Below are 144,179 nucleotides of genomic sequence, written 5' to 3'. Positions count from 1 at the left end.
GCCCGAACTGCCAAGGCATGCCTTCCCTGGACCGGATTCAAGCTTCCTAGGACCGGTTTCTGCCATTACAGCTGTCTTCAGCCAGGCTTGCTTGAATCCAGAGTCAAAGTGAGCAAGGGACTTACGTCTGAGCATACCCTGCCAACTTATGGCGGCCAAAGCGGTACAAAAGAGGGTGGAGATGGACAGACGGACGGACGGTTTAATCCATCACCGTTCTTTAGCCCACTCTGCCACCCCAGTTCAGACATGGCCATATGCAAATCAGTCTGACCCTGTGCCTCAAGGGAACAGTGCAGCCCGAACTGCCAAGCCATGCCTTCCCTGGACCGGATTCAAGCTTCCTAGGACCGGTTTCTAGCATTACAGCCGTCTTCAGCCAGGATTGCTTGAATCCAGTGGCAAAGTGAGCAAGGTACTCACGTCTGAGCATACCCTGCCAACTTATGGCGGCCAAAGCGGTACAAAAGGGGGTGGTGATGGACGGTGAATCTGAACCAATCAAACACTCACATCCAGTCAACAGATCTGGGTTTAATCCATCACCGTTCTTAAGCCCACTCTGCCACCCCAGTTCAGACATGGCCATATGCAAATCAGTCTGACCCTGTGCCTCAAGGGAACAGTGCAGCCCGAACTGCCAAGCCATGCCTTCCCTGGACCAGATTAAAGCTTCCTAGGACCGGTTTCTAGCATTACAGCCGTCTTCAGCCAGGCTTGCTTGAATCCAGTGGCAAAGTGAGCAAGGGACTCACGTCTGAGCATACCCTGCCATCTTATGGCGGCCAAAGCGGTACAAAAGGGGATGGTGATGGACGGAGAATCTGAACCAATCAAACACTCACACCCAGTCAACAGATCTGGGTTTAATCCATCACCGTTCTTTAGCCCACTCTGCCACCCCAGTTCAGACATGGCATTATGCAAATCAGTCTGACCCTGTGCCTCATGGGAATAGTGCAGCCTGAACTGCCATGCCATGCATTCCCTGGACCGGATTCAAGCTTCCTAGGACCGGTTTCTGGCATTACAGCCGTCTTCAGCCAGGCTTGCTTGAATCCAGTGGCAAAGTGAGCAAGGGACTCACGTCTGAGCATACCCTGCCAACTTATGGCGGCCAAAGCGGTACAAAAGGGGGTGGTGATGGACGGAGAATCTGAACCAATCAAACACTCACACCCAGTCAACAGATCTGGGTTTAATATATCACCGTTCTTTAGCCCACTCTGCCACCCCAGTTCAGACATGGCCATATGCAAATCAGTCTGACCCTGTGCCTCATGGGAACAGTGCTGCCCGAACTGCCAAGCCATACCTTCCCTGGACCGGATTCAAGCTTCCTAGGACCGGTTTCTGGCATTACAGCCGTCTTCAACCAGGCTTGCTTGAATCCAGTGGCATAGTGAGCAAGGGACTCACGTCTGAGCATACCCTGCCAACTTATGGCGGCCAAAGCGGTACAAAAGAGGGTGGAGATGGACGGAGAATCTGAACCAATCAAACACTCACACCCAGTCAACAGATCTGGGTTTAATCCATCACCGCTCTTTAGCCCAGCCTGCCACCCCAGTTCAGACATGGCCATATGCAAATCAGTCTGACCCTGTGCCTCATGGGAACAGTGCAGCCCGAACTGCCAAGCCATGCCTTCCCTGGACCGGATTCAAGCTTCCTAGGACCGGTTTCTGGCATTACAGCCGTCTTCATTCAGGCTTGCTTGAAACCAGTGGCAAACTGAGCAAGGGACTCACGTCTGAGCATACCCTGCCAACTTATGGCGGCCAAAGCCGTACAAAAGAGGGTGGAGATGGACGGAGAATCTGAACCAATCAAACACTCACACCCAGTCAACAGATCTGGGTTTAATCCATCACCGTTCTTTAGCCCACTCTGCCACCCCAGTTCAGACATGGCCATATGCAAATCAGTCTGACCCTGTGCCTCATGGGAACAGTGCAGCCCGAACTGCCAAGCCATGCCTTCCCTGGACCGGATTCAAGCTTCCTAGGACCGGTTTCTGGCATTACAGCCGTCTTCAGCCAGGCTTGCTTGAATCCAGTGGCAAAGTGAGCAAGGGACTCACGTCTGAGCATACCCTGCCAACTTATAGCGGCCAAAGCGCTACAAAAGGGGGTGGTGATGGACGGAGAAACTGAACCAATCAAACACTCACACCCAGCCAACAGATCTGGGTTTAATCCATCACCGTTCTTTAGCCCACTCTGCCACCCCAGTTCAGACATGGCCATATGCAAATCAGTCTGACCCTGTGCCTCATGGGAACAGTGCAGCCCGAACTGCCAAGGCATGCCTTCCCTGGACCGGATTCAAGCTTCCTAGGACCGGTTTCTGCCATTACAGCCGTCTTCAGCCAGGCTTGCTTGAATCCAGTGGCAAAGTGAGCAAGGGACTTACGTCTGAGCATACCCTGCCAACTTATGGCGGCCAAAGCGGTACAAAAGAGGGTGGAGATGGACGGACGGACGGACGGTTTAATCCATTACCGTTCTTTAGCCCACTCTGCCACCCCAGTTCAGACATGGCCATATGCAAATCAGTCTGACCCTGTGCCTCAAGGGAACAGTGCAGCCAGAACTGCCAAGCCATGCCTTCCCTGGACCGGATTCAAGCTTCCTAGGACCGGTTTCTAGCATTACAGCCGTCTTCAGCCAGGCTTGCTTGAATCCAGTGGCAAAGTGAGCAAGGTACTCACGTCTGAGCATACCCTGCCAACTTATAGCGGCCAAATCGGTACAAAAGGGGGTGGTGATGGATGGAGAATCTGAACCAATCAAACACTCACACCCAGTCAACAGATCTGGGTTTAATCCATCACCGTTCTTTAGCCCACTCTGCCACCCCAGTTAAGACATGGCCATATGCAGATCAGTCTGACCCTGTGCATCATGGGAACAGTGCAGCCCGAAATGCCAAGCCATGCCTTCCCTGGACCGGATTCAAGCTTCCTAGGACCGGTTCCAGGCATTACAGCCGTCTTCAGCCAGGCTTGCTTGAATCCAGTGGCAAAGTGAGCAAGGGACTCACGTCTGAGCATACCATGCCAACTTATGGCGGCCAAAGCGGTACAAAAGGGGGTGGTGATGGACGGTGAATCTGAACCAATCAAACACTCACATCCAGTCAACAGATCTGGGTTTAATCCATCACCGTTCTTAAGCCCACTCTGCCACCCCAGTTCAGACATGGCCATATGCAAATCAGTCTGACCCTGTGCCTCAAGGGAACAGTGCAGCCCGAACTGCCAAGCCATGCCTTCCCTGGACCAGATTCAAGCTTCCTAGGACCGGTTTCTAGCATTACAGCCGTCTTCAGCCAGGCTTGCTTGAATCCAGTGGCAAAGTGAGCAAGGGACTCACGTCTGAGCATACCCTGCCATCTTATGGCGGCCAAAGCGGTACAAAAGGGGATGGTGATGGACGGAGAATCTGAACCAATCAAACACTCACACCCAGTCAACAGATCTGGGTTTAATCCATCACCGTTCTTTAGCCCACTCTGCCACCCCAGTTCAGACATGGCATTATGCAAATCAGTCTGACCCTGTGCCTCATGGGAACAGTGCAGCCTGAACTGCCATGCCATGCATTCCCTGGACCGGATTCAAGCTTCCTAGGACCGGTTTCTGGCATTACAGCCGTCTTCAGCCAGGCTTGCTTGAATCCAGTGGCAAAGTGAGCAAGGGACTCACGTCTGAGCATACCCTGCCAACTTATGGCGGCCAAAGCGGTACAAAAGGGGGTGGTGATGGACGGAGAATCTGAACCAATCAAACACTCACACCCAGTCAACAGATCTGGGATTAATATATCACCGTTCTTTAGCCCACTCTGCCACCCCAGTTCAGACATGGCCATATGCAAATCAGTCTGACCCTGTGCCTCATGGGAACAGTGCTGCCCGAACTGCCAAGCCATACCTTCCCTGGACCGGATTCAAGCTTCCTAGGACCGGTTTCTGGCATTACAGCCGTCTTCAACCAGGCTTGCTTGAATCCAGTGGCATAGTGAGCAAGGGACTCACGTCTGAGCATACCCTGCCAACTTATGGCGGCCAAAGCGGTACAAAAGAGGGTGGAGATGGACGGAGAATCTGAACCAATCAAACACTCACACCCAGTCAACAGATCTGGGTTTAATCCATCACCGTTCTTTAGCCCAGCCTGCCACCCCAGTTCAGACATGGCCATATGCAAATCAGTCTGACCCTGTGCCTCATGGGAACAGTGCAGCCCGAACTGCCAAGCCATGCCTTCCCTGGACCGGATTCAAGCTACCTAGGACCGGTTTCTGGCATTACAGCCGTCTTCATTCAGGCTTGCTTGAAACCAGTGGCAAAGTGAGCAAGGGACTCACGTCTGAGCATACCCTGCCAACTTATGGCGGCCAAAGCCGTACAAAAGAGGGTGGAGATGGACGGAGAATCTGAACCAATCAAACACTCACACCCAGTCAACAGATCTGGGTTTAATCCATCACCGTTCTTTAGCCCACTCTGCCACCCCAGTTCAGACATGGCCATATGCAAATCAGTCTGACCCTGTGCCTCATGGGAACAGTGCAGCCCGAACTGCCAAGCCATGCCTTCCCTGGACCGGATTCAAGCTTCCTAGGACCGGTTTCTGGCATTACAGCCGTCTTCAGCCAGGCTTGCTTGAATCCAGTGGCAAAGTGAGCAAGGGACTCACGTCTGAGCATACCCTGCCAACTTATAGCGGCCAAAGCGGTACAAAAGGGGGTGGTGATGGACGGAGAAACTGAACCAATCAAATACTCACACCCAGCCAACAGATCTGGGTTGAATCCATCACCGTTCTTTAGCCCACTCTGCCACCCCAGTTCAGACATGGCCATATGCAAATCAGTCTGACCCTGTGCCTCATTGGAACAGTGCAGCCCGAACTGCCAAGGCATGCCTTCCCTGGACCGGATTCAAGCTTCCTAGGACCGGTTTCTGCCATTACAGCTGTCTTCAGCCAGGCTTGCTTGAATCCAGAGTCAAAGTGAGCAAGGTACTCACGTCTGAGCATACCTTGCCAACTTATGGCGGCCAAAGCGGTACAAAAGAGGGTGGAGATGGACAGACGGACGGACGGTTTAATCCATCACCGTTCTTTAGCCCACTCTGCCACCCCAGTTCAGACATGGCCATATGCAAATCAGTCTGACCCTGTGCCTCAAGGGAACAGTGCAGCCCGAACTGCCAAGCCATGCCTTTCCTGGACCGGATTCAAGCTTCCTAGGACCGGTTTCTAGCATTACAGCCGTCTTCAGTCAGGCTTGCTTGAATCCAGTGGCAAAGTGAGCAAGGTACTCACGTCTGAGCATACCTTGCCAACTTATAGCGGCCAAAGCGGTACAAAAGGGGGTGGTGATGGATGGAGAATCTGAACCAATCAAACACTCACACCCAGTCAACAGATCTGGGTTTAATCCATCACCGTTCTTTAGCCCCCTCTGCCACCTCAGTTCAGACATGGCCATATGCAAATCAGTCTGACCCTGTGCCTCATGGGAACAGTGCAGTCCGAACTGCCAAGCCATGCCTTCCCTGGACCGGATTCAAGCTTCCTAGGACCGGTTTCTGTCATTACAGCCGTCTTCAGCCAGGCTTGCTTGAATCCAGTGGCAAAGTGAGCAATGGACTCACGTCTGAGCATACCCTGCCAACTTATGGCAGCCAAAGCGGTACAAAAGGGGGTAGTGATGGACGGAGAATCTGAACCAATCAAACACTCACACCCAGTGGACAGATCTGGGTTTAATCCATCACCGTTCTTTAGCCCACTCTGCCACCCCAGTTCAGACATGGCCATATGCAAATCAGTCTGACCCTGTGCATCATGGGAACAGTGCAGCCCGAAATGCCAAGCCATGCCTTCCCTGGACCGGATTCAAGCTTCCTAGGACGGGTTCCAGGCATTACAGCCGTCTTCAGCCAGGCTTGCTTGAATCCAGTGGCAAAGTGAGCAAGGGACTCACGTCTGAGCATACCATGCCAACTTATGGCGGCCAAAGCGGTACAAAAGGGGGTGGTGATGGACGGTGAATCTGAACCAATCAAACACTCACATCCAGTCAATAGATCTGGGTTTAATCCATCACCGTTCTTAAGCCCACTCTGCCACCCCAGTTCAGACATGGCCATATGCAAATCAGTCTGACCCTGTGCCTCAAGGGAACAGTGCAGCCCGAACTGCCAAGCCATGCCTTCCCTGGACCAGATTCAAGCTTCCTAGGACCGGTTTCTAGCATTACAGCCGTCTTCCGCCAGGCTTGCTTGAATCCAGTGGCAAAGTGAGCAAGGGACTCACGTCTGAGCATACCCTGCCATCTTATGGCGGCCAAAGCGGTACAAAAGGGGATGGTGATGGACGGAGAATCTGAACCAATCAAACACTCACACCCAGTCAACAGATCTGGGTTTAATCCATCACCGTTCTTTAGCCCACTCTGCCACCCCAGTTCAGACATGGCATTATGCAAATCAGTCTGACCCTGTGCCTCATGGGAATAGTGCAGCCTGAACTGCCATGCCATGCATTCCCTGGACCGGATTCAAGCTTCCTAGGACCGGTTTCTGGCATTACAGCCGTCTTCAGCCAGGCTTGCTTGAATCCAGTGGCAAAGTGAGCAAGGGACTCACGTCTGAGCATACCCTGCCAACTTATGGCGGCCAAAGCGGTACAAAAGGGGGTGGTGATGGACGGAGAATCTGAACCAATCAAACACTCACACCCAGTCAACAGATCTGGGTTTAATATATCACCGTTCTTTAGCCCAATCTGCCACCCCAGTTCAGACATGGCCATATGCAAATCAGTTTGACCCTGTGCCTCATGGGAACAGTGCTGCCCGAACTGCCAAGCCATACCTTCCCTGGACCGGATTCAAGCTTCCTAGGACCGGTTTCTGGCATTACAGCCGTCTTCAACCAGGCTTGCTTGAATCCAGTGGCATAGTGAGCAAGGGACTCACGTCTGAGCATACCCTGCCAACTTATGGCGGCCAAAGCCGTACAAAAGAGGGTGGAGATGGACGGAGAATCTGAACCAATCAAACACTCACACCCAGTCAACAGATCTGGGTTTAATCCATCACCGTTCTTTAGCCCAGCCTGCCACCCCAGTTCAGACATGGCCATATGCAAATCAGTCTGACCCTGTGCCTCATGGGAACAGTGCAGCCCGAACTGCCAAGCCATGCCTTCCCTGGACCGGATTCAAGCTTCCTAGGACCGGTTTCTGGCATTACAGCCGTCTTCATTCAGGCTTGCTTGAAACCAGTGGCAAAGTGAGCAAGGGACTCACGTCTGAGCATACCCTGCCAACTTATGGCGGCCAAAGCCGTACAAAAGAGGGTGGAGATGGACGGAGAATCTGAACCAATCAAACACTCACACCCAGTCAACAGATCTGGGTTTAATCCATCACCGTTCTTTAGCCCACTCTGCCACCCCAGTTCAGACATGGCCATATGCAAATCAGTCTGACCCTGTGCCTCATGGGAACAGTGCAGCCCGAACTGCCAAGCCATGCCTTCCCTGGACCGGATTCAAGCTTCCTAGGACCGGTTTCTGGCATTACAGCCGTCTTCAGCCAGGCTTGCTTGAATCCAGTGGCAAAGTGAGCAAGGGACTCACGTCTGAGCAGACCCTGCCAACTTATGGCGGCCAAAGCGGTACAAAAGGGGGTGGTGATGGACGGAGAATCTGAACTAAACAAACACTCACACCCAGTCAACAGATCGGGGTTTAATCCATCACCGTTCTTTAGCCCACTCTGCCACCCCAGTTCAGACATGGCCATATGCAAATCAGTCTGACCCTGTGCCTCATGGGAACAGTGCAGCCCGAACTGCCAAGCCATGCCTTCCCTGGACCGGAATCAAGCTTCCTAGGACCGGTTTCTGGCATTACAGCCGTCTTCAGCCAGGCTTGCTTGAATCCAGTGGCAAAGTGAGCAAGGGACTCACGTCTGAGCATACCCTGCCAACTTATAGCGGCCAAAGCGGTACAAAAGGGGGTGGTGATGGACGGAGAAACTGAACCAATCAAACACTCACACCCAGCCAACAGATCTGGGTTTAATCCATCACCGTTCTTTAGCCCACTCTGCCACCCCAGTTCAGACATGGCCATATGCAAATCAGTCTGACCCTGTGCCTCATGGGAACAGTGCAGCCCGAACTGCCAAGGCATGCCTTCCCTGGACCGGATTCAAGCTTCCTAGGACCGGTTTCTGCCATTACAGCCGTCTTCAGCCAGGCTTGCTTGAATCCAGTGGCAAAGTGAGCAAGGGACTTACGTCTGAGCATACCCTGCCAACTTATAGCGGCCAAAGCGGTACAAAAGAGGGTGGAGATGGACGGACGGACGGTTTAATCCATTACCGTTCTTTAGCCCACTCTGCCACCCCAGTTCAGACATGGCCATATGCAAATCAGTCTGACCCTGTGCCTCAAGGGAACAGTGCAGCCAGAACTGCCAAGCCATGCCTTCCCTGGACCGGATTCAAGCTTCCTAGGACCGGTTTCTAGCATTACAGCCGTCTTCAGCCAGGCTTGCTTGAATCCAGTGGCAAAGTGAGCAAGGTACTCACGTCTGAGCATACCCTGCCAACTTATAGCGGCCAAATCGGTAAAAAAGGGGGTGGTGATGGATGGAGAATCTGAACCAATCAAACACTCACACCCAGTCAACAGATCTGGGTTTAATCCATCACCGTTCTTTAGCCCACTCTGCCACCCCAGTTCAGACATGGCCATATGCAAATCAGTCTGACCCTGTGCATCATGGGAACAGTGCAGCCCGAAATGCCAAGCCATGCCTTCCCTGGACCGGATTCAAGCTTCCTAGGACCGGTTCCAGGCATTACAGCCGTCTTCAGCCAGGCTTGCTTGAATCCAGTGGCAAAGTGAGCAAGGGACTCACGTCTGAGCATACCATGCCAACTTATGGCGGCCAAAGCGGTACAAAAGGGGGTGGTGATGGACGGTGAATCTGAACCAATCAAACACTCACATCCAGTCAACAGATCTGGGTTTAATCCATCACCGTTCTTAAGCCCACTCTGCCACCCCAGTTCAGACATGGCCATATGCAAATCAGTCTGACCCTGTGCCTCAAGGGAACAGTGCAGCCCGAACTGCCAAGCCATGCCTTCCCTGGACCAGATTCAAGCTTCCTAGGACCGGTTTCTAGCATTACAGCCGTCTTCAGCCAGGCTTGCTTGAATCCAGTGGCAAAGTGAGCAAGGGACTCACGTCTGAGCATACCCTGCCATCTTATGGCGGCCAAAGCGGTACAAAAGGGGATGGTGATGGACGGAGAATCTGAACCAATCAAACACTCACACCCAGTCAACAGATCTGGGTTTAATCCATCACCGTTCTTTAGCCCACTCTGCCACCCCAGTTCAGACATGGCATTATGCAAATCAGTCTGACCCTGTGCCTCATGGGAAAAGTGCAGCCTGAACTGCCATGCCATGCATTCCCTGGACCGGATTCAAGCTTCCTAGGACCGGTTTCTGGCATTACAGCCGTCTTCAGCCAGGCTTGCTTGAATCCAGTGGCAAAGTGAGCAAGGGACTCACGTCTGAGCATACCCTGCCAACTTATGGCGGCCAAAGCGGTACAAAAGGGGGTGGTGATGGACGGAGAATCTGAACCAATCAAACACTCACACCCAGTCAACAGATCTGGGATTAATATATCACCGTTCTTTAGCCCACTCTGCCACCCCAGTTCAGACATGGCCATATGCAAATCAGTCTGACCCTGTGCCTCATGGGAACAGTGCTGCCCGAACTTCAAAGCCATGCCTTCCCTGGACCGGATTCAAGCTTCCTAGGACCGGTTTCTGGCATTACAGCCGTCTTCAACCAGGCTTGCTTGAATCCAGTGGCATAGTGAGCAAGGGACTCACGTCTGAGCATACCCTGCCAACTTATGGCGGCCAAAGCGGTACAAAAGAGGGTGGAGATGGACGGAGAATCTGAACCAATCAAACACTCACACCCAGTCAACAGATCTGGGTTTAATCCATCACCGTTCTTTAGCCCAGCCTGCCACCCCAGTTCAGACATGGCCATATGCAAATCAGTCTGACCCTGTGCCTCATGGGAACAGTGCAGCCCGAACTGCCAAGCCATGCCTTCCCTGGACCGGATTCAAGCTTCCTAGGACCGGTTTCTGGCATTACAGCCGTCTTCATTCAGGCTTGCTTGAAACCAGTGGCAAAGTGAGCAAGGGACTCACGTCTGAGCATACCCTGCCAACTTATGGCGGCCAAAGCCATACAAAAGAGGGTGGAGATGGACAGAGAATCTGAACCAATCAAACACTCACACCCAGTCAACAGATCTGGGTTTAATCCATCACCGTTCTTTAGCCCACTCTGCCACCCCAGTTCAGACATGGCCATATGCAAATCAGTCTGACCCTGTGCCTCATGGGAACAGTGCAGCCCGAACTGCCAAGCCATGCCTTCCCTGGACCGGATTCAAGCTTCCTAGGACTGGTTTCTGGCATTACAGCGTCTTCAGCCAGGCTTGCTTGAATCCAGTGGCAAAGTGAGCAAGGGACTCACGTCTGAGCATACCCTGCCAACTTATGGCGGCCAAAGCGGTACAAAAGGGGGTGGTGATGGACAGAGAATCTGAACTAAACAAACACTCACACCCAGTCAACAGATCGGGGTTTAATCCGTCACCGTTCTTTAGCCCACTCTGCCACCCCAGTTCAGACATGGCCATATGCAAATCAGTCTGACCCTGTGCCTCATGGGAACAGTGCAGCCCGAACTGCCAAGCCATGCCTTCCCTGGACCGGATTCAAGCTTCCTAGGACCGGTTTCTGGCATTACAGCCGTCTTCAGCCAGGCTTGCTTGAATCCAGTGGCAAAGTGAGCAAGGGACTCACGTCTGAGCATACCCTGCCAACTTATAGCGGCCAAAGCGGTACAAAAGGGGGTGGTGATGGACGGAGAAACTGAACCAATCAAACACTCACACCCAGCCAACAGATCTGGGTTTAATCCATCACCGTTCTTTAGCCCACTCTGCCACCCCAGTTCAGACATGGCCATATGCAAATCAGTCTGACCCTGTGCCTCATGGGAACAGTGCAGCCCGAACTGCCAAGCCATGCCTTCCCTGGACCGGATTCAAGCTTCCTAGGACCGGTTTCTGGCATTACAGCCGTCTTCAGCCAGGCTTGCTTGAATCCAGTGGCAAAGTGAGCAAGGGACTCACGTCTGAGCATACCCTGCCAACTTATAGCGGCCAAAGCGGTACAAAAGGGGGTGGTGATGGACGGAGAAACTGAACCAATCAAACACTCACACCCAGCCAACAGATCTGGGTTTAATCCATCACCGTTCTTTAGCCCACTCTGCCACCCCAGTTCAGACATGGCCATATGCAAATCAGTCTGACCCTGTGCCTCATGGGAACAGTGCAGCCCGAACTGCCAAGCCATGCCTTCCCTGGACCGGATTCAAGCTTCCTAGGACCGGTTTCTGGCATTACAGCCGTCTTCATTCAGGCTTGCTTGAAACCAGTGGCAAAGTGAGCAAGGGACTCACGTCTGAGCATACCCTGCCAACTTATGGCGGCCAAAGCCATACAAAAGAGGGTGGAGATGGACAGAGAATCTGAACCAATCAAACACTCACACCCAGTCAACAGATCTGGGTTTAATCCATCACCGTTCTTTAGCCCACTCTGCCACCCCAGTTCAGACATGGCCATATGCAAATCAGTCTGACCCTGTGCCTCATGGGAACAGTGCAGCCCGAACTGCCAAGCCATGCCTTCCCTGGACCGGATTCAAGCTTCCTAGGACCGGTTTCTGGCATTACAGCCGTCTTCATTCAGGCTTGCTTGAAACCAGTGGCAAAGTGAGCAAGGGACTCACGTCTGAGCATACCCTGCCAACTTATGGCGGCCAAAGCCGTACAAAAGAGGGTGGAGATGGACGGAGAATCTGAACCAATCAAACACTCACACCCAGTCAACAGATCTGGGTTTAATCCATCACCGTTCTTTAGCCCACTCTGCCACCCCAGTTCAGACATGGCCATATGCAAATCAGTCTGACCCTGTGCCTCATGGGAACAGTGCAGCCCGAACTGCCAAGCCATGCCTTCCCTGGACCGGATTCAAGCTTCCTAGGACCGGTTTCTGGCATTACAGCCGTCTTCAGCCAGGCTTGCTTGAATCCAGTGGCAAAGTGAGCAAGGGACTCACGTCTGAGCATACCCTGCCAACTTATAGCGGCCAAAGCGCTACAAAAGGGGGTGGTGATGGACGGAGAAACTGAACCAATCAAACACTCACACCCAGCCAACAGATCTGGGTTTAATCCATCACCGTTCTTTAGCCCACTCTGCCACCCCAGTTCAGACATGGCCATATGCAAATCAGTCTGACCCTGTGCCTCATGGGAACAGTGCAGCCCGAACTGCCAAGGCATGCCTTCCCTGGACCGGATTCAAGCTTCCTAGGACCGGTTTCTGCCATTACAGCCGTCTTCAGCCAGGCTTGCTTGAATCCAGTGGCAAAGTGAGCAAGGGACTTACGTCTGAGCATACCCTGCCAACTTATGGCGGCCAAAGCGGTACAAAAGAGGGTGGAGATGGACGGACGGACGGACGGTTTAATCCATTACCGTTCTTTAGCCCACTCTGCCACCCCAGTTCAGACATGGCCATATGCAAATCAGTCTGACCCTGTGCCTCAAGGGAACAGTGCAGCCAGAACTGCCAAGCCATGCCTTCCCTGGACCGGATTCAAGCTTCCTAGGACCGGTTTCTAGCATTACAGCCGTCTTCAGCCAGGCTTGCTTGAATCCAGTGGCAAAGTGAGCAAGGTACTCACGTCTGAGCATACCCTGCCAACTTATAGCGGCCAAATCGGTACAAAAGGGGGTGGTGATGGATGGAGAATCTGAACCAATCAAACACTCACACCCAGTCAACAGATCTGGGTTTAATCCATCACCGTTCTTTAGCCCACTCTGCCACCCCAGTTAAGACATGGCCATATGCAGATCAGTCTGACCCTGTGCATCATGGGAACAGTGCAGCCCGAAATGCCAAGCCATGCCTTCCCTGGACCGGATTCAAGCTTCCTAGGACCGGTTCCAGGCATTACAGCCGTCTTCAGCCAGGCTTGCTTGAATCCAGTGGCAAAGTGAGCAAGGGACTCACGTCTGAGCATACCATGCCAACTTATGGCGGCCAAAGCGGTACAAAAGGGGGTGGTGATGGACGGTGAATCTGAACCAATCAAACACTCACATCCAGTCAACAGATCTGGGTTTAATCCATCACCGTTCTTAAGCCCACTCTGCCACCCCAGTTCAGACATGGCCATATGCAAATCAGTCTGACCCTGTGCCTCAAGGGAACAGTGCAGCCCGAACTGCCAAGCCATGCCTTCCCTGGACCAGATTCAAGCTTCCTAGGACCGGTTTCTAGCATTACAGCCGTCTTCAGCCAGGCTTGCTTGAATCCAGTGGCAAAGTGAGCAAGGGACTCACGTCTGAGCATACCCTGCCATCTTATGGCGGCCAAAGCGGTACAAAAGGGGATGGTGATGGACGGAGAATCTGAACCAATCAAACACTCACACCCAGTCAACAGATCTGGGTTTAATCCATCACCGTTCTTTAGCCCACTCTGCCACCCCAGTTCAGACATGGCATTATGCAAATCAGTCTGACCCTGTGCCTCATGGGAACAGTGCAGCCTGAACTGCCATGCCATGCATTCCCTGGACCGGATTCAAGCTTCCTAGGACCGGTTTCTGGCATTACAGCCGTCTTCAGCCAGGCTTGCTTGAATCCAGTGGCAAAGTGAGCAAGGGACTCACGTCTGAGCATACCCTGCCAACTTATGGCGGCCAAAGCGGTACAAAAGGGGGTGGTGATGGACGGAGAATCTGAACCAATCAAACACTCACACCCAGTCAACAGATCTGGGATTAATATATCACCGTTCTTTAGCCCACTCTGCCACCCCAGTTCAGACATGGCCATATGCAAATCAGTCTGACCCTGTGCCTCATGGGAACAGTGCTGCCCGAACTGCCAAGCCATACCTTCCCTGGACCGGATTCAAGCTTCCTAGGACCGGTTTCTGGCATTACAGCCGTCTTCAACCAGGCTTGCTTGAATCCAGTGGCATAGTGAGCAAGGGACTCACGTCTGAGCATACCCTGCCAACTTATGGCGGCCAAAGCGGTACAAAAGAGGGTGGAGATGGACGGAGAATCTGAACCAATCAAACACTCACACCCAGTCAACAGATCTGGGTTTAATCCATCACCGTTCTTTAGCCCAGCCTGCCACCCCAGTTCAGACATGGCCATATGCAAATCAGTCTGACCCTGTGCCTCATGGGAACAGTGCAGCCCGAACTGCCAAGCCATGCCTTCCCTGGACCGGATTCAAGCTACCTAGGACCGGTTTCTGGCATTACAGCCGTCTTCATTCAGGCTTGCTTGAAACCAGTGGCAAAGTGAGCAAGGGACTCACGTCTGAGCATACCCTGCCAACTTATGGCGGCCAAAGCCGTACAAAAGAGGGTGGAGATGGACGGAGAATCTGAACCAATCAAACACTCACACCCAGTCAACAGATCTGGGTTTAATCCATCACCGTTCTTTAGCCCACTCTGCCACCCCAGTTCAGACATGGCCATATGCAAATCAGTCTGACCCTGTGCCTCATGGGAACAGTGCAGCCCGAACTGCCAAGCCATGCCTTCCCTGGACCGGATTCAAGCTTCCTAGGACCGGTTTCTGGCATTACAGCCGTCTTCAGCCAGGCTTGCTTGAATCCAGTGGCAAAGTGAGCAAGGGACTCACGTCTGAGCATACCCTGCCAACTTATAGCGGCCAAAGCGGTACAAAAGGGGGTGGTGATGGACGGAGAAACTGAACCAATCAAATACTCACACCCAGCCAACAGATCTGGGTTGAATCCATCACCGTTCTTTAGCCCACTCTGCCACCCCAGTTCAGACATGGCCATATGCAAATCAGTCTGACCCTGTGCCTCATTGGAACAGTGCAGCCCGAACTGCCAAGGCATGCCTTCCCTGGACCGGATTCAAGCTTCCTAGGACCGGTTTCTGCCATTACAGCTGTCTTCAGCCAGGCTTGCTTGAATCCAGAGTCAAAGTGAGCAAGGTACTCACGTCTGAGCATACCTTGCCAACTTATGGCGGCCAAAGCGGTACAAAAGAGGGTGGAGATGGACAGACGGACGGACGGTTTAATCCATCACCGTTCTTTAGCCCACTCTGCCACCCCAGTTCAGACATGGCCATATGCAAATCAGTCTGACCCTGTGCCTCAAGGGAACAGTGCAGCCCGAACTGCCAAGCCATGCCTTTCCTGGACCGGATTCAAGCTTCCTAGGACCGGTTTCTAGCATTACAGCCGTCTTCAGTCAGGCTTGCTTGAATCCAGTGGCAAAGTGAGCAAGGTACTCACGTCTGAGCATACCTTGCCAACTTATAGCGGCCAAAGCGGTACAAAAGGGGGTGGTGATGGATGGAGAATCTGAACCAATCAAACACTCACACCCAGTCAACAGATCTGGGTTTAATCCATCACCGTTCTTTAGCCCCCTCTGCCACCTCAGTTCAGACATGGCCATATGCAAATCAGTCTGACCCTGTGCCTCATGGGAACAGTGCAGTCCGAACTGCCAAGCCATGCCTTCCCTGGACCGGATTCAAGCTTCCTAGGACCGGTTTCTGTCATTACAGCCGTCTTCAGCCAGGCTTGCTTGAATCCAGTGGCAAAGTGAGCAATGGACTCACGTCTGAGCATACCCTGCCAACTTATGGCAGCCAAAGCGGTACAAAAGGGGGTAGTGATGGACGGAGAATCTGAACCAATCAAACACTCACACCCAGTGGACAGATCTGGGTTTAATCCATCACCGTTCTTTAGCCCACTCTGCCACCCCAGTTCAGACATGGCCATATGCAAATCAGTCTGACCCTGTGCATCATGGGAACAGTGCAGCCCGAAATGCCAAGCCATGCCTTCCCTGGACCGGATTCAAGCTTCCTAGGACGGGTTCCAGGCATTACAGCCGTCTTCAGCCAGGCTTGCTTGAATCCAGTGGCAAAGTGAGCAAGGGACTCACGTCTGAGCATACCATGCCAACTTATGGCGGCCAAAGCGGTACAAAAGGGGGTGGTGATGGACGGTGAATCTGAACCAATCAAACACTCACATCCAGTCAATAGATCTGGGTTTAATCCATCACCGTTCTTAAGCCCACTCTGCCACCCCAGTTCAGACATGGCCATATGCAAATCAGTCTGACCCTGTGCCTCAAGGGAACAGTGCAGCCCGAACTGCCAAGCCATGCCTTCCCTGGACCAGATTCAAGCTTCCTAGGACCGGTTTCTAGCATTACAGCCGTCTTCCGCCAGGCTTGCTTGAATCCAGTGGCAAAGTGAGCAAGGGACTCACGTCTGAGCATACCCTGCCATCTTATGGCGGCCAAAGCGGTACAAAAGGGGATGGTGATGGACGGAGAATCTGAACCAATCAAACACTCACACCCAGTCAACAGATCTGGGTTTAATCCATCACCGTTCTTTAGCCCACTCTGCCACTCCAGTTCAGACATGGCATTATGCAAATCAGTCTGACCCTGTGCCTCATGGGAATAGTGCAGCCTGAACTGCCATGCCATGCATTCCCTGGACCGGATTCAAGCTTCCTAGGACCGGTTTCTGGCATTACAGCCGTCTTCAGCCAGGCTTGCTTGAATCCAGTGGCAAAGTGAGCAAGGGACTCACGTCTGAGCATACCCTGCCAACTTATGGCGGCCAAAGCGGTACAAAAGGGGGTGGTGATGGACGGAGAATCTGAACCAATCAAACACTCACACCCAGTCAACAGATCTGGGTTTAATATATCACCGTTCTTTAGCCCAATCTGCCACCCCAGTTCAGACATGGCCATATGCAAATCAGTTTGACCCTGTGCCTCATGGGAACAGTGCTGCCCGAACTGCCAAGCCATACCTTCCCTGGACCGGATTCAAGCTTCCTAGGACCGGTTTCTGGCATTACAGCCGTCTTCAACCAGGCTTGCTTGAATCCAGTGGCATAGTGAGCAAGGGACTCACGTCTGAGCATACCCTGCCAACTTATGGCGGCCAAAGCCGTACAAAAGAGGGTGGAGATGGACGGAGAATCTGAACCAATCAAACACTCACACCCAGTCAACAGATCTGGGTTTAATCCATCACCGTTCTTTAGCCCAGCCTGCCACCCCAGTTCAGACATGGCCATATGCAAATCAGTCTGACCCTGTGCCTCATGGGAACAGTGCAGCCCGAACTGCCAAGCCATGCCTTCCCTGGACCGGATTCAAGCTTCCTAGGACCGGTTTCTGGCATTACAGCCGTCTTCATTCAGGCTTGCTTGAAACCAGTGGCAAAGTGAGCAAGGGACTCACGTCTGAGCATACCCTGCCAACTTATGGCGGCCAAAGCCGTACAAAAGAGGGTGGAGATGGACGGAGAATCTGAACCAATCAAACACTCACACCCAGTCAACAGATCTGGGTTTAATCCATCACCGTTCTTTAGCCCACTCTGCCACCCCAGTTCAGACATGGCCATATGCAAATCAGTCTGACCCTGTGCCTCATGGGAACAGTGCAGCCCGAACTGCCAAGCCATGCCTTCCCTGGACCGGATTCAAGCTTCCTAGGACCGGTTTCTGGCATTACAGCCGTCTTCAGCCAGGCTTGCTTGAATCCAGTGGCAAAGTGAGCAAGGGACTCACGTCTGAGCAGACCCTGCCAACTTATGGCGGCCAAAGCGGTACAAAAGGGGGTGGTGATGGACGGAGAATCTGAACTAAACAAACACTCACACCCAGTCAACAGATCGGGGTTTAATCCATCACCGTTCTTTAGCCCACTCTGCCACCCCAGTTCAGACATGGCCATATGCAAATCAGTCTGACCCTGTGCCTCATGGGAACAGTGCAGCCCGAACTGCCAAGCCATGCCTTCCCTGGACCGGAATCAAGCTTCCTAGGACCGGTTTCTGGCATTACAGCCGTCTTCAGCCAGGCTTGCTTGAATCCAGTGGCAAAGTGAGCAAGGGACTCACGTCTGAGCATACCCTGCCAACTTATAGCGGCCAAAGCGGTACAAAAGGGGGTGGTGATGGACGGAGAAACTGAACCAATCAAACACTCACACCCAGCCAACAGATCTGGGTTTAATCCATCACCGTTCTTTAGCCCACTCTGCCACCCCAGTTCAGACATGGCCATATGCAAATCAGTCTGACCCTGTGCCTCATGGGAACAGTGCAGCCCGAACTGCCAAGGCATGCCTTCCCTGGACCGGATTCAAGCTTCCTAGGACCGGTTTCTGCCATTACAGCCGTCTTCAGCCAGGCTTGCTTGAATCCAGTGGCAAAGTGAGCAAGGGACTTACGTCTGAGCATACCCTGCCAACTTATAGCGGCCAAAGCGGTACAAAAGAGGGTGGAGATGGACGGACGGACGGTTTAATCCATTACCGTTCTTTAGCCCACTCTGCCACCCCAGTTCAGACATGGCCATATGCAAATCAGTCTGACCCTGTGCCTCAAGGGAACAGTGCAGCCAGAACTGCCAAGCCATGCCTTCCCTGGACCGGATTCAAGCTTCCTAGGACCGGTTTCTAGCATTACAGCCGTCTTCAGCCAGGCTTGCTTGAATCCAGTGGCAAAGTGAGCAAGGTACTCACGTCTGAGCATACCCTGCCAACTTATAGCGGCCAAATCGGTAAAAAAGGGGGTGGTGATGGATGGAGAATCTGAACCAATCAAACACTCACACCCAGTCAACAGATCTGGGTTTAATCCATCACCGTTCTTAAGCCCACTCTGCCACCCCAGTTCAGACATGGCCATATGCAAATCAGTCTGACCCTGTGCCTCAAGGGAACAGTGCAGCCCGAACTGCCAAGCCATGCCTTCCCTGGACCAGATTCAAGCTTCCTAGGACCGGTTTCTAGCATTACAGCCGTCTTCAGCCAGGCTTGCTTGAATCCAGTGGCAAAGTGAGCAAGGGACTCACGTCTGAGCATACCCTGCCATCTTATGGCGGCCAAAGCGGTACAAAAGGGGATGGTGATGGACGGAGAATCTGAACCAATCAAACACTCACACCCAGTCAACAGATCTGGGTTTAATCCATCACCGTTCTTTAGCCCACTCTGCCACCCCAGTTCAGACATGGCATTATGCAAATCAGTCTGACCCTGTGCCTCATGGGAAAAGTGCAGCCTGAACTGCCATGCCATGCATTCCCTGGACCGGATTCAAGCTTCCTAGGACCGGTTTCTGGCATTACAGCCGTCTTCAGCCAGGCTTGCTTGAATCCAGTGGCAAAGTGAGCAAGGGACTCACGTCTGAGCATACCCTGCCAACTTATGGCGGCCAAAGCGGTACAAAAGGGGGTGGTGATGGACGGAGAATCTGAACCAATCAAACACTCACACCCAGTCAACAGATCTGGGATTAATATATCACCGTTCTTTAGCCCACTCTGCCACCCCAGTTCAGACATGGCCATATGCAAATCAGTCTGACCCTGTGCCTCATGGGAACAGTGCTGCCCGAACTTCAAAGCCATGCCTTCCCTGGACCGGATTCAAGCTTCCTAGGACCGGTTTCTGGCATTACAGCCGTCTTCAACCAGGCTTGCTTGAATCCAGTGGCATAGTGAGCAAGGGACTCACGTCTGAGCATACCCTGCCAACTTATGGCGGCCAAAGCGGTACAAAAGAGGGTGGAGATGGACGGAGAATCTGAACCAATCAAACACTCACACCCAGTCAACAGATCTGGGTTTAATCCATCACCGTTCTTTAGCCCAGCCTGCCACCCCAGTTCAGACATGGCCATATGCAAATCAGTCTGACCCTGTGCCTCATGGGAACAGTGCAGCCCGAACTGCCAAGCCATGCCTTCCCTGGACCGGATTCAAGCTTCCTAGGACCGGTTTCTGGCATTACAGCCGTCTTCATTCAGGCTTGCTTGAAACCAGTGGCAAAGTGAGCAAGGGACTCACGTCTGAGCATACCCTGCCAACTTATGGCGGCCAAAGCCATACAAAAGAGGGTGGAGATGGACAGAGAATCTGAACCAATCAAACACTCACACCCAGTCAACAGATCTGGGTTTAATCCATCACCGTTCTTTAGCCCACTCTGCCACCCCAGTTCAGACATGGCCATATGCAAATCAGTCTGACCCTGTGCCTCATGGGAACAGTGCAGCCCGAACTGCCAAGCCATGCCTTCCCTGGACCGGATTCAAGCTTCCTAGGACTGGTTTCTGGCATTACAGCGTCTTCAGCCAGGCTTGCTTGAATCCAGTGGCAAAGTGAGCAAGGGACTCACGTCTGAGCATACCCTGCCAACTTATGGCGGCCAAAGCGGTACAAAAGGGGGTGGTGATGGACAGAGAATCTGAACTAAACAAACACTCACACCCAGTCAACAGATCGGGGTTTAATCCGTCACCGTTCTTTAGCCCACTCTGCCACCCCAGTTCAGACATGGCCATATGCAAATCAGTCTGACCCTGTGCCTCATGGGAACAGTGCAGCCCGAACTGCCAAGCCATGCCTTCCCTGGACCGGATTCAAGCTTCCTAGGACCGGTTTCTGGCATTACAGCCGTCTTCAGCCAGGCTTGCTTGAATCCAGTGGCAAAGTGAGCAAGGGACTCACGTCTGAGCATACCCTGCCAACTTATAGCGGCCAAAGCGGTACAAAAGGGGGTGGTGATGGACGGAGAAACTGAACCAATCAAACACTCACACCCAGCCAACAGATCTGGGTTTAATCCATCACCGTTCTTTAGCCCACTCTGCCACCCCAGTTCAGACATGGCCATATGCAAATCAGTCTGACCCTGTGCCTCATGGGAACAGTGCAGCCCGAACTGCCAAGCCATGCCTTCCCTGGACCGGATTCAAGCTTCCTAGGACCGGTTTCTGGCATTACAGCCGTCTTCATTCAGGCTTGCTTGAAACCAGTGGCAAAGTGAGCAAGGGACTCACGTCTGAGCATACCCTGCCAACTTATGGCGGCCAAAGCCATACAAAAGAGGGTGGAGATGGACAGAGAATCTGAACCAATCAAACACTCACACCCAGTCAACAGATCTGGGTTTAATCCATCACCGTTCTTTAGCCCACTCTGCCACCCCAGTTCAGACATGGCCATATGCAAATCAGTCTGACCCTGTGCCTCATGGGAACAGTGCAGCCCGAACTGCCAAGCCATGCCTTCCCTGGACCGGATTCAAGCTTCCTAGGACTGGTTTCTGGCATTACAGCGTCTTCAGCCAGGCTTGCTTGAATCCAGTGGCAAAGTGAGCAAGGGACTCACGTCTGAGCATACCCTGCCAACTTATGGCGGCCAAAGCGGTACAAAAGGGGGTGGTGATGGACAGAGAATCTGAACTAAACAAACACTCACACCCAGTCAACAGATCGGGGTTTAATCCGTCACCGTTCTGTAGCCCACTCTGCCACCCCAGTTCAGACATGGCCATATGCAAATCAGTCTGACCCTGTGCCTCATGGGAACAGTGCAGCCCGAACTGCCAAGCCATGCCTTCCCTGGACCGGATTCAAGCTTCCTAGGACCGGTTTCTGGCATTACAGCCGTCTTCAGCCAGGCTTGCTTGAATCCAGTGGCAAAGTGAGCAAGGGACTCACGTCTGAGCATACCCTGCCAACTTATAGCGGCCAAAGCGGTACAAAAGGGGGTGGTGATGGACGGAGAAACTGAACCAATCAAACACTCACACCCAGCCAACAGATCTGGGTTTAATCCATCACCGTTCTTTAGCCCACTCTGCCACCCCAGTTCAGACATGGCCATATGCAAATCAGTCTGACCCTGTGCCTCATGGGAACAGTGCAGCCCGAACTGCCAAGGCATGCCTTCCCTGGACCGGATTCAAGCTTCCTAGGACCGGTTTCTGCCATTACAGCCGTCTTCAGCCAGGCTTGCTTGAATCCAGTGGCAAAGTGAGCAAGGGACTTACGTCTGAGCATACCCTGCCAACTTATGGCGGCCAAAGCGGTACAAAAGAGGGTGGAGATGGACGGACGGACGGACGGTTTAATCCATTACCGTTCTTTAGCCCACTCTGCCACCCCAGTTCAGACATGGCCATATGCAAATCAGTCTGACCCTGTGCCTCAAGGGAACAGTGCAGCCAGAACTGCCAAGCCATGCCTTCCCTGGACCGAATTCAAGCTTCCTAGGACCGGTTTCTAGCATTACAGCCGTCTTCAGCCAGGCTTGCTTGAATCCAGTGGCAAAGTGAGCAAGGTACTCACGTCTGAGCATACCCAGCCAACTTATAGCGGCCAAATCGGTACAAAAGGGGGTGGTGATGGATGGAGAATCTGAACCAATCAAACACTCACACCCAGTCAACAGATCTGGGTTTAATCCATCACCGTTCTTTAGCCCACTCTGCCACCCCAGTTCAGACATGGCCATATGCAAATCAGTCTGACCCTGTGCTTCATGGGAACAGTGCAGTCCGAACTGCCAAGCCATGCCTTCCCTGGACCGGATTCAATCTTCCTAGGACCGGTTTCTGGCATTACAGCCGTCTTCAGCCAGGCTTGCTTGAATCCAGTGGCATAGTGAGCAAGGGACTCACGTCTGAGCATACCCTGCCAACTTATGCCGGCCAAAGCGGTACAAAAGGGGGTAGTGATGGACGGAGAATCTGAACCAATCAAACACTCACACCCAGTGGACAGATCTGGGTTTAATCCATCACCGTTCTTTAGCCCACTCTGCCACCCCAGTTCAGACATGGCCATATGCAAATCAGTCTGACCCTGTGCATCATGGGTACAGTGCAGCCCGAAATGCCAAGCCATGCCTTCCCTGGACCGGATTCAAGCTTCCTAGGACCGGTTCCAGGCATTACAGCCGTCTTCAGCCAGGCTTGCTTGAATCCAGTGGCAAAGTGAGCAAGGGACTCACGTCTGAGCATACCCTTCCAACTTATGGTGGCCAAAGCGGTACAAAAGGGGGTGGTGATGGACGGTGAATCTGAACCAATCAAACACTCACATCCAGTCAACAGATCTGGGTTTAATCCATCACCGTTCTTTAGCCCACCCTGCCACCCCTGTTCAGACATGGCCATATGCAAATCAGTCTGACCCTGTGCCACAAGGGAACAGTGCAGCCCGAACTGCCATGCCATGCATTCCCTGGACCGGATTCGAGCTACATTGGACCGGTTTCTGGCATTACAGCCGTCTTGAGCCAGGCTTGCTTGAATCCAGTGGCAAAGTCAGCAAGGGACTCACGTCTGAGCATACCCTGCCAACTTATGGCGGCCAAAGCGGTACAAAAGGGGGTGGTGATGGACGGAGAATCTGAACCAATCAAACACTCACACCCAGTCAACAGATCTGGGTTTAATCCATCACCGTTCTTTAGCCCACTCTGCCACCCCAGTTCAGACATGGCCATATGCAAATCAGTCTGACCCTGTGCCTCATGGGAACAGTGCAGCCCGAACTGCCAAGCCATGCCTTCCCTGGACCGGATTCAAGCTTCCTAGGACCGGTTTCTGGTATTACAGCCGTCTTCAGCCAGGCTTGCTTGAATCCAGTGGCAAAGTGAGCAAGGGACTCACGTCTGAGCATACCCTGCCACCTTATGGCGGCCAAAGCCGTACAAAAGAGGGTGGAGATGGACGGAGAATCTGAACCAATCAAACACTCACACCCAGTCAACAGATCTGGGTTTAATCCATCACCGTTCTTTAGCCCACTCTGCCACCCCAGTTCAGACATGGCCAAATGCTAATCAGTCTGACCCTGTGCCACATGGGAACAGTGCAGCCCGAACTGCCAAGCCATGCCTTCCCTGGACCGGATTCAAGCTTCCTAGGACCGGTTTCTGGCATTACAGCCGTCTTCAGCCAGGCTTGCTTGAATCCAGTGGCAAAGTGAGCAAGGGACTCACGTCTGAGCATACCTTGCCAACTTATGGCGGCCAAAGCGGTACAAAAGAGGGTGGAGATGGACGGACGGACGGACGGTTTAATCCATCACCGTTCTTTAGCCCACTCTGCCACCCCAGTTCAGACATGGCCATATGCAAATCAGTCTGACCCTGTGCCTCAAGGGAACAGTGCAGCCCGAACTGCCAAGCCATGCCTTCACTGGACCGGATTCAAGCTTCCTAGGACCGGTTTCTAGCATTACAGCCGTCTTCAGCCAGGCTTGCTTGAATCCATTGGCAAAGTGAGCAAGGTACTCACGTCTGAGCATACCCTGCCAACTTATAGCGGCCAAAGCGGTACAAAAGGGGGTGGTGATGGATGGAGAATCTGAACCAATCAAACACTCACACCCAGTCAACAGATCTGGGTTTAATCCATCACCGTTCTTTAGCCCACTCTGCCACCTCAGTTCAGACATTGCCATATGCAAATCAGTCTGACCCTGTGCCTCATGGGAACAGTGCAGTCGGAACTGCCAAGCCATGCCTTCCCTGGACCGGATTCAAGCTTCCTAGGACCGGTTTCTGGCATTACAGCCGTCTTCAGCCAGGCTTGCTTGAATCCAGTGGCAAAGTGAGCAAGGGACTCACATCTGAGCATACCCTGCCAACTTATGGCAGCCAAAGCGGTACAAAAGGGGGTAGTGATGGACGGAGAATTTTAACCAATCAAACACTCACACCCAGTGGACAGATCTGGGTTTAATCCATCACCGTTCTTTAGCCCACTCTGCCACCCCAGTTCAGACATGGCCATATGCAAATCAGTCTGACCCTGTGCATCATGGGTACAGTGCAGCCCGAAATGCCAAGCCATGCCTTCCCTGGACCGGATTCAAGCTTCCTAGGACCGGTTCCAGGCATTACAGCCGTCTTCAGCCAGGCTTGCTTGAATCCAGTGGCAAAGTGAGCAAGGGACTCACGTCTGAGCATACCCTTCCAACTTATGGTGGCCAAAGCGGTACAAAAGGGGGTGGTGATGGACGGTGAATCTGAACCAATCAAACACTCACATCCAGTCAACAGATCTGGGTTTAATCCATCACCGTTCTTTAGCCCACCCTGCCACCCCTGTTCAGACATGGCCATATGCAAATCAGTCTGACCCTGTGCCACAAGGGAACAGTGCAGCCCGAACTGCCATGCCATGCATTCCCTGGACCGGATTCGAGCTACATTGGACCGGTTTCTGGCATTACAGCCGTCTTGAGCCAGGCTTGCTTGAATCCAGTGGCAAAGTCAGCAAGGGACTCACGTCTGAGCATACCCTGCCAACTTATGGCGGCCAAAGCGGTACAAAAGGGGGTGGTGATGGACGGAGAATCTGAACCAATCAAACACTCACACCCAGTCAACAGATCTGGGTTTAATCCATCACCGTTCTTTAGCCCACTCTGCCACCCCAGTTCAGACATGGCCATATGCAAATCAGTCTGACCCTGTGCCTCATGGGAACAGTGCAGCCCGAACTGCCAAGCCATGCCTTCCCTGGACCGGATTCAAGCTTCCTAGGACCGGTTTCTGGTATTACAGCCGTCTTCAGCCAGGCTTGCTTGAATCCAGTGGCAAAGTGAGCAAGGGACTCACGTCTGAGCATACCCTGCCACCTTATGGCGGCCAAAGCCGTACAAAAGAGGGTGGAGATGGACGGAGAATCTGAACCAATCAAACACTCACACCCAGTCAACAGATCTGGGTTTAATCCATCACCGTTCTTTAGCCCACTCTGCCACCCCAGTTCAGACATGGCCAAATGCTAATCAGTCTGACCCTGTGCCACATGGGAACAGTGCAGCCCGAACTGCCAAGCCATGCCTTCCCTGGACCGGATTCAAGCTTCCTAGGACCGGTTTCTGGCATTACAGCCGTCTTCAGCCAGGCTTGCTTGAATCCAGTGGCAAAGTGAGCAAGGGACTCACGTCTGAGCATACCTTGCCAACTTATGGCGGCCAAAGCGGTACAAAAGAGGGTGGAGATGGACGGACGGACGGACGGTTTAATCCATCACCGTTCTTTAGCCCACTCTGCCACCCCAGTTCAGACATGGCCATATGCAAATCAGTCTGACCCTGTGCCTCAAGGGAACAGTGCAGCCCGAACTGCCAAGCCATGCCTTCACTGGACCGGATTCAAGCTTCCTAGGACCGGTTTCTAGCATTACAGCCGTCTTCAGCCAGGCTTGCTTGAATCCATTGGCAAAGTGAGCAAGGTACTCACGTCTGAGCATACCCTGCCAACTTATAGCGGCCAAAGCGGTACAAAAGGGGGTGGTGATGGATGGAGAATCTGAACCAATCAAACACTCACACCCAGTCAACAGATCTGGGTTTAATCCATCACCGTTCTTTAGCCCACTCTGCCACCTCAGTTCAGACATTGCCATATGCAAATCAGTCTGACCCTGTGCCTCATGGGAACAGTGCAGTCGGAACTGCCAAGCCATGCCTTCCCTGGACCGGATTCAAGCTTCCTAGGACCGGTTTCTGGCATTACAGCCGTCTTCAGCCAGGCTTGCTTGAATCCAGTGGCAAAGTGAGCAAGGGACTCACATCTGAGCATACCCTGCCAACTTATGGCAGCCAAAGCGGTACAAAAGGGGGTAGTGATGGACGGAGAATTTTAACCAATCAAACACTCACACCCAGTGGACAGATCTGGGTTTAATCCATCACCGTTCTTTAGCCCACTCTGCCACCCCAGTTCAGACATGGCCATATGCAAATCAGTCTGACCCTGTGCATCATGGGAACAGTGCAGCCCGAAATGCCAAGCCATGCCTTCCCTGGACCGGATTCAAGCTTCCTAGGACCGGTTCCAGGCATTACAGCCGTCTTCAGCCAGGCTTGCTTGAATCCAGTGGCAAAGTGAGCAAGGGACTCACGTCTGAGCATACCCTGCCAACTTATGGCGGCCAAAGCGGTACAAAAGGGGGTGGTGATGGACGGTGAATCTGAACCAATCAAACACTCACATCCAGTCAACAGATCTGGGTTTAATCCATCACCGTTCTTAAGCCCACTCTGCCACCCCAGTTCAGACATGGCCATATGCAAATCAGTCTGACCCTGTGCCTCAAGGGAACAGTGCAGCCCGAACTGCCAAGCCATGCCTTCCCTGGACCAGATTCTAGCTTCCTAGGACCGGTTTCTAGCATTACAGCCGTCTTCAGACAGGCTTGCTTGAATCCAGTGGCAAAGTGAGCAAGGGACTCACGTCTGAGCATACCCTGCCATCTTATGGCGGCCAAAGCGGTACAAAAGGGGATGGTGATGGACGGAGAATCTGAACCAATCAAACACTCACACCCAGTCAACAGATCTGGGTTTAATCCATCACCGTTCTTTAGCCCACTCTGCCACCCCAGTTCAGACATGGCATTATGCAAATCAGTCTGACCCTGTGCCCCATGGGAACAGTGCAGCCTGAACTGCCATGCCATGCATTCCCTGGACCGGATTCAAGCTTCCTAGGACCGGTTTCTGGCATTACAGCCGTCTTCAGCCAGGCTTGCTTGAATCCAGTGGCAAAGTGAGCAAGGGACTCACGTCTGAGCATACCCTGCCAACTTATGGCAGCCAAAGCGGTACTAAAGGGGGTGGTGATGGACGGAGAATCTGAACCAATCAAACACTCACACCCAGTCAACAGATCTGGGTTTAATCCATCACCGTTCTTTAGCCCACTCTGCCACCCCAGTTCAGACATGGCCATATGCAAATCAGTCTGACCCTGTGCCTCATGGGAACAGTGCAGCCCGAACTGCCAAGCCATACCTTCCCTGGACCGGATTCAAGCTTCCTAGGACCGGTTTCTAGCATTACAGCCGTCTTCAACCAGGCTTGCTTGAATCCAGTGGCATAGTGAGCAAGGGACTCACGTCTGAGCATACCCTGCCAACTTATGGCGGCCAAAGCGGTACAAAAGAGGGTGGAGATGGACGGAGAATCTGAACCAATCAAACACTCACACCCAGTCAACAGATCTGGGTTTAATCCATCACCGTTCTTTAGCCCACTCTGCCACCCCAGTTCAGACATGGCCAAATGCTAATCAGTCTGACCCTGTGCCTCATGGGAACAGTGCAGCCCGAACTGCCAAGCCATGCCTTCCCTGGACCGGATTCAAGCTTCCTAGGACCGGTTTCTGCCATTACAGCCGTCTTCAGCCAGGCTTGCTTGAATCCAGTGGCAAAGTGAGCAAGGGACTTACGTCTGAGCATACCCTGCCAACTTATGGCGGCCAAAGCGGTACAAGAGAGGGTGGAGATGGACGGACGGACGGACGGTTTAATCCATTACCGTTCTTTAGCCCACTCTGCCACCCCAGTTCAGACATGGCCATATGCAAATCAGTCTGACCCTGTGCCTCAAGGGAACAGTGCAGCCAGAACTGCCAAGCCATGCCTTCCCTGGACAGGATTCAAGCTTCCTAGGACCGGTTTCTAGCATTACAGCCGTCTTCAGCCAGGCTTGCTTGAATCCAGTGGCAAAGTGAGCAAGGTACTCACGTCTGAGCATACCCTGCCAACTTATAGCGGCCAAATCGGTACAAAAGGGGGTGGTGATGGATGGAGAATCTGAACCAATCAAACACTCACACCCAGTCAACAGATCTGGGTTTAATCCATCACCGTTCTTTAGCCCACTCTGCCACCCCAGTTCAGACATGGCCATATGCAAATCAGTCTGACCCTGTGCTTCATGGGAACAGTGCAGTCCGAACTGCCAAGCCATGCCTTCCCTGGACCGGATTCAATCTTCCTAGGACCGGTTTCTGGCATTACAGCCGTCTTGAGCCAGGCTTGCTTGAATCCAGTGGCAAAGTGAGCAAGGGACTCACGTCTGAGCATACCCTGCCAACTTATGGCGGCCAAAGCGGTACAAAAGGGGGTGGTGATGGACGGAGAATCTGAACCAATCAAAGACTCACACCCAGTCAACAGATCTGGGTTTAATCCATCACCGTTCTTTAGCCCACTCTGCCACCCCAGTTCAGACATGGCCATATGCAAATCAGTCTGACCCTGTGCCTCATGGGAACAGTGCAGCCCAAACTGCCAAGCCATGCCTTCCCTGGACCGAATTCAAGCTTCCTAGGACCGGTTTCTGGTATTACAGCCGTCTTCAGCCAGGCTTGCTTGAATCCAGTGGCAAAGTGAGCAAGGGACTCACGTCTGAGCATACCCTGCCAACTTATGGCGGCCAAAGCCGTACAAAAGAGGGTGGAGATGGACGGAGAATCTGAACCAATCAAACACTCACACCCAGTCAATAGATCTGGGTTTAATCCATCACCGTTCTTTAGCCCAGTCTGCCACCCCAGTTCAGACATGGCCATAAGCAAATCAGTCTGACCCTGTGCCTCATGGGAACAGTGCAGCCCGAACTGCCAAGCCATGCCTTCCCTGGACCGGATTCAAGCTTCCTAGGACTGGTTTCTGGCATTACAGCCGTCTTCAACCAGGCTTGCTTGAATCCAGTGGCAAAGTGAGCAAGGGACTCACGTCGGAGCATACCCTGCCAACTTATGGCGGCCAAAGCGGTACAAAAGAGGGTGGAGATGGACGGAGAATCTGAACCAATCAAACACTCACACCCAGTCAACAGATCTGGGTTTAATCCATCACCGTTCTTTAGCCCACTCTGCCACCCCAGTTCAGACATGGCCAAATGCTAATCAGTCTGACCCTGTGCCTCATGGGAACAGTGCAGCCCGAACTGCCAAGCCATGCCTTCCTTGGACCGGATTCAAGCTTCCTAGGACCGGTTTCTGGCATTACAGCCGTCTTCAGCCAGGCTTGCTTGAATCCAGTGGCAAAGTGAGCAAGGGACTCACGTCTGAGCATACCCTGCCAACTTATGGCGGCCAAAGTGGTACAAAAGAGGGTGGAGATGGACGGACGGACGGACGGTTTAATCCATCACCGTTCTTTAGCCCACTCTGCCACCCCAGTTCAGACATGGCCATATGCAAATCAGTCTGACCCTGTGCCTCAAGGGAACAGTGCAGCCCGAACTGCCAAGCCATGCCTTCCCTGGACCGGATTCAAGCTTCCTAGGACTGGTTTCTAGCATTACAGCCGTCTTCAGCCAGGCTTGCTTGAATCCATTGGCAAAGTGAGCAAGGTACTCACGTCTGAGCATACCCTGCCAACTTATAGCGGCCAAAGCGGTACAAAAGGGGGTGGTGATGGATGAAGAATCTGAACCAATCAAACACTCACACCCAGTCAACAGATCTGGGTTTAATCCATCACCGTTCTTTAGCCCACTCTGCCACCTCAGTTCAGACATTGCCATATGCAAATCAGTCTGACCCTGTGCCTCATGGGAACAGTGCAGTCCGAACTGCCAAGCCATGCCTTCCCTGGACCGGATTCAAGCTTCCTAGGACCGGTTTCTGGCATTACAGCCGTCTTCAGCCAGGCTTGCTTGAATCCAGTGGCAAAGTGAGCAAGGGACTCACATCTGAGCATACCCTGCCAACTTATGGCAGCCAAAGCGGTACAAAAGGGGGTAGTGATGGACAGAGAATCTGAACCAATCAAACACTCACACCCAGTGGACAGATCTGGGTTTAATCCATCACCGTTCTTTAGCCCACTCTGCCACCCCAGTTCAGACATGGCCATATGCAAATCAGTCTGACCCTGTGCATCATGGGAACAGTGCAGCCCGAAATGCCAAGCCATGCCTTCCCTGGACCGGATTCAAGCTTCCTAGGACCGGTTCCAGGCATTACAGCCGTCTTCAGCCAGGCTTGCTTGAATCCAGTGGCAAAGTGAGCAAGGGACTCACGTCTGAGCATACCCTGCCAACTTATGGCGGCCAAAGCGGTACAAAAGGAGGTGGTGATGGACGGTGAATCTGAACCAATCAAACACTCACATCCAGTCAACAGATCTGGGTTTAATCCATCACCGTTCTTAAGCCCACTCTGCCACCCCAGTTCAGACATGGCCATATGCGAATCAGTCTGACCCTGTGCCTCAAGGGAACAGTGCAGCCCGAACTGCCAAGCCATGCCTTCCCTGGACCAGATTCTAGCTTCCTAGGACCGGTTTCTAGCATTACAGCCGTCTTCAGCCAGGCTTGCTTGAATCCAGTGGCAAAGTGAGCAAGGGACTCACGTCTGAGCATACCCTGCCATCTTATGGCGGCCAAAGCGGTACAAAAGGGGATGGTGATGGACGGAGAATCTGAACCAATCAAACACTCACACCCAGTCAACAGATCTGGGTTTAATCCATCACCGTTCTTTAGCCCACTCTGCCACCCCAGTTCAGACATGGCATTATGCAAATCAGTCTGACCCTGTGCCCCATGGGAACAGTGCAGCCTGAACTGCCATGCCATGCATTCCCTGGACCGGATTCAAGCTTCCTAGGACCGGTTTCTGGCATTACAGCCGTCTTCAGCCAGGCTTGCTTGAATCCAGTGGCAAAGTGAGCAAGGGACTCACGTCTGAGCATACCCTGCCAACTTATGGCAGCCAAAGCGGTACAAAAGAGGGTGGTGATGGACCGAGAATCTGAACCAATCAAACACTCACACCCAGTCAACAGATCTGGATTTAATCCATCACCGTTCTTTAGCCCACTCTGCCACCCCAGTTCAGACATGGCCATATGCAAATCAGTCTGACCCTGTGCCTCATGGGAACAGTGCAGCCCGAACTGCCAAGCCATGCCTTCCCTGTACCGGATTCAAGCTTCCTAGGACCGGTTTCTGGCATTACAGCCGTCTTCAGCCAGGCTTGCTTGAATCCAGTGGCAAAGTGAGCAAGGGACTCACGTCTGAGCATACCCTGCCAACTTATGGCGGCCACAGCGGTACAAAAGGGGGTGGTGATGGACGGAGAATCTGAACTAAACAAACACTCACACCCAGTCAACAGATCGGGGTTTAATCCATCACCGTTCTTTAGCCCACTCTGCCACCCCAGTTCAGACATGGCCATATGCAAATCAGTCTGACCCTGTGCCTCATGGGAACAGTGCAGCCCGAACTGCCAAGCCATGCCTTCCCTGGACCGGATTCAAGCTTCCTAGGACCTATTTCTGGCATTACAGCCGTCTTCAGACAGGCTTGCTTGAATCCAGTGGCAAAGTGAGCAAGGGACTCACGTCTGAGCATACCCTGCCATGTTATGGCGGCCAAAGCGGTACAAAAGGGGATGGTGATGGACGGAGAATCTGAACCAATCAAACACTCACACCCAGTCAACAGATCTGGGTTTAATCCATCACCGTTCTTTAGCCCACTCTGCCACCCCAGTTCAGACATGGCCATATGCAAATCAGTCTGACCCTGTGCCTCATGGGAACAGTGCAGTCGGAACTGCCAAGCCATGCCTTCCCTGGACCGGATTCAAGCTTCCTAGGACCGGTTTCTGGCATTACAGCCGTCTTCAGCCAGGCTTGCTTGAATCCAGTGGCAAAGTGAGCAAGGGACTCACATCTGAGCATACCCTGCCAACTTATGGCAGCCAAAGCGGTACAAAAGGGGGTAGTGATGGACGGAGAATTTTAACCAATCAAACACTCACACCCAGTGGACAGATCTGGGTTTAATCCATCACCGTTCTTTAGCCCACTCTGCCACCCCAGTTCAGACATGGCCATATGCAAATCAGTCTGACCCTGTGCATCATGGGAACAGTGCAGCCCGAAATGCCAAGCCATGCCTTCCCTGGACCGGATTCAAGCTTCCTAGGACCGGTTCCAGGCATTACAGCCGTCTTCAGCCAGGCTTGCTTGAATCCAGTGGCAAAGTGAGCAAGGGACTCACGTCTGAGCATACCCTGCCAACTTATGGCGGCCAAAGCGGTACAAAAGGGGGTGGTGATGGACGGTGAATCTGAACCAATCAAACACTCACATCCAGTCAACAGATCTGGGTTTAATCCATCACCGTTCTTAAGCCCACTCTGCCACCCCAGTTCAGACATGGCCATATGCAAATCAGTCTGACCCTGTGCCTCAAGGGAACAGTGCAGCCCGAACTGCCAAGCCATGCCTTCCCTGGACCAGATTCTAGCTTCCTAGGACCGGTTTCTAGCATTACAGCCGTCTTCAGACAGGCTTGCTTGAATCCAGTGGCAAAGTGAGCAAGGGACTCACGTCTGAGCATACCCTGCCATCTTATGGCGGCCAAAGCGGTACAAAAGGGGATGGTGATGGACGGAGAATCTGAACCAATCAAACACTCACACCCAGTCAACAGATCTGGGTTTAATCCATCACCGTTCTTTAGCCCACTCTGCCACCCCAGTTCAGACATGGCATTATGCAAATCAGTCTGACCCTGTGCCCCATGGGAACAGTGCAGCCTGAACTGCCATGCCATGCATTCCCTGGACCGGATTCAAGCTTCCTAGGACCGGTTTCTGGCATTACAGCCGTCTTCAGCCAGGCTTGCTTGAATCCAGTGGCAAAGTGAGCAAGGGACTCACGTCTGAGCATACCCTGCCAACTTATGGCAGCCAAAGCGGTACTAAAGGGGGTGGTGATGGACGGAGAATCTGAACCAATCAAACACTCACACCCAGTCAACAGATCTGGGTTTAATCCATCACCGTTCTTTAGCCCACTCTGCCACCCCAGTTCAGACATGGCCATATGCAAATCAGTCTGACCCTGTGCCTCATGGGAACAGTGCAGCCCGAACTGCCAAGCCATACCTTCCCTGGACCGGATTCAAGCTTCCTAGGACCGGTTTCTAGCATTACAGCCGTCTTCAACCAGGCTTGCTTGAATCCAGTGGCATAGTGAGCAAGGGACTCACGTCTGAGCATACCCTGCCAACTTATGGCGGCCAAAGCGGTACAAAAGAGGGTGGAGATGGACGGAGAATCTGAACCAATCAAACACTCACACCCAGTCAACAGATCTGGGTTTAATCCATCACAGTTCTTTAGCCCACTCTGCCACCCCAGTTCAGACATGGCCAAATGCTAATCAGTCTGACCCTGTGCCTCATGGGAACAGTGCAGCCCGAACTGCCAAGCCATGCCTTCCCTGGACCGGATTCAAGCTTCCTAGGACCGGTTTCTGCCATTACAGCCGTCTTCAGCCAGGCTTGCTTGAATCCAGTGGCAAAGTGAGCAAGGGACTTACGTCTGAGCATACCCTGCCAACTTATGGCGGCCAAAGCGGTACAAGAGAGGGTGGAGATGGACGGACGGACGGACGGTTTAATCCATTACCGTTCTTTAGCCCACTCTGCCACCCCAGTTCAGACATGGCCATATGCAAATCAGTCTGACCCTGTGCCTCAAGGGAACAGTGCAGCCAGAACTGCCAAGCCATGCCTTCCCTGGACAGGATTCAAGCTTCCTAGGACCGGTTTCTAGCATTACAGCCGTCTTCAGCCAGGCTTGCTTGAATCCAGTGGCAAAGTGAGCAAGGTACTCACGTCTGAGCATACCCTGCCAACTTATAGCGGCCAAATCGGTACAAAAGGGGGTGGTGATGGATGGAGAATCTGAACCAATCAAACACTCACACCCAGTCAACAGATCTGGGTTTAATCCATCACCGTTCTTTAGCCCACTCTGCCACCCCAGTTCAGACATGGCCATATGCAAATCAGTCTGACCCTGTGCTTCATGGGAACAGTGCAGTCCGAACTGCCAAGCCATGCCTTCCCTGGACCGGATTCAATCTTCCTAGGACCGGTTTCTGGCATTACAGCCGTCTTGAGCCAGGCTTGCTTGAATCCAGTGGCAAAGTGAGCAAGGGACTCACGTCTGAGCATACCCTGCCAACTTATGGCGGCCAAAGCGGTACAAAAGGGGGTGGTGATGGACGGAGAATCTGAACCAATCAAAGACTCACACCCAGTCAACAGATCTGGGTTTAATCCATCACCGTTCTTTAGCCCACTCTGCCACCCCAGTTCAGACATGGCCATATGCAAATCAGTCTGACCCTGTGCCTCATGGGAACAGTGCAGCCCAAACTGCCAAGCCATGCCTTCCCTGGACCGAATTCAAGCTTCCTAGGACCGGTTTCTGGTATTACAGCCGTCTTCAGCCAGGCTTGCTTGAATCCAGTGGCAAAGTGAGCAAGGGACTCACGTCTGAGCATACCCTGCCAACTTATGGCGGCCAAAGCCGTACAAAAGAGGGTGGAGATGGACGGAGAATCTGAACCAATCAAACACTCACACCCAGTCAATAGATCTGGGTTTAATCCATCACCGTTCTTTAGCCCAGTCTGCCACCCCAGTTCAGACATGGCCATAAGCAAATCAGTCTGACCCTGTGCCTCATGGGAACAGTGCAGCCCGAACTGCCAAGCCATGCCTTCCCTGGACCGGATTCAAGCTTCCTAGGACTGGTTTCTGGCATTACAGCCGTCTTCAACCAGGCTTGCTTGAATCCAGTGGCAAAGTGAGCAAGGGACTCACGTCGGAGCATACCCTGCCAACTTATGGCGGCCAAAGCGGTACAAAAGAGGGTGGAGATGGACGGAGAATCTGAACCAATCAAACACTCACACCCAGTCAACAGATCTGGGTTTAATCAAACACCGTTCTTTAGCCCACTCTGCCACCCCAGTTCAGACATGGCCAAATGCTAATCAGTCTGACCCTGTGCCTCATGGGAACAGTGCAGCCCGAACTGCCAAGCCATGCCTTCCTTGGACCGGATTCAAGCTTCCTAGGACCGGTTTCTGGCATTACAGCCGTCTTCAGCCAGGCTTGCTTGAATCCAGTGGCAAAGTGAGCAAGGGACTCACGTCTGAGCATACCCTGCCAACTTATGGCGGCCAAAGTGGTACAAAAGAGGGTGGAGATGGACGGACGGACGGACGGTTTAATCCATCACCGTTCTTTAGCCCACTCTGCCACCCCAGTTCAGACATGGCCATATGCAAATCAGTCTGACCCTGTGCCTCAAGGGAACAGTGCAGCCCGAACTGCCAAGCCATGCCTTCCCTGGACCGGATTCAAGCTTCCTAGGACTGGTTTCTAGCATTACAGCCGTCTTCAGCCAGGCTTGCTTGAATCCATTGGCAAAGTGAGCAAGGTACTCACGTCTGAGCATACCCTGCCAACTTATAGCGGCCAAAGCTGTACAAAAGGGGGTGGTGATGGATGAAGAATCTGAACCAATCAAACACTCACACCCAGTCAACAGATCTGGGTTTAATCCATCACCGTTCTTTAGCCCACTCTGCCACCTCAGTTCAGACATTGCCATATGCAAATCAGTCTGACCCTGTGCCTCATGGGAACAGTGCAGTCCGAACTGCCAAGCCATGCCTTCCCTGGACCGGATTCAAGCTTCCTAGGACCGGTTTCTGGCATTACAGCCGTCTTCAGCCAGGCTTGCTTGAATCCAGTGGCAAAGTGAGCAAGGGACTCACATCTGAGCATACCCTGCCAACTTATGGCAGCCAAAGCGGTACAAAAGGGGGTAGTGATGGACAGAGAATCTGAACCAATCAAACACTCACACCCAGTGGACAGATCTGGGTTTAATCCATCACCGTTCTTTAGCCCACTCTGCCACCCCAGTTCAGACATGGCCATATGCAAATCAGTCTGACCCTGTGCATCATGGGAACAGTGCAGCCCGAAATGCCAAGCCATGCCTTCCCTGGACCGGATTCAAGCTTCCTAGGACCGGTTCCAGGCATTACAGCCGTCTTCAGCCAGGCTTGCTTGAATCCAGTGGCAAAGTGAGCAAGGGACTCACGTCTGAGCATACCCTGCCAACTTATGGCGGCCAAAGCGGTACAAAAGGAGGTGGTGATGGACGGTGAATCTGAACCAATCAAACACTCACATCCAGTCAACAGATCTGGGTTTAATCCATCACCGTTCTTAAGCCCACTCTGCCACCCCAGTTCAGACATGGCCATATGCAAATCAGTCTGACCCTGTGCCTCAAGGGAACAGTGCAGCCCGAACTGCCAAGCCATGCCTTCCCTGGACCAGATTCTAGCTTCCTAGGACCGGTTTCTAGCATTACAGCCGTCTTCAGCCAGGCTTGCTTGAATCCAGTGGCAAAGTGAGCAAGGGACTCACATCTGAGCATACCCTGCCATCTTATGGCGGCCAAAGCGGTACAAAAGGGGATGGTGATGGACGGAGAATCTGAACCAATCAAACACTCACACCCAGTCAACAGATCTGGGTTTAATCCATCACCGTTCTTTAGCCCACTCTGCCACCCCAGTTCAGACATGGCATTATGCAAATCAGTCTGACCCTGTGCCCCATGGGAACAGTGCAGCCTGAACTGCCATGCCATGCATTCCCTGGACCGGATTCAAGCTTCCTAGGACCGGTTTCTGGCATTACAGCCGTCTTCAGCCAGGCTTGCTTGAATCCAGTGGCAAAGTGAGCAAGGGACTCACGTCTGAGCATACCCTGCCAACTTATGGCAGCCAAAGCGGTACAAAAGAGGGTGGTGATGGACCGAGAATCTGAACCAATCAAACACTCACACCCAGTCAACAGATCTGGATTTAATCCATCACCGTTCTTTAGCCCACTCTGCCACCCCAGTTCAGACATGGCCATATGCAAATCAGTCTGACCCTGTGCCTCATGGGAACAGTGCAGCCCAAACTGCCAAGCCATGCCTTCCCTGGACCGAATTCAAGCTTCCTAGGACCGGTTTCTGGTATTACAGCCGTCTTCAGCCAGGCTTGCTTGAATCCAGTGGCAAAGTGAGCAAGGGACTCACGTCTGAGCATACCCTGCCAACTTATGGCGGCCAAAGCGGTACAAAAGGAGGTGGTGATGGACGGTGAATCTGAACCAATCAAACACTCACATCCAGTCAACAGATCTGGGTTTAATCCATCACCGTTCTTAAGCCCACTCTGCCACCCCAGTTCAGACATGGCCATATGCAAATCAGTCTGACCCTGTGCCTCAAGGGAACAGTGCAGCCCGAACTGCCAAGCCATGCCTTCCCTGGACCAGATTCTAGCTTCCTAGGACCGGTTTCTAGCATTACAGCCGTCTTCAGCCAGGCTTGCTTGAATCCAGTGGCAAAGTGAGCAAGGGACTCACGTCTGAGCATACCCTGCCATCTTATGGCGGCCAAAGCGGTACAAAAGGGGATGGCGATGGACGGAGAATCTGAACCAATCAAACACTCACACCCAGTCAACAGATCTGGGTTTAATCCATCACCGTTCTTTAGCCCACTCTGCCACCCCAGTTCAGACATGGCATTATGCAAATCAGTCTGACCCTGTGCCCCATGGGAACAGTGCAGCCTGAACTGCCATGCCATGCATTCCCTGGACCGGATTCAAGCTTCCTTGGACCGGTTTCTGGCATTACAGCCGTCTTCAGCCAGGCTTGCTTGAATCCAGTGGCAAAGTGAGCAAGGGACTCACGTCTGAGCATACCCTGCCAACTTATGGCAGCCAAAGCGGTACAAAAGAGGGTGGTGATGGACCGAGAATCTGAACCAATCAAACACTCACACCCAGTCAACAGATCTGGATTTAATCCATCACCGTTCTTTAGCCCACTCTGCCACCCCAGTTCAGACATGGCCATATGCAAATCAGTCTGACCCTGTGCCTCATGGGAACAGTGCAGCCCGAACTGCCAAGCCATGCCTTCCCTGTACCGGATTCAAGCTTCCTAGGACCGGTTTCTGGCATTACAGCCGTCTTCAGCCAGGCTTGCTTGAATCCAGTGGCAAAGTGAGCAAGGGACTCACGTCTGAGCATACCCTGCCAACTTATGGCGGCCACAGCGGTACAAAAGGGGGTGGTGATGGACGGAGAATCTGAACTAAACAAACACTCACACCCAGTCAACAGATCGGGGTTTAATCCATCACCGTTCTTTAGCCCACTCTGCCACCCCAGTTCAGACATGGCCATATGCAAATCAGTCTGACCCTGTGCCTCATGGGAACAGTGCAGCCCGAACTGCCAAGCCATGCCTTCCCTGGACCGGATTCAAGCTTCCTAGGACCTATTTCTGGCATTACAGCCGTCTTCAGACAGGCTTGCTTGAATCCAGTGGCAAAGTGAGCAAGGGACTCACGTCTGAGCATACCCTGCCATGTTATGGCGGCCAAAGCGGTACAAAAGGGGATGGTGATGGACGGAGAATCTGAACCAATCAAACACTCACACCCAGTCAACAGATCTGGGTTTAATCCATCACCGTTCTTTAGCCCACTCTGCCACCCCAGTTCAGACATGGCATTATGCAAATCAGTCTGACCCTGTGACCCATGGGAACAGTGCAGCCTGAACTGCCATGCCATGCATTCCCTGGACCGGATTCAAGCTTCCTAGGACCGGTTTCTGGCATTACAGCCGTCTTCAGCCAGGCTTGCTTGAATCCAGTGGCAAAGTGAGCAAGGGACTCACGTCTGAGCATACCCTGCCAACTTATGGCAGCCAAAGCGGTACAAAAGGGGGTGGTGATGGACGGAGAATCTGAACCAATCAAACACTCACACCCAGTCAACAGATCTGGGTTTAATCCATCACCGTTCTTTAGCCCACTCTGCCACCCCAGTTCAGACATGGCCATATGCAAATCAGTCTGACCCTGTGCCTCATGGGAACAGTGCAGCCCGAACTGCCAAGCCATGTTTTCCCTGGACCGGATTCAAGCTTCCTAGGACCTATTTCTGGCATTACAGCCGTCTTCAGCCAGGCTTGCTTGAATCCAGTGGCAAAGTGAGCAAGGGACTCACGTCTGAGCATACCCTGCCAACTTATAGCGGCCAAAGCGGTACAAAAGGGGGTGGTGATGGACGGAGAAACTGAACCAATCAAACACTCACACCCAGCCAACAGATCTGGCTTTAATCCATCACCGTTCTTTAGCCCACTCTGCCACCCCAGTTCAGACATGGCCATATGCAAATCAGTCTGACCCTGTGCCTCATGGGAACAGTGCAGCCCGAACTGCCAAGGCATGCCTTCCCTGGACCGGATTCAAGCTTCCTAGGACCGGTTTCTGCCATTACAGCCGTCTTCAGCCAGGCTTGCTTGAATCCAGTGGCAAAGTGAGCAAGGGACTTACGTCTGAGCATACCCTGCCAACTTATGGTGGCCAAAGCGGTACAAAAGAGGGTGGAGATGGACGGACGGTTTAATCCATTACCGTTCTTTAGCCCACTCTGCCACCCCAGTTCAGACATGGCCATATGCAAATCAGTCTGACCCTGTGCCTCAAGGGAACAGTGCAGCCCGAACTGCCAAGCCATGCCTTCCCTGGACCGTATTCAAGCTTCCTAGGACCGGTTTCTAGCATTACAGCCGTCTTCAGCCAGGCTTGCTTGAATCCAGTGGCAAAGTGAGCAAGGGACTCACGTCTGAGCATACCCTGCCATCTTATGGCGGCCAAAGCGGTACAAAAGGGGATGGTGATGGACGGAGAATCTGAACCAATCAAACACTCACACCCAGTCAACAGATCTGGGTTTAATCCATCACCGTTCTTTAGCCAACTCTGCCACCCCAGTTCAGACATGGCATTATGCAAATCAGTCTGACCCTGTGCCTCATGGGAACAGTGCAGCCTGAACTGCCATGCCATGCATTCCCTGGACCGGATTCAAGCTTCCTAGGACCGGTTTCTGGCATTACAGCCGTCTTCAGCCAGGCTTGCTTGAATCCAGTGGCAAAGTGAGCAAGGGACTCACGTCTGAGCATACCCTGCCAACTTATGGCAGCCAAAGCGGTACAAAAGGGGGTGGTGATGGACGGAGAATCTGAACCAATCAAACACTCACACCCAGTCAACAGATCTGGGTTTAATCCATCACCGTTCTTTAGCCCACTCTGCCACCCCAGTTCAGACATGGCCATATGCAAATCAGTCTGACCCTATGCCTCATGGGAACAGTACAGCCCGAACTGCCAAGCCATACCTTCCCTGGACCGGATTCAAGCTTCCTAGGACCGGTTTCTAGCATTACAGCCGTCTTCAACCAGGCTTGCTTGAATCCAGTGGCATAGTGAGCAAGGGACTCACGTCTGAGCATACCCTGCCAATTTATGGCGGCCAAAGCGGTACAAAAGAGGGTGGAGATGGACGGAGAATCTGAACCAATCAAACACTCACACCCAGTCAACAGATCTGGGTTTAATCCATCACCGTTCTTTAGCCCAGCCTGCCACCCCAGTTCAGACATGGCCATATGCAAATCAGTCTGACCCTGTGCCTCATGGGAACAGTGCAGCCCGAACTGCCAAGCCATGCCTTCCCTGGACCGGATTCAAGCTTCCTAGGACCGGTTTCTGGCATTACAGCCGTCTTCATTCAGGCTTGCTTGAAACCAGTGGCAAAGTGAGCAAGGGACTCACGTCTGAGCATACCCTGCCAACTTATGGCGGCCAAAGCCGTACAAAAGAGGGTGGAGATGGACGGAGAATCTGAACCAATCAAACACTCACACCCAGTCAACAGATCTGGGTTTAATCCATCACCGTTCTTTAGCCCACTCTGCCACCCCAGTTCAGACATGGCTATATGCAAATCAGTCTGACCCTGTGCCTCATGGGAACAGTGCAGCCCGAACTGCCAAGCCATGCCTTCCCTGGACCGGATTCAAGCTTCCTAGGACCGGTTTCTGGCATTACAGCCGTCTTCAGCCAGGCTTGCTTGAATCCAGTGGCAAAGTGAGCAAGGGACTCACGTCTGAGCATACCCTGCCAACTTATGGCGGCCAAAGCGGTACAAAAGGGGGTGGTGATGGACGGAGAATCTGAACTAAACAAACACTCACACCCAGTCAACAGATCGGGGTTTAATCCATCACCGTTCTTTAGCCCACTCTGCCACCCCAGTTCAGACATGGCCATATGCAAATCAGTCTGACCCTGTGCCTCATGGGAACAGTGCAGCCTGAACTGCCAAGCCATGCCTTCCCTGGACCGGATTCAAGCTTCCTAGGACCGGTTTCTGGTATTACAGCCGTCTTCAGCCAGGCTTGCTTGAATCCAGTGGCAAAGTGAGCAAGGGACTTACGTCTGAGCGCATACCCTGCCAACTTATGGCGGCCAAAGCGGTACAAAAGAGGGTGGAGATGGACGGACGGACGGACGGTTTAATCCATTACCGTTTTTTAGCCCACTCTGCCACCCCAGTTCAGACATGGCCATATGCAAATCAGTCTGACCCTGTGCCTCAAGGGAACAGTGCAGCCCGAACTGCCAAGCCATGCCTTCCATGGACCGGATTCAAGCTTCCTAGGACCGGTTTCTAGCATTACAGCCGTCTTCAGCCAGGCTTGCTTGAATCCAGTGGCAAAGTGAGCAAGGTACTCACGTCTGAGCATACCCTGCCAACTTATGGCGGCCAAAGCGGTACAAAAGGGGGTAGTGATGGACGGAGAATCTGAACCAATCAAACACTCACACCCAGTGGACAGATCTGGGTTTAATCCATCACCGTTCTTTAGCCCACTCTGCCACCCCAGTTCAGACATGGCCATATGCAAATCAGTCTGATCCTGTGCATCATGGGAACAGTGCAGCCCAAAATGCCAAGCCATGCCTTCCCTGGACCGGATTCAAGCTTCCTGGGACCGGTTCCAGGCATTACAGCCGTCTTCAGCCAGGCTTGCTTGAATCCAGTGGCAAAGTGAGCAAGGGACTCACGTCTGAGAATACCCTTCCAACTTATGGCGGCCAAAGCGGTACAAAAGGGGGTGGTGATGGACGGTGAATCTGAACCAATCAAACACTCACACCCAGTCAACAGATCTGGGTTTAATCCATCACCGTTCTTTAGCCCACTCTGCCACCCCTGTTCAGACATGGCCATATGCAAATCAGTCTGACCCTGTGCCTCATGGGAACAGTGCAGCCTGAACTGCCAAGCCATGCCTTCCCTGGACCGGATTCAAGCTTCCTAGGACCGGTTTCTGGTATTACAGCCGTCTTCAGCCAGGCTTGCTTGAATCCAGTGGCAAAGTGAGCAAGGGACTCACGTCTGAGCATACCCTGCCAACTTATGGCGGCCAAAGCCGTACAAAAGAGGGTGGAGATGGACGGAGAATCTGAACCAATCAAACACTCACACCCAGTCAACATATCTGGGTTTAATCCATCACCGTTCTTTAGCCCACTCTGCCACCCCAGTTCAGACATGGCCATATGCAAATCAGTCTGACCCTGTGCCTCATGGGAACAGTGCAGCCCGAACTGCCAAGCCATGCCTTCCCTGGACCGGATTCAAGCTTCCTAGGACCGGTTTCTGGCATTACAGCCGTCTTCAGCCAGGCTTGCTTGAATCCAGTGGCAAACTGAGCAAGGGACTCACGTCTGAGCATACCCTGCCAACTTATAGCGGCCAAAGCGGTACAAAAGGGGGTGGTGATGGACGGAGAAACTGAACCAATCAAACACTCACACCCAGCCAACAGATCTGGGTTTAATCCATCACCGTTCTTTAGCCCACTCTGCCACCCCAGTTCAGACATGGCCATATGCAAATCAGTCTGACCCTGTGCCTCATGGGAACAGTGCAGCCCGAACTGCCAAGGCATGCCTTCCCTGGACCGGATTCAAGCTTCCTAGTACCGGTTTCTGCCATTACAGCCGTCTTCAGCCAGGCTTGCTTGAATCCAGTGGCAAAGTGAGCAAGGGACTTACGTCTGAGCATACCCTGCCAACTTATGGCGGCCAAAGCGGTACAAAAGAGGGTGGAGATGGACGGACGGACGGACGGTTTAATCCATTACCGTTCTTTAGCCCACTCTGCCACCCCAGTTCAGACATGGCCATATGCAAATCAGTCTGACCCTGTGCCTCAAGGGAACAGTGCAGCCCGAACTGCCAAGCTATGCCTTCCCTGGACCGGATTCAAGCTTCCCAGGACCGGTTTCTAGCATTACAGCCGTCTTCAGCCAGGCTTGCTTGAATCCAGTGGCAAAGTGAGCAAGGTACTCACGTCTGAGCATACCCTGCCAACTTATAGCGGCCAAAGCAGTACAAAAGGGGGTGGTGATGGATGGAGAATCTGAACCAATCCAACACTCACACCCAGTCAAAAGATCTGGGTTTAATCCATCACCGTTCTTTAGCCCACTCTGCCACCCCAGTTCAGACATGGCCATATGCAAATCAGTCTGACCCTGTGCCTCATGGGAACAGTGCAGTCCGAACTGCCAAGCCATGCCTTCCCTGGACCGGATTCAAGCTTCCTAGGACCGGTTTCTGGCATTACAGCCGTCTTCAGCCAGGCTTGCTTGAATCCAGTGGCAAAGTGAGCAAGGGACTCACATCTGAGCATATCCTGCCAACTTATGGCAGCCAAAGCGGTACAAAAGGGGGTGGTGATGGACGGAGAATCTGAACCAATCAAACACTCACACCCAGTCAACAGATCTGGGTTTAATCCATCACCGTTCTTTAGCCCACTCTGCCACCCCAGTTCAGACATGGCCATATGCAAATCAGTCTGACCCTGTGCCTCATGGGAACAGTGCAGCCCGAACTGCCAAGCCACACCTTCCCGGGACCGGATTCAAGCTTCCTAGGACCGGTTTCTGGCATTACAGCCGTCTTCAACCAGGCTTGCTTGAATCCAGTGGCATAGTGAGCAAGGGACTCACGTCTGAGCATACCCTGCCAACTTATGGCGGCCAAAGCGGTACAAAAGAGGGTGGAGATGGACGGAGAATCTGAACCAATCAAACACTCACACCCAGTCAACAGATCTGGGTTTAATCCATCACCGTTCTTTAGCCCACTCTGCCACCCCAGTTCAGACATGTCCATATGCAAATCAGTCTGACCCTGTGCCTCATGGGAACAGTGCAGCCCGAACTGCCAAGCCATGCCTTCCCTGGACCGGATTCAAGCTTCCTAGGACCGGTTTCTGGCATTACAGCCGTCTTCAGCCAGGCTTGCTTGAATCCAGTGGCAAAGTGAGCAAGGGACTCACGTCTGAGCATACCCTGCCAACTTATGGCGGCCAAAGCGGTACAAAAGGGGGTGGTGATGGACGGAGAATCTGAACTAAACAAACACTCACACCCAGTCAACAGATCGGGGTTTAATCCATCACCGTTCTTTAGCCCACTCTGCCACCCCAGTTCAGACATGGCCATATGCAAATCAGTCTGACCCTGTGCCTCATGGGAACAGTGCAGCCCGAACTGCCAAGACATGCCTTCCCTGGACCGGATTCAAGCTTCCTAGGACCGGTTTCTGGCATTACAGCCGTCTTCAGCCAGGCTTGCTTGAATCCAGTGGCAAAGTGAGCAAGGGACTCACGTCTGAGCATACCCTGCCAACTTATAGCGGCCAAAGCGGTACAAAAGGGGGTGGTGATGGACGGAGAAACTGAACCAATCAAACACTCACACCCAGTCAACAGATCTGGGTTTAATCCATCACCGTTCTTTAGCCCACTCTGCCACCCCAGTTCAGACATGGCCATATGCAAATCAGTTTGACCCTGTGCCTCATGGGAACAGTGCAGCCCGAACTGCCAAGCCATGCCTTCCCTGGACCGGATTCAAGCTTCCTAGGACCGGTTTCTGGCATTACAGCCGTCTTCAGCCAGGCTTGCTTAAATCCAGTGGCAAAGTGAGCAAGGGACTCACGTCTGAGCATACCCTGCCAACTTATGGCGGCCACAGCGGTACAAAAGGGGGTGGTGATGGACGGAGAATCTGAACTAAACAAACACTCACACCCAGTCAACAGATCGGGGTTTAATCCATCACCGTTCTTTAGCCCACTCTGCCACCCCAGTTCAGACATGGCCATATGCAAATCATTCTGACCCTGTGCCTCATGGGAACAGTGCAGCCCAAACTGCCAAGCCATGCCTTCCCTGGACCGGATTCAAGCTTCCTAGGACCTATTTCTGGCATTACAGCCGTCTTCAGCCAGGCTTGCTTGAATCCAGTGGCAAAGTGAGCAAGGGACTCACGTCTGAGCATACCCTGCCAACTTATAGCGGCCAAAGCGGTACAAAAGGGGGTGGTGATGGACGGAGAAACTGAACCAATCAAACACTCACACCCAGCCAACAGATCTGGGTTTAATCCATCACCGTTCTTTAGCCCACTCTGCCACCCCAGTTCAGACATGGCCATATGCAAATCAGTCTGACCCTGTGCCTCATGGGAACAGTGCAGCCCGAACTGCCAAGGCATGCCTTCCCTGGACCGGATTCAAGCTTCCTAGGACCGGTTTCTGCCATTACAGCCGTCTTCAGCCAGGCTTGCTTGAATCCAGTGGCAAAGTGAGCAAGGGACTTACGTCTGAGCATACCCTGCCAACTTATGGTGGCCAAAGCGGTACAAAAGAGGGTGGAGATGGACGGATGGTTTAATCCATTACCGTTCTTTAGCCCACTCTGCCACCCCAGTTCAGACATGGCCATATGCAAATCAGTCTGACCCTGTGCCTCAAGGGAACAGTGCAGCCCGAACTGCCAAGCCATGCCTTCCCTGGACCGTATTCAAGCTTCCTAGGACCGGTTTCTAGCATTACAGCCGTCTTCAGCCAGGCTTGCTTGAATCCAGTGGCAAAGTGAGCAAGGGACTCACGTCTGAGCATACCCTGCCATCTTATGGCGGCCAAAGCGGTACAAAAGGGGATGGTGATGGACGGAGAATCTGAACCAATCAAACACTCACACCCAGTCAACAGATCTGGGTTTAATCCATCACCGTTCTTTAGCCCACTCTGCCACCCCAGTTCAGACATGGCATTATGCAAATCAGTCTGACCCTGTGCCTCATGGGAACAGTGCAGCCTGAACTGCCATGCCATGCATTCCCTGGACCGGATTCAAGCTTCCTAGGACCGGTTTCTGGCATTACAGCCGTCTTCAGCCAGGCTTGCTTGAATCCAGTGGCAAAGTGAGCAAGGGACTCACGTCTGAGCATACCCTGCCAACTTATGGCAGCCAAAGCGGTACAAAAGGGGGTGGTGATGGACGGAGAATCTGAACCAATCAAACACTCACACCCAGTCAACAGATCTGGGTTTAATCCATCACCGTTCTTTAGCCCACTCTGCCACCCCAGTTCAGACATGGCCATATGCAAATCAGTCTGACCCTATGCCTCATGGGAACAGTACAGCCCGAACTGCCAAGCCATACCTTCCCTGGACCGGATTCAAGCTTCCTAGGACCGGTTTCTAGCATTACAGCCGTCTTCAACCAGGCTTGCTTGAATCCAGTGGCATAGTGAGCAAGGGACTCACGTCTGAGCATACCCTGCCAACTTATGGCGGCCAAAGCGGTACAAAAGAGGGTGGAGATGGACGGAGAATCTGAACCAATCAAACACTCACACCCAGTCAACAGATCTGGGTTTAATCCATCACCGTTCTTTAGCCCAGCCTGCCACCCCAGTTCAGACATGGCCATATGCAAATCAGTCTGACCCTGTGCCTCATGGGAACAGTGCAGCCCGAACTGCCAAGCCATGCCTTCCCTGGACCGGATTCAAGCTTCCTAGGACCGGTTTCTGGCATTACAGCCGTCTTCATTCAGGCTTGCTTGAAACCAGTGGCAAAGTGAGCAAGGGACTCACGTCTGAGCATACCCTGCCAACTTATGGCGGCCAAAGCCGTACAAAAGGGGGTGGTGATGGACGGAGAATCTGAACTAAACAAACACTCACACACAGTCAACAGATCGGGGTTTAATCCATCACCGTTCTTTAGCCCACTCTGCCACCCCAGTTCAGACATGGCCATATGCAAATCAGTCTGACCCTGTGCCTCATGGGAACAGTGCAGCCTGAACTGCCAAGCCATGCCTTCCCTGGACCGGATTCAAGCTTCCTAGGACCGGTTTCTGGTATTACAGCCGTCTTCAGCCAGGCTTGCTTGAATCCAGTGGCAAAGTGAGCAAGGGACTTACGTCTGAGCATACCCTGCCAACCTATGGCGGCCAAAGCGGTACAAAAGAGGGTGGAGATGGACGGACGGTTTAATCCATTACCGTTTTTTAGCCCACTCTGCCACCCCAGTTCAGACATGGCCATATGCAAATCAGTCTGACCCTGTGCCTCAAGGGAACAGTGCAGCCCGAACTGCCAAGCCATGCCTTCCCTGGACCGGATTCAAGCTTCCTATTACCGGTTTCTAGCATTACAGCCGTCTTCAGCCAGGCTTGCTTGAATCCAGTGGCAAAGTGAGCAAGGTACTCACGTCTGAGCATACCCTGCCAACTTATGGCGGCCAAAGCGGTACAAAAGGGGGTAGTGATGGACGGAGAATCTGAACCAATCAAACACTCACACCCAGTGGACAGATCTGGGTTTAATCCATCACCGTTCTTTAGCCCACTCTACCACCCCAGTTCAGACATGGCCATATGCAAATCAGTCTGATCCTGTGCATCATGGGAACAGTGCAGCCCAAAATGCCAAGCCATGCCTTCCCTGGACCGGATTCAAGCTTCCTGGGACCGGTTCCAGGCATTACAGCCGTCTTCAGCCAGGCTTGCTTGAATCCAGTGGCAAAGTGAGCAAGGGACTCACGTCTGAGAATACCCTTCCAACTTATGGCGGCCAAAGCGGTACAAAAGGGGGTGGTGATGGACGGTGAATCTGAACCAATCAAACACTCACATCCAGTCAACAGATCTGGGTTTAATCCATCACCGTTCTTTAGCCCACTCTGCCACCCCTGTTCAGACATGGCCATATGCAAATCAGTCTGACCCTGTGCCTCAAGGGAACAGTGCAGCCCGAACTGCCATGCCATGCATTCCCTGGACCGGATTCGAGCTTCCTAGGACCGGTTTCTGGCATTACAGCCGTCTTCAGCCAGGCTTGCTTGAATCCAGTGGCAAAGTGAGCAAGGGACTCACGTCTGAGCATACCCTGCCAACTTATGGCGGCCAAAGTGGTACAAAAGGGTGTGGTGATGGACGGAGAATCTGAACCAATCAAACACTCACACCCAGTCAACAGATCTGGGTTTAATCCATCACCGTTCTTTAGCCCACTCTGCCACCCCAGTTCAGACATGGCCATATGCAAATCAGTCTGACCCTGTGCCTCATGGGAACAGTGCAGCCTGAACTGCCAAGCCATGCCTTCCCTGGACCGGATTCAAGCTTCCTAGGACCGGTTTCTGGTATTACAGCCGTCTTCAGCCAGGCTTGCTTGAATCCAGTGGCAAAGTGAGCAAGGGACTCACGTCTGAGCATACCCTGCCAACTTATGGCGGCCAAAGCCGTACAAAAGAGGGTGGAGATGGACGGAGAATCTGAACCAATCAAACACTCACACCCAGTCAACAGATCTGGGTTTAATCCATCACCGTTCTTTAGCCCACTCTGCCACCCCAGTTCAGACATGGCCATATGCAAATCAGTCTGACCCTGTGCCTCATGGGAACAGTGCAGCCCGAACTGCCAAGCCATGCCTTCCCTGGACCGGATTCAAGCTTCCTAGGACCGGTTTCTGGCATTACAGCCGTCTTCAGCCAGGCTTGCTTGAATCCAGTGGCAAAGTGAGCAAGGGACTCACGTCTGAGCATACCCTGCCAACTTATGGGGGCCAAAGCGGTACAAAAGTGGGTGGTGATGGACGGAGAATCTGAACTAAACAAACACTCACACCCAGTCAACAGATCGGGGTTTAATCCATCACCGTTCTTTAGCCCACTCTGCCACTCCAGTTCAGACATGGGCATATGCAAATCAGTCTGACCCTGTGCCTCATGGGAACAGTGCAGCCCGAACTGCCAAGCCATGCCTTCCCTGGACCGGATTCAAGCTTCCTAGGACCGGTTTCTGGCATTACAGCCGTCTTCAGCCAGGCTTGCTTGAATCCAGTGGCAAACTGAGCAAGGGACTCACGTCTGAGCATACCCTGCCAACTTATAGCGGCCAAAGCGGTACAAAAGGGGGTGGTGATGGACGGAGAAACTGAACCAATCAAACACTCACACCCAGCCAACAGATCTGGGTTTAATCCATCACCAATCTTTAGCCCACTCTGCCACCCCAGTTCAGACATGGCCATATGCAAATCAGTCTGACCCTGTGCCTCATGGGAACAGTGCAGCCCGAACTGCCAAGGCATGCCTTCCCTGGACCGGATTCAAGCTTCCTAGTACCGGTTTCTGCCATTACAGCCGTCTTCAGCCAGGCTTGCTTGAATCCAGTGGCAAAGTGAGCAAGGGACTTACGTCTGAGCATACCCTGCCAACTTATGGCGGCCAAAGCGGTACAAAAGAGGGTGGAGATGGACGGACGGACGGACGGTTTAATCCATTACCGTTCTTTAGCCCACTCTGCCACCCCAGTTCAGACATGGCCATATGCAAATCAGTCTGACCCTGTGCCTCAAGGGAACAGTGCAGCCCGAACTGCCAAGCTATGCCTTCCCTGGACCGGATTCAAGCTTCCTAGGACCGGTTTCTAGCATTACAGCCGTCTTCAGCCAGGCTTGCTTGAATCCAGTGGCAAAGTGAGCAAGGTACTCACGTCTGAGCATACCCTGCCAACTTATAGCGGCCAAAGCGGTACAAAAGGGGGTGGTGATGGATGGAGAATCTGAACCAATCCAACACTCACACCCAGTCAGCAGATCTGGGTTTAATCCATCACCGTTCTTTAGCCCACTCTGCCACCCCAGTTCAGACATGGCCATATGCAAATCAGTCTGACCCTGTGCCTCATGGGAACAGTGCAGTCCGAACTGCCAAGCCATGCCTTCCCTGGACCGGATTCAAGCTTCCTAGGACCGGTTTCTGGCATTACAGCCGTCTTCAGCCAGGCTTGCTTGAATCCAGTGGCAAAGTGAGCAAGGGACTCACATCTGAGCATACCCTGCCAACTTATGGCAGCCAAAGCGGTACAAAAGGGGGTGGTGATGGACGGAGAATCTGAACCAATCAAACACTCACACCCAGTCAACAGATCTGGGTTTAATCCATCACCGTTCTTTAGCCCACTCTGCCACCCCAGTTCAGACATGGCCATATGCAAATCAGTCTGACCCTGTGCCTCATGGGAACAGTGCAGCCCGAACTGCCAAGCCATACCTTCCCTGGACCGGATTCAAGCTTCCTAGGACCGGTTTCTGGCATTACAGCCGTCTTCAACCAGGCTTGCTTGAATCCAGTGGCATAGTGAGCAAGGGACTCACGTCTGAGCATACCCTGCCAACTTATGGCGGCCAAAGCGGTACAAAAGAGGGTGGAGATGGACGGAGAATCTGAACCAATCAAACACTCACACCCAGTCAACAGATCTGGGTTTAATCCATCACCGTTCTTTAGCCCACTCTGCCACCCCAGTTCAGACATGGCCATATGCAAATCAGTCTGACCCTGTGCCTCATGCGAACAGTGCAGCCCGAACTGCCAAGCCATGCCTTCCCTGGACCGGATTCAAGCTTCCTAGGACCGGTTTCTGGCATTACAGCCGTCTTCAGCCAGGCTTGCTTGAATCCAGTGGCAAAGTGAGCAAGGGACTCACGTCTGAGCATACCCTGCCAACTTATGGCGGCCAAAGCGGTGCAAAAGGGGGTGGTGATGGACGGAGAATCTGAACTAAACAAACACTCACACCCAGTCAACAGATCGGGGTTTAATCCATCACTGTTCTTTAGCCCACTCTGCCACCCCAGTTCAGACATGGCCATATGCAAATCAGTCTGACCCTGTGCCTCATGGGAACAGTGCAGCCCGAACTGCCAAGACATGCCTTCCCTGGACCGGATTCAAGCTTCCTAGGACCGGTTTCTGGCATTACAGCCGTCTTCAGCCAGGCTTGCTTGAATCCAGTGGCAAAGTGAGCAAGGGACTCACGTCTGAGCATACCCTGCCAACTTATAGCGGCCAAAGCGGTACAAAAGGGGGTGGTGATGGACGGAGAAACTGAACCAATCAAACACTCACACCCAGCCAACAGATCTGGGTTTAATCCATCACCGTTCTTTAGCCCACTCTGCCACCCCAGTTCAGACATGGCCATATGCAAATCAGTCTGACCCTGTGCCTCATGGGAACAGTGCAGCCCGAACTGCCAAGGCATGCCTTCCCTGGACCAGATTCAAGCTTCCTAGGACCGGTTTCTGCCATTACAGCCGTCTTCAGCCAGGCTTGCTTGAATCCAGTGGCAAAGTGAGCAAGGGACTTACGTCTGAGCATACCCTGCCAACTTATGGCGGCCAAAGCGGTACAAAAGAGGGTGGAGATGGACGGACGGTTTAATCCATTACCGTTCTTTAGCCCACTCCGCCACCCCAGTTCAGACATGGCCATATGCAAATCAGTCTGACCCTGTGCCTCAAGGGAACAGTGCAGCCCGAACTGCCATGCCATGCCTTCCCTGGACCGGATTCAAGCTTCCTAGGACCGGTTTCTAGCATTACAGCCGTCTTCAGCCAGGCTTGCTTGAATCCAGTGGCAAAGTGAGCAAGGGACTCACGTCTGAGCATACCCTGCCATCTTATGGCAGCCAAAGCGGTACAAAAGGGGGTGGTGATGGATGGAGAATCTGAACCAATCCAACACTCACACCCAGTCAGCAGATCTGGGTTTAATCCATCACCGTTCTTTAGCCCACTCTGCCACCCCAGTTCAGACATGGCCATATGCAAATCAGTCTGACCCTGTGCCTCATGGGAACAGTGCAGTCCGAACTGCCAAGCCATGCCTTCCCTGGACCGGATTCAAGCTTCCTAGGACCGGTTTCTGGCATTACAGCCGTCTTCAGCCAGGCTTGCTTGAATCCAGTGGCAAAGTGAGCAAGGGACTCACATCTGAGCATACCCTGCCAACTTATGGCAGCCAAAGCGGTACAAAAGGGGGTGGTGATGGACGGAGAATCTGAACCAATCAAACACTCACACCCAGTCAACAGATCTGGGTTTAATCCATCACCGTTCTTTAGCCCACTCTGCCACCCCAGTTCAGACATGGCCATATGCAAATCAGTCTGACCCTGTGCCTCATGGGAACAGTGCAGCCCGAACTGCCAAGCCATACCTTCCCTGGACCGGATTCAAGCTTCCTAGGACCGGTTTCTGGCATTACAGCCGTCTTCAACCAGGCTTGCTTGAATCCAGTGGCATAGTGAGCAAGGGACTCACGTCTGAGCATACCCTGCCAACTTATGGCGGCCAAAGCGGTACAAAAGAGGGTGGAGATGGACGGAGAATCTGAACCAATCAAACACTCACACCCAGTCAACAGATCTGGGTTTAATCCATCACCGTTCTTTAGCCCACTCTGCCACCCCAGTTCAGACATGGCCATATGCAAATCAGTCTGACCCTGTGCCTCATGCGAACAGTGCAGCCCGAACTGCCAAGCCATGCCTTCCCTGGACCGGATTCAAGCTTCCTAGGACCGGTTTCTGGCATTACAGCCGTCTTCAGCCAGGCTTGCTTGAATCCAGTGGCAAAGTGAGCAAGGGACTCACGTCTGAGCATACCCTGCCAACTTATGGCGGCCAAAGCGGTGCAAAAGGGGGTGGTGATGGACGGAGAATCTGAACTAAACAAACACTCACACCCAGTCAACAGATCGGGGTTTAATCCATCACTGTTCTTTAGCCCACTCTGCCACCCCAGTTCAGACATGGCCATATGCAAATCAGTCTGACCCTGTGCCTCATGGGAACAGTGCAGCCCGAACTGCCAAGACATGCCTTCCCTGGACCGGATTCAAGCTTCCTAGGACCGGTTTCTGGCATTACAGCCGTCTTCAGCCAGGCTTGCTTGAATCCAGTGGCAAAGTGAGCAAGGGACTCACGTCTGAGCATACCCTGCCAACTTATAGCGGCCAAAGCGGTACAAAAGGGGGTGGTGATGGACGGAGAAACTGAACCAATCAAACACTCACACCCAGCCAACAGATCTGGGTTTAATCCATCACCGTTCTTTAGCCCACTCTGCCACCCCAGTTCAGACATGGCCATATGCAAATCAGTCTGACCCTGTGCCTCATGGGAACAGTGCAGCCCGAACTGCCAAGGCATGCCTTCCCTGGACCAGATTCAAGCTTCCTAGGACCGGTTTCTGCCATTACAGCCGTCTTCAGCCAGGCTTGCTTGAATCCAGTGGCAAAGTGAGCAAGGGACTTACGTCTGAGCATACCCTGCCAACTTATGGCGGCCAAAGCGGTACAAAAGAGGGTGGAGATGGACGGACGGTTTAATCCATTACCGTTCTTTAGCCCACTCCGCCACCCCAGTTCAGACATGGCCATATGCAAATCAGTCTGACCCTGTGCCTCAAGGGAACAGTGCAGCCCGAACTGCCATGCCATGCCTTCCCTGGACCGGATTCAAGCTTCCTAGGACCGGTTTCTAGCATTACAGCCGTCTTCAGCCAGGCTTGCTTGAATCCAGTGGCAAAGTGAGCAAGGGACTCACGTCTGAGCATACCCTGCCATCTTATGGCGGCCAAAGCGCTACAAAAGGGGATGGTGATGGACGGAGAATCTGAACCAATCAAACACTCACACCCAGTCAACAGATCTGGGTTTAATCCATCACCGTTCTTTAGCCCACTCTGCCACCCCAGTTCAGACATGGCATTATGCAAATCAGTCTGACCCTGTGCCTCATGGGAACAGTGCAGCCTGAACTGCCATGCCATGCATTCCCTGGACCGGATTCAAGCTTCCTAGGACCGGTTTCTGGCATTACAGCCGTCTTCAGCCAGGCTTGCTTGAATCCAGTGGCAAAGTGAGCAAGGGACTCACGTCTGAGCATACCCTGCCAACTTATGGCAGCCAAAGCGGTACAAAAGGGGGTGGTGATGGACGGAGAATTTGAACCAATCAAACACTCACACCCAGTCAACAGATCTGGGTTTATTCCATCACCGTTCTTTATCCCACTCTGCCACCCCAGTTCAGACATGGCCATATGCAAATCAGTCTGACCCTATGCCTCATGGGAACAGTGCAGCCCGAACTGCCAAGCCATACCTTCCCTGGACCGGATTCAAGCTTCCTAGGACCGGTTTCTAGCATTACAGCCGTCTTCAACCAGGCTTGCTTGAATCCAGTGGCATAGTGAGCAAGGGACTCACGTCTGAGCATACCCTGCCAACTTATGGCGGCCAAAGCGGTACAAAAGTGGGTGGAGATGGACGGAGAATCTGAACCAATCAAACACTCACACCCAGTCAACAGATCTGGGTTTAATCCATCACCGTTCTTTAGCCCAGCCTGCCACCCCAGTTCAGACATGGCCATATGCAAATCAGTCTGACCCTGTGCCTCATGGGAACAGTGCAGCCCGAACTGCCAAGCCATGCCTTCCCTGGACCGGATTCAAGCTTCCTAGGACCGGTTTCTGGCATTACAGCCGTCTTCATTCAGGCTTGCTTGAAACCAGTGGCAAAGTGAGCAAGGGACTCACGTCTGAGTATACCCTGCCAACTTATGGAGGCCAAAGCCGTACAAAAGAGGGTGGAGATGGACGGAGAATCTGAACCAATCAAACACTCACACCCAGTCAACAGATCTGGGTTTAATCCATCACCGTTCTTTAGCCCACTCTGCCACCCCAGTTCAGACATGGCTATATGCAAATCAGTCTGACCCTGTGCCTCATGGGAACAGTGCAGCCCGAACTGCCAAGCCATGCCTTCCCTGGACCGGATTCAAGCCTCCTAGGACCGGTTTCTGGCATTACAGCCGTCTTCAGCCAGGCTTGCTTGAATCCAGTGGCAAAGTGAGCAAGGGACTCACGTCTGAGCATACCCTGCCAACTTATGGCGGCCAAAGCGGTACAAAAGGGGGTGGTGATGGACGGAGAATCTGAACTAAACAAACACTCACACCCAGTCAACAGATCGGGGTTTAATCCATCACCGTTCTTTAGCCCACTCTGCCACCCCAGTTCAGACATGGCCATATGCAAATCAGGCTCACCCTGTGCCTCATGGGAACAGTGCAGCCCGAACTGCCAAGCCATGCCTTCCCTGGACCGGATTCAAGCTTCCTAGGACCGGTTTCTGGCATTACAGCCGTCTTCAGCCAGGCTTGCTTGAATCCAGTGGCAAAGTGAGCAAGGGACTCACGTCTGAGCATACCCTGCCAACTTATAGCGGCCAAAGCGGTACAAAAGGGGGTGGTGATGGACGGAGAAACTGAACCAATCAAACACTCACACCCAGCCAACAGATCTGGGTTTAATCCATCACCGTTCTTTAGCCCACTCTGCCACCCCAGTTCAGACATGGCCATATGCAAATCAGTCTGACCCTGTACCTCATGGGAACAGTGCAGCCCGAACTGCCAAGGCATGCCTTCCCTGGACTGGATTCAAGCTTCCTAGGACCGGTTTCTGCCATTACAGCCGTCTTCAGCCAGGCTTGCTTGAATCCAGTGGCAAAGTGAGCAAGGGACTTACGTCTGAGCATACCCTGCCAACTTATGGCAGCCAAAGCGGTACAAAAGAGGGTGGAGATGGACGGACGGACGGACGGTTTAATCCATTACCGTTCTTTAGCCCACTCTGCCACCCCAGTTCAGACATGGCCATATGCAAATCAGTCTGACCCTGTGCCTCAAGGGATCAGTGCAGCCCGAACTGCCAAGCCATGCCTTCCCTGGACCGGATTCAAGCTTCCTAGGACCGGTTTCTAGCATTACAGCCGTCTTCAGCCAGGCTTGCTTGAATCCAGTGGCAAAGTGAGCAAGGTACTCACGTCTGAGCATACCCTGCCAACTTATGGCGGCCAAAGCGGTACAAAAGGGGGTAGTGATGGACGGAGAATCTGAACCAATCAAACACTCACACTCAGTGGACAGATCTGGGTTTAATCCATCAACCGTTCTTTAGCCCACTCTGCCACCCCAGTTCAGACATGGCCATATGCAAATCAGTCTGACCCTGTGCATCATGGGAACAGTGCAGCCCGAAATGCCAAGCCATGCCTTCCCCGGACCGGATTCAAGCTTCCTAGGACCGGTTCCAGGCATTACAGCCGTCTTCAGCCAGGCTTGCTTGAATCCAGTGGCAAAGTGAGCAAGGGACTCACGTCTGAGCATACCCTTCCAACTTATGGTGGCCAAAGCGGTACAAAAGGGGGTGGTGATGGACGGTGAATCTGAACCAATCAAACACTCACATCCAGTCAACAGATCTGGGTTTAATCCATCACCGTTCTTTAGCCCACTCTGCCACCCCTGTTCAGACATGGCCATATGCAAATCAGTCTGACCCTGTGCCTCAAGGGAACAGTGCAGCCCGAACTGCCATGCCATGCATTCCCTGGACCGGATTCGAGCTTCCTAGGACCGGTTTCTGGCATTACAGCCGTCTTCAGCCAGGCTTGCTTGAATCCAGTGGCAAAGTGAGCAAGGGACTCACGTCTGAGCATACCCTGCCAACTTATGGCGGCCAAAGTGGTACAAAAGGGTGTGGTGATGGACGGAGAATCTGAACCAATCAAACACTCACACCCAGTCAACAGATCTGGGTTTAATCCATCACCGTTCTTTTGCCCACTCTGCCACCCCAGTTCAGACATGGCCATATGCAAATCAGTCTGACCCTGTATCTCATGGGAACAGTGCAGCCTGAACTGCCAAGCCATGCCTTCCCTGGACCGGATTCAAGCTTCCTAGGACCGGTTTCTGGTATTACAGCCGTCTTCAGCCAGGCTTGCTTGAATCCAGTGGCAAAGTGAGCAAGGGACTCACGTCTGAGCATACCCTGCCAACTTATGGCGGCCAAAGCCGTACAAAAGAGGGTGGAGATGGACGGAGAATCTGAACCAATCAAACACTCACACCCAGTCAACAGATCTGGGTTTAATCAAACACCGTTCTTTAGCCCACTCTGCCACCCCAGTTCAGACATGGCCATATGCAAATCAGTCTGACCCTGTGCTTCATGGGAACAGTGCAGCCCGAACTGCCAAGCCATGCCTTCCCTGGACCGGATTCAAGCTTCCTAGGACCGGTTTCTGGCATTACAGCCGTCTTCAGCCAGGCTTGCTTGAATCCAGTGGCAAACTGAGCAAGGGACTCACGTCTGAGCATACCCTGCCAACTTATAGCGGCCAAAGCGGTACAAAAGGGGGTGGTGATGGACAGAGAAACTGAACCAATCAAACACTCACACCCAGCCAACAGATCTGGGTTTAATCCATCACCGTTCTTTAGCCCACTCTGCCACCCCAGTTCAGACATGGCTATATGCAAATCAGTCTGACCCTGTGCCTCATGGGAACAGTGCAGCCCGAACTGCCAAGCCATGCCTTCCCTGGACCGGATTCAAGCCTCCTAGGACCGGTTTCTGGCATTACAGCCGTCTTCAGCCAGGCTTGCTTGAATCCAGTGGCAAAGTGAGCAAGGGACTCATGTCTGAGCATACCCTGCCAACTTATGGCGGCCAAAGCGGTACAAAAGGGGGTGGTGATGGACGGAGAATCTGAACTAAACAAACACTCACACCCAGTCAACAGATCGGGGTTTAATCCATCACCGTTCTTTAGCCCACTCTGCCACCCCAGTTCAGACATGGCCATATGCAAATCAGGCTCACCCTGTGCCTCATGGGAACAGTGCAGCCCGAACTGCCAAGCCATGCCTTCCCTGGACCGGATTCAAGCTTCCTAGGACCGGTTTCTGGCATTACAGCCGTCTTCAGCCAGGCTTGCTTGAATCCAGTGGCAAAGTGAGCAAGGGACTCACGTCTGAGCATACCCTGCCAACTTATAGCGGCCAAAGCGGTACAAAAGGGGGTGGTGATGGACGGAGAAACTGAACCAATCAAACACTCACACCCAGCCAACAGATCTGGGTTTAATCCATCACCGTTCTTTAGCCCTCTCTGCCACCCCAGTTCAGACATGGCCATATGCAAATCAGTCTGACCCTGTACCTCATGGGAACAGTGCAGCCCGAACTGCCAAGGCATGCCTTCCCTGGACCGGATTCAAGCTTCCTAGGACCGGTTTCTGCCATTACAGCCGTCTTCAGCCAGGCTTGCTTGAATCCAGTGGCAAAGTGAGCAAGGGACTTACGTCTGAGCATACCCTGCCAACTTATGGCGGCCAAAGCGGTACAAAAGAGGGTGGAGATGGACGGACGGACGGACGGTTTAATCCATTACCGTTCTTTAGCCCACTCTGCCACCCCAGTTCAGACATGGCCATATGCAAATCAGTCTGACCCTGTGCCTCAAGGGAACAGTGCAGCCCGAACTGCCAAGCCATGCCTTCCCTGGACCGGATTCAAGCTTCCTAGGACCGGTTTCTAGCATTACAGCCGTCTTCAGCCAGGCTTGCTTGAATCCAGTGGCAAAGTGAGCAAGGTACTCACGTCTGAGCATACCCTGCCAACTTATGGCGGCCAAAGCGGTACAAAAGGGGGTAGTGATGGACGGAGAATCTGAACCAATCAAATACTCACACTCAGTGGACAGATCTGGGTTTAATCCATCACCGTTCTTTAGCCCACTCTGCCACCCCAGTTCAGACATGGCCATATGCAAATCAGTCTGACCCTGTGCATCATGGGAACAGTGCAGCCCGAAATGCCAAGCCATGCCTTCCCCGGACCGGATTCAAGCTTCCTAGGACCGGTTCCAGGCATTACAGCCGTCTTCAGCCAGGCTTGCTTGAATCCAGTGGCAAAGTGAGCAAGGGACTCACGTCTGAGCATACCCTTCCAACTTATGGTGGCCAAAGCGGTACAAAAGGGGGTGGTGATGGACGGTGAATCTGAACCAATCAAACACTCACATCCAGTCAACAGATCTGGGTTTAATCCATCACCGTTCTTTAGCCCACTCTGCCACCCCTGTTCAGACATGGCCATATGCAAATCAGTCTGACCCTGTGCCTCAAGGGAACAGTGCAGCCCGAACTGCCATGCCATGCATTCCCTGGACCGGATTCGAGCTTCCTAGGACCGGTTTCTGGCATTACAGCCGTCTTCAGCCAGGCTTGCTTGAATCCAGTGGCAAAGTGAGCAAGGGACTCACATCTGAGCATACCCTGCCAACTTATGGCGGCCAAAGTGGTACAAAAGGGTGTGGTGATGGACGGAGAATCTGAACCAATCAAACACTCACACCCAGTCAACAGATCTGGGTTTAATCCATCACCGTTCTTTTGCCCACTCTGCCACCCCAGTTCAGACATGGCCATATGCAAATCAGTCTGACCCTGTATCTCATGGGAACAGTGCAGCCTGAACTGCCAAGCCATGCCTTCCCTGGACCGGATTCAAGCTTCCTAGGACCGGTTTCTGGTATTACAGCCGTCTTCAGCCAGGCTTGCTTGAATCCAGTGGCAAAGCGAGCAAGGGACTCACGTCTGAGCATACCCTGCCAACTTATGGCGGCCAAAGCCGTACAAAAGAGGGTGGAGATGGACGGAGAATCTGAACCAATCAAACACTCACACCCAGTCAACAGATCTGGGTTTAATCCATCACCATTCTTTAGCCCACTCTGCCACCCCAGTTCAGACATGGCCATATGCAAATCAGTCTGACCCTGTGCTTCATGGGAACAGTGCAGCCCGAACTGCCAAGCCATGCCTTCCCTGGACCGGATTCAAGCTTCCTAGGACCGGTTTCTGGCATTACAGCCGTCTTCAGCCAGGCTTGCTTGAATCCAGTGGCAAACTGAGCAAGGGACTCACGTCTGAGCATACCCTGCCAACTTATAGCGGCCAAAGCGGTACAAAAGGGGGTGGTGATGGACAGAGAAACTGAACCAATCAAACACTCACACCCAGCCAACAGATCTGGGTTTAATCCATCACCGTTCTTTAGCCCACTCTGCCACCCCAGTTCAGACATGGCCATATGCAAATCAGTCTGACCCTGTGCCTCATGGGAACAGTGCAGCCCGAACTGCCAAGGCATGCCTTCCCTGGACCGGATTCAAGCTTCCTAGGACCGGTTTCTGCCATTACAGCCGTCTTCAGCCAGGCTTGCTTGAATCCAGTGGCAAAGTGAGCAAGGGACTTACGTCTGAGCATACCCTGCCAACTTATGGCGGCCAATGCGGTACAAAAGAGGGTGGAGATGGACGGACGGACGGACGGTTTAATCCATTACCAATCTTTAGCCCACTCTGCCACCCCAGTTCAGACATGGCCATATGCAAATCAGTCTGACCCTGTGCCTCAAGGGAACAGTGCAGCCCGAACTGCCAAGCTATGCCTTCCCTGGACCGGATTCAAGCTTCCTAGGACCGGTTTCTAGCATTACAGCCGTCTTCAGCCAGGCTTGCTTGAATCCAGTGGCAAAGTGAGCAAGGTACTCACGTCTGAGCATACCCTGCCAACTTATAGCGGCCAAAGCGGTACAAAAGGGGGTGGTGATGGATGGAGAATCTGAACCAATCCAACACTCACACCCAGTCAACAGATCTGGGTTTAATCCATCACCGTTCTTTAGCCCACTCTGCCACCCCAGTTCAGACATGGCCATATGCAAATCAGTCTGACCCTGTGCCTCATGGGAACAGTGCAGTCCGAACTGCCAAGCCATGCCTTCCCTGGACCGGATTCAAGCTTCCTAGGACCAGTTTCTGGCATTACAGCCGTCTTCAGCCAGGCTTGCTTGAATCCAGTGGCAAAGTGAGCAAGGGACTCACGTCTGAGCATATCCTGCCAACTTATGGTGGCCAAAGCGGTACAAAAGGGGGTAGTGATGGACGGAGAATCTGAACCAATCAAACACTCACACCCAGTGGACAGATCTGGGTTTAATCCATCACCGTTCTTTAGCCCACTCTGCCACCCCAGTTCAGACATGGCCATATGCAAATCAGTCTGACCCTGTGCATCATGGGAACAGTGCAGCCCGAAATGCCAAGCCATGCCTTCCCTGGACCGGATTCAAGCTTCCTAGGACCGGTTCCAGGAATTACAGCCGTCTTCAGCCAGGCTTGCTTGAATCCAGTGGCAAAGTGAGCAGGGGACTCACGTCTGAGCATACCCTGCCAACTTATGGCGGCCAAAGCGGTACAAAAGGGGGTGGTGATGGACGGTGAATCTGAACCAATCAAACACTCACATCCAGTCAACAGATCTGGGTTTAATCCATCACCGTTCTTTAGCCCACTCTGCCACCCCTGTTCAGACATGGCCATATGCAAATCAGTCTGACCCTGTGCCTCAAGGGAACAGTGCAGCCCGAACTGCCAAGCCATGCCTTCCCTGGACCAGATTCAAGCTTCCTAGGACCAGTTTCTAGCATTACAGCCGTCTTCAGCCAGGCTTGCTTGAATCCAGTGGCAAAGTGAGCAAGGGACTCACGTCTGAGCATACCCTGCCATCTTATGGCGGCCAAAGCGGTACAAAAGGGGATGGTGATGGACGGAGAATCTGAACCAATCAAACACTCACACCCAATCAACAGATCTGGGTTTAATCCATCACCGTTCTTTAGCCCACTCTGCCACCCCAGTTCAGACATGGCCATATGCAAATCAGTCTGACCCTGTGCCTCATGGGAACAGTGCAGCCTGAACTGCCAAGCCATGCCTTCCCTGGACCGGATTCAAGCTTCCTAGGACCGGTTTCTGGTATTACAGCCGTCTTCAGCCAGGCTTGCTTGAATCCAGTGGCAAAGTGAGCAAGGGACTCACGTCTGAGCATACCCTGCCAACTTATGGCGGCCAAAGCCGTACAAAAGGGGGTGGTGATGGACGGAGAATCTGAACCAATCAAACACTCATACCCAGTCAACAGATCTGGGTTTAATCCATCACCGTTCTTTAGCCCACTCTGCCACTCCAGTTCAGACATGGCCATATGCAAATCAGTCTGACCCTGTGCCTCATGGGAACAGTGTAGCCCGAACTGCCAAGCCATGCTTTCCCTGGACCGGATTCAAGCTTCCTACGACCGGTTTCTGGCATTACAGCCGTCTTCAGCCAGGCTTGCTTAAATCCAGTGGCAAAGTGAGCAAGGGACTCACGTCTGAGCATACCCTGCCAACTTGTGGCGGCCAAAGCGGTACAAAAGGGGGTGGTGATGGACGGAGAATCTGAACCAATCAAACACTCACACCCAGTGGACAGATCTGGGTTTAATCCATCACCGTTCTTTAGCCCACTCTGCCACCCCAGTTCAGACATGGCCATATGCAAATCAGTCTGACCCTGTGCATCATGGGAACAGTGCAGCCCGAAATGCCAAGCCATGCCTTCCCTTGACCGGATTCAAGCTTCCTAGGACCGGTTTCTGGCATTACAGCCGTCTTCAGCCAGGCTTGCTTGAATCCAGTGGCAAAGTGAGCAAGGGATTTACGTCTGAGCATACCCTGCCAACTTATGGCGGCCAAAGCGGTACAAAAGGGAGTGGTGATGGCCGGAGAAACTGAACCAATCAAACACTCATAGCCAGTCAACAGATCTGGGTTTAATCCATCACCATTCTTTAGCCCACTCTGCCACCCCAGTTCAGACATGGCCATATGCAAATCAGTCTGACCCTGTGCCTCATGGGAACAGTGCAGCCCGAACTTCCAAGCCATGCCTTCCCTGGACCGGATTCAAGCTTCCTAGGACCGGTTTCTGGCATTACAGCCGTCTTCAGCCAGGCTTGCTTGAATCCAGTGGCAAAGTGAGCAAGGGACTCACGTCTGAGCATACCCTGCCAACTTATGGCGGCCAAAGCGGTACAAAAGGGGGTGGTGATGGACAGAGAATCTGAACCAATCAAACACTCACACCCAGTCAACAGATCTGGGTTTAATCCATCACCGTTCTTTAGCCCACTCTGCCACCCCAGTTCAGACATGGCCATATGCAAATCAGTCTGACCCTGTGCTTCATGGGAACAGTGCAGCCCGAACTGCCAAGCCATGCCTTCCCTGGACCGGATTCAAGCTTCCTAGGACCGGTTTCTGTCATTACAGCCGTCTTCAGCCAGGCTTGCTTGAATCCAGTGGCAAACTGAGCAAGGGACTCACGTCTGAGCATACCCTGCCAACTTATAGCGGCCAAAGCGGTACAAAAGGGGGTGGTGATGGACAGAGAAACTGAACCAATCAAACACTCACACCCAGCCAACAGATCTGGGTTTAATCCATCACCGTTCTTTAGCCCACTCTGCCACCCCAGTTCAGACATGGCTATATGCAAATCAGTCTGACCCTGTGCCTCATGGGAACAGTGCAGCCCGAACTGCCAAGCCATGCCTTCCCTGGACCGGATTCAAGCCTCCTAGGACCGGTTTCTGGCATTACAGCCGTCTTCAGCCAGGCTTGCTTGAATCCAGTGGCAAAGTGAGCAAGGGACTCACGTCTGAGCATACCCTGCCAACTTATGGCGGCCAAAGCGGTACAAAAGGGGGTGGTGATGGACGGAGAATCTGAACTAAACAAACACTCACACCCAGTCAACAGATCGGGGTTTAATCCATCACCGTTCTTTAGCCCACTCTGCCACCCCAGTTCAGACATGGCCATATGCAAATCAGGCTCACCCTGTGCCTCATGGGAACAGTGCAGCCCGAACTGCCAAGCCATGCCTTCCCTGGACCGGATTCAAGCTTCCTAGGACCGGTTTCTGGCATTACAGCCGTCTTCAGCCAGGCTTGCTTGAATCCAGTGGCAAAGTGAGCAAGGGACTCACGTCTGAGCATACCCTGCCAACTTATAGCGGCCAAAGCGGTACAAAAGGGGGTGGTGATGGACGGAGAAACTGAACCAATCAAACACTCACACCCAGCCAACAGATCTGGGTTTAATCCATCACCGTTCTTTAGCCCACTCTGCCACCCCAGTTCAGACATGGCCATATGCAAATCAGTCTGACCCTGTACCTCATGGGAACAGTGCAGCCCGAACTGCCAAGGCATGCCTTCCCTGGACCGGATTCAAGCTTCCTAGGACCGGTTTCTGCCATTACAGCCGTCTTCAGCCAGGCTTGCTTGAATCCAGTGGCAAAGTGAGCAAGGGACTTACGTCTGAGCATACCCTGCCAACTTATGGCGGCCAAAGCGGTACAAAAGAGGGTGGAGATGGACGGACGGACGGACGGTTTAATCCATTACCGTTCTTTAGCCCACTCTGCCACCCCAGTTCAGACATGGCCATATGCAAATCAGTCTGACCCTGTGCCTCAAGGGAACAGTGCAGCCCGAACTGCCAAGCCATGCCTTCCCTGGACCGGATTCAAGCTTCCTAGGACCGGTTTCTAGCATTACAGCCGTCTTCAGCCAGGCTTGCTTGAATCCAGTGGCAAAGTGAGCAAGGTACTCACGTCTGAGCATACCCTGCCAACTTATGGCGGCCAAAGCGGTACAAAAGGGGGTAGTGATGGACGGAGAATCTGAACCAATCAAACACTCACACTCAGTGGACAGATCTGGGTTTAATCCATCACCGTTCTTTAGCCCACTCTGCCACCCCAGTTCAGACATGGCCATATGCAAATCAGTCTGACCCTGTGCATCATGGGAACAGTGCAGCCCGAAATGCCAAGCCATGCCTTCCCCGGACCGGATTCAAGCTTCCTAGGACCGGTTCCAGGCATTACAGCCGTCTTCAGCCAGGCTTGCTTGAATCCAGTGGCAAAGTGAGCAAGGGACTCACGTCTGAGCATACCCTTCCAACTTATGGTGGCCAAAGCGGTACAAAAGGGGGTGGTGATGGACGGTGAATCTGAACCAATCAAACACTCACATCCAGTCAACAGATCTGGGTTTAATCCATCACCGTTCTTTAGCCCACTCTGCCACCCCTGTTCAGACATGGCCATATGCAAATCAGTCTGACCCTGTGCCTCAAGGGAACAGTGCAGCCCGAACTGCCATGCCATGCATTCCCTGGACCGGATTCGAGCTTCCTAGGACCGGTTTCTGGCATTACAGCCGTCTTCAGCCAGGCTTGCTTGAATCCAGTGGCAAAGTGAGCAAGGGACTCACGTCTGAGCATACCCTGCCAACTTATGGCGGCCAAAGTGGTACAAAAGGGTGTGGTGATGGACGGAGAATCTGAACCAATCAAACACTCACACCCAGTCAACAGATCTGGGTTTAATCCATCACCGTTCTTTTGCCCACTCTGCCACCCCAGTTCAGACATGGCCATATGCAAATCAGTCTGACCCTGTATCTCATGGGAACAGTGCAGCCTGAACTGCCAAGCCATGCCTTCCCTGGACCGGATTCAAGCTTCCTAGGACCGGTTTCTGGTATTACAGCCGTCTTCAGCCAGGCTTGCTTGAATCCAGTGGCAAAGTGAGCAAGGGACTCACGTCTGAGCATACCCTGCCAACTTATGGCGGCCAAAGCCGTACAAAAGAGGGTGGAGATGGACGGAGAATCTGAACCAATCAAACACTCACACCCAGTCAACAGATCTGGGTTTAATCCATCACCATTCTTTAGCCCACTCTGCCACCCCAGTTCAGACATGGCCATATGCAAATCAGTCTGACCCTGTGCTTCATGGGAACAGTGCAGCCCGAACTGCCAAGCCATGCCTTCCCTGGACCGGATTCAAGCTTCCTAGGACCGGTTTCTGGCATTACAGCCGTCTTCAGCCAGGCTTGCTTGAATCCAGTGGCAAACTGAGCAAGGGACTCACGTCTGAGCATACCCTGCCAACTTATAGCGGCCAAAGCGGTACAAAAGGGGGTGGTGATGGACAGAGAAACTGAACCAATCAAACACTCACACCCAGCCAACAGATCTGGGTTTAATCCATCACCGTTCTTTAGCCCACTCTGCCACCCCAGTTCAGACATGGCCATATGCAAATCAGTCTGACCCTGTGCCTCATGGGAACAGTGCAGCCCGAACTGCCAAGGCATGCCTTCCCTGGACCGGATTCAAGCTTCCTAGGACCGGTTTCTGCCATTACAGCCGTCTTCAGCCAGGCTTGCTTGAATCCAGTGGCAAAGTGAGCAAGGGACTTACGTCTGAGCATACCCTGCCAACTTATGGCGGCCAATGCGGTACAAAAGAGGGTGGAGCTGGACGGACGGACGGACGGTTTAATCCATTACCAATCTTTAGCCCACTCTGCCACCCCAGTTCAGACATGGCCATATGCAAATCAGTCTGACCCTGTGCCTCAAGGGAACAGTGCAGCCCGAACTGCCAAGCTATGCCTTCCCTGGACCGGATTCAAGCTTCCTAGGACCGGTTTCTAGCATTACAGCCGTCTTCAGCCAGGCTTGCTTGAATCCAGTGGCAAAGTGAGCAAGGTACTCACGTCTGAGCATACCCTGCCAACTTATAGCGGCCAAAGCGGTACAAAAGGGGGTGGTGATGGATGGAGAATCTGAACCAATCCAACACTCACACCCAGTCAACAGATCTGGGTTTAATCCATCACCGTTCTTTAGCCCACTCTGCCACCCCAGTTCAGACATGGCCATATGCAAATCAGTCTGACCCTGTGCCTCATGGGAACAGTGCAGTCCGAACTGCCAAGCCATGCCTTCCCTGGACCGGATTCAAGCTTCCTAGGACCAGTTTCTGGCATTACAGCCGTCTTCAGCCAGGCTTGCTTGAATCCAGTGGCAAAGTGAGCAAGGGACTCACGTCTGAGCATATCCTGCCAACTTATGGTGGCCAAAGCGGTACAAAAGGGGGTAGTGATGGACGGAGAATCTGAACCAATCAAACACTCACACCCAGTGGACAGATCTGGGTTTAATCCATCACCGTTCTTTAGCCCACTCTGCCACCCCAGTTCAGACATGGCCATATGCAAATCAGTCTGACCCTGTGCATCATGGGAACAGTGCAGCCCGAAATGCCAAGCCATGCCTTCCCTGGACCGGATTCAAGCTTCCTAGGACCGGTTCCAGGAATTACAGCCGTCTTCAGCCAGGCTTGCTTGAATCCAGTGGCAAAGTGAGCAAGGGACTCACGTCTGAGCATACCCTGCCATCTTATGGCGGCCAAAGCGGTACAAAAGGGGATGGTGATGGACGGAGAATCTGAACCAATCAAACACTCACACCCAATCAACAGATCTGGGTTTAATCCATCACCGTTCTTTAGCCCACTCTGCCACCCCAGTTCAGACATGGCCATATGCAAATCAGTCTGACCCTGTGCCTCATGGGAACAGTGCAGCCTGAACTGCCAAGCCATGCCTTCCCTGGACCGGATTCAAGCTTCCTAGGACCGGTTTCTGGTATTACAGCCGTCTTCAGCCAGGCTTGCTTGAATCCAGTGGCAAAGTGAGCAAGGGACTCACGTCTGAGCATACCCTGCCAACTTATGGCGGCCAAAGCCGTACAAAAGGGGGTGGTGATGGACGGAGAATCTGAACCAATCAAACACTCATACCCAGTCAACAGATCTGGGTTTAATCCATCACCGTTCTTTAGCCCACTCTGCCACTCCAGTTCAGACATGGCCATATGCAAATCAGTCTGACCCTGTGCCTCATGGGAACAGTGTAGCCCGAACTGCCAAGCCATGCTTTCCCTGGACCGGATTCAAGCTTCCTACGACCGGTTTCTGGCATTACAGCCGTCTTCAGCCAGGCTTGCTTAAATCCAGTGGCAAAGTGAGCAAGGGACTCACGTCTGAGCATACCCTGCCAACTTGTGGCGGCCAAAGCGGTACAAAAGGGGGTGGTGATGGACGGAGAATCTGAACCAATCAAACACTCACACCCAGTGGACAGATCTGGGTTTAATCCATCACCGTTCTTTAGCCCACTCTGCCACCCCAGTTCAGACATGGCCATATGCAAATCAGTCTGACCCTGTGCATCATGGGAACAGTGCAGCCCGAAATGCCAAGCCATGCCTTCCCTTGACCGGATTCAAGCTTCCTAGGACCGGTTTCTGGCATTACAGCCGTCTTCAGCCAGGCTTGCTTGAATCCAGTGGCAAAGTGAGCAAGGGATTTACGTCTGAGCATACCCTGCCAACTTATGGCGGCCAAAGCGGTACAAAAGGGAGTGGTGATGGCCGGAGAAACTGAACCAATCAAACACTCATAGCCAGTCAACAGATCTGGGTTTAATCCATCACCATTCTTTAGCCCACTCTACCACCCCAGTTCAGACATGGCCATATGCAAATCAGTCTGACCCTGTGCCTCATGGGAACAGTGCAGCCCGAACTTCCAAGCCATGCCTTCCCTGGACCGGATTCAAGCTTCCTAGGACCGGTTTCTGGCATTACAGCCGTCTTCAGCCAGGCTTGCTTGAATCCAGTGGCAAAGTGAGCAAGGGTCTCACGTCTGAGCATACCCTGCCAACTTATGGCGGCCAAAGCGGTACAAAAGGGGGTGGTGATGGACAGAGAATCTGAACCAATCAAACACTCACACCCAGTCAACAGATCTGGGTTTAATCCATCACCGTTCTTTAGCCCACTCTGCCACCCCAGTTCAGACATGGCCATATGCAAATCAGTCTGACCCTGTGCCTCATGGGAACAGTGCAGCCTGAACTGCCATGCCATGCCTTCCCTGGACCGGATTCGAGCTTCCTATGACCGGTTTCTGGCATTACAGCCGTCTTCAGCCAGGCTTGCTTGAATCCAGTGGCAAAGTGAGCAAGGGACTCACGTCTGAGCATACCCTGCCAACTTATGGCGGCCAAAGCGGTACAAAAGGGGGTGGTGATGGACGGAGAATCTGAACCAATCAAACACTCACACCCAGTGGACAGATCTGGGTTTAATCCATCACCGTTCTTTAGCCCACTCTGCCACCCCAGTTCAGACATGGCCATATGCAAATCAGTCTGACCCTGTGCATCATGGGAACAGTGCAGCCCGAAATGCCAAGCCATGCCTTCCCTGGACCGGATTCAAGCTTCCTAGGACCGGTTCCAGGAATTACAGCCGTCTTCAGCCAGGCTTGCTTGAATCCAGTGGCAAAGTGAGCAAGGGACTCACGTCTGAGCATACCCTGCCAACTTATGGCGGCCAAAGCGGTACAAAAGGGGGTGGTGATGGACAGAGAATCTGAACCAATCAAACACTCACACCCAGTCAACAGATCTGGGTTTAATCCATCACCGTTCTTTAGCCCACTCTGCCACCCCAGTTCAGACATGGCCATATGCAAATCAGTCTGACCCTGTGCCTCATGGGAACAGTGCAGCCTGAACTGCCATGCCATGCCTTCCCTGGACCGGATTCGAGCTTCCTATGACCGGTTTCTGGCATTACAGCCGTCTTCAGCCAGGCTTGCTTGAATCCAGTGGCAAAGTGAGCAAGGGACTCAAGTCTGAGCATACCCTGCCAACTTATGGCGGCCAAAGCGGTACAAAAGGGGGTGGTGATGGACGGAGAATCTGAACCAATCAAACACTCACACCCAGTGGACAGATCTGGGTTTAATCCATCACCGTTCTTTAGCCCACTCTGCCACCCCAGTTCAGACATGGCCATATGCAAATCAGTCTGACCCTGTGCATCATGGGAACAGTGCAGCCCGAAATGCCAAGCCATGCCTTCCCTGGACCGGATTCAAGCTTCCTAGGACCGGTTCCAGGAATTACAGCCGTCTTCAGCCAGGCTTGCTTGAATCCAGTGGCAAAGTGAGCAAGGGACTCACGTCTGAGCATACCCTGCCAACTTATGGCGGCCAAAGCGGTACAAAAGGGGGTGGTGATGGACGGTGAATCTGAACCAATCAAACACTCACATCCAGTCAACAGATCTGGGTTTAATCCATCACCGTTCTTTAGCCCACTCTGCCACCCCTGTTCAGACATGGCCATATGCAAATCAGTCTGACCCTGTGCCTCAAGGGAACAGTGCAGCCCGAACTGCCAAGCCATGCCTTCCCTGGACCAGATTCAAGCTTCCTAGGACCGGTTTCTAGCATTACAGCCGTCTTCAGCCAGGCTTGCTTGAATCCAGTGGCAAAGTGAGCAAGGGACTCACGTCTGAGCATACCCTGCCATCTTATGGCGGCCAAAGCGGTACAAAAGGGGATGGTGATGGACGGAGAATCTGAACCAATCAAACACTCACACCCAATCAACAGATCTGGGTTTAATCCATCACCGTTCTTTAGCCCACTCTGCCACCCCAGTTCAGACATGGCCATATGCAAATCAGTCTGACCCTGTGCCTCATGGGAACAGTGCAGCCTGAACTGCCAAGCCATGCCTTCCCTGGACCGGATTCAAGCTTCCTAGGACCGGTTTCTGGTATTACAGCCGTCTTCAGCCAGGCTTGCTTGAATCCAGTGGCAAAGTGAGCAAGGGACTCACGTCTGAGCATACCCTGCCAACTTATGGCGGCCAAAGCCGTACAAAAGGGGGTGGTGATGGACGGAGAATCTGAACCAATCAAACACTCATACCCAGTCAACAGATCTGGGTTTAATCCATCACCGTTCTTTAGCCCACTCTGCCACTCAAGTTCAGACATGGCCATATGCAAATCAGTCTGACCCTGTGCCTCATGGGAACAGTGTAGCCCGAACTGCCAAGCCATGCTTTCCCTGGACCGGATTCAAGCTTCCTACGACCGTTTTCTGGCATTACAGCCGTCTTCAGCCAGGCTTGCTTAAATCCAGTGGCAAAGTGAGCAAGGGACTCACGTCTGAGCATACCCTGCCAACTTGTGGCGGCCAAAGCGGTACAAAAGGGGGTGGTGATGGACGGAGAATCTGAACCAATCAAACACTCACACCCAGTGGACAGATCTGGGTTTAATCCATCACCGTTCTTTAGCCCACTCTGCCACCCCAGTTCAGACATGGCCATATGCAAATCAGTCTGACCCTGTGCATCATGGGAACAGTGCAGCCCGAAATGCCAAGCCATGCCTTCCCTTGACCGGATTCAAGCTTCCTTGGACCGGTTTCTGGCATTACAGCCGTCTTCAGCCAGGCTTGCTTGAATCCAGTGGCAAAGTGAGCAAGGGATTTACGTCTGAGCATACCCTGCCAACTTATGGCGGCCAAAGCGGTACAAAAGGGAGTGGTGATGGCCGGAGAAACTGAACCAATCAAACACTCATAGCCAGTCAACAGATCTGGGTTTAATCCATCACCATTCTTTAGCTCACTCTGCCACCCCAGTTCAGACATGGCCATATGCAAATCAGTCTGACCCTGTGCCTCATGGGAACAGTGCAGCCCGAACTTCCAAGCCATGCCTTCCCTGGACCGGATTCAAGCTTCCTAGGACCGATTTCTGGCATTACAGCCGTCTTCAGCCAGGCTTGCTTGAATCCAGTGGCAAAGTGAGCAAGGGTCTCACGTCTGAGCATACCCTGCCAACTTATGGCGGCCAAAGCGGTACAAAAGGGGGTGGTGATGGACAGAGAATCTGAACCAATCAAACACTCACACCCAGTCAACAGATCTGGGTTTAATCCATCACCGTTCTTTAGCCCACTCTGCCACCCCAGTTCAGACATGGCCATATGCAAATCAGTCTGACCCTGTGCCTCATGGGAACAGTGCAGCCTGAACTGCCATGCCATGCCTTCCCTGGACCGGATTCGAGCTTCCTAGGACCGGTTTCTGGCATTACAGCCGTCTTCAGCCAGGCTTGCTTGAATCCAGTGGCAAAGTGAGCAAGGGACTCACGTCTGAGCATACCCTGCCAACTTATGGCGACCAAAGCGGTACAAAAGGGGTGTGGTGATGGACAGAGAATCTGAACCAATCAAACACTCACACCCAGTCAACAGATCTGGGTTTAATCCATCACCGTTCTTTAGCCAACTCTGCCACCCCAGTTCAGACATGGCCATATGCTAATCAGTCTGACCCTGTGCCTCATGGGAACAGTGTAGCCCGAACTGCCAAGCCATGCTATCCCTGGACCGGATTCAAGCTTCCTATGACCGGTTTCTGGTATTACAGCCGTCTTCAGCCAGGCTTGCTTGAATCCAGTGGCAAAGTGAGCAAGGGACTCACGTCTGAGCATACCCTGCCAACTTATGGCGGCCAAAGCGGTACAAAAGGGGGTGGTGATGGACGGAGAATCTGAACCAATCAAACACTCACACCCAGTCAACAGATCGGGGTTTAATCCATCACCGTTCTTTAGCCCACTCTGCCACCCCAGTACAGACATGGCCATATGCAAATCAGGCTGACCCTGTGCCTCATGGGAACAGTGCAGCCCGAACTGCCAAGCCATGCCTTCCCTGGACCGGATTCAAGCTTCCTAGGACCGGTTTCTGGCATTACAGCTGTCTTCAGCCAGGCTTGCTTGAATCCAGTGGCAAAGTGAGCAAGGGACTTACGTCTGAGCATACCCTGCCAACTTATGGCGGCCAAAGCGGTACAAAAGGGGGTGGTGATGGCCGGAGAAACTGAACCAATCAAACACTCATAGCCAGTCAACAGATCTGGGTTGAATCCATCACCATTCTTTAGCCCACTCTGCCACCCCAGTTCAGTCATGGCCATATGCAAATCAGTCTGACCCTGTGCCTCATGGGAACAGTGCAGCCCGAACTTCCAAGCCATGCCTTCCCTGGACCGGATTCAAGCTTCCTAGGACCGGTTTCTGGCATTACAGCCGTCTTCAGCCAGGCTTGCTTGAATCCAGTGGCAAAGTGAGCAAGGGTCTCACGTCTGAGCATACCCTGCCAACTTATGGCGGCCAAAGCGGTACAATAGGGGGTGGTGATGGACAGAGAATCTGAACCAATCAAACTCTCACACCCAGTCAACAGATCTGGGTTTAATCCATCATCGTTCTTTAGCCCACTCTGCCACCCCAGTTCAGACATGGCCATATGCAAATCAGTCTGACCCTGTGCCTCATGGGAACTTTGCAGCCTGAACTGCCATGCCATGCCTTCCCTGGACCGGATTCGAGCTTCCTAGGACCGGTTTCTGGCATGACAGCCGTCTTCAGCCAGGCTTGCTTGAATCCAGTGGGAAAGTGAGCAAGGGACTCACGTCAGAGCATACCCTGCCAACTTATGGCAGCCAAAGCGGTACAAATGAGGTTGGAGATACGGTCATTGCCGCTTAAGTCAGTATGCTTGGTACCTTCACTGTAAGAGATTGCACTGTAGTGTTATCTCCTTCTGCTCACATGTCAAGCCCAGAGCCAGAAAAAAAATGTGTTTCTGCTAATTTAGCTGTACATGGAGGATATCTGTAATTCAAAGGATCATTAAGAAAAGGCTCCTCCTCATCAGAATCATTGCCCTGCTTCCCCCCTTCAATGGTCTTGCTTTTATCATGTGTTTCTTTAAGTATGACAGGGTAAGCTCCTACCCCTTCTATCATATCTTGATTCCAACATTTTTCTTGTCATTCCCACTAACTATCGAGCCACTGTCTAAATGAGCCCTTTGCTTGCTTTGACAATCTCGTTCTCTTCTGCTCTGTAACCATTTGATTCCATTTTGTGCCTTGAATTGTGCAAGTCTGGGCATTTACTTCACATAATCAACTAATCCTAGTGCTGTTCTGTCAAAGGTCAGCCTATAACAGTGCGACTCTGGTATGCAACCAACCAATGACAGTGCAGCTTTGTGGTGATATCTCACTAGTTTCAGCATGGCCCCTTAGCTGACAAAATAATCACAGCACAATTTCTCCATGAACGAGTAAAACAATTGAAAAACGTTTCTAAATCAAATTTTAAATTAAATAAACCCTTGTCTACTCAACCTAAATGAGGAGGTCAACAAATTAAATTTAGACAAGTCAAATCTCACAATTATTGACAAACAGAGGGACAAACAACACCCTTCACAATACCATTTAAAGTCACAATTCACACTATGTAGACCGGCGTCTAATGGCAATTAATGCTCTTGTTCCTGTGCATGTAGGAGTAAAGATACATCAACCCAATGAGACACACAGTCTTGAAAAATGAAAACTAGAAACTCCTATTTCTGGACATGTGGTGAGACAAACTGTGTGGGTGCCTGCGGTTGTAGGTGTGGGACCCTTGGATTGAGGAACTTGTGAGGAGACCTGCTCTGCCCTTCAGCCTCCCTCGAGAGACTACCGTTATCCAACCCAACGCGATACCACCTCTTGCAGCACCCGCTTCGCGGGTGCCGCTGCGTGTAGGGGAGCGAGGGGCTGAACGTTTCCTGTGCTGTTCACCGGGGCCATCAGGAGTACCAAGGAGCTTGGGGGAAGTGGAGCAAGCGCCAGGGACTGCATTGCCCAGGAGCCATAGTGCAGTGCTGTGATCGACACCACGCCCCCTGGACACCACGCCCCCCGCCCGCAACGTCCCCCTTATTAAGGATTGCCTCTCGCGTAGCGGGACGCGAGCGGGACGTCTTTGGCCCTCAGTGGCCGGAAGAGGACGGGACGGGCCACGGACTCTGGCTCTATGAACATAGAGCCTTTAAGCCTTCACATAAGACTCTGAATAGTGCACTTCATCTTATCCTAGCGCTGTAGGGTAATTGTTGCATGAGTTTGGGTTAATACAGCTTTCCTGTTTCTTGCTAACATGCCCACAATTATCATGGACCCAGCGGCATCGGGCCTGCGCATCATGGATAACTTCTTGGTAAAAAAAGTTACGCAAATCAACAATGAACGCAGGGTTTCACTAGGTAGTAAAAGTCATCCCCCTGCTATGGACATTGTGTCTAATGAGACAATAGAAGGTCGAGAAGGCACCTTAGAACATGCCGCCCACCCATAGTATAGAGGGCCATAGCATAGTAGTACAGGTACAGGTGCACTCCGAGAAGTCCGTGGACTTGCTTGTTACATCGGAGGAGGACTCCGCAGTAGAAGAGGCAGTGGAGGTCCTTTCTTCACAAAGACCTGTGAGGAAGTGTAGAAAGACCCAGGGGAGGCGAGGGGGAAAGTCCGTAAAAACTAAAACTCACACTAAACAACCCAACAACTCCAAAGCCACCATTATTAACAGTGCAAGCAACCAGGTTTTGGACGAACCTAACAATGTGGGTAGTAATAACGAGGGAAGTGTGATCTTGTCCGACACCAACTTAGAAGCACTAATAAATACAATAGCATGTAAATTGGAAGCCAAAATTGTAGATCTAATTACTCCATTAATGTCCAAATTGGACAAAGTAGCTTCTGAAGTAGAAAGACTGGGCAGTTTAATGGCGGGATATATGACCCCTGCCCCAGGCATAACAATCGCTAAATCTACCGCTGTTGGGAGCGGGAAGGAGATTGACGCCAGGAGACAGAATGTGCAGCAGAAGCGGCAGTCAAACCCTGAAACTATGGTAGGCGCTGTGGCTGTGGTTCCCACAGCTCCAATAAACCAGCCGATTCAGCAGGCCCCTGCCTCCCTGGGCAATTGTGTAGCAGCTCCACAGAGGGCCAGACTCAGGAATGTGAATCTCCCTCCCGAGTGTGTCCCATATGTGGTGGTACTAACTAATGTTCCGCGCTACGAGGAAGTATCAGCCCAACCTCATGGAGAACCCCAAGACTCTCTAAAAAACAAAACGGTGGGATGGCTAAATAAAAACTCCGGCTATCCATCTCATTTCTACGACCAAATTATATCCACTGAAAGAGTAAATTGGGTTGGTCCTTCAAGGAAATCAACCACGGGGGACTGCGTGATAGTTAACTTTCAGCACCCCCAACATGTCGCCACAGTCTTGCTACGTGCATCCTCACTTGTCTATAATGCAAATAGTGTCTGTGTGCGTCCCTTGGGATACTTTTACGCGCCCGATCAGAACTTACCTAAAAACCCCCCTAATAATTTTCGTGGGTACAGACCTATATCACAAGCTCAGACTTCAAGTCCGGTAATACCATATATGTACAACAACAATACTAGTGGGCTGATTGGCTGGCAAACACCGGCATTAAATGTTGACGGCTGGCGGACACCAGTAGTAAACTTTAATGTTGACAATCAGAACAATAGAGGTTACAATGTTCCCCTACATAATCGATTTGATATGCTCTCAGGGCTGGATGCCTGCGACTGACTGAGGGTCTCGGAGGGTGAGAGTACCGTTCAGACGCCTGCAGTTCAACAGATAGAGGTGATTCCATCAACTATACCAAAAAATAATGTTATATGTTGGAATGTGGCGGCTTAGAAAACAAAATGCAGGATGAAAGCTGGTTAGCTTACATTAGGGGCGTCCAAATTATTTGTTTACAAGAGACTTGGTCAGTAAAATGTGAAATGTATATTGAAGGTTATAAGGCATATTTTGTACCTGCTGTACCGGTAACCCGGGGGAGACCAAAGGGGGGTATGGTAATGTTTATATCGGTAGCACTGAAATGTACAATTGTTAGCAGGCCTTCAAGTAACCTTGATATTCAAGGTCTAGTTTTATCTGCGGGCAACTGTAAGGTTGGTCTGATCAACTTTTACAATTCTATTAATAATGTTACAAGTCTTGGCAACTTAGAAACCTTAAGTGAGTACATTGATATTTCAATGAGGGACTGTTCACACAATTTGCTGATCATGGGTGATTTTAACATTCACCCTTGTGGTGACCTCCCAGGGAAAAATCTTACGGAACTGTATTGTCACAGAATAAACGGATTACATCTGGAACACACCGTTGAGGGCGGACTTTTTAATAATTTACTTAATGAACATGGTCTTACCATTGCAACGGCATTATGTGATCACTTAAAGCGCTTTCTTACTCCAACTTTTAAAGGGCATGGGAAGGTAACATTTATTGACTACATGCTGTTAACTGTCCCCATGCAGGAGTTTGTGCGCTCATTCTCCATAGACAGTAACCCTCTTAGTGACCATAACCCTCTGACCATACACTTAAGGGGGCCCTGGGTGGCCACAGAAAGACGAAACCTAGGTAAGGGTAGGGTTACAGTAACTGATGGTAGACGCCGCCTAAAATGGTCTATGTGCACTCCGGCCCTCATATACCAGAACATCCAAACTAATTGTAGTGACATCATCGCTAGATGTACTCAGGTTGACTCCGACCCAACCCAGGTTCTATCTGATTTTAAGAGCTTGACTGATAAAATAGCTATTTCAATGACAGAACCTTTAACGTGCAAAGGGAGGGTTGGCCCGAGGTGGTTCAGCAAGGAATGCTCTAAAGCGGCCCGTGATGTCAGAGCAGCCTTGATGTTAAAACCCCGAAACAAGGAATTAGTTCAGAGATCACGTAAAGAGTATAAATCAGTTATTGTAACAAGAAAGGAGGTACTGAAGAATGAGGCCTGGGCTGAGATTCTGGAACCAGAAACATTGAAAAATAGTGCTAGATTTTGGGCGGTGCTTAAAAAACCCTTCCTGGTGAAAGACTCAGGGGAAGGGTTAGAATGTGTTATTACTAAAGAGGAATGGGTTGCACATTTTGAACAACTGTATGGGGGAAGTGAAACCAATGTGGTACCCTCTGGAAGTACTTTAGGGGGTACTTGTTTGAATGTTAGTATAGGAGAGGTCGTGGTGGGAATAGAGGGGCTCACAGCGGGAAAATCACCAGGCCCGGATGGGATACCCCCGGATCTTTTTAAATCTGATCCCAACTTCTGGGCACCGATTATTGCGGCGGTTATCAACACAGCCGCAAAGGTGGGATGCCCGCCATCATGGGGGCTCTCAACCATTGTGCCCATATTTAAAAAGAGGGACAGGGATAGTCCCCTCTGTTACAGGCCTATCTCCCTGATTAATTCTATGGCAAAACTTGTGGGGAGAATAGTACTGCGGCGACTTTCTGATTGGACACGGGACAATGATATTCTGTCCATCGCCCAATATGGTTTTTGTAACGGCCGCTCGACCACAACTCAATGTCTGAACCTCTTTCTAATACTAAGTAAATATACTACAGTCCAAAAGGGTACAGTCCACTTGGCCTTCATGGACCTATCCTCAGCTTTCGACTGTGTCAACAGGGGGAAGCTGTGGAGGTCCATGAGGGACAAAGGAGTGGACAATGATATCATAAACTTTTTGGCTGACCTCCATAACAACACCAGCGCAAATATAAGGTATTCCCAAGACTTGTCTGTAACCGATGATTTTAGAACTGGGAAGGGGGTACGGCAAGGCTGTATACTAGCCCCTTTCCTTTTTAACTTTTATATAAATGAGTTGGATGGCGTTTTAAGGGAGGTGAAATCTGATAGTCCAAGAGTGGGGAATAGAAGCATCCCTGTTCTGCTATAGGCAGATGATGCGGTGCTGTTAGCAAGAACGGAAAAAGGCCTTCAATTGCTACTTAACGCATTTAAAAAGTTCATGGAAGATAGAGATTTGTTAGTGAACAATTCCAAATCTTTCATCATGCAGGTGGGGAAACAGCCAAAGAGACAATACACCTTCAAACTAGATAAGGCAGTTATACCATTTTCTAGTACATTCTCCTATCTAGGAGTACTCTTTGACTCTAAACTATCTTGGGCCCCGCAACTTGCTAAAAAAAAATGTGATGTGTCTAAGGTCAATGCCTCCATTTTTAACTTTGCGTCAAAGCTTGGCAAAAAACCTACGGCTGCTATGATTAAATTATATGATGCAAAATCTGTAGCAACCGCTGCATACGGGAGTGAGCTCTGGGGCTATATGGTCGGGGAACAACTTCAGACCACAGAAAATTTGTTTTATAAATGGCTTTTGTGTGTTTCGGCCTCTACTTCTAACTTTAGGGTACATGAGGAACTAGGAGTGGGGTATTTGAGCGATATCCTGTCCCTACGACCTCTGTTATGTTGGCTGAAAATATGGTTATGTGAGGAAATCCCCCTGACACACTTGATTGTTAATGACTTCATGGCTCTTGAGAACGCGTCACGCACTCCCTGGCTGAAGTATTTAAAAACATGTTTTACTGAGTTGGGCCGCCCTGAGTTGTTTGAACACCCATCAGGAATTGGGAAGGCGGACATTGATCTAGTCAAGCAGATGTTTTATCAGCGCAAGAAGGCTGAGAAGGAGGGTGCTGAGCTACAAAAAGTAAGTGTGAGGAAATTCATCATGGTTAAAACATGTTTGTCAACAGAGCCTTATTTACTCGGCACTTTCAGCACTCACGATAAGTTCTTGCTTACAAGATTTAGATTTAACCAGTTTCAACATCTGCTTATCAGACCTAAAAAGGAGAGCTTCTGTAAAATTCCCTCGTCCTGTGGCTGCGACGGAAAGTCTCCACAGGACATGATGCACTTTATGTTTCTATGTAAATACTATGAATTCCCCCGTAAACGCTTTTTAATTTCTCTTTTAAAAAAAATGAATTTTAATCAGATACGACCAGCCTTTTTATACTTACAACTGCTATACAGTAATAGTGTCCTTCAAGTTCTTGAATTTTTAAAATTGGCTCTGAAACTGCGATTATGTTTGGACCAATGAAAGAATTATTGTATGTAATGTACATAGCCCTTTTACTTTCTGGATTTACAATGTAATTTGATGTATGTACTGTATGTTTTATTGTACTTTTATGGTTGAAATACACCGAATAAAGTCTATTTTGAATTTGAATTTGACATGTGGTGCCTAGTAGTACACACTACCTCATGCAGATAAGTAAAATGACAATTCGGTATCTTGAATTTTGCCAAATCTGATAGTCAAACCAACCTATAACAAACAAAATAAATTTTCAAACATAAAAAGAACATCCACAAAACAGTAATGAATTAACCAATTGTACACACTGTCAACATTGCATATCCAAACATTTCGCAAAAAGTATAGCAATCCATATAACAAACTCCTACTTAAACACCCTACACGAATGCGCCACTCATTAATTAGTTTGCCCTGTTCATACTTACACTCCGAATTGTTTAGAAACATACTGCACAATTGACCTCCTAAAGAAGCTCTGGCATTAGGAACCATGGGTAGAGTTTCAGAAAATCCATTATTCTCTCGGAATGGGCATTAAGAACTGAGAGAAGCCTGGGGACCCCATAAAAGAGGAAGTGCTTTTTAATATGCAATCATCTTCTGATACCAATTTTGTGGGAGCAAAAACTGTATCCCAACATTAAAGACTGTTAGAATTGACTTATGTATTTACCTACTCTGGCTGTGTTTGAGTTAAGGAATGAAACAGAAACATCAATATATACAATGCATTCTCAAAACGAAACATTTACATTCACTCTCAAAAATAAACACATTGGGATAAACCCCATCACCCTCCCTTATGCAAAATTAAAACAAGCATTAATGCCACTCATTGGCATACCACTCAAACTTGGCAATCTGGTATACATCTAGAAATGGGTCACTCAGCTCCCACAACCTCCATGTAATAGGGGATACATCTCCCTATGATCCAGCACTGGGGCAATCAGCTCTCACAACCACCACGTAATAGGGGAACACACCTCCCTATGATCCTGAACTGTTGCACTTAGCTCCCAAAACCTCTATGTACTAAGGAGAACAACTAAAAACTGAACTGGAGCACTCAGCTCCCACAATGTCCATATAATAGGAAACAGATCTCTCGATGATTCAAAACTGAGGCACTTAAGGCCCCATGACCTGACCACAAAAGACTACTCACAACCCAATAAGAGCATACAGTGGCACCAACCACGCACAACACCATAAAAGAGTACTAGCCATACTGGAAGACTGAACTGGGCACACATCACATAACCTCACTGTAATAAACTCTACAACCATTTAGCAACAAACCCACAGACCAATACACGAGAAGTCAAGAATTACAATAAATAGTAATGGAATAAAAAAAAAAAACAAGGAAAGTCTTATACTCCGTTGGACGATCTTCCACCCGAAGTCCGTATCAAAAGTGATCTCTTATTGGAGAGCTCCATGTTGATGTTGCCAGCCAATCCACTGTGGCGCAGTGACATCCGCTTGGTTTTCGTTCCCCATGGAGTGTGAACACCCGCGTAGCTAGGGGGGTGCGGGGGGGGGGGCGGTCCGCCCCTGGCGGCACCTTTTTGGAGGCGGCAGGCACTGACTGACTGGAGGCCGAGGCCCATTGCGGCTGCGGCGGGCTCTAGCACAGACTGGTGCCTTGTCATTCATTTGGCTGTGTACCGTGCACTCGGCCGATCCGGGCCCCATGCAGCACAAAGTTTTCTTGCTAGGCTCAGACTAGTAAGAGTTAAAGAAAAGATCTCAGTGCCTTGGTGCTCTGCTACAATGTAACAAATCTGCAGTGACTCGTTGCGTGTGCAGATGGGCAGCTCTGTGGCGCCACCGGGGTCGGATGTGACCTCACGTCCGTTCTGGAACTGAAAGTGAGGCTGGAGAAGAAGTGGCAGGGCCGGGGTCGGACTAGATGTGCCGCCTGTGTCGTCGGTCCGACCACTGACTGGTCAGCATCATGGCCGCGCAGCATCATGTTAGTGTGCTTGAGGGCGAGGCATGAATGATCATCGTCGGGTCTGCTGGCGTTCCGTCCGCCACGGCCGCCGGACCGGGCCCCTGCGCACAGAGACTTAACTGTCATGTAAGTTGTGAGTTTAATTTTAGTATGAATCAAACCCTAATTTATTTGGAGCCTATCTGTACTGCTCACTGTACTCAGGATTCCGGCATTCCTGCAGTTTTACTTTTGCTCATTTTCCTAGCCGAACAGATATAGCATGAGGAGATAAAAGTAGAAGTAGTGGGGGGGTTGGGGGGGTGGTCGGGTCTCCGGTGGGCAATGATGGCAGGAGGGAGGCACAGTGTTGCCTTCGCTGTGCTTCAGGGAGCCGATGGAAAGGAGGACGCAGTCAGACCTCAGCTGTGGGCTGATCTGCACCAGCCGCGTTGTATCGGGGCAGATGCTGCAAGAAGCATTCCCAGGCAGCAATGCCATTCGCCCCCCAGCTGAGTGAGTCCTAGGTGGTATGAGAGGGGGGTGGGGTGGGTTGCACTCGCTGGCTGTCCAGCAGGGTTGGCGGCAGAAGCCGATGACTCAAAGGTCAAAGCGTAACCCGATAGCTCCATAGTGCGGTGAGTGGTGTTCGCTGCAGGCAGGCACAATGAGAATAGCAGCCGAGGGTTCCAGTACAGTACTGCAATGTGGGGCACACTTCTGGTGCTTGAGTGTCTCTAGCATATATTGCAGTATTACACCTCTAATTGTACTTTGTACTCTTTTGTAACGTGCACACATGTCACTTTTTTCTCCTGTAATGCACTGTTTGCTGCCTCATGAATTTTGTTTGCTCACAATTGTCACTTTTACCTCGTAACTTAACGCCAGCATTTGTAATTTGTTCACTTTTAATTTTCTCCTCATGTATCATTACTGGCCCTATTGTGAAGCACTCTGATGCTTCGGGTAAAGTCCGCGCTATATAAAAACCGCATAAATACATAATTAAATCAATAGCCTCTGCCTCAGGCTCACTTGCGGCCCCTGTCGCCATGAGGCCTCCGAGGCGGTGCCGAGCAGTGCGTGCTTCCCTTGATGTAACAGGGCTGTCAGGCCAGCCAGGAAGTGAAGTAGACCGGCATCCAGGGCTTTAAGTGGGCCGGGTCTGTCCGGGTCTGAGCACCGGTAGTTATTTTTATGGGGCCTCGAAACGGGTCTCTTTCGGGCTCTATTTTCGGTCCGTTTTTTTTTTTTTCTTGGACTTCAGTGAAAGCATGCACATCGATGTGCACAGCTCAATGCTGGCATCCTCGGGGAGCAGAATATAAAACAGATCCCGTTTCACTACAATATCTGTTTGTGGTTTTCCGAGGGGATCAAACCGTGTCCTTCTCAAATAATGCACGGCCGTCAAAGGTAACAGCCGGATTTCTGCCTACATGACAAGCCTTCTGCTTCGCAAAAATCAAAGGGGGTGCTGAAACAATACAGCAGGAACATTTTGTGACGGGAATGGAGGAGGATTGCACTTCCAACGTCGCCCCATGCCGGGTCACGTGACCCTAGGGCTCACGGCCTTGCATTCAGGGTGAAGATAGGTCACGGAGAAAAATGGCGCAGGCGGCATTTTCGGGTGAAGACAACACTGCTTTCAGCATAACGCAGAGCCATCACGCGAGCAACCCAGAAGAGAATATCTATAGCGCCCACACCTTTACGCCTTGCTCATGACTGACTGAGCACTTTTTAGCGTGCTTGACTGTGAAATCTACCCCCACGAGAGCAGCCATACCAGGTTATTTAAATAACAGCTGTGACTGCCAGCCAAATCAATTAATTAAACGTGGAAAGATAAACGGCTGAGTCGCTGTCCAGAGATTTGACCATGTGACCTGGAGGTTAACACCAGATCTATCCACAGTATATTCACCCCACTGCATTATCTTGTAGTCTACATTTTATGTCTCATGTGCCGGTGTTATGTTGCTGCTTGCGGTATATGCCCTAACTACTACTAAACTCAGGGCTTTTAGTGGGCCGGGTCTGTCTGGGACTGAGCACTGGCAGTTATTTTTAGGGGGCCTCCAAACGGGTCTCTATCGGGCTCTATTTTCGGGCCTCACAGAGATAGTCCGTTTTCATTTTTTTTCTTGGACTTCAGTGAGAGCAGGCACATCGATGTGCGCATGCTCATTTTGCTCACTACTGAGTAGTGGAGGTCAAGGCATGACGTCATGCAAGGTGAACCGCGTTGTAAGAGGACTCTGTGGCATGTTTTGATGGGGGTGGTTGCTTCGTTAAAACTCACCCCTGTGAAGTCGCGTTGCCTTCTGGGAGCAGTGCTTCTAGTACACTCAGCCTCACGTGAAGCCACCCTATACAGGAGGTGTCTGCTTGGGCATTTCTCAGGATCACGACACCGGTCTTGGGGAGGGTATATGATGTTATCCATACATAGCCTTGCTGTAATAAGGAGGGGAGAGAGCGAGCCTGAGTGGGGAATTCCAAATCTGTTGACCCTCTGAGGAGTCCTAGAGCTGACTGCTTGTCAGAGCAAGGGGCACAGCTACACTAGTTACCTTTATTTAGACCATGCCCCTACTTGGATAGGCCACACCCCTTTAAGAGGTTTGCTCCGCCCCTTTTAGAGCACCCCCAGTTTTTTTTCCCCACTTAAAGCCCTGCCGGCATCGACTTAATCCCACGGTGCAGATGGGATCCAATAGCATGTGAATCAAGCATTTAACATGCAGGGCCACCAGAGTTTACAGACAGTCTTTTAAAGCATTATCAACCAAATTCTATAATCACTAAAAACTTGAAACACAGACAGAAGACACACCAAATATTCTTTAAGTTGTCCAGCAATACTCTGTCATGAATACAGAGCAAAATAAATGAAATTACAAAATCCACCGTGTGAATATCGGCCTGAATTTCAACCTGGGCTACCCTGGTCACTTTGATGAATACGTTGTGTAGCTAACGAGCCAATACATCATTTTAATTAGGTCTGCCCACTGAAGTTCCAAACTTTCTCAAGGTTATGCATCTCTGCAAAGTTTTTGTCAGGCAGCCAGCCTGCCACTGACTTTAGTATTGTTGTTACCTTTGTCAGGTTACAGGAGGGAGCACTAGTGTTAGTGCCCTTTCATTTCTGGTGCTCTGCAGCAGTTTCAAGAACTTCTTGGAGTTTCTTGTTGCTCAAATTGCTATAATTTCTCATATTTATAAGTTTCCCTCGTTTTCATTGCATGATTTTGCTCGCCAGAAAGTGTCACTCATAGTCGTTGAAATGTCACCCATAATTTCACTGAAATTATGAAAATGTCACACATGGCAATCTGAAACCTTGGCAGCTATGTACAGATAATAGTATTTAGGGAATATCCTCCACTTCCAGCTAATCTAGTCTCACTTGGACCCACTCTTCGTTCTGTAGACCCTGTTACCCATTGCCATACTGATTGGAAATGGATGGAAATAGTAGATGATAGAAAACATTCCCTTTAGTAAATTACACTGCTGCTGTTTTTCCGTGATGCAGTTGAATTGCTGAGCTGCATTCTCCTGGTATTTTCACTCCTGGAATTCTATAGGAACCCCACCACTTTTATATATTAGCAGCTTGCCAGTGGTTGCAATTAACATCCTGTGATTCTGGGCAAATCATTTGATCTCACAGTGCCTATAAAAAACAAAACAACCATTGGCACAGCCAATAGGTCACGTATTTCGCCAGAGCTATTGGCTTTGCCAATGACCGTGTCATGTATGTGCATGTAACTTGCATGATCGAGGTAACTGTTAGCAGCAATACTACGTGTCTCTCGGAGACTCGGACATCTTTCAAGTGCGCACCGTCCTTTTTCCCCAGCAAAGGAGGGGGCGGCAATCTGAGGGGTAGCCCCGGGCGCCACAAACACTAGCTACGCCCCTGAGTGTGAATAGTAAACAGCCATGTAGTTTGTCCTGCAATTCAGTTCAAAATGATTGACATACCATTTTTCTCTCAATGGCAACATGCGTCTCCATAAAATAAATAACTGGATGGCTGCTCCACAACTCTGCCGAAAGTAGAGCCAAGAACAAAGTCTATATGCAAAAGAGTACCTGTAACATTTTGCTGCTTAGAAACGACGACGTGTCCATAAACTTTATTGGCACTGACAAGACGGTGCATGGTTGGCAAAGCGTGAAAAACGTGGTTGGCAAGGCAGGAAACTGCAAATAAGCTTTTATAATGTTGCAATCCCACAAAATGGCGGCCCGTAGCATAATGGTGAGCAGGGTGGCAAACATGTATGCGCAGGCAAAAAATGCAACAATGGCATGAACACGCAGATTTCCAGATGCTGCGCTTGTACAGTAACAGGTGAGGCTGCACACGCTAGATTTGTACATTTAAATGAAAGAGGTGCGCACACTCCTAACGGCCACACCCTCGTCCAGACTTAACTTAAATATAAAATCCCAAAATAAAGGAGCCAAAAACAAATCCCCAGGGGCACTGGGACACCTTCGTGCTCACCTCTCTTCAGTCAATAAAACGTTATGTCCAGACATGCCAGGGAATATGCTTATTGAATGGTCCTCCAGGCAGACGTAGTGGGAGAAAGTCTATTTGAAGTCACTCAACACTTCAAACTTGAGACACATCCACCTTCAAACGGTCCACAGGTTCTGAGGCCTCACTAGCCTCTGCATCTTCAAATCAGAGTAATTGCTTTCCAGAGATGTCGATTTTCCTCAGCACACTTCAAACCTACTCACTAGGGGTGTCTGTCGGTTTTCCCAGAATAGTTAGCGGCTGCCAATTCTCGAGCACCAAACCAAACTAGCAGCCTGTCCCACGACTGTAGCAAGGACAGCTGGGCCAGAGCAACTCCTCCAAGGCAGTGGGATGGCAGCAATCTCCACAGTAGCTGCACAAAAACCAGCAGAAGAAGGTCACGCCCTGGGCTGCTGGCTGTTCAGGTGGTAAAGGATGTAGGAAGGTGGATATCTGACTATGGTTACCCCCAAACTTTTTGCCTGGTGTTTAGCTGGTTTTTGACTTTAGTTGGCCTGGGATCCTGCTATCCAGGGCCCCAGGCTAATTGCTCTTTCCTTAAAATGGACTCCATGTACCTTAGGTACATACACAATTGGAATTGGCACACCTTATTGGCCCCTGTAACAGTGTACCCAGGTACCCAGGGCATAGGTGCTTCCAAGGCCTACCAGGGGCTGCAGCATGTATTGTGCCACCCCTGGCCTGGCCTCCATATTTGACACAACTGGCTGATCACTCAGCTGGGGTAAGTCGGTGTAACCACCCCTTACTTAGGTGTAGTATGCCTATACCTAACCTAAAATGGACACATATGTTCCTATCAGTCACTCCTATGGAAGGCCTCATCAATCCTGGAGGCAGAGTGCTTGGAAATAGGTGAGATGGTGCTCTGGCATGAGCTGAGCCTGTCTGCAGCTTTCGGAACCATGTCCTTTAGCTGTTCCATGATATTGCCATACCATATACTCTTAAGTGCATTATAATCCTCGCGGTTAAATGCTATCTTAGGTTTGGCTTTATCAAAACATGTCGAGTAAGGTGTCATACGAATTGGAATACTTGCTCATTGCACCATCAGGATTCAAGCAAGCCGGGCCGAAGACGCCTGAAATGGCAGAAACCGGTCCCCGGAAGCTTGTTTCCTTCCCAGTGTAAGAATTGGCTTTTGTAGTCTGGTCTGCCCTGTTCCCATGATGCACTGGGCCAGGGACAGACTAATTTGCATACAGCCAGGTTCTGAAACTGGGATGGTGCAATGAGCTAAAAAACGGTGTTGGATCTAGCCCTGATCTCTTGACTGGGTGAGAGTACTCTGCTTAATTCAGAGACTCTGTCCATCACCACCCCTTGTTGTAAATAATTTTGTCCACCCTAAGCGTGGAAGGGTATACTCAGATGTGAGTCCCTTGCTCATTGCACCATCAGGATTCATGCAAGCCGGGCCGAAGACGCCTGAAATGGCAGAAACCGGTCCCCGGAAGCTTGTTTCCTTCCCAGTGTAAGAATTGGCTTTTGTAGTCTGGTCTGCCCTGTTCCCATGATGCACTGGGCCAGGGACAGACTAATTTGCATACAGCCAGGTTCTGAAACTGGGATGGTGCAATGAGCTAAAAAACGGTGTTGGATCTAGCCCTGATCTCTTGACTGGGTGAGAGTACTCTGCTTAATTCAGAGACTCTGTCCATCACCACCCCTTGTTGTAAATAATTTTGTCCACCCCAAGCGTGGAAGGGTATACTCAGATGTGAGTCCCTTGCTCATTGCACCATCAGGATTCAAGCAAGCCGGGCCGAAGACGCCTGAAATGGCAGAAACCGGTCCCCGGAAGCTTGTTTCCTTCCCAGTGTAAGAATTGGCTTTTGTAGTCTGGTCTGCCCTGTTCCCATGATGCACTGGGCCAGGGACAGACTAATTTGCATACAGCCAGGTTCTGAAACTGGGATGGTGCAATGAGCTAAAAAACGGTGTTGGATCTAGCCCTGATCTCTTGACTGGGTGAGAGTACTCTGCTTAATTCAGAGACTCTGTCCATCACCACCCCTTGTTGTAAATAATTTTGTCCACCCTAAGCGTGGAAGGGTATACTCAGATGTGAGTCCCTTGCTCATTGCACCATCAGGATTCAAGCAAGCCGGGCCGAAGACGCCTGAAATGGCAGAAACCGGTCCCCGGAAGCTTGTTTCCTTCCCAGTGTAAGAATTGGCTTTTGTAGTCTGGTCTGACCTGTTCCCATGATGCACTGGGCCAGGGACAGACTAATTTGCATACAGCCAGGTTCTGAAACTGGGATGGTGCAATGAGCTAAAAAACGGTGTTGGATCTAGCCCTGATCTCTTGACTGGGTGAGAGTACTCTGCTTAATTCAGAGACTCTGTCCATCACCACCCCTTGTTGTAAATAATTTTGTCCACCCTAAGCGTGGAAGGGTATACTCAGATGTGAGTCCCTTGCTCATTGCACCATCAGGATTCAAGCAAGCCGGGCCGAAGACGCCTGAAATGGCAGAAACCGGTCCCCGGAAGCTTGTTTCCTTCCCAGTGTAAGAATTGGCTTTTGTAGTCTTGTCTGCCCTGTTCCCATGATGCACTGGGCCAGGGACAGACTAATTTGCATACAGCCAGGTTATGAAACTGGGATGGTGCAATGACCTAAAAAACGGTGTTGGATCTAGCCCTGATCTCTTGACTGGGTGAGAGTACTCTGCTTAATTCAGAGACTCTGTCCATCACCACCCCTTGTTGTAAATAATTTTGTCCACCCTAAGCGTGGAAGGGTATACTCAGATGTGAGTCCCTTGCTCATTGCACCATCAGGATTCAAGCAAGCCGGGCCGAAGACGCCTGAAATGGCAGAAACCGGTCCCCGGAAGCTTGTTTCCTTCCCAGTGTAAGAATTGGCTTTTGTAGTCTGGTCTGCCCTGTTCCCATGATGCACTGGGCCAGGGACAGACTAATTTGCATACAGCCAGGTTCTGAAACTGGGATGGTGCAATGAGCTAAAAAACGGTGTTGGATCTAGCCCTGATCTCTTGACTGGGTGAGAGTACTCTGCTTAATTCAGAGACTCTGTCCATCACCACCCCTTGTTGTAAATAATTTTGTCCACCCTAAGCGTGGAAGGGTATACTCAGATGTGAGTCCCTTGCTCATTGCACCATCAGGATTCAAGCAAGCCGGGCCGAAGACGCCTGAAATGGCAGAAACCGGTCCCCGGAAGCTTGTTTCCTTCCCAGTGTAAGAATTGGCTTTTGTAGTCTGGTCTGCCCTGTTCCCATGATGCACTGGGCCAGGGACAGACTAATTTGCATACAGCCAGGTTCTGAAACTGGGATGGTGCAATGAGCTAAAAAACGGTGTTGGATCTAGCCCTGATCTCTTGACTGGGTGAGAGTACTCTGCTTAATTCAGAGACTCTGTCCATCACCACCCCTTGTTGTAAATAATTTTGTCCACCCTAAGCGTGGAAGGGTATACTCAGATGTGAGTCCCTTGCTCATTGCACCATCAGGATTCAAGCAAGCCGGGCCGAAGACGCCTGAAATAGCAGAAACCGGTCCCCGGAAGCTTGTTTCCTTCCCAGTGTAAGAATTGGCTTTTGTAGTCTGGTCTGCCCTGTTCCCATGATGCACTGGGCCAGGGACAGACTAATTTGCATACAGCCAGGTTCTGAAACTGGGATGGTGCAATGAGCTAAAAAACGGTGTTGGATCTAGCCCTGATCTCTTGACTGGGTGAGAGTACTCTGCTTAATTCAGAGACTCTGTCCATCACCACCCCTTGTTGTAAATAATTTTGTCCACCCTAAGCGTGGAAGGGTATACTCAGATGTGAGTCCCTTGCTCATTGCACCATCAGGATTCAAGCAAGCCGGGCCGAAGACGCCTGAAATGGCAGAAACCGGTCCCCGGAAGCTTGTTTCCTTCCCAGTGTAAGAATTGGCTTTTGTAGTCTGGTCTGCCCTGTTCCCATGATGCACTGGGCCAGGGACAGACTAATTTGCATACAGCCAGGTTCTGAAACTGGGATGGTGCAATGAGCTAAAAAACGGTGTTGGATCTAGCCCTGATCTCTTGACTGGGTGAGAGTACTCTGCTTAATTCAGAGACTCTGTCCATCACCACCCCTTGTTGTAAATAATTTTGTCCACCCTAAGCGTGGAAGGGTATACTCAGATGTGAGTCCCTTGCTCATTGCACCATCAGGATTCAAGCAAGCCGGGCCGAAGACGCCTGAAATGGCAGAAACCGGTCCCCGGAAGCTTGTTTCCTTCCCAGTGTAAGAATTGGCTTTTGTAGTCTGGTCTGCCCTGTTCCCATGATGCACTGGGCCAGGGACAGACTAATTTGCATACAGCCAGGTTCTGAAACTGGGATGGTGCAATGAGCTAAAAAACGGTGTTGGATCTAGCCCTGATCTCTTGACTGGGTGAGAGTACTCTGCTTAATTCAGAGACTCTGTCCATCACCACCCCTTGTTGTAAATAATTTTGTCCACCCTAAGCGTGGAAGGGTATACTCAGATGTGAGTCCCTTGCTCATTGCACCATCAGGATTCAAGCAAGCCGGGCCGAAGACGCCTGAAATGGCAGAAACCGGTCCCCGGAAGCTTGTTTCCTTCCCAGTGTAAGAATTGGCTTTTGTAGTCTGGTCTGCCCTGTTCCCATGATGCACTGGGCCAGGGACAGACTAATTTGCATACAGCCAGGTTCTGAAACTGGGATGGTGCAATGAGCTAAAAAACGGTGTTGGATCTAGCCCTGATCTCTTGACTGGGTGAGAGTACTCTGCTTAATTCAGAGACTCTGTCCATCACCACCCCTTGTTGTAAATAATTTTGTCCACCCTAAGCGTGGAAGGGTATACTCAGATGTGAGTCCCTTGCTCATTGCACCATCAGGATTCAAGCAAGCCGGGCCGAAGACGCCTGAAATGGCAGAAACCGGTCCCCGGAAGCTTGTTTCCTTCCCAGTGTAAGAATTGGCTTTTGTAGTCTGGTCTGCCCTGTTCCCATGATGCACTGGGCCAGGGACAGACTAATTTGCATACAGCCAGGTTCTGAAACTGGGATGGTGCAATGAGCTAAAAAACGGTGTTGGATCTAGCCCTGATCTCTTGACTGGGTGAGAGTACTCTGCTTAATTCAGAGACTCTGTCCATCACCACCCCTTGTTGTAAATAATTTTGTCCACCCTAAGCGTGGAAGGGTATACTCAGATGTGAGTCCCTTGCTCATTGCACCATCAGGATTCAAGCAAGCCGGGCCGAAGACGCCTGAAATGGCAGAAACCGGTCCCCGGAAGCTTGTTTCCTTCCCAGTGTAAGAATTGGCTTTTGTAGTCTGGTCTGCCCTGTTCCCATGATGCACTGGGCCAGGGACAGACTAATTTGCATACAGCCAGGTTCTGAAACTGGGATGGTGCAATGAGCTAAAAAACGGTGTTGGATCTAGCCCTGATCTCTTGACTGGGTGAGAGTACTCTGCTTAATTCAGAGACTCTGTCCATCACCACCCCTTGTTGTAAATAATTTTGTCCACCCTAAGCGTGGAAGGGTATACTCAGATGTGAGTCCCTTGCTCATTGCACCATCAGGATTCAAGCAAGCCGGGCCGAAGACGCCTGAAATGGCAGAAACCGGTCCCCGGAAGCTTGTTTCCTTCCCAGTGTAAGAATTGGCTTTTGTAGTCTGGTCTGCCCTGTTCCCATGATGCACTGGGCCAGGGACAGACTAATTTGCATACAGCCAGGTTCTGAAACTGGGATGGTGCAATGAGCTAAAAAACGGTGTTGGATCTAGCCCTGATCTCTTGACTGGGTGAGAGTACTCTGCTTAATTCAGAGACTCTGTCCATCACCACCCCTTGTTGTAAATAATTTTGTCCACCCTAAGCGTGGAAGGGTATACTCAGATGTGAGTCCCTTGCTCATTGCACCATCAGGATTCAAGCAAGCCGGGCCGAAGACGCCTGAAATGGCAGAAACCGGTCCCCGGAAGCTTGTTTCCTTCCCAGTGTAAGAATTGGCTTTTGTAGTCTGGTCTGCCCTGTTCCCATGATGCACTGGGCCAGGGACAGACTAATTTGCATACAGCCAGGTTCTGAAACTGGGATGGTGCAATGAGCTAAAAAACGGTGTTGGATCTAGCCCTGATCTCTTGACTGGGTGAGAGTACTCTGCTTAATTCAGAGACTCTGTCCATCACCACCCCTTGTTGTAAATAATTTTGTCCACCCTAAGCGTGGAAGGGTATACTCAGATGTGAGTCCCTTGCTCATTGCACCATCAGGATTCAAGCAAGCCGGGCCGAAGACGCCTGAAATGGCAGAAACCGGTCCCCGGAAGCTTGTTTCCTTCCCAGTGTAAGAATTGGCTTTTGTAGTCTGGTCTGCCCTGTTCCCATGATGCACTGGGCCAGGGACAGACTAATTTGCATACAGCCAGGTTCTGAAACTGGGATGGTGCAATGAGCTAAAAAACGGTGTTGGATCTAGCCCTGATCTCTTGACTGGGTGAGAGTACTCTGCTTAATTCAGAGACTCTGTCCATCACCACCCCTTGTTGTAAATAATTTTGTCCACCCTAAGCGTGGAAGGGTATACTCAGATGTGAGTCCCTTGCTCATTGCACCATCAGGATTCAAGCAAGCCGGGCCGAAGACGCCTGAAATGGCAGAAACCGGTCCCCGGAAGCTTGTTTCCTTCCCAGTGTAAGAATTGGCTTTTGTAGTCTGGTCTGCCCTGTTCCCATGATGCACTGGGCCAGGGACAGACTAATTTGCATACAGCCAGGTTCTGAAACTGGGATGGTGCAATGAGCTAAAAAACGGTGTTGGATCTAGCCCTGATCTCTTGACTGGGTGAGAGTACTCTGCTTAATTCAGAGACTCTGTCCATCACCACCCCTTGTTGTAAATAATTTTGTCCACCCTAAGCGTGGAAGGGTATACTCAGATGTGAGTCCCTTGCTCATTGCACCATCAGGATTCAAGCAAGCCGGGCCGAAGACGCCTGAAATGGCAGAAACCGGTCCCCGGAAGCTTGTTTCCTTCCCAGTGTAAGAATTGGCTTTTGTAGTCTGGTCTGCCCTGTTCCCATGATGCACTGGGCCAGGGACAGACTAATTTGCATACAGCCAGGTTCTGAAACTGGGATGGTGCAATGAGCTAAAAAACGGTGTTGGATCTAGCCCTGATCTCTTGACTGGGTGAGAGTACTCTGCTTAATTCAGAGACTCTGTCCATCACCACCCCTTGTTGTAAATAATTTTGTCCACCCTAAGCGTGGAAGGGTATACTCAGATGTGAGTCCCTTGCTCATTGCACCATCAGGATTCAAGCAAGCCGGGCCGAAGACGCCTGAAATGGCAGAAACCGGTCCCCGGAAGCTTGTTTCCTTTCCAGTGTAAGAATTGGCTTTTGTAGTCTGGTCTGCCCTGTTCCCATGATGCACTGGGCCAGGGACAGACTAATTTGCATACAGCCAGGTTCTGAAACTGGGATGGTGCAATGAGCTAAAAAACGGTGTTGGATCTAGCCCTGATCTCTTGACTGGGTGAGAGTACTCTGCTTAATTCAGAGACTCTGTCCATCACCACCCCTTGTTGTAAATAATTTTGTCCACCCTAAGCGTGGAAGGGTATACTCAGATGTGAGTCCCTTGCTCATTGCACCATCAGGATTCAAGCAAGCCGGGCCGAAGACGCCTGAAATGGCAGAAACCGGTCCCCGGAAGCTTGTTTCCTTCCCAGTGTAAGAATTGGCTTTTGTAGTCTGGTCTGCCCTGTTCCCATGATGCACTGGGCCAGGGACAGACTAATTTGCATACAGCCAGGTTCTGAAACTGGGATGGTGCAATGAGCTAAAAAACGGTGTTGGATCTAGCCCTGATCTCTTGACTGGGTGAGAGTACTCTGCTTAATTCAGAGACTCTGTCCATCACCACCCCTTGTTGTAAATAATTTTGTCCACCCTAAGCGTGGAAGGGTATACTCAGATGTGAGTCCCTTGCTCATTGCACCATCAGGATTCAAGCAAGCCGGGCCGAAGACGCCTGAAATGGCAGAAACCGGTCCCCGGAAGCTTGTTTCCTTCCCAGTGTAAGAATTGGCTTTTGTAGTCTGGTCTGCCCTGTTCCCATGATGCACTGGGCCAGGGACAGACTAATTTGCATACAGCCAGGTTCTGAAACTGGGATGGTGCAATGAGCTAAAAAACGGTGTTGGATCTAGCCCTGATCTCTTGACTGGGTGAGAGTACTCTGCTTAATTCAGAGACTCTGTCCATCACCACCCCTTGTTGTAAATAATTTTGTCCACCCTAAGCGTGGAAGGGTATACTCAGATGTGAGTCCCTTGCTCATTGCACCATCAGGATTCAAGCAAGCCGGGCCGAAGACGCCTGAAATGGCAGAAACCGGTCCCCGGAAGCTTGTTTCCTTCCCAGTGTAAGAATTGGCTTTTGTAGTCTGGTCTGCCCTGTTCCCATGATGCACTGGGCCAGGGACAGACTAATTTGCATACAGCCAGGTTCTGAAACTGGGATGGTGCAATGAGCTAAAAAACGGTGTTGGATCTAGCCCTGATCTCTTGACTGGGTGAGAGTACTCTGCTTAATTCAGAGACTCTGTCCATCACCACCCCTTGTTGTAAATAATTTTGTCCACCCTAAGCGTGGAAGGGTATACTCAGATGTGAGTCCCTTGCTCATTGCACCATCAGGATTCAAGCAAGCCGGGCCGAAGACGCCTGAAATGGCAGAAACCGGTCCCCGGAAGCTTGTTTCCTTCCCAGTGTAAGAATTGGCTTTTGTAGTCTGGTCTGCCCTGTTCCCATGATGCACTGGGCCAGGGACAGACTAATTTGCATACAGCCAGGTTCTGAAACTGGGATGGTGCAATGAGCTAAAAAACGGTGTTGGATCTAGCCCTGATCTCTTGACTGGGTGAGAGTACTCTGCTTAATTCAGAGACTCTGTCCATCACCACCCCTTGTTGTAAATAATTTTGTCCACCCTAAGCGTGGAAGGGTATACTCAGATGTGAGTCCCTTGCTCATTGCACCATCAGGATTCAAGCAAGCCGGGCCGAAGACGCCTGAAATGGCAGAAACCGGTCCCCGGAAGCTTGTTTCCTTCCCAGTGTAAGAATTGGCTTTTGTAGTCTGGTCTGCCCTGTTCCCATGATGCACTGGGCCAGGGACAGACTAATTTGCATACAGCCAGGTTCTGAAACTGGGATGGTGCAATGAGCTAAAAAACGGTGTTGGATCTAGCCCTGATCTCTTGACTGGGTGAGAGTACTCTGCTTAATTCAGAGACTCTGTCCATCACCACCCCTTGTTGTAAATAATTTTGTCCACCCTAAGCGTGGAAGGGTATACTCAGATGTGAGTCCCTTGCTCATTGCACCATCAGGATTCAAGCAAGCCGGGCCGAAGACGCCTGAAATGGCAGAAACCGGTCCCCGGAAGCTTGTTTCCTTCCCAGTGTAAGAATTGGCTTTTGTAGTCTGGTCTGCCCTGTTCCCATGATGCACTGGGCCAGGGACAGACTAATTTGCATACAGCCAGGTTCTGAAACTGGGATGGTGCAATGAGCTAAAAAACGGTGTTGGATCTAGCCCTGATCTCTTGACTGGGTGAGAGTACTCTGCTTAATTCAGAGACTCTGTCCATCACCACCCCTTGTTGTAAATAATTTTGTCCACCCTAAGCGTGGAAGGGTATACTCAGATGTGAGTCCCTTGCTCATTGCACCATCAGGATTCAAGCAAGCCGGGCCGAAGACGCCTGAAATGGCAGAAACCGGTCCCCGGAAGCTTGTTTCCTTCCCAGTGTAAGAATTGGCTTTTGTAGTCTGGTCTGCCCTGTTCCCATGATGCACTGGGCCAGGGACAGACTAATTTGCATACAGCCAGGTTCTGAAACTGGGATGGTGCAATGAGCTAAAAAACGGTGTTGGATCTAGCCCTGATCTCTTGACTGGGTGAGAGTACTCTGCTTAATTCAGAGACTCTGTCCATCACCACCCCTTGTTGTAAATAATTTTGTCCACCCTAAGCGTGGAAGGGTATACTCAGATGTGAGTCCCTTGCTCATTGCACCATCAGGATTCAAGCAAGCCGGGCCGAAGACGCCTGAAATGGCAGAAACCGGTCCCCGGAAGCTTGTTTCCTTCCCAGTGTAAGAATTGGCTTTTGTAGTCTGGTCTGCCCTGTTCCCATGATGCACTGGGCCAGGGACAGACTAATTTGCATACAGCCAGGTTCTGAAACTGGGATGGTGCAATGAGCTAAAAAACGGTGTTGGATCTAGCCCTGATCTCTTGACTGGGTGAGAGTACTCTGCTTAATTCAGAGACTCTGTCCATCACCACCCCTTGTTGTAAATATTTTTGTCCACCCTAAGCGTGGAAGGGTATACTCAGATGTGAGTCCCTTGCTCATTGCACCATCAGGATTCAAGCAAGCCGGGCCGAAGATGCCTGAAATGGCAGAAACCGGTCCCCGGAAGCTTGTTTCCTTCCCAGTGTAAGAATTGGCTTTTGTAGTCTGGTCTGCCCTGTTCCCATGATGCACTGGGCCAGGGACAGACTAATTTGCATACAGCCAGGTTCTGAAACTGGGATGGTGCAATGAGCTAAAAAACGGTGTTGGATCTAGCCCTGATCTCTTGACTGGGTGAGAGTACTCTGCTTAATTCAGAGACTCTGTCCATCACCACCCCTTGTTGTAAATAATTTTGTCCACCCTAAGCGTGGAAGGGTATACTCAGATGTGAGTCCCTTGCTCATTGCACCATCAGGATTCAAGCAAGCCGGGCCGAAGACGCCTGAAATGGCAGAAACCGGTCCCCGGAAGCTTGTTTCCTTCCCAGTGTAAGAATTGGCTTTTGTAGTCTGGTCTGCCCTGTTCCCATGATGCACTGGGCCAGGGACAGACTAATTTGCATACAGCCAGGTTCTGAAACTGGGATGGTGCAATGAGCTAAAAAACGGTGTTGGATCTAGCCCTGATCTCTTGACTGGGTGAGAGTACTCTGCTTAATTCAGAGACTCTGTCCATCACCACCCCTTGTTGTAAATAATTTTGTCCACCCTAAGCGTGGAAGGGTATACTCAGATGTGAGTCCCTTGCTCATTGCACCATCAGGATTCAAGCAAGCCGGGCCGAAGACGCCTGAAATGGCAGAAACCGGTCCCCGGAAGCTTGTTTCCTTCCCAGTGTAAGAATTGGCTTTTGTAGTCTGGTCTGCCCTGTTCCCATGATGCACTGGGCCAGGGACAGACTAATTTGCATACAGCCAGGTTCTGAAACTGGGATGGTGCAATGAGCTAAAAAACGGTGTTGGATCTAGCCCTGATCTCTTGACTGGGTGAGAGTACTCTGCTTAATTCAGAGACTCTGTCCATCACCACCCCTTGTTGTAAATAATTTTGTCCACCCTAAGCGTGGAAGGGTATACTCAGATGTGAGTCCCTTGCTCATTGCACCATCAGGATTCAAGCAAGCCGGGCCGAAGACGCCTGAAATGGCAGAAACCGGTCCCCGGAAGCTTGTTTCCTTCCCAGTGTAAGAATTGGCTTTTGTAGTCTGGTCTGCCCTGTTCCCATGATGCACTGGGCCAGGGACAGACTAATTTGCATACAGCCAGGTTCTGAAACTGGGATGGTGCAATGAGCTAAAAAACGGTGTTGGATCTAGCCCTGATCTCTTGACTGGGTGAGAGTACTCTGCTTAATTCAGAGACTCTGTCCATCACCACCCCTTGTTGTAAATAATTTTGTCCACCCTAAGCGTGGAAGGGTATACTCAGATGTGAGTCCCTTGCTCATTGCACCATCAGGATTCAAGCAAGCCGGGCCGAAGACGCCTGAAATGGCAGAAACCGGTCTCCGGAAGCTTGTTTCCTTCCCAGTGTAAGAATTGGCTTTTGTAGTCTGGTCTGCCCTGTTCCCATGATGCACTGGGCCAGGGACAGACTAATTTGCATACAGCCAGGTTCTGAAACTGGGATGGTGCAATGAGCTAAAAAACGGTGTTGGATCTAGCCCTGATCTCTTGACTGGGTGAGAGTACTCTGCTTAATTCAGAGACTCTGTCCATCACCACCCCTTGTTGTAAATAATTTTGTCCACCCTAAGCGTGGAAGGGTATACTCAGATGTGAGTCCCTTGCTCATTGCACCATCAGGATTCAAGCAAGCCGGGCCGAAGACGCCTGAAATGGCAGAAACCGGTCCCCGGAAGCTTGTTTCCTTCCCAGTGTAAGAATTGGCTTTTGTAGTCTGGTCTGCCCTGTTCCCATGATGCACTGGGCCAGGGACAGACTAATTTGCATACAGCCAGGTTCTGAAACTGGGATGGTGCAATGAGCTAAAAAACGGTGTTGGATCTAGCCCTGATCTCTTGACTGGGTGAGAGTACTCTGCTTAATTCAGAGACTCTGTCCATCACCACCCCTTGTTGTAAATAATTTTGTCCACCCTAAGCGTGGAAGGGTATACTCAGATGTGAGTCCCTTGCTCATTGCACCATCAGGATTCAAGCAAGCCGGGCCGAAGACGCCTGAAATGGCAGAAACCGGTCCCCGGAAGCTTGTTTCCTTCCCAGTGTAAGAATTGGCTTTTGTAGTCTGGTCTGCCCTGTTCCCATGATGCACTGGGCCAGGGACAGACTAATTTGCATACAGCCAGGTTCTGAAACTGGGATGGTGCAATGAGCTAAAAAACGGTGTTGGATCTAGCCCTGATCTCTTGACTGGGTGAGAGTACTCTGCTTAATTCAGAGACTCTGTCCATCACCACCCCTTGTTGTAAATAATTTTGTCCACCCTAAGCGTGGAAGGGTATACTCAGATGTGAGTCCCTTGCTCATTGCACCATCAGGATTCAAGCAAGCCGGGCCGAAGACGCCTGAAATGGCAGAAACCGGTCCCCGGAAGCTTGTTTCCTTCCCAGTGTAAGAATTGGCTTTTGTAGTCTGGTCTGCCCTGTTCCCATGATGCACTGGGCCAGGGACAGACTAATTTGCATACAGCCAGGTTCTGAAACTGGGATGGTGCAATGAGCTAAAAAACGGTGTTGGATCTAGCCCTGATCTCTTGACTGGGTGAGAGTACTCTGCTTAATTCAGAGACTCGGTCCATCACCACCCCTTGTTGTAAATAATTTTGTCCACCCTAAGCGTGGAAGGGTATACTCAGATGTGAGTCCCTTGCTCATTGCACCATCAGGATTCAAGCAAGCCGGGCCGAAGACGCCTGAAATGGCAGAAACCGGTCCCCGGAAGCTTGTTTCCTTCCCAGTGTAAGAATTGGCTTTTGTAGTCTGGTCTGCCCTGTTCCCATGATGCACTGGGCCAGGGACAGACTAATTTGCATACAGCCAGGTTCTGAAACTGGGATGGTGCAATGAGCTAAAAAACGGTGTTGGATCTAGCCCTGATCTCTTGACTGGGTGAGAGTACTCTGCTTAATTCAGAGACTCTGTCCATCACCACCCCTTGTTGTAAATAATCACCCTGTGAACACAGGCACCAACCAGCAACTCGATGTCTGCTTTGCCGCCGCCTCCCGCCGGAGCCCGAGCCCAGAGCCTAACAAGACCCAGACTCCCAGACTTCTCACAGCCCGATCCAAAGTCCCTGCAAAGAAGGGACCCGTGGAGGCACCGAGAGACGTGGGACCGGACATCTTGGAAGACCCCCGAGACGCTGACTGCGAAGCATCAGAAGCACCCTCAACGCTGTGCTTTGGGGTTTGAGAAGCCCCAGCCTCGAGCAGCCCTTGCACCAAAGATCAGCCCCCCAGCATCTCCACCATCTGCGTGGGGCCCTTTTGCATCGTGCCACTCGACGCGCCTAACCATCCACTTGCCACGCGGCTTGTGGCCATCTTGGCGACAAAACCTACAATTTTCACTGCGGGTCTGGTTGCTCCAGACTTGCCCTTGCTCCTGTAAAAAGGAGTACCTGCTCTGACTTTGCTGGTCCGAGTAACAAGCCTTTTTTGATTCCTGCGTGGCTTGCATTAGCCAAGGCCTGTTTGCTTCTATCAAGTCGCCGACACCGCCAACAGCGAGAAGCCTGCGTTGGACAGCTCGTGACCGACTCCTGGATGTCTTCGACCCCTCGTGTCCACGTGGCTGCAGAGAGAAGCTACACCTCGACGCCTGTTTGCACCCGACATCGCCGGGTTCCACTCTGGTTCCACGGTAGTCACTGGCTAGTGACTTTGAACATTGTCCCCTCTGCTTTCAGGTCTTCACCTCTTCAGATCCACCCTTGGATCCACCGGAACTCTTCACATCGAGCCGCCTGCAGCATCTTCAGCTCCAAGCACCATCGACCTGCGTGACGAAACCCGACACTACTTCGACCCTATGCACCCGCTTCCTGTGGGTGAGGTAACTCAGCTCCACCGGTGTTCCCACACTGATACACACCTCTAGTGTCTGTGTCTCAAGTTTCAGCTTTCTAGGTCACTCGGAAGGTTCCTCTCTAACTAACTTTGTACTTTTTACGCACCATTGACATTGCATTGGTAAAGCGTGCACTTTCCGCACTGCTCCCGAGTCCCGCGGGCCTTTCCCGACTTCTTCACTGCTAGTCCCGAACAGCTCCAGTGATTCCCCAGGCCCTAGGCCTCTTCACTTTCCCCATAGTGGTTCTTATACCACTATTTTAGTATATGGTTTAGGTGGCCCCTAGGGCTCATCCATATTGTGCAACTTTTGTGTATTTTAACTGTGTTTTGTTTTAACGCATTTGCTTCTGTGCTCATAAAGAGTATCAGGGATATTTGTAGTAATAAATCTATATATATTTTCAATATATATCTGTGTGGTGTCCTTTCATTTGGTATTCAAGGGATTGTGTATGGTAAAACAGCTTGCTTCACATGCCTTTACAGAGTTTAGCCTAAGACTGCTTAGTCCATGCTACCCCTAGGATAGCTTGTCTATAAGGTTGACTTTACAACCTGCACCATAAGGGTTGCTTGGCATGATACAAGGTGATCACTAGAACTAGTGAGCATCATATATCAGGCCAACTTCTCACATTGGTGAGCAGCGGATTGGGATTTGAGCTTGCTGTTGTTTTACCATTACAATCTTTTAAAATATAATTTGAAAGATCATACAGGTACCTGATAGGTACACTAAAACAAGACTAGATATACTTAAGTTCTACTGAACTCAGTTGTTGTAGAGGATAGGGAGTAGCACACCCTGACTACAACTACTAGATAGGTTTTGTAGGAAAACACCAGTGTAGGTAGATTGCAACACATCCACCACACTAGAGCAATGTCTGGAGCAGAGGCATCCACTGGACCCATCTCTGTTGAGAGTGACCCTCCAAGGGCACCATCCAAATTTGCTACCTTTCCATTTAAGGAACTGAGGCAACTGTGTTCCATGAGAGGAATCAAAACAGGTCCTTCTCCTACAGCAGGACACCTCAGAGAGCTGTTAGACCAGTCTGAAGCTCTAAGGAACTCCAAACCAGGCCCCTCAGGGACTGGAGATGGAGGATCTCCCACTGAAGATGATAACCCTGATACCCCTGCCCCTGTCGTCCAGATAGATGAGGAAAACCAGACCACTGGGAATACTCAGCCTGAGGAAGAAGAAGAGGAGGAGGTGGAAGAAAGTGATTCTGATGATGGGACTAGCCAGGTGTTAGTCAGCAGGCTTAACCAGGCTAACTTAAGCTTATTTGGGACTGAAGGTGGGTCCAACCCATTCAGACCTCCAAATGGACTTAACCAGGAGCATAGGAGGAGGAGGAATCACTCAGGTGAATCCAATACTTCCCATGTTTCTAGAGGTTCTCATGGCAACTCCAGAAGGGAGTTGACTAGCCCTCAGAGAAGGGAACATGAGGCCAAAATGAGAGAGGCTGAACTTAGGATCCAGAGACAAGAATTAGAAGTTGCCCTGGCCAAAGAGAAACTTGCTAGAGCAAGGCAGCCTAGAGAGAGTGGATCAGATTCCACTGGTGGCAGCACAATCCCGAAGGATAAAGACAGGTCCTATGACAATAGAAACCTGAGTAAGATTGTGCCCCCCTACAAAGTTGGGGATGATATCCACAAATGGATGACTGCACTTGAGAGAGCTTGCAAAGTACAGCAGGTCCCTCAGGAGCAGTGGGCAGCAATCTTGTGGCTCTCCTTTGAAGGTAGAGGCAGAGACAGACTCCTCACAGTTAGTGATGGGGATTCTAGAAACTACCTGGTCCTGAAGAGTGCTCTGATTGATGGGTTAGGCTTAACCACTGAACAGTACAGGTTAATGTTCAGAGACACCCAGAAGACACAGACTCAGGACTGGTCTGAATTTGTTGAATGTGCCACTAAGGCTCTGGAGGGCTGGTTGCTGGGAAGTAAGGTTACTGACTATACAGGATTGTATAATTTAATTATGAGAGAGCAAATCTTAAGTAATTGTCAAAATCAGCTTCTACATCAGCACCTGGTTGACTCTGATCTGACCTCCCCACAAGAATTGGGTAGGAGGGCAGACAAATGGGTCAGAACCAGGATCAGGCCTAAGAACCAGGGTGGTGACCAAAAGAAAGAGACTACCAAGCCTCAAGAGAAGGGTGGGGATGAAAGTAAGGAAAAGACTTCCCCAGGGCCCCAAAACTCCAAGGATGGGGGTGGGTCCCAAGACACTTCTTCAACCCAGAAAAAGCCTTATTGTCATGTCTGTAAACAGGTTGGGCATTACAAAACAGACAGCTGTTGTCCCAAGAATGGCAATAAAGAGAATATACCTCCAAAGCCAGCTCCAACACCTCCTGTTACTGTCAGCAGTAACCCCCCAGGAAGTGGGAGCACACCCAGGAATCTGGGTGGGTTTACTTTTGGAGGACAGGTGGATTCTGGCCTAACCAGGTCCCCTACCTCAGACACTCTTGTCTATGAGACTGGCATGGGGTTTGCCAATTTCACTGCTTGCCCAAACACGTTGAGCAAGTATAGACAGGAGCCCCTCATCAATGGCTTGAAAGTTGAGGCCTTTAGAGACACAGGGGCTAGCATCACTATGTTGGCTGAATGTCTAGTCCCCTCAAGGCAACTTTTACCTGATGCCACATATCAGGTGACAAACATTGATGGAATAGAAACCAATCACCCCATGGCAGTAGTAAATCTTAGCTGGGGAGGTGTCACTGGCCCAAAGAGAGTGGCAGTGTCATCAAACTTGCCTGTAGATTGTCTACTGGGGAATGATTTAGAAATCTCAGCCTGGGCTGAGGTGGAACAAGAAACCCATTCTAGAATGGTAAATCTCCATGAAAAGGTTAGTGGGGCTTTGATGGCTACAGCCCCAATACAAGATGTCCTTCCTGAAAAGGTTGGTAGGGCTGAGCAAACCTCAGCCCCATCTTTAGCTAACTTCCCTCCTGAAAAGATTAGCAGGGCTGTGATGGTAACAGCCCATACCCAAACTGAGTCTCCTCCTGAAAAGGTTGGTGGGGCTGTGATGGCCACAGCCCGAACTCAAACTGATACATGTCTTGTGAAGCCTGAAAAGATGGATCACTCCACACAAACAGAGAGCATTGGGGAGGAAGAGAAATCTCCCTCCCACCAGACATTAGGAAAGGATCAGCCTCCTCAGGGAACTGATCTTACCCCTGATGAAGGAACTGTCCCAGAGGTTGTTAGGCCTGGCCTGACAGAGCCTCTGCTGACAGTGGACCCTTCTCAGGTGGGACCCAGTCTGGAGCAGGTATCCTGCCCCTCTCTACCTTGCCTTACTCAGCCCAGGGCTGCAGAGGACAAGAAGGACAGTGAGCCCCAAAGGCCCCCCTGTCAAATAAAGCACCCCCATCAACAGATTAGGGGCACCGAAACTAGTAGCCCTAGTGAGGTGAAAACTTTAAAAACTCCTGAGGGAGCTCCCTTAAAAGTAGTTAGGGACCTCCCACAGATGGATTCTGTTGGGCACAGCCAAACCTGGGGCCCCAAGGCCCCAAACCTGACCTGTCCCTCCAGTAAGCCAACAAGAGGGACCCAGCCTCCAGCTTTAGGTAGCCAGAGGTTGACCCTGAGAGCACAGTGCAACTCAGTCAAAGAAAGAAAGGCACACATGGTGGAGAGTGATTGGAGGAAGCTGAGTCCTACAGAGGGATCTCACTTCAGTACTCCATCCCAACACCAGCCTTTAACTTTGCAAAGACACACCACAGGTAGAGATTCCCTATGGTGGAGACCCTCAGATACCCTTAGGGTGAGGGATTGCTTAGTGGACCATGAGACAGGGGGTAACCAAGCCAGAGCTGGTACTTCCTTATATGGCCACTTAGGCAATATAGGCTTACCTGGTCAAGGATAGCCTTATCTCCTTTCGTTTGGGGGGGGTTATGTAGGAAGGTGGATATCTGACTATGGTTACCCCCAAACTTTTTGCCTGGTGTTTAGCTGGTTTTTGACTTTAGTTGGCCTGGGATCCTGCTATCCAGGGCCCCAGGCTAATTGCTCTCTCCTTAAAATGGACTCCATGTACCTTAGGTACATACACAATTGGAATTGGCACACCTTATTGGCCCCTGTAACAGTGTACCCAGGTACCCAGGGCATAGGTGCTTCCAAGGCCTACCAGGGGCTGCAGCATGTATTGTGCCACCCCTGGCCTGGCCTCCATATTTGACACAACTGGCTGATCACTCAGCTGGGGTAAGTCGGTGTAACCACCCCTTACTTAGGTGTAGTTTGCCTATACCTAACCTAAAATGGACACATATGTTCCTATCAGTCACTCCTATGGAAGGCCTCATCAATCCTGGAGGCAGAATGCTTGGAAATAGGTGAGATGGTGCTCTGGCATGAGCTGAGCCTGTCTGCAGCTTTCGGAACCATGTCCTTTAGCTGTTCCATGATATTGCCATACCATATACTCTTAAGTGCATTATAATCCTCGCGGTTAAATGCTATCTTAGGTTTGGCTTTATCAAAACATGTCGAGTAAGGTGTCATACGAATTGGAATACTACCCCCTCGCCAGTTCTGGCGACGGGGGTAGCATTCCACCCTTCTAGAGGGACACGACATGTACCTAGCCTGAACCCCGGTTAAAGTTAAACAGAGCCTTAGCATCTCAAAATGGATGCTGCCACCACAGACACAAGTCTGACCTCCTGCTGCTGGGAGTCCTTCCAGCGAGGGCAGCTTGGACAAAGGGTTTCCTGCCTGGGGAGGTGCTAGCACCACTCCAGACAGGATTTTGTGTATTGGGTAGGACAGGGCTGAAAAGAATCAGACATGCCTGGGGCACACAAGGTGTCCCTGTGCATAGGCCAGTTCAAACCGGTGCTGGGGCTTTCCAGCCCCAGTCCTGGCGCGAAACTGGACAAAGGAAAGGGGGTGTAACCACCCCCCTTCCTGGTTCCACCCAGAGGAGGGACCTAGTAGGTGATCCGGCCCCCCAGATTCGAATAAGAGTGGGAGCTGTGTCCTGAGACTTCAGATCATCCTGAATCAACTTGAAATACAGAAGAAGACTGGACTTCGACATTCTGCTGCACAGAAGACGGAAGAGAATCTCCCTTGTGGCCAAGGAGTGACCACCCTGTGAACACAGGCACCAACCAGCAACTCGACGTCTGCTTTGCCGCCGCCTCCCGCCGGAGCCCGAGCCCAGAGCCTGACAAGACCCAGACTCCCAGACTTCTCACAGCCCGATCCACAGTCCCTGCAAAGAAGGGACCCGTGGAGGCACCGAGAGACGTGGGACCGGACATCTTGGAAGACCCCCGAGACGCTGACTGCGCAGCATCAGAGGCACCCTCGATGCTGTGCTTTGGGGTTTGAGAAGCCCCAACCTCGAGCAGCCCTTGCACCAAAGATCAGCCCTCCAGCATCTCCATGATCTGCGTGGGGCCCTTTTGCATCGTGCCACTCGACGCGCCTAACCGTCCACTTGCCACGCGGCTTGTGGCCATCTTGGCGACGAAACCTACAAATTTCACTGCGGGTCTGGTTGCTTTAGACTTGCCCTTGCTCCTGTAAAAAGGAGTACCTGCTCTGACCTTGCTGGTCCGAGTAACAAGCCTTTTTTGATTCCTGCGTGGCTTGCATTAGCCAAGGCCTGTTTGCTTCTATCAAGTCACCGACACCGCCAACAGCGAGAAGCCTGCGTGGGACAGCTCGTGACCAACTCCTGGATGTCTTCGACCCCTCGTGTCCACATGGCTGCAGAGAGAAGCTACACCTCGACGCCTGTTTGCACCCGACAACGCCTGGTTCCACTCTGGTTCCACGGTAGTCACTGGCTAGTGACTTTGAACATTGTCCCCTCTGCTTTCAGGTCTTCACCTCTTCAGATCCACCCTTGGATCCACCGGAACTCTTCACATCGAGCCGCCTGCAGCATCTTCAGCTCCAAGCACCATCGACCTGCGTGACGAAACCCGACACTACTTCGACCCTATGCACCCGCTTCCTGTGGGTGAGGTAACTCAGCTCCGCCGGTGTTCCTACACTGGTACACACCTCTAGTGTCTGTGTCTCAAGTTTCAGCTTTCTAGGTCACTCGGAAGGTTCCTCTCTAACTAACTTTGTACTTTTTACGCACCATTGACATTGCATTGGTAAAGCGTGCACTTTCCGCACTGCTCCCGAGTCCCGCGGGCCCTTCCCGACTTCTTCACTGCTAGTCCCGAACAGCTCCAGCGATTCCCCAGGCCCTAGGCCTCTTCACTTTCCCCATAGTGGTTCTTATACCACTATTTTAGTATATGGTTTAGGTGGCCCCTAGGGCTCATCCATATTGTGCAACTTTTGTGTATTTTAACTATGTTTTGTTTTAACGCATTTGCTTCTGTGCTCATAAAGAGTATCAGGGATATTTGTAGTAATAAATCTATATATATTTTCAATATATATCTGTGTGGTGTCCTTTCATTTGGTATTCAAGGGATTGTGTATGGTAAAACAGCTTGCTTCACATGCCTTTACAGAGTTTAGCCTAAGACTGCTTAGTCCATGCTACCCCTAGGATAGCTTGTCTATAAGGTTGACTTTACAACCTGCACCATAAGGGTTGCTTGGCATGATACAAGGTGATCACTAGAACTAGTGAGCATCATATATCAGGCCAACTTCTCACAAAGGACACTTGCGGGGCTTACCAGGGCGTTTGACCTTCTTGTGCTGGTTTTCATGCAGCTACTGAGGAGATTGCTGCCATCCTGCTGCCCTGGAGTTGCTCTTGCAAAGCTCTGCTGTCTACCGTCGTTGGGACAAGCTGCTGATTTGCCGTGGCAGTAGCAACTGGTTCCTGGTATTTGGCAGCAGTGACGTGTGCAGGGAAAATTGGTACCCCTGTGAGGAATTGCACTTTGTTTTAACAGCATGGGGCGTTTGACCCTCTAAGGCATCGATTGTGGGACTAGAGAGCGATCCCACCATGCATGCAGTCACGCTCTGGCATGTAGAAGGTAAGCCCATCAATAAGTGGGTGCAGCGAGGCGGAGAGTGCCCAGGGGTGAATGGCCCTAGGTGTGTCTATTGCACACCGAGTAGGGCGATGTGGGCGGCTAGATGTCGACTGTTTTCAAGTGAGGATCTCCGTGTAAGATGGGAGAAGACATTCTTTTCCTGTGTTTTTGTCTGCCAATGTGGCAGTTTTTTTTTCTCCTGCTGTCCCTACGTATCTATCCGTTTTTGGCCCAGCTGTTTCGATTTTTAATTGGCCTGTTCTGTTGTGCACGAGAAGATTTTATTTTTGCTTTGCCTGGCCTACATCTCGTCATGGGAATTGCAGCAGTCTACCTAGAGGCAACTGGAAATGGTTGCGCACTTTTTCTTTCAAAATTGTTCTCGCACACCTTTTCTGCAGCTATTTGTATTTTGAAAGTACAGTGTGTGCCTGCCTCAACGCACGCAACCTTGCCTGATATGTGAAATCCTCCTACGTCTTCAAGGGAGCTTCTTCTTTCATCGCTGTTGCCACGCTGCTGAAGGACGCTCTGTTGCTCCAACGCGTTGGGAGCAACCCGGATCAGCGTCTGGAGTGTGCCTCCATCTTGTGGTTGGTGGCCACTATTTCCTTTGCCCTGTGGTGGTTCCTGTTGGTTGATTTGCCAACCACGCTTCTTGCCAATCAAGATGTCCTATTTGGTGAAGTTCGTTTCTGCAGTTGTGACCTGAGCGTTGTTGGATCTGCGAGGACTGTTTATCTCTGTCTCCTTGTCTCATTTTTCTTATTCAAGAGACTCGTTGTTGTTTCATTTCCTCATTCAGGAAGGTACTATTTTCTTTCTTTCACATGTCCCCATGCAGACTTTAAGACAGTAACGGTCTTGCAGGTCCGAATGGTGAAGGAGCATTTTTATTTTTTTATTTTATCGGCCTGCATGGTGAGTCTCACATGTGTCCCCAGTGGTGAAATCTTCGGCTCGTTAACAAGGACTCAGTGTGGTGAGGACCTCGGGTGAGAGATCGCTCACCGGAACAACACACTTGCTATTTGTCCAATTTGATTGCGACAATACTGTTTTGTGAGGGTGGTGGTCGGGGTTGAAATTTGTTTTTAGGGAGGAGTGTACCCTTTATGTTGAGGTTTTGCCCTAGTTATGTTTCTTAGAGACGTGCGAGGTTGTGGGGTCTGATCTTAGGTGGGGTCTGATACTTAGGTCACGATGTGGGGTGGCGAGCACTCCAGTTCTTTTACACAGGGATGTGTGTACCCTTATTATACCCCAGTTCTGTTACTAGAGTGGTGCGTATTTTTTTGTTGTCCCCTTTTATGTGTAGTTTCTGGGAGTTAAGTGCCCCAGTTATAGCTTCATAGAGAGGTTCCCTGTTGCTGAGAGGTTGTGGCGTGGTGTGCTAAGTGCCCCAGTTCTGTTCCTTGGGTGGTGAGTACCCTTTCGCAGTGAGGTGTGGGAGCTAAGTGCCCCAGTTCTGTTCCTAGGGTGGTGAGTACCCTTTTGCGGTGAGGTTGTGGTAGCGCAGTGCCCCAGTTATGCTCTGCCCCGTGTTACGTGTTGGTTGTGGGGCGATTAGTGTTCCAATTTTGTTCCACAGATTGGTGTGCACCCTGTTACATGTAGGTTATGGGACGTTCAGTGTCCCAGTGCTCTTCCACAGGGTGGTATGTACCCTGTTACAGGTTGGTTATGGGGCAGTGCGTGCCCCAGTTTTGTTTTACCACTCTGTGCAGTTGTGTTTTGGATTTTTCCCAAGGGAGGGGGTGGGGTTAATCTCAATGTATTTATATTTGAGAATGCAATGTAGATATATTCCTTCACAATGTAAATGTTTTACTTTCAGAATGCATTGTATATATTGATGTTCATGTTTCTTCTCTTAAGTTCTGCATTTTTGTTTCCCTAATGAAGGGGGATATGTTATAATTGACTTATGTATGTACTTACTCTGGCTGTGTCTTCCCTGTTGCTCAGCTAGTATGACTGTTAGAATGCCTGATGACCTCATGGAATGTTTGGGTGCCTGGCTTGAGTGCAGAGTGTCAGTTGATTATTTGCAACAAGGGGTGGTGATGGACAGAGTCTCTGAATTAAGCAGAGTACTCTCACCCAGTCAAGAGATCAGGGCTAGATCCAACACCGTTTTTTAGCTCATTGCACCATCCCAGTTTCAGAACCTGGCTGTATGCAAATTAGTCTGTCCCTGGCCCAGTGCATCATGGGAACAGGGCAGACCAGACTACAAAAGCCAATTCTTACACTGGGAAGGAAACAAGCTTCCGGGGACCGGTTTCTGCCATTTCAGGCGTCTTCGGCCCGGCTTGCTTGAATCCTGATGGTGCAATGAGCAAGGGACTCACATCTGAGTATACCCTTCCACGCTTAGGGTGGACAAAATTATTTGCAACAAGGGGTGGTGATGGACAGAGTCTCTGAATTAAGCAGAGTACTCTCACCCAGTCAAGAGATCAGGGCTAGATCCAACACCGTTTTTTAGCTCATTGCACCATCCCAGTTTCAGAACCTGGCTGTATGCAAATTAGTCTGTCCCTGGCCCAGTGCATCATGGGAACAGGGCAGACCAGACTACAAAAGCCAATTCTTACACTGGGAAGGAAACAAGCTTCCGGGGACCGGTTTCTGCCATTTCAGGCGTCTTCGGCCCGGCTTGCTTGAATCCTGATGGTGCAATGAGCAAGGGACTCACATCTGAGTATACCCTTCCACGCTTAGGGTGGACAAAATTATTTGCAACAAGGGGTGGTGATGGACAGAGTCTCTGAATTAAGCAGAGTACTCTCACCCAGTCAAGAGATCAGGGCTAGATCCAACACCGTTTTTTAGCTCATTGCACCATCCCAGTTTCAGAACCTGGCTGTATGCAAATTAGTCTGTCCCTGGCCCAGTGCATCATGGGAACAGGGCAGACCAGACTACAAAAGCCAATTCTTACACTGGGAAGGAAACAAGCTTCCGGGGACCAGTTTCTGCCATTTCAGGCGTCTTCGGCCCGGCTTGCTTGAATCCTGATGGTGCAATGAGCTAGGGACTCACATCTGAGTATACCCTTCCACGCTTAGGGTGGACAAAATTATTTGCAACAAGGGGTGGTGATGGACAGAGTCTCTGAATTAAGCAGAGTACTCTCACCCAGTCAAGAGATCAGGGCTAGATCCAACACCGTTTTTTAGCTCATTGCACCATCCCAGTTTCAGAACCTGGCTGTATGCAAATTAGTCTGTCCCTGGCCCAGTGCATCATGGGAACAGGGCAGACCAGACTACAAAAGCCAATTCTTACACTGGGAAGGAAACAAGCTTCCGGGGACCGGTTTCTGCCATTTCAGGCGTCTTCGGCCCGGCTTGCTTGAATCCTGATGGTGCAATGAGCAAGGGACTCACATCTGAGTATACCCTTCCACGCTTAGGGTGGACAAAATTATTTGCAACAAGGGGTGGTGATGGACAGAGTCTCTGAATTAAGCAGAGTACTCTCACCCAGTCAAGAGATCAGGGCTAGATCCAACACCGTTTTTAGCTCATTGCACCATCCCAGTTTCAGAACCTGGCTGTATGCAAATTAGTCTGTCCCTGGCCCAGTGCATCATGGGAACAGGGCAGACCAGACTACAAAAGCCAATTCTTACACTGGGAAGGAAACAAGCTTCCGGGGACCGGTTTCTGCCATTTCAGGCGTCTTCGGCCCGGCTTGCTTGAATCCTGATGGTGCAATGAGCAAGGGACTCACATCTGAGTATACCCTTCCACGCTTAGGGTGGACAAAATTATTTTCAACAAGGGGTGGTGATGGACAGAGTCTCTGAATTAAGCAGAGTACTCTCACCCAGTCAAGAGATCAGGGCTAGATCCAACACCGTTTTTTAGCTCATTGCACCATCCCAGTTTCAGAACCTGGCTGTATGCAAATTAGTCTGTCCCTGGCCCAGTGCATCATGGGAACAGGGCAGACCAGACTACAAAAGCCAATTCTTACACTGGGAAGGAAACAAGCTTCCGGGGACCGGTTTCTGCCATTTCAGGCGTCTTCGGCCCGGCTTGCTTGAATCCTGATGGTGCAATGAGCAAGGGACTCACATCTGAGTATACCCTTCCACGCTTAGGGTGGACAAAATTATTTGCAACAAGGGGTGGTGATGGACAGAGTCTCTGAATTAAGCAGAGTACTCTCACCCAGTCAAGAGATCAGGGCTAGATCCAACACCGTTTTTTAGCTCATTGCACCATCCCAGTTTCAGAACCTGGCTGTATGCAAATTAGTCTGTCCCTGGCCCAGTGCATCATGGGAACAGGGCAGACCAGACTACAAAAGCCAATTCTTACACTGGGAAGGAAACAAGCTTCCGGGGACCGGTTTCTGCCATTTCAGGCGTCTTCGGCCCGGCTTGCTTGAATCCTGATGGTGCAATGAGCAAGGGACTCACATCTGAGTATACCCTTCCACGCTTAGGGTGGACAAAATTATTTGCAACAAGGGGTGGTGATGGACAGAGTCTCTGAATTAAGCAGAGTACTCTCACCCAGTCAAGAGATCAGGGCTAGATCCAACACCGTTTTTTAGCTCATTGCACCATCCCAGTTTCAGAACCTGGCTGTATGCAAATTAGTCTGTCCCTGGCCCAGTGCATCATGGGAACAGGGCAGACCAGACTACAAAAGCCAATTCTTACACTGGGAAGGAAACAAGCTTCCGGGGACCGGTTTCTGCCATTTCAGGCGTCTTCGGCCCGGCTTGCTTGAATCCTGATGGTGCAATGAGCAAGGGACTCACATCTGAGTATACCCTTCCACGCTTAGGGTGGACAAAATTATTTGCAACAAGGGGTGGTGATGGACAGAGTCTCTGAATTAAGCAGAGTACTCTCACCCAGTCAAGAGATCAGGGCTAGATCCAACACCGTTTTTTAGCTCATTGCACCATCCCAGTTTCAGAACCTGGCTGTATGCAAATTAGTCTGTCCCTGGCCCAGTGCATCATGGGAACAGGGCAGACCAGACTACAAAAGCCAATTCTTACACTGGGAAGGAAACAAGCTTCCGGGGACCGGTTTCTGCCATTTCAGGCGTCTTCGGCCCGGCTTGCTTGAATCCTGATGGTGCAATGAGCAAGGGACTCACATCTGAGTATACCCTTCCACGCTTAGGGTGGACAAAATTATTTGCAACAAGGGGTGGTGATGGACAGAGTCTCTGAATTAAGCAGAGTACTCTCACCCAGTCAAGAGATCAGGGCTAGATCCAACACCGTTTTTTAGCTCATTGCACCATCCCAGTTTCAGAACCTGGCTGTATGCAAATTAGTCTGTCCCTGGCCCAGTGCATCATGGGAACAGGGCAGACCAGACTACAAAAGCCAATTCTTACACTGGGAAGGAAACAAGCTTCCGGGGACCGGTTTCTGCCATTTCAGGCGTCTTCGGCCCAGCTTGCTTGAATCCTGATGGTGCAATGAGCAAGGGACTCACATCTGAGTATACCCTTCCACGCTTAGGGTGGACAAAATTATTTGCAACAAGGGGTGGTGATGGACACAGTCTCTGAATTAAGCAGAGTACTCTCACCCAGTCAAGAGATCAGGGCTAGATCCAACACCGTTTTTTAGCTCATTGCACCATCCCAGTTTCAGAACCTGGCTGTATGCAAATTAGTCTGTCCCTGGCCCAGTGCATCATGGGAACAGGGCAGACCAGACTACAAAAGCCAATTCTTACACTGGGAAGGAAACAAGCTTCCGGGGACCGGTTTCTGCCATTTCAGGCGTCTTCGGCCCGGCTTGCTTGAATCCTGATGGTGCAATGAGCAAGGGACTCACATCTGAGTATACCCTTCCACGCTTAGGGTGGACAAAATTATTTGCAACAAGGGGTGGTGATGGACAGAGTCTCTGAATTAAGCAGAGTACTCTCACCCAGTCAAGAGATCAGGGCTAGATCCAACACCGTTTTTTAGCTCATTGCACCATCCCAGTTTCAGAACCTGGCTGTATGCAAATTAGTCTGTCCCTGGCCCAGTGCATCATGGGAACAGGGCAGACCAGACTACAAAAGCCAATTCTTACACTGGGAAGGAAACAAGCTTCCGGGGACCGGTTTCTGCCATTTCAGGCGTCTTCGGCCCGGCTTGCTTGAATCCTGATGGTGCAATGAGCAAGGGACTCACATCTGAGTATACCCTTCCACGCTTAGGGTGGACAAAATTATTTGCAACAAGGGGTGGTGATGGACAGAGTCTCTGAATTAAGCAGAGTACTCTCACCCAGTCAAGAGTCCCTTTCTCACTGCTCCATCAGGATTCAAGCAAGTCGGGCCGAAGAGGCTGAAATGCCAGAAACCGGTCCCCGGTAGCTTGTCTCCTTTCTGGTGAAGAATTGGCTTGGTAGTTTGGTCTGCCCTGTTCCCATGATGCACTGGGCCAGGGACAGACTAATTTGCATATAGCCAGGTTCTGAGCTGGGATGGGGCAGTGAGATAAATAACGGTGATGGATCAAGCCCTGATCTTTGGACTGGGTAAGAGTGGTCTGCTTAATTCAGACACTCTGTTCATCACCACCCCCTTTTCTGTATCGTTTTTGGCCACTATAGGTGTGGCAGGGTATACTCAGACATTGTAGTGTAGCTCCTATTTTCCCAATAGGCTCTGCGCATTGGAATAGTACCTACAGCAGTAAAGGCCTAGGCCAGACGTTAACTAGGTCTACTACTGTCGAAACTAGACTTAATTTTTGGGTTTGCCAGCTAAGCTCAGAGTTCGCTAGAAACTTTCTCGAATGTTCAAGGAAGGATTAACTCCCCTGATTAGACAAGAAGGGATTTAGTTTCTGACAACCATAGAACATGACAACTTTGCTCTCCCCTAATCAAGAGTCAATCTCGAGAGTCGTGTGAGCACAAGGCAATTATTTTACTCAGTCAGTACGTGCATTCTTAGTCTCATCAGAATGTAGAGAAAAGGAAGAGACGGGCGTGTTCAATAAAAGATGTTATTTATTGATCAGTCTCTTTTCTCGTACAAGAGAAATGGATCGATATTATTGCAATACTTATAGTTAAGTAAAGTGCATACATTAGAAGCAATAGTATAAAATAATACTGTAAAAACATTGATATGGTTTCTGAGCCATATGATGTTTAAAATGATTAAAATATATTTACATACACATATACATTTGACTAAACGTGCTCAACTGGTGTTTCTAAATACGCCTACCCCGTGTACCTGACCTAAGTCTAATGCGTGGGCGGGAATAGAAAGTTACAGTTTAGTTTAAGTTTGTTTTTGCCAAGTGAATAACTAAAGAATTCTCTAGGAGGGGTTATTCAGTTCTGTACCTGGAATTTAGGATGAATGAGGAATGGTATCTCTTTCTCTGCTCTCGATATTCCAGGCTGCCTGCGAGGGCTGCCCAGAAGCGCCGGTGCTGGGTCTCTCGGCTTGAGATAGCAGCGCGTCTCTCAGCGCGTCAGGAAGGCGGGGCTGCTGCCTGCGGGGTCTGCTTCTGCTCTCGGCTTCGGCAAGTATGGCTGCTCCGTCTTGTCACCACGCGTGTGTTTGCATAGGGCAAGGTCGGCAATATTTATACCTTAAAGGTGCCGAGATTGACGTAAGGATGGACATAGGTACGTCAATAAAGATGTCATACGACTTGCTCGTTAGCACATTCTTTACTAAAGTTCTCTGTGAAATCAAAACAATGGCCGCACGGATTATCCAGGTTGTCATAGGTTTGATTTGTTATGAGAACGTCGTATGCCTTATCAGGGGCTGGAGGAATATCGCTTGTCTAATTAGATCTCAAGCGTTATGACCTAATCAGATAACACGTTCCTGTGCCGTAGTGTGACTGCGTCAGATAACGGTATCTGCATCATGGGGGATTTCTTGCCTCATGGGCTGACTGTTAGTTAACTAGCTAGTAAGTTTAACCAGAATAGGGTCAGGAATAGGGGGATCGAATCAGAACCTATAGAAATACACGACACCCACTCCACGCTAACTATGGTCATATCTACTAATCTATGCATAGTATAACATAGTACAACATACTATAGAGTATAGTGTATACCTTACCACCCCAAAATACATAAATGCATTTCGAAATTTTCAAATATACTGAAAAATTGCAGTCATATATATTGTATGCACTTAAGCTATGAATTAAATGCAAAAGTGAACACGCATTGTTATGCATTATTGATTGTTGGTATATGAGAAATACACATGAAATGGCTCTTAATATGGCTATACAGAAAAAAAGTCGAAACCATTTCATCACATAAAATCTATTGCGAACATACCAGCGGGCAGCTAAAGTCTATAAAGTCTATAAAGTATCTAAAATAGAAATCTTAGTTCTCTAGGAATAGTCTCTTACTTTAAGCAGAAAATCAGTGTCCCGGGAAAAAATATATAGAAAAATATTTTAGGGGCTTGCTGAAAAAAGTTGCTGTCCGTGAACTGGATTGTAATTGTTCATGTGACTTTATTTTTAAAGTTGAAGGCCGAATTCAGGGAACGCCGTGTGCGAGTTTACTCAAAAGTCTCTATTTCTGTTCCGGAGAGAACATCATATCATTCAGGCTTTCGAAAAAACTGTCAACAGCTTCATGGGAAAGTTCCTCTAAGTCGGAAATAGGGGTAACCATGCATTCATGCGCATGATTGTCTCCATTGACATTCTGATTTGCATTGCTGACAGAAGGTCGTACCTGTTCGATGCTGCTTTCATCTTGAACTTCACTACTCTTCAATCGCAGTGGTGAAGATTCCAGGAATGCCGTCATCAGAATTGGCAGCCTTTGAGGGCAGCACAGTGCGTGAACCTTGGTAGGAACCAACAGTGTATCTGCATCCACCGGCGCATCCGATTGTAGCGTCAGACAGGTGTCTAACACGCATTCTTCTCCGCATAGCAGACACCTTAGTACAGGTAAAACACACCTTTGCCACATTGGTCGAAATGATAGAAACCAAGTCATGTTTAGGTCTCTAAGCCGGGATAGTCCCAGGATTTTTGATATCCGGTCCCGGTATCCAATGGCTAGGATCGTATCTTCCATTGTCGCGAGAGTTTGATCTGTGACATGGGTTGCCATAACGAAAAATAAGGACTAGGAATAGGATTCCTGCAATTAGTCCTAGGATCAGGGGAAGTCCGCCAAAAATCGAATGGACGAAGTCTGGAAAAATACCCAGTATGGCTTTGAATGGTGTTAATGCCATCGAAAATACTGTCTTAAATACCTTTGAGACCCCTGTGGTATCAGAAATATTTAAGATTTCGCTCAGGATTTCCGCGAAATGTACGGGGGAATTAGTTGATAATAATGTATGTATCTCTGCAGTCGTCCTTGCGACTTGTAGATCATACGTTTCTTTAGATGACGTGAGCCTTGTAGGCGTCTGAAGAAGCACTGTTTTCATTCTGCTTAAAGTGTCTATTCGAATAGAAGTAATTTTCAAACTGGGCCATGCCCTCGCCTCCCTGTCTGGAAAGGAGCTGGGAAACAAAGAACGTCCACAGCACTTGACCTTCGCCGTCGTAGTGACGAGATAAGGAGTCCCGGGCATAAGACTACAGCATCTGCGGTCTACAATAAGAATGTAACTCCCATTATAGAGTCTTTGAAAGAATGGTTCTATTTCAGTTGCAGGTGCGCCTTGCTGGTGACATGAAAGGTTGTATGAATTCCCTTCACAGGCTCCGTGCAAACTAATACCGTTACACAGAAGCGTGCCGCTTAGTGACATAGCACAATTGATGCCACTAAGAAACACTTTCTGTCCTTTGTTACTGATACATGCATGTGAATAGGGCAGGTTCCATGTTGTTTTAAGGTACCCCTTTCCCAATTTCTCGTACATGCCAGCCTGTATATATTTTTGGCAGTATTGAAACCTGAAGGTTGAGATTGGAATATTTATGATTCCGTGGATTATCCATTCACTGACAGGTCGTTCTGACATTGTCAACGGTAATCTTTCTAGTTTTTCAATGCTCAAGATTGTATAATCAGCACCCTTCTGCGCCATACCGATTTGTCTATCAGTAAGGTTAAAGATTTGAAATAGTGACGTTGTGTTGATTAAACGCCAAGGCACATAGCCTGAACGCAGATTTTGTAACGTCCAGCCAAGCTGTACAATAGAACGCAATTGTGACTGACCATGTTGTAATAACAGTAAGTCTTGCGATAATATATCGATTGCTGAAGACACAATGCTGTCCAATGAAAAAATTCTGGAGGACAGAGTCATTAACCCATTGTCCACTACAGAAAGTGATTTTTCCAAATGAATACGGTCAATTTCCCGTATTCTTTCTGCTGTCTCAATTTGAGTAACCTTCCAGGCCTCATTGTATGCTGCATATACAGAGGCTGCTATGAAACGCTTTTGACGCTGTTTGCGTGGTCCCATTATGAAATCACGCAAGGCAGCACCATCAGTAAGTAAAGTTAGGTGTTGCTTAATTTCAGGCAGTGTGGAAGTTTGTAGCCATTGAAGGCATAATTTGCCCACACTGTAGGTTGTTATTATCCCTGGGTGATGTCTTTGGGGATATCTAGGGTCTGGCCTGTTCATTTTGAAACCCTGTGTTTTATTCAGGAATCTATCTTGACAGTTATTTGTATCTGTGGGCCAGATCAACCATTGTTTCCAATCAGGATGTGTTCTGTTTTGGTTAAGTATATGGTTTATGTCTATTTCTTCATCTGTTTCAGAGTTATTGCTAAACATTGTTGGCTTTGGAATAGACAGGTTATTTAAATCTTTGATTTTGGCTAAGCCAAGACAGGTGGTTTGTTGAACGGTGTCATTTAAAAATATCATTTGTTCTGGGATCATGCAGGCTCTAAACAAAGCTTCTATACCCTGTACTTGCCATTCTTTTGTACCCCAAACACTTTTCAAATCAACATGTTTGTCCCAATAATCAAATCCAAAAGTATTCATTTTTTCAAAGAAAGAATCTGAATATATCAATTTTGTGTTGGTTATCATGGTTTTCATCCCTGTCTTGTTTGATAATTTGTAATAAAATGTTTCAGCATTAGTTATGTTAAAACCTGAAAAATATGAATATTTGCCATACACGGTTCTAGAGCTCCCTTTTGGAGGTGTAGCACAATGTTCCCATTGATTAAAATTTAAAACATTTCTAGGTTGTGCAGATTTATGCAAGAAATGGTTACCATAATGGTTATAGCAGTACATGCTGTCATAATTTGTAGAACCCTGCAAATAATCATGTTTTGTAAATTTAGCAGACATTACTAAGTCAGACATCATATTGTTTATACTTTCAAAGTCCCAATCATCAGCAAATGAGTTTGGTTTTGCAAAGTCACTCAAGGAGATCTTGATTTGGTGTGGATATTTCAGGATCTCGACCGGACCATAAATTTCATAGTCAGTGTTGTCCCAGGCTACCCCACCAGATATTGGAATTGCTGTGAAGTTGGCTGAAGAAAGTTCTGAAGAAAGTTCTCTTTTCTCGACGTGTGAAGATGTGTGTGGTTTGAGGACCAAGTTGATGTTCTGACTTGCTGTGTCCATTTTAGCATATTTTCCCTCAATGAAGCGTCCCAAGGTAAATACCATGATGAGCCAAAGTATGAGGATAAATGCACCAAAACCCACCCAAAATTCAATCCATGGAGAAACTAGATATGTTTCTTTCAGTTGTTTCAAAAGTTCCTTCGCTTTGTCTTTAAAGGATTTTGATGATGGCTGTGTCTTTTGTTCGCTGAAGCCTTCAGAGGAATCATCGAAGTTGATGAAGTAACCGGATGCAGTTCTGTCAATTGTTCCAATTGGTTCAGGATTTTTGTTTCTTGCATTTTCACTTGGTACTTCTGTATAGATTGGTGTGTCTCTGCTAAATGTCTTTATTTGGGTTTTCAGAGGTCTAAGTTCTATTGCATTGTTGCATAGTCCTTGTTGTTCTTCTGTAGGCGTTTCGAATGTGATGAGCCTCTTTGATAGGACCTCTGTACTGGTAGCAAACCTTGGTGTTCTGCTACTTATTGGGAGTCCACTTGGCCTACTGTTGGTTATCGGCCACATGTTGTGGTTTTACCAGGTCGATGGATACAACTCGGTTCTCCTTTTTTCCAGCAAGTGGCGGTAGTACAACTGATCTTGTCCCGTTGACAGACAATACAGGAACTGCTTTTCTGTAAGAAGGCCCAAATTCCTTCTTTACCGCGATCTTCTCCCTGACTAGATCCCCGACTTTTGGAATCCAGACAGGTCTTGCTGGGACAGGTGGTGATTCTTCAGTGGTCGTTGGCTGTTCTTTCAACTGTATGTTGCTCAGGTCTTTTCTTGTTTTGTTTAAGTCCTGCAAAATAGCCAAACGGTCTTTGACATCAAAGCTTTTTTCTGTTACCACTGAAGTCTGACTATCAAGGTCAGAGATCAACATCCTAGTTCCGAATAATAATTCGTACGGACTGAATCCCTTCAGAGAATTTCTTGGCAAGTTATTTAGACTACGTTGGACACTTATTAGATGTTTGACCCACCCAGCTCCCGAACCTAATATCCTTTCTATTATAGATTGCTTTCTGTCTTGGTTTTTTCTTTACACCATCCCATACCCTCAGGAAGGAAGTGAGAAGATTCCCGCTGGGCTGTGCTCATTTGGCCATTCTTTCCCCCCCCCAGGCTGGATTGCCTGAGAAAAAGAAAAAAAATGGTCGAACGTAGCATGCTCTTAGCGTATATGCCATTTAGACTCGCAAATCTTGTATAACAGTCCGGACGTCAGCCGAGTGCTGTGGATCTACATTATAAGTGGGAACTAGCCTGTATATGTTAATCGCAAGCCATTCTTTTTAGTGGTGATGTTATCTGCCTTGATACGACGAGGTATTAAACTGCTTCTCTCCCCACTGCGATCTCTGTTGCAGTTTGGGCAGTTTTTTACAAACATGGTGTAGTGCAGGCTCATGCCTGGCCACCAGTACCGTGATTGTAATTCTTCCAGAGAATCTTTTAATTTAAGGTGTCTGAGACCCTCGCCCATGTGTGCGTCTGCGATTAACAAGTTTCTCCTGTCCATGTTTGGAATCACTCTATCCCCCACTCCAGGGATTCGAGCAAAAGGAATGGAGTTTGCATCTATGATGTATGTGTAATTGAGTGGATAGTTGATCGGTAACGCCGAGCAGTCGCCTTTTGATGACGTTTTTACTGCCAGCACTGTTTCGCCGTCAATGTATTTTAATGTACGCTTTTTTCGATCTACGGGAGCCGGTTTACTGGCTGCCGCTGCGGCTGTTTCAGCCAATGAATTCCCTACAACGTGAACGCCATCACGCTGGTGACTCAGTGAGTGTGTCACGTGAGTCTTTGGTAGTTCTTTTTTCAAAAGAGCTACCTGTTCCCAAAGCAATCTCTGCTTTATTGGTGCATCCGTGTCATCTTTGTAATCGTTCTGAATCCAGGTCTGCAAATCCTTGTTATATGCTTTGACGCAGAAATATGAATCTGACACTATAAGTGTCGGGAATTCGCGATCCGCATTATCTAGCGCCATTTTCAAAGCTAATATTTCAGTTTGTAGTTCTGAATTAGTTTCTACTGAGTGTGATTTTGTTAATAGAGGTCTTAGTTTACCTCCGTGCCACACTTCTTTTGTAATCTCACATGTGGGATTGTATGCATGTTCTCCCCAAACGGAGGGTTGAGCATGTCCGTCTGTATAGATTACACAGGCGTAATGTCGTAGAGGCAGAATGTCGATTGGCAGAGGATACGTTTTTTCATATTTTAGATTTTTTAAGTCTTCTAGTTCTGGATCAAAGAAGTAATATACTTTGTCCGTTGTGATTGAATTTACCCATTGTAACCATTCTGGATCCAATGTTGTTGTTGGTAAAGTACACGGTGTTGTTAATGCCTCAAAGGCTGATTCTGCTGTTCTGACTGTGATATGTCTACCGTCAGCTATGTCTTTTTCTCTAGCTATTGCGGTTTGAACTGCTTGAACAATTTTTCCTTTGTTGTTGAATCTCTGTTCAGCTTTTGTGTACAAATGTGATTTGAATGCAATTGGTACCTTATCTCCCTCATTAGAGGTTAGGTATGTGAATCCGTATCTCCCTGGGATGACTCGGATCACAAGGTTGCGTGTATTATCACGGGTTTCTAATTTTGTTTTAATTAGCATGTCTGTTTGTAAGGATCTCAAAATTTCTGTGTGTGCTTGAGTCCAACTGGATCTTTTAAAGTCTGGTTTAATTAGATCGTAAAGGGGTGTGACCCTTTCTGCGTAATTTGCAATGTAAGTTCTTCCGAAATTTAGGAAGCCTAGAATTGACTGTAGGTTTTTTAGTGTTTTAGGAGCTTGGATTACGGCACATTTCTCTAGGAAATTGTCTGCCAGGCTTTTGCCTTCACTTGATAACTCATATACTAAGAATAGGACCGTCAGATGGGCAATTCTGGACTTTTTGAAGTTGAATTTGTAACCCTCTGCAGCGAAACCAAGTATTATGGTGTTCACTCTTTTCAAGTGAGTCTCCAAGTCATCATCTGTTAAGTAAATGTCATCGACATAAGATAATGCTTCATCATCATATAGTTGTAGTAATTCTGTTACTCTCGCTGAGAATACCCCCGGGCTGTTCTTGTACCCCTGGGCTAACCGACAGAATTGTTTTTGAGTGCCATTTACTGAAAATGCAGTTAAATATCTGCTCTCTGGTGCTATGTTTTGACAAAAGAATCCGTTGGAGATGTCCAAGGTAGTTTTGTATTTTTTGCGCACTATGTTATTCATTAGTGCAGCACTGTGTGAGTTTTGCACTGCAAAAGTTTTGCAACATGTGTTAAGGTGTCGGTAATCCAAAACTAGACGGTACGAATTGTCTGGTTTGGAGACCGGAAACAAAGGATTGTTCATTTGTGAGGTGCAAGTTTCAATCACCCCCTGGTATTCTAGCTGATCTAGTATTTCATTTACTTGTTTTTTAGCTTCTTGCTTAATTGGGTACTGCCTTTGTGCAGTAGGTTGTGATTTTAACTGGACTTTGTGAGGAGGAGAATCCTCATCCCATCCTACGTGATTTTTATATAAAGCAGGTGCTAAGGCCACTGCCCACTTTCTAGCAAGTGTGTATTTTTTATGAATCGGTATTTGATTCGAGAAGGCAGGCATAATTACTTCTTCGCCATGAGGGCACTCCCTGACAAACTCCGGTGGCCAGTCTTTTTCAGCTAGAAGGATGTCATAGCCCTTGGATAGGTTATCCCAAAATAGTCCCCTTATTTTCCTAGTCTTATCTCCCTCTATACGTAATGTTATCTCGTATATTTTGTGGGGCTTGCTAACTCTGGTATCTGCAGTTTCCACTTGAAGGTATTCATTCGTGTCCACTGTCTCCAGATGATTCATAAGGACTTTGCGAGCTATGCTCACCTCTGCTGCGCTGTCTAGCATTGTCTGAGCCCATTCTCCGTTTTTCAGTTGTGTCCTCAGTATTCTCGGCATTGTTAACTACCTTGATACTGGCTACCTTCTTTTTTGGAAATTGTGATTTCTTTTTCAGTTGAGCAGGTTCCTTGTCTTTGGACTTGGCGTGCTCTTCTGATCGTCCTCTTCTTTCCGATTTCTGCGAGGAATTCTGAAAAGATTGAGACGGACGTGTATCAATGTCTTGATATCTATCAGGTTTTTTAATATTATCCCTATTTCTAAGGTTATATCTATTCCCAGAGGGTTCACTCTGAGGTGACCTTTGTCTCGGGTTTGGAGATTTCTCTCTTCGCCTAGGAGACCTTCCTCTGGACTGGAATTTCTTTTCTTTAGGATTGGATTGTTTATTTCCATCCCAGTTCTTTTTTGGTGAATTATTATTAAAAAATATTTTTTCTGGACTTGTAGTCAGTTGCGGTTTTACTGGTATTCCACCTAGACTATCTCTGCCTAGTTCTTCATAGGATTTTTCTATGATTCTGGCAATTTCAGCTGGTTGGTCTGCTATATCTGTCTCTTTTAACCTCTGGCGGATCGCCACGTTTGCTGCTTCACCCTTTATGTTGGCTAGTAATATAGCCGAGACCTGCTTGAAGTCTTTCAGTAATTTCATACCAAGAGTTAAAGCAGGTTCTGGACCGTATTCATCTTGAATTTGTTTTAGCACATCTGGTATTACCGAAATGGATGGAACACCGTGCGTTTTTGTGTAGATTGAAGCAAAGACTGTACCCCAAGTGTCACAGTCCTCAATGTGTGGTGCGATTCCCATTGGGAGACATATAGTCAGAATCCTGTGTTTTTCTAATGGGGTGGTGTCAGGAAACACCGCCTCTATTTGGGTAATTTTCTGTGCCAACCAGAATGGTATCTGTTCCCGTTTAGCTGGAACTTTACCTAGGCAGGATTGGATGTTCTGTGGTGTGATTTTATTTGTGTTCCCCTGGTGAGGGGTCAGCTGTGGAATTTTAATCGCTGGCTGAATTGTTGAAGTCCGCATTACATATTGAACTAATTGTCTGTGAATTTTTAGTAGTTGTTTTAGCTGTATTAATAGCTCTGGTGCAGTCATCTCGTCGATGTCTGGATGTGGTGTGTATCCGGCTAAGACCGGCCACGTTGCTCCTGGTCTTCCTAAAGGACCGAGCCTTGTAATGTGATTATTATGTTTTAGGGCGCCATCAAATAAGAGCAAATGCTCTTGGAATTTGAGTGGTACTTCCACCTCCTCGAAAGGAGTGTACGTTTCAGGAGGTTCCTCTACTTTGTAATAGTGGAAGTACTTTGTTACAGCATTTGCTGCTGGAAAATGTATCCATGTATAGTATACCTCTGTCTGCCGATATTCGTGTGCCTCAATTACGAATATGACTGTGCCACCTCTAGGTGTCAGTCCATTTTCTATAAGTTTTAAGGTTATAGATCTCCTTTTGGCGACCTGGATGAGTATTATATCCGGGTCTGCTGTTTGCATGGTAGCATCAGCATCTGCTATTTCAGTAGCTAATCTAATTGCCTCTCTTTCTCCATCACTGTCTCCCATTTTACTGACAGGATGGTATTATTTTTATTTGCAGATCAGGTTTCTTTATGGAAACAGAGATTAGGTGCACAATATTTTGGAACTGTTTTATCCTTCAACGTTGACTAGACCAAGAACCATACATAGGAGTTCCCTCCTGCGAGGTTTTGGAGGATATAATAACCTTTCACCCACTCCAGACGTCTTTGGAGTATTTGGGAGAAGGGGTCTGAGTGAGAAAGCACGACTGAGTTACTCTAAATGTCTTACGTTAGTTTTATCGCCCTTTCCAAACACGTTGGGCGCCATGTAGTGTAGCTCCTATTTTCCCAATAGGCTCTGCGCATTGGAATAGTACCTACAGCAGTAAAGGCCTGGGCCAGACGTTAACTAGGTCTACTACTGTCGAAACTAGACTTAATTTTTGGGTTTGCCAGCTAAGCTCAGAGTTCGCTAGAAACTTTCTCGAATGTTCAAGGAAGGATTAACTCCCCTGATTAGACAAGAAGGGATTTAGTTTCTGACAACCATAGAACATGACAACTTTGCTCTCCCCTAATCAAGAGTCAATCTCGAGAGTCGTGTGAGCACAAGGCAATTATTTTACTCAGTCAGTACGTGCATTCTTAGTCTCATCAGAATGTAGAGAAAAGGAAGAGACGGGCGTGTTCAATAAAAGATGTTATTTATTGATCAGTCTCTTTTCTCGTACAAGAGAAATGGATCGATATTATTGCAATACTTATAGTTAAGTAAAGTGCATACATTAGAAGCAATAGTATAAAATAATACTGTAAAAACATTGATATGGTTTCTGAGCCATATGATGTTTAAAATGATTAAAATATATTTACATACACATATACATTTGACTAAACGTGCTCAACTGGTGTTTCTAAATACGCCTACCCCGTGTACCTGACCTAAGTCTAATGCGTGGGCGGGAATAGAAAGTTACAGTTTAGTTTAAGTTTGTTTTTGCCAAGTGAATAACTAAAGAATTCTCTAGGAGGGGTTATTCAGTTCTGTACCTGGAATTTAGGATGAATGAGGAATGGTATCTCTTTCTCTGCTCTCGATATTCCAGGCTGCCTGCGAGGGCTGCCCAGAAGCGCCGGTGCTGGGTCTCTCGGCTTGAGATAGCAGCGCGTCTCTCAGCGCGTCAGGAAGGCGGGGCTGCTGCCTGCGGGGTCTGCTTCTGCTCTCGGCTTCGGCAAGTATGGCTGCTCCGTCTTGTCACCACGCGTGTGTTTGCATAGGGCAAGGTCGGCAATATTTATACCTTAAAGGTGCCGAGATTGACGTAAGGATGGACATAGGTACGTCAATAAAGATGTCATACGACTTGCTCGTTAGCACATTCTTTACTAAAGTTCTCTGTGAAATCAAAACAATGGCCGCACGGATTATCCAGGTTGTCATAGGTTTGATTTGTTATGAGAACGTCGTATGCCTTATCAGGGGCTGGAGGAATATCGCTTGTCTAATTAGATCTCAAGCGTTATGACCTAATCAGATAACACGTTCCTGTGCCGTAGTGTGACTGCGTCAGATAACGGTATCTGCATCATGGGGGATTTCTTGCCTCATGGGCTGACTGTTAGTTAACTAGCTAGTAAGTTTAACCAGAATAGGGTCAGGAATAGGGGGATCGAATCAGAACCTATAGAAATACACGACAACATGAGTCCCTTTCTCACTGCTCCATCAGGATTCAAGCAAGCCGGGCCGAAGAGGCTGAAATGCCAGAAACCGGTCCCCGGTAGCTTGTCTCCTTTCTGGTGAAGAATTGGCTTGGTAGTTTGGTCTGCCCTGTTCCCATGATGCACTGGGCCAGGGACAGACTAATTTGCATATAGCCAGGTTCTGAGCTGGGATGGGGCAGTGAGATAAATAACGGTGATGGATCAAGCCCTGATCTTTGGACTGGGTAAGAGTGGTCTGCTTAATTCAGACACTCTGTTCATCACCACCCCCTTTTCTGTATCGTTTTTGGCCACTATAGGTGTGGCAGGGTATACTCAGACATGAGTCCCTTTCTCACTGCTCCATCAGGATTCAAGCAAGCCGGGCCGAAGAGGCTGAAATGCCAGAAACCGGTCCCCGGTAGCTTGTCTCCTTTCTGGTGAAGAATTGGCTTGGTAGTTTGGTCTGCCCTGTTCCCATGATGCACTGGGCCAGGGACAGACTAATTTGCATATAGCCAGGTTCTGAGCTGGGATGGGGCAGTGAGATAAATAACGGTGATGGATCAAGCCCTGATCTTTGGACTGGGTAAGAGTGGTCTGCTTAATTCAGACACTCTGTTCATCACCACCCCCTTTTCTGTATCGTTTTTGGCCACTATAGGTGTGGCAGGGTATACTCAGACATGAGTCCCTTTCTCACTGCTCCATCAGGATTCAAGCAAGCCGGGCCGAAGAGGCTGAAATGCCAGAAACCGGTCCCCGGTAGCTTGTCTCCTTTCTGGAGAAGAATTGGCTTGGTAGTTTGGTCTGCCCTGTTCCCATGATGCACTGGGCCAGGGACAGACTAATTTGCATATAGCCAGGTTCTGAGCTGGGATGGGGCAGTGAGATAAATAACGGTGATGGATCAAGCCCTGATCTTTGGACTGGGTAAGAGTGGTCTGCTTAATTCAGACACTCTGTTCATCACCACCCCCTTTTCTGTAGAGTGTCAGTTGATGGCAGGCAGGCGGAGTGACAAGGAGGTTGCTCCTGGTGGGGTTCTATTCTAACTACCTTACTTCTCCTAATTAATTTAACTTGGAACTAAGCTTAAATAAATCTATCCTGTTTTGTACACCTGGCCCAAGGATCATCAATTTACAACAAAGACACTCCAAAATTTAAATATCCCTAAATATTAACTCACTATAAGAAATTTTTCAACATCAATTTAGCAGAATAGCAAAAACAGTAACTGGGACTACGCAGTAATTAAGTTCTAGATCAGGAAAAAAATCCAGGATTTTAATAGAAAAATCTCAAGCAACACAGAATACATTCCATAAAGACTCAAATGGAGAGTTATACAGAATAGTCAAAAATCTGAAATAATTCCCCCGAAATCCAAGGGGTTCTTATACAGAAATCTTGCATAACAATTTAGTAAAACAGCAAATCCATCATGGTATCATCATAAGTAGCAACTCTTTAGCAAATCAGAAGTGTGTATGTCATTCCCTTAACACATAATCACTATCTCATTTTAAGAAGACATCCAGCATTTTCTGTGCTTCTGCCACCCGGAGATGGTCGAACAAAATATGAATCATTTCAACAACATCACTTGACACAAATAAATAAGACCCATCAAAGCAGTAGAACTACCGGGAAAGACTGTAGAAGTTGCAACCAGTGAGGAACGCTACAGAATTAATTGACAGCTTTGTTTTCATAAGTGTTGGAATAAGCCATTACATCAGCTGATAAAATGTACAGGACAACAGGAGAGGAGGGGGTTAATATATGACAGCATCCATTTTATGCATGTTGGTATTTTCACATAAATGTGGCATAAATAAATGATATTAAAAACACAGTTTCATAAATCTTATTAAACTTGTTTCAATTGTAATCATGTTAACTCATCATTGCGTCATGGTTCCAACATAAACATTATTTTGAGTCATCATTATTTATTGCATAAAATTATAAGTTTGGAAAAATGCTTCAGTAGTTGGGTGGCTTAATAACGCAGGCTCAAAAGACAATAGTATGCCTCTGATACCAGGAAGAACAGGAGGAGTTTAGAGATGACCAGTTAGGAGTGATTAACTTTCTGGATATGGACAGGAACATTTGGCAGAAGAAAGGACAGACTTAGCACTAACTTTGTTTGACTTGGAGATGTCAGGGAGAGCTTTTCCTGTTAATTACCAGGAACCAACTAGATCGCCAGTCTCCAGTCACAGTAGGGTTTAGAGAACCAGTTTGGACCCTTTTATGAGGGAGGAGAGGTTGTCTTAATGTGTTTGGTCCCAGACAATGTTGCTTTACTTTTCTTATGCCCGTTTTGCTTTAAACGATTCCAAAAAGCATCTCCGGTTTCCCTTAGTATTTGTTAATGAGCTTGGTGTGTGTGTCTTCTTGCTCACTATTCTGTTTTCTATTCTAAATTGGTTTTAGAAGTTCATTGTATTGTGTGTGTTTTTTTTAAATGGTGGCCCTGCTTGAACATAGCATGCATTTTATTGGGGATTTTCTGATGCTTCTATCAATTCTCCCAGAGACTGAATTGTGATTCTCACAGAACTGTTTTTAGTCTAACCAGATTGTGTATATTAGTTTTGTAGGGGTCACCCTCTCCCAAATTAACAACCCAGTTGCTGACAGAACTCGCAGTCCACTGTGGCATCAACTCAAGCGTAAAAAGCTCATGAACCCAAATGCCAGCTCTTTTAAGCAGTAATACCTTGTCACATGTCCAGCTGTTTTCTAGTAGCAGGATGCCCTACACTTTACAACAGAATATACTGCAGGTGAGAAATAGGCACATTGTGCGATCTACAGTAAGAAAAATATGTACTTTGGTCTTGTTTGGAAATTTGACATGACTTTGATGATCGTGCAAAGTTTCCTTGAATTTACTCTGCTGGGCGACAGCATAAATGTATCTGCTTCTAATCTTGTTGTAGATGTATTTCACTTGTTATTAATACGCAGTTTCTCTGAGAACCCTAAGCCATGAGATCTGCCACATAGGCAAACACTGGATGGAGAGCAAAGCTGTCCCCTACTGTGAGTTAAAGCAGATTGCTCTCAGGCTGTCATGGGATATGGCCACCCAACCAATAGTGGAAATATCTAAAATAACAAATGATTCCAAGATCTGTAGACAGGGGGTAGGCAATAACTGCATAAAAGGCAACCAGACAGGAGCAAATAATATTTACAAGACAGACATTCTCTACTCTCACTTGGGGCATAAAGGAATCTTCTTCGGATTTCATGTGGCGTGCTGGAAAACTCTGGCTTTTTGTTCAAGAACCAATCTGTATCTGGGCCTTCTGAAACAAACAAATAAACACTATTAAGTAGACAGCAGCCATGCAGGTTAGAAGGAACAGAACACTAAGGGGCAGATTTACAATTACTGGCGCATCCCTGCATATCGGCAGGGATGCGCCAGTAATTGTGCGCCACAGCTCCGTCGTCCATGATGCGCCGCATTTACAATGCGGCGCACCATGGGGCCAAAACGGCATAGATGTGTCATGCATCTGTGCCGTAAAAAGCGTCGCATTGCTGGAGTTGCGTCGCAAGGGCGACGAAGCTCCAGCAATGATCAGGGGGGCCCTATGTGCACAATGCTGCGTCAATCCTTACGCCTGCTTCAAGCAGGCGCAGGGTTTTGATGCAGCATGGGCCCAAAAATGACTGAGTGAAATCTTGTAGATTTCACTCAGCCACTTTTGTGGGGTGTTCCTGCGCCGGAACGCATCCCCCTGCAATGGTACGCCTCTTCTGGCGCAGGGCTTTACAACTTGACGCATCTGGGAGATGCGTCACGTTGCAAATACCCCGCACCATGGTGCATCTTTTGCGCCGCCGCTGCGTCACAAATGTGACGCAACGGCGGCGTAAAAGCGGCGCAAGGGGCTTGTAAATCTGCCCCTAACTGTTTCCTGAAAGCAGAAAGAGATAGCAAAACATCACATTACAGGAAGGTGCAAAGCAAGGAGGAAATGTCGTCTACTTTAAAACCAGTGAGCAACCTCTGAAAAATAGTACTTACATGTTGCCCAAATGAGATAGAAACACATACGTACACAGGCAACACCTAGAAGTAAATGAGAAACCTCAACAAGTACTAGTTCAGTATAAAGGCCAGGATACAGGGAAGGGCTTGAGGATGGAGACAGCCAAACGAGATACGAATGGAAAGATACTCAATAAATGGAGAGTTCACTAGAGCAGTGGTCTTTAACCTGTGGCATGCGGACCCCTGGGGTCCACAATTTCTCCTCTGTGTTTTGGGACAGTTTGGAAAATAAATAATTTTAGCAGAATAAGAGTATGTTTACATAAAAAAGCAACATTTTAAAAAAATGTAACGAGCAGTAGATGCCAAGGGAGAATAAATCAGAGGATAAACAATATGAAGCTGACTTAGAATTTGGAGTGAGATAATACAGTATTAAAGTATTAAAGGAACACTAAAGACTGAAATCCTATAGGGGATATGCCCTTTGAGTACTTTGAACGCTGCAGACTGGAGCTCTTAAGGAACAATGAACTGGGGGATGATAGGTCAAAAATAGAGATGCTGAAAAGGGAAAGCACCGCACTAAAACATGCTGTGATTGGAGGTTTCTTGAACTAAAGAAATGCATGGCAGGTTCACAGGGGGCGTGGAACATCAGAATCAATTGCACAAGGCGGCAGTACCAGGCACACTGGAGGCCAGGACGTGCAGCAGGAGCACAAGGGATGACTAGCTGTACAAGAACCAAAGAAGAAAGGAATATTCAGCAAACTTTCTAGCTGTGTACCAATCGTGCAAAAGGAAATGACTATCAAATTTCGAAGATGTAAACCTGAGAATCACAGTTGCCCCGAGTCTCTCTGAAAGTAGTGGCAAGTCACATACTTCACAAGACAAAGAAGGGAACAATGGGGAAGGAAGAAAGGAGAAATACCAAATGGTTATTTGGGCGGTGGCACCAGCATTTCAGGCTCAGTGAGTGAGGCATTAACCACATTGAGTTCTCAAATCATATCCGAATCGTAGGGTGGAGGGGGCGTAAATAAGTCCAGCCTTCGACCAGAATACCAACTTTGATGCCCAGGATACCCAGGAAAAGGAGACCAATGAAGAGCAGTCAACTGATGGTAACAGACAGTAGACAGGAACAAAAGGCACAAGCTAGAAGAGGTCTGAATAAAGGGCCAGCCTGAAGGGTACCAGAAAGACAAACACGCAATTAAGATGGCTAGACGTCTGCAGTGAAAGTACCTTGTTCCTAACTACAGAACACACTTTTGCTTAAATGTGATAAATATTGTTATTTATCACATTTATTGTAACCGTGCCAAATGCGTGTTACAATCCTGTATTGCCATTTTAGAAGTTGGTAATTGCCAGTATCTAAAGTTAGGAGAGCAAGTTCCTGACAAAAGCCAGAGAGTCTAAGGCACAGAATTGGCACAGTATTGGCAGAAACTAGTTGATAATACCTATTCTAAGAGATGTAAATGGGATTTTAATCTTGCCCCCAGGAGGCAACAATAATGAACATTGCATACAGAAAACAGCAGCCTACTATTCTTGTTATTTAATGGCAAAATAATGTCACCGTGGGAGCTGCATTTATATATTGAAATATTGCTAAAATACACACTGTCCTGAGAAATGAATGCGTATTGAATTTTAACACCATTAATGACATTGGAATCATGTATGCAATTGAAATAGCCTTAGATAGAATTGTATTTACAGATCCCTGGAATATACCTTACATTGTCGTGGAAATACCTATACTTGTGTATTCGAATTGTTAAAATAGACTTTTATAAACAAGATTTGAATACACATGTAGTTATATCTAATTGTTACTAACTGAACATTCAGCTGATGGCCATAATAAAGACCTTGTCTGTGGGCAGATTCTCGGTAAGGGTAGCCAAGCAGTCTCAATTCTTGTAGCATGTAAATTCGATCATAAATTACATTTTTAACAGTTACATCAGTAACGTGCTTCTATTTTCTTTGACGGCATCAAGCATAGCAAGGTTAAAACATGCTCCGCGAGCATCACATTATTATTTGTTATATTAGTTTCTGAAGAACATTCATAGCGGAAATTCACCAAAACATATTTTTGCCAAAATTAGTGTTTCATTTGTAGTGTTATGAGTGTTTTTACAAGGTAGAAAAAGCAAGGTCTAGAGCACAACTTAGGTGTTGAAATTCTCATTTTGACAGTGAAAGGACGTGGCATTGCATTTACACAAATGTGCATGTTTTGACATGTTACAGTGCTCATAGGCATATCATTTTAAATCTGCGATGGTTATAACATATAGTACTTCAGGGGATAGATAGTACAAAGGTGTTAGATTTAGCATTCCGTGGGCATGCCAGACATCATCTCTTAGAGTCTACAAAATGCAAAAGCCCTTTTGATGCAGAGTTTGCAGTGAAGAAATGCTGACACACTAATGCCAGAGCAAGCACATTTAGGAGGGTGTACAGACTAGTCTCAATTCATCTTTGTAACTTCCTTGCTCTGATTCAAAAGTAGGTCCCTCTCCTTCTGAATGTACTTAAAATATTTGAATCAAATGCTTTCTTTCATTTTTCTTCTATGTTTAACTTCTTATGCTTTTCTTCCTTTCTCTTCTGTTTACCATCTTATCCTTTTTCTTTAAAACACTCTTCAGGGGAAGTGAACCACGTTTTTGATTTTAGTTAGTAAGGGCCAGATTTACAAATTGGTTACAAAGAGAGAATTAGGCCGTTTGCGATGCTAAAATGACTTCTGGCATGTACTAACCCTATTTTGTGAGTCTGTAACCTATTGCTGACTTGTAAAATAGGGTTTGCGAGTTGCTATTAGGAAGGGGCGTTCCATGGGCATCCCTTCCTAATAGCGAGTCGCCAGGGCATGTATGAGTGTTTTGCCACCAGAATGCACTCGCAAAATATTCATACTTTACCGAGTCCATGAAGGTGGTGGTAACCCATTCACAAACCCTTTGTGAATGTAGACGCCGACATTTTTTAAGAGCAGGCAGTGGTCCCATTGACCACTGCCTGCTCTTCAAAAATGAAAAGGAAACATTTTGGTTTTTCTTTTTTTAATGCATCCCTTTTTCCTTTAAGGAAAACGGACTGCATAAAAAAAAATGCTTTATTTAGAAAGCAATTGAGGTACGGAATAGCTACAAGGGATTTCGTTTGTCACTTTATTTTTTCAATCTTGCAGGTTAGTTACCAGAAATCTAACCCCAGTTAAGACAATTAATGGTAAGTGAAAAAGAGAGGGAAAAAGCACACGGAAAAATAATTTTATCTGGAAAAGTATTGTATTGAGTAAATCAACAAGGTAGTATACGGGTATATGGTAAGCAAATCAGTATCAGCAAATAAATGTTATGGACAGAAGTATACAAAAAGCAACAGTTCAGTTCATAACAACTCATCAGCTCCTTCAATTAATCTAAAGTAACCAAGTCCAATAATGTGCGATGGTTAGCTCCTGTTGCAGATGAATTGCTTTGGAGTAGATGATAAGGTTGACGTTTCGGTCTTGGTTGCAGGTGTCTATAAGACCATCATCAGGACTGTAATATTTTTTGCAATGAGTGCCCCCTAGGTAAAAACAATGTATTGCAATTACTTGATATGCCAACTGAATTAAATGATGACATAGACAAAAAATACTTTAAAATTTAAACAGAAAAACGTGTGCTTCACATCCTAATGATGTGACTTAAAATATTGACATTCCCATTTTATTTATAAAATATAATTCATTCAATTCATTGAAAGTTCATCCCTCTAAGGTCAAAATTACTTTAAGGATATGTATCCTTTCAAAAAGTTCATCATCTTCAAACTTTCAAACCTTCCCATAAGATTATCACATTTGGTGGGATACGCGAATAATGAACAATGCTTTAGGTAGCCATTTATACAACAGACAAGTGTGGTTGTCACCAGTACTCATACCACCATGTGTACATCGAAAATGCACTTACTATGCACTATGGCGAGAGTTGTTCAAGTGGACGAGTCACTAGAGGTAGGTCACCACAGCGCTCTTATCTGAAAACATATAGAGCGACTCATTAACCTAGTGTGGTTGGTAGAACCTGGGGACTGGCATAAGTAATTATAAGCTAGTCATACCTGTCGTGATTTTATAATTACATGGATTTCAGGTCTTGCGGTGTATTCCAGCAAAAATGAAGGCTCAAAAAGAGACGCAATTTCTATAAATATAAAAAGACGGAATACATTGTATAAATTCAAGATGCCCTACAAATCAAGACTAATAGAGCTTAACAGCAAAGTCTTATCAAACCTACAATCACTTGTGTAAAGGCAACGTCTAGAAGTGTAATCTAGCAGGAAGATTAACTGGTCATCGAGAAATTATTTCGATGTATATGACCTGATTAGCGCTGCTTGGTAATGGAAAGGTTGCCAAATGGCTTTACTTCCCGTAATAAAAAGGCAGCGTAAGGCCTCAGTGCAGTCACTTATAGGCCAGCATAGTTGCCCAGCATTAGGACTCCTGTATACAAAGTGTAATAGAGAGCCATTCAGAAAGCAATCACAGATATGGTGGTCTGCTGACCCCAGCAGGCCACCATCTGTGTGGGTGCAGGTCATTCCCAATGGGCTGCAAATTGCGACCTGTCTCATGAATATACATGAGGCAGGTAATTTGTGACTCCATTGGGACTTGCTAAATATGTCAGAGACAGTTCTCTAATTGTGAGTCGCAAAAAATCGCAATTAGCGACTTGCAAATAGAAATGGTCGTACATCTGACCCTAACCCTAAATGTGTTCTCTTGCTGAATTCTGTAGACCTCTGATTCATAATTCAATTCCCCTAATACTAAGGTGATAAAAGAGATGTTGCCGCAATTTTTGCGAAAGCATCTCCTACAATAAACAAACCTTATTTATTTATTTATTTATTTATTTATTTATTTATTTATTTAGTTAAACTTATAAGGCGCAAAGCTACCCGCAATAGGTTTCCCGGCGCCAAGGGACAGACTGAAGAAGAAAGAACTGCCAAGCAAACTGTCAAAAGAACTACTAAAGAAGACTGCTTCAAATTACTGCTGGAAAAGCCAGGTTTTTAAAACCCCACGGAAGCGAAGAAGATCAGTCTCCAACTTCAAGGTCACGGGCAGGCCATTCCAAGAATAAGGGCCAGATGTAGGTAATTTCCATTTACCGATTCATAAATACCGACTCATACCGAATCGGTATTTCTGAATCGATAAATGGTATGTAGCAAAAAAATCAGTAATTGTTACCGATTCTGTATGACTCGGTAACCCAAATTGGTAAATACCGAATCGGACAATTCCGAGTCGGTAAATTCCGAGTCGGTGAAACCCAAGCATTCCTATGGGCCTCCTGGCCCATAGGAATGAATGGGATTTACAGAATCGGATAAATCCGAATCGGTAATTACCGATTCGGTAAATACCGAGTTTGAAACAAGCCATGTGAGCCTGCCAACCAATCAGGGACCCCTCTACATCCCACAACTAAGGCCCTGAGAATCCAACCAATCAGATTGAAGCACTCCACCCCAGTACCTGGGAGTGGCCACACCCATGCAGGTGCAAACCAACAGAACAAACATTTTAGCAGAGGTGAGAGGAGCAGAGCATCCACAGGCAAGCAGTGCTACAGAATGGAGTCACAGGAAGGCCAAAAGGATGGTGGGGAGAGAAAAAGGAAGATCAAGTTCAGCCCAGAGGAACTACAGGTGGCTGTAGAGGAAATTGTAAGCCACTACAGCCAAATTTTCGGGAGACAGTCTCTGCATGTTGCAGAGACTGTGAAGAGGAACATTTGGATATCCATACATGGCAAAGTGAATGCCATTGGTGTGACCCACCGGGAGATTGAGGACATAAAAAAGCGGTGGTATGACCTGCGCATCGTGACAAAAAAAAAGATTGCAGCCCAGAAAAAGGATGCTGGTGAGACTGGAGGTGGCAGGAGCAAAGCACCTAAGCTGACAGCGATTGAGGAGCTAGTGGAAACCACCATGGAGCCAGAATGCATCCATGGGATAGGAGACCTGGACAGCACAGCAAAAGCTACAAAGAAGCAAGGTAAGAGGCATGTACCCTTATTCACAACCATCAACCTGACGCTGTACCCCACTGTGTAGATTCATCATACTGCATAACAAATCAGACTTGGTGGCAGCAATGCATCATGGTAGACGTAGTCATGAATACATATATGAAAAGCATCCACCACATGACTCTGCAAGGCATGCCACACACATCACCAAACACACATTGTGCACTGGGCAAAGTTGTGTAGACTATTTATTTATGAACTACACACAGATGAACAACAACATTGACCCTATGTCAATTTCATTCCACAGGAGAGTCCTCACGCAGTTCAGCACCACCAAGGGAGGAGAGGGCACCAGCACCTAAGAGAAGGGAGAAAGAGAAGAGAAAATCATCTGGTCACAGCGCGGTAGAAGGAGGCAACGACACCACCCAGGCAGCCTCATCACCAGACCGACCCACAACACCTGTCCCACTTTCACCTCTGTTGTTTGGATCTCCAGACCTGTCAAACACACCCATTGCAATGTCCAGGGTGTCCATGCCGGGAGGGGCAAGTAGGCATGAGGAGCCCCCTCAGAGGATCCTGCAAACCTCTGAATCTGAGGATGAGGATGATATCCCCCACAGGAATGCACCTGTGGCTGACAGGGCAGGACCACCGATAGCAGCAGGCGCTGCGCGCACCAGTGTTCTGGGCAGGAGGGCACGTGAGGGTGGGGAGGGGCAGGAAGGGGAGAGCGTCTTCTGTGGCCTGGAGGGCACAATGGTGAAGGTACAGCGCCAGCAGGCCAAAGCACTGTTAGCCATGCATAGGCAGGTTCGCTCATGAACAGTAAAATGTCCAACATGGACAAGGGCATAGGCCACATTGCATCAAGTCTGGATGTAATTGCAAAGGGGATTACAGACATCTCCACATACATGGGAGTACTGTCGGATAAGCTGGACAGAGATCATCTGCAGCGTGCCAGGGATCGACAGTATATGCGCCAACAAACAAAGGCCATGAACAGATTTGCAACAAGTACCTCACTACTGTGCAGATGCTCTATTTCCATGCAGGATGCAGTAGTGCACTGCTGCACAGACTTGACACGGGGCATGGGAAGAGTGACCTCTGCGATGGAGCAGATGCTCAACACTAACACTGGCAATGCTGGTGACACGGGTGTGGAGGAGACAGAGGGGTCAAGCAGCAGGAGTGGCTCTAGCACACCAGTTCCGGAGGTGCACAGGAGCGGCAGGCGCAGCCATGCAGAGTCAGGTCCCAGCAGGGAATCTGCTAGCCAGGCTCAACAATCGCGCAATGTGGTGCGTGGACGTAAGCACTGACCTATGCTGCTGATTGACTCAACTGCACACAGTGACGGCAACTGAGCAGGAGCAGTCAGAAACATTGACTTTGAATAATTAAGCCTTTACCGATGTGACAATGATGATGTAGTGAAGATTAAACTACACTTGTCAAACACTACACCTGTCTATGTGTCATACATTACCTAGAAATATCGACGTGTAATTTCTGTCCGTCTCAATCTACCATCTAGTGCTGCTGGTCCTGTTGCCTGGGGCTCTGCATGTTCTTGGTCATCATCGATGTTCTCGTGATGTGTCAACTCCACCTCTGTGCCTTCCTTGGTAGCAAGATTGTGCAAAATGGCACAGGTCACTATTATCTTGCAACACAGGATGGGGGTGTACTGTCGAGCACCTCCACTCTTGTGGAGGCAGCGGAACCTGCTCTTGAGGAGTCCAAATGTTCGCTCCACTACGTTGCAAGTAGACCTGTGTGCCACATTGTATCGCCTTTCGGCTCTGTTGGTTGGGTTGAGGTACGGTGTGAGCACAAAGGAACGCATGGCATATGCACTATCACCTGGGAGGGAATGAGAGGTACATGAGTTACAATCACCATGCACATTCAGCTGCCATTCATTACAGGGTGTGTTACACTTATTTACCTAGCAGATATCCATCTCCAAAATCTCCAGCAACTATTTGTGTGTAAATTCCACTGTTCTGGAAAATGTAGGAGTCGTGCGTGCTCCCAGGAAATTTGGCCACTATGTCGGTGATGATGTTGCCTGCATTGCATATCACCTGCACATTGATGGAGTGCGTAGACTTACGGTTTCTGTATATGTGTTCGGTGGCTGCAGGTGGGCATAGGGGAATGTGGGCACCATCTATGCAGCCTATCACATGCGGGAAGTGTGCCAGTCCATAAAAATCAGTTTTGGTTTTTGCAAGTTCCGCAGGTGTGTCAGGGAACCGGATGTAATGTCCCATTCTCTGCATCATGGCATCCAGGAACTTCCTGAAAAAACAGGACAGACAGCTCTGGGATACACCTCCTACTGCAGCTATCACACTCTGGTAGCTCCCAGAGGCCAGCAGGTGTAAGCTACCAGCACCTGGACATGGGGTGGGATGGCGTGGGCCCTGGGTGTTGGGTGATCCATGTATGGGTGGAGGTCTCTTATTAGGTCCATGATGGTTCTGGGGTGCAGCCTGTACCTCTGGAGTATCTCAGGCTCAGTCAATTGGAACAGAGTGATCCTCTGCCTGTACACCTGCTCCTCCCTTTGCCATACCCTCAGACCTGCAGCCTGTAGCCTTCGCGTCCTCTCAATCACATAGAGTGCCGCCATTTTAGAAACACTGTTGCATTTTGGGCCCTTTTTTATACCCTGCACATGGTTACCACCTGCTTTCAGTCCATGGTAAATACCGACTCTTAAATACCGATTTTCATGGAATTCGGTATTTTTGGCCTTTCCTACATCTCGATGGGCATTTTTTTCCGATTTCTTATTTACCGATTCGGTGAATAAGGACTCGGTAAATAAGGTATCGGTAAATACCGATTCGGTAAATATGTATTCAGAAAATACAGAATCGGTATTTTACCGATTAATATTTACCGATTCGGTATATTTTTGACACCTACATCTCTTTTTCTCAATACCGGTCGGTAACGGCCGATTTTACCGATTTTGGGCCGTTACCGACCGGTATTTGGCTACCTACATCTGGCCCTTAGTGCCTAGATGAGAAAAGGAGCGACCGCCCATCCTCACCAACCTAAATCTAGGGACAATGAAATCACCTTTTCCCGAAGATCTCAGACAGCGACTGGGCTTATAAGCTTGAATGAGATTCTGTAGGTACCTCGGGGCAAAGCCCTGCTTTATCTTGAAGATATGGCATAAGGCCTTGAATTTAATTCTGCTCGTTATTCTCAGCCAATGCAGGTCGCGAAGGGCTTGAAGGGCAGATGTTCTCCGAGGAACATTACGTAGAAGTCGTGTGGCCGCATTTTGGACGACCTGGAGTTTGTTCACTGTTGTTGAATCGGCGCCAAGATAGAGGACATTACCGTAGTCCAGGCGAGAGACTACCAATGCCTGGACCACTGTCCTCTGTGTGGAGGCGGGGGGCATCCACAAGATTTTTTGAAGCCATCTTAGGGTGGCAAAACAGATGGAAGCTACCCTAACAGCCTGTTGCCGCATCGTGAGCTTTTCATCAATGAGGAATCCGAGATTGCGAACCTGAGCAACGGGTTGAGGGGTAGGACCCATACTCTCAGGCCAATGCTGAGGACCCCATAGATCTTTACCCTTGCCCAGGATCACAACCTCGGTCTTATCCCCATTTAACTTGAGGAAATTACTCTGCATCCATTCAGCCACTCGGGTCAAACCCTGCTTAAGAACCAAGATGTTATTACCTTCCGTGTTGGGGAGGGAGAAAATGATTTGCGTATCATCGGCGTAAGAAATTAAAGTCAGACCGGCTTCCTCCACGATAGTGGCCAGGGGTCTAACATAGATGTTATATAGTAATGGACTAAGAATAGACCCCTGGGGAACGCCGTATGCCGATGAACGTATTTTCGAGGATGCTTTAGCTGAGAAAACTTGAAAAGTACGACCACTTAAAAAAGAGGCTATCCAAGCCAAAGCAGAGCCCTCAACTGCCAAGGATTGAAGAGTTGCGAGAAGGATGGAATGGGACACGGTATCGAACACCGCACTTAAATCCAAAAGGATAAGTGCAGATGTATCCCCGCGATCGATACCGTGCCGTAAATTCTCAGTAACTCCTAGAAGTGTGGTCTCTGTGGAATGGTGTGCTCTGAAGCCGGATTACGATGGATGCAGAAAACCCGAACTCTCTACCAAGAGGGTCAGCTGTGAGTTGATGTGCCTTTCCAAGATCTTAGAAAAAATGGGCATCGCACAAACTACCGATTGGGAGACCTTAACTGAGAAAAAGCGCAACAGAATACGAACCATCTTACATGGGACAATCCTAGCCCAGTACCTTAGAACCAATTCGGCTCCAAGGGGCTTTCTAGTAACCAACGCACCCAGAATCTTCCTCAATGACCCCACCTTCAGGAAGGACTGGGCCCAGATCGCCTGGCATTGCACCAGGGACTGGATGATACTGATTATCAAAACAGCTAAGCGACTATCAGATGCCATCATGATTGAAATCCAAGCTACAGAGAGCCACTTCAAAGCCACCATCACTGCATTCAAGAAGAAACTGGATGACCAGAATAGAGAAATTAATGAGTACAAGGAATACCTGACTCAATCCAAAATCAAAAAGTTTGACAAGGATCTCAAAAAATTCAGTTATGCGAAAGTATATCCATACTCAGAAGACGACTACACACCACAAATCAAGGACACCAACTCTTCAGGTGATGATAGTTCCATTTCCAGTGATTCCAGCAGTGGCTCACAAAAACGAGGAGGAGGAGGAAGAGGAAGAAGAGGACAACACTGGCCCAACAACTGGCAAGGAGGGCAACAAGGCCACTTCTACGGCTTTCCACCAAACTTTGGTCACATGCAGAATCCCTACTATGGTTTTCCTCCCATGTATCCCCCGGGACCAATGCCACTATTCGCAGGCAACCAAGGCCCACATATTCCTTTTTTAGGACAGGGCCGAAGAGCTCGGGCCGACGAAGACCAAATCAACAACACACACAGGTCCACTGGGCCATACCAGGACCGAGCAAACACTGAGCCTCACCGACCGACCATCACTGGTATTTAACCTATCCAGTACCCCACTGTCCCACAGAGAACAGTCAGTCCTGGAAAAAGGACTGTCTTTTGTGCCAACCACCAGACTCGACAAATTTAAACTACACGTTGAATTGGCACAATTTTTCAGAAAACTTAAACTGAAATCTTTCTTCGAAAAACCCACTACAGAAACTGAGCAACCCCACAAGAACCCTAACACCACGGGCCTCAGAACCAAATCCACATTTGTCCCTCCTCCCTCCACCATCCCTCCCGAAATCACAACGTTTGAACAAGCAGTATACAATGATATTGAGAACCTCACCCCAACCAATCACTTCAACAACCTGTCCTGGGAAGACAGGCAAACCATACAACGCCTACAAAACAACCCCACACTGGTCATAAAGCCAGCTGATAAGGGGGAGGCATCGTCCTGCAGGACAAGACAGACTAGGACACCGAGTGTCGCAGACTTTTAAGCGACAACAGGAACTACCGCAGACTGGAACAGGACCCAACCGAAGGACTACGAACAACAATACATGCACTTGTCAAGAGGGCAGCCGATACGGAGCATATTTCCAAACAGGAAGCTGAATATTTATGCCCTGAACACACCAGGTCCCCGTACCTTTACACAGTACCCAAGGTACATAAGGGTAAAACTCCCCCTCCTGGCAGACCTATCGTGTCAGGCATAAACTCCCTGTTGTAACCACTATCACGATATTGTGACTTTTTTCTAAACCCCTTGGTGCAAAAAACTCCGACATATATAAAAGATACTAAACACCTCCTACAGGTCATAGCCAATATGGATTTCAACCCTGACACACAACTTCTGGTAGGGTTAGATGTGGAGAGCTTATACACTAGTCTCCCTCAGGATGCCACCTTGAAAGTCCTCCATGACATCCTAATGGAATCACCTTGGCCCTACCACACTCCGAGGGATTTCATACTAGCATGTGCATCTTTGGCTCTCAAACAAAATTACTTTGAATATGAAGGCAGCTTCTACTTGCAAACGAATGGTACATCCATGGGCAGCGTTTTTGCCCCAAGCGTGGCAGGATTGTATGTGCACCACTTTGAACGCACCAACATCGCGGTGGAGACTAACCCGTTCAATCATCACATCCTGAAATGGCACAGGTATATCGATGACATTCTGGTAATCTGGTAGGGATCTCACATCGACCTTGATAGATTCATGACCTGGCTCAATACCAGGGATCAATACTTGAACTTCACCAGCACAGCTAGTAATCACCAACTTCCCTTTTTAGATTTGGACATCACAGCCAAAAACGGTACTCTGATCACAACAACATACTACAAACCAACCGCGAGGAATGCATTGCTCCATTTCACGAGCTTTCACCCCCGCCCCCTAAAAGAGAACCTACCATTCGGCCAGTTTCTACGCATACGTAGAAACTGTACCAACGTGAGTGATTACAAATCACAATCAGCGGACCTGGCTACCAAACTAGAAAACCGTGGCTACCCCAAATCCATCATCCGCAAAACCCAGAAAAGAGCGAGAAATCAGAATCGCGACGCTCTCCTTGAGACCATCACAAAGGAGGATCAGGAACAACCCATCACCTGTGTTACTACCTATAACACAGCGTCCAACGAAGTAGCAAAAATCATTAGAAAAAACTGGAGGATAATCAACTCTGGACAAAGAAAATGGGACACACCAAGATTTGCGTACAAGAGAAGCAACAATCTAAAATATCAACTGGTGAGCACCTGACCAAGACCACAACCAAAACAACCAATGAACACCGTTCTGAATGCATGGGGACTGCCAAAGATCACTGGACACTATCCCTGCAATGACTGCAGTGTGTGTCACCTCACTACACACACCAAAACCTTGAACCTTGAGCCCAACAAAATCTGGACCCAACGCAACCACACCAACTGTAACTCACGAAATGTGATATACCTTCTCACTTGTACATGTGGCCTCCTCTATGTTGGGATGACAACACGAAAAATTAAAACCAGAATAACTGAGCATCGAAGCACCATAAGATGCAAGAAAAATGTAAGCAGACTAACTAACCACTTCATCACCCAGTGTCATACACCCAATGACTTAAACTGG

The sequence above is a fragment of the Lissotriton helveticus genome, chromosome 3_1, assembly GCF_964261635.1.
Source record: "Lissotriton helveticus chromosome 3_1, aLisHel1.1, whole genome shotgun sequence".
Classification (NCBI taxonomy): Eukaryota; Metazoa; Chordata; class Amphibia; order Caudata; family Salamandridae; genus Lissotriton; species Lissotriton helveticus.
The sequence above is the reverse complement of the archived record's forward strand: the minus strand, read 5'-3'. Positions refer to the sequence as shown.